Source organism: Blennius ocellaris (genome assembly GCF_963422515.1).
Source record: "Blennius ocellaris genome assembly, chromosome: 3".
Lineage (NCBI taxonomy): Eukaryota > Metazoa > Chordata > Actinopteri > Blenniiformes > Blenniidae > Blennius > Blennius ocellaris.
The window spans coordinates 10,315,920-10,458,729 of record NC_137652.1 but is presented as its reverse complement, the minus strand read 5'-3'; the positions used below and the strand labels follow the sequence as shown (position 1 = coordinate 10,458,729).

At 40.2% G+C, this 142,810-nt stretch overlaps 13 protein-coding genes across 13 annotated transcripts in view; 7 read left to right on the top strand and 6 right to left on the bottom strand.

Annotated features, from left to right (window-relative positions):
* Positions 1-5,192, bottom strand: part of LOC308148842 (WD40 repeat-containing protein SMU1-like) — a gene marked incomplete at its 3' end in the record, with an annotated part of 7,269 nt that extends 2,077 nt beyond the window's left edge. Inside the window, exons 1-8 of the mRNA XM_080520373.1 lie at positions 5,061-5,192; positions 3,931-4,141; positions 3,692-3,844; positions 3,494-3,610; positions 2,526-2,651; positions 1,506-1,625; positions 1,280-1,396; positions 948-1,075 (exon numbers count right to left, since the gene is read on the bottom strand). Of these exons, the coding sequence (XP_080376499.1) occupies positions 948-1,075; positions 1,280-1,396; positions 1,506-1,625; positions 2,526-2,651; positions 3,494-3,610; positions 3,692-3,844; positions 3,931-4,141; positions 5,061-5,086 (998 nt within the window). The 5' untranslated portion in view covers positions 5,087-5,192. The remainder of the gene's footprint in view (positions 1-947; positions 1,076-1,279; positions 1,397-1,505; positions 1,626-2,525; positions 2,652-3,493; positions 3,611-3,691; positions 3,845-3,930; positions 4,142-5,060) is intronic.
* A 4,045-nt stretch (positions 5,193-9,237) lies between these two features.
* rps6 (ribosomal protein S6) lies at positions 9,238-13,679 on the bottom strand. Its single transcript, XM_080520375.1, has 6 exons — positions 13,604-13,679; positions 12,785-12,916; positions 11,684-11,894; positions 10,988-11,134; positions 9,630-9,787; positions 9,238-9,367 (listed from the first exon to the last, which is right to left on the bottom strand). Exons 1-6 carry the CDS (start codon positions 13,607-13,609, stop codon positions 9,272-9,274), a joined length of 750 nt encoding a protein of 249 aa, XP_080376501.1. The 5' UTR covers positions 13,610-13,679; the 3' UTR covers positions 9,238-9,271.
* A 3,708-nt stretch (positions 13,680-17,387) lies between these two features.
* Positions 17,388-32,210, top strand: acer2 (alkaline ceramidase 2). Its single transcript, XM_080520370.1, has 6 exons — positions 17,388-17,685; positions 18,098-18,212; positions 22,310-22,451; positions 23,090-23,227; positions 28,635-28,772; positions 29,377-32,210. The coding sequence occupies exons 1-6, from the start codon at positions 17,392-17,394 to the stop codon at positions 29,561-29,563; spliced, it is 1,014 nt and encodes a 337-aa protein (XP_080376496.1). The 5' UTR covers positions 17,388-17,391; the 3' UTR covers positions 29,564-32,210.
* Positions 32,211-34,455: 2,245 nt separating this feature from the next.
* LOC308148843 (tetraspanin-5) lies at positions 34,456-45,389 on the top strand. Its single transcript, XM_080520374.1, has 10 exons — positions 34,456-34,858; positions 38,367-38,417; positions 39,364-39,510; positions 39,612-39,782; positions 39,912-40,037; positions 41,564-41,611; positions 42,193-42,309; positions 42,394-42,455; positions 43,610-43,663; positions 43,786-45,389. The coding sequence occupies exons 1-9, from the start codon at positions 34,775-34,777 to the stop codon at positions 43,620-43,622; spliced, it is 819 nt and encodes a 272-aa protein (XP_080376500.1). The 5' UTR covers positions 34,456-34,774; the 3' UTR covers positions 43,623-43,663; positions 43,786-45,389.
* Positions 45,390-47,276: 1,887 nt separating this feature from the next.
* mttp (microsomal triglyceride transfer protein) lies at positions 47,277-60,809 on the top strand (the record flags this gene model as incomplete). Its single annotated transcript, XM_080520368.1, has 18 exons — positions 47,277-47,337; positions 48,774-48,961; positions 49,108-49,251; positions 51,265-51,372; positions 51,554-51,670; positions 51,760-51,899; positions 51,985-52,135; positions 53,282-53,439; positions 53,578-53,746; positions 54,880-54,987; positions 55,465-55,677; positions 55,762-55,973; positions 56,082-56,179; positions 56,340-56,461; positions 56,563-56,790; positions 57,760-57,884; positions 60,391-60,561; positions 60,662-60,809. The coding sequence occupies 18 exons, from the start codon at positions 47,277-47,279 to the stop codon at positions 60,807-60,809; spliced, it is 2,661 nt and encodes an 886-aa protein (XP_080376494.1).
* Positions 60,810-67,537: 6,728 nt separating this feature from the next.
* On the bottom strand, positions 67,538-75,770 carry LOC308148837 (uncharacterized protein C4orf54-like). The gene is made up of 2 exons (XM_080520367.1): positions 71,386-75,770; positions 67,538-67,670 (listed from the first exon to the last, which is right to left on the bottom strand). Exon 1 carries the CDS (start codon positions 75,719-75,721, stop codon positions 71,408-71,410), a length of 4,314 nt encoding a protein of 1,437 aa, XP_080376493.1. The 5' UTR covers positions 75,722-75,770; the 3' UTR covers positions 67,538-67,670; positions 71,386-71,407.
* Positions 75,771-82,763: 6,993 nt separating this feature from the next.
* LOC308149374 (leucine-rich repeat LGI family member 2-like) lies at positions 82,764-87,439 on the top strand (the record flags this gene model as incomplete). The annotated part of the gene is made up of 8 exons (XM_080521093.1): positions 82,764-82,939; positions 83,019-83,090; positions 83,409-83,480; positions 84,148-84,219; positions 84,400-84,471; positions 85,030-85,199; positions 85,782-85,946; positions 86,592-87,439. The coding sequence occupies 8 exons, from the start codon at positions 82,764-82,766 to the stop codon at positions 87,425-87,427; spliced, it is 1,635 nt and encodes a 544-aa protein (XP_080377219.1). The 3' UTR covers positions 87,428-87,439.
* Positions 87,440-91,006: 3,567 nt separating this feature from the next.
* LOC308149368 (coiled-coil domain-containing protein 149-like) lies at positions 91,007-96,342 on the top strand (the record flags this gene model as incomplete). The annotated part of the gene is made up of 13 exons (XM_080521079.1): positions 91,007-91,147; positions 92,291-92,452; positions 92,556-92,594; positions 93,364-93,471; positions 93,750-93,866; positions 94,160-94,332; positions 94,584-94,656; positions 94,763-94,847; positions 95,020-95,167; positions 95,285-95,361; positions 95,469-95,504; positions 95,667-95,732; positions 95,822-96,342. The coding sequence occupies exons 1-13, from the start codon at positions 91,097-91,099 to the stop codon at positions 96,340-96,342; spliced, it is 1,656 nt and encodes a 551-aa protein (XP_080377205.1). The 5' UTR covers positions 91,007-91,096.
* Positions 96,343-98,407: 2,065 nt separating this feature from the next.
* LOC308146689 (extracellular superoxide dismutase [Cu-Zn]-like) lies at positions 98,408-99,865 on the bottom strand. The gene is made up of 2 exons (XM_080518592.1): positions 99,726-99,865; positions 98,408-99,254 (listed from the first exon to the last, which is right to left on the bottom strand). The coding sequence occupies exon 2, from the start codon at positions 99,242-99,244 to the stop codon at positions 98,618-98,620; it is 627 nt and encodes a 208-aa protein (XP_080374718.1). The 5' UTR covers positions 99,245-99,254; positions 99,726-99,865; the 3' UTR covers positions 98,408-98,617.
* Positions 99,866-101,265: 1,400 nt separating this feature from the next.
* LOC308148929 (ATP-dependent RNA helicase DHX15) lies at positions 101,266-109,581 on the top strand. The gene is made up of 14 exons (XM_080520507.1): positions 101,266-101,410; positions 103,064-103,406; positions 103,581-103,774; positions 103,866-104,025; positions 105,220-105,438; positions 105,525-105,692; positions 105,778-105,864; positions 106,241-106,390; positions 106,763-106,871; positions 106,970-107,161; positions 108,174-108,296; positions 108,385-108,575; positions 108,695-108,864; positions 108,944-109,581. Exons 1-14 carry the CDS (start codon positions 101,346-101,348, stop codon positions 109,059-109,061), a joined length of 2,289 nt encoding a protein of 762 aa, XP_080376633.1. The 5' UTR covers positions 101,266-101,345; the 3' UTR covers positions 109,062-109,581.
* A 558-nt stretch (positions 109,582-110,139) lies between these two features.
* Positions 110,140-121,260, bottom strand: LOC308149366 (solute carrier family 22 member 7-like; the record flags this gene model as incomplete). The annotated part of the gene is made up of 13 exons (XM_080521077.1): positions 110,140-110,353; positions 110,435-110,543; positions 111,390-111,604; positions 111,707-111,816; positions 111,912-112,035; positions 112,349-112,517; positions 112,646-112,800; positions 113,468-113,571; positions 113,692-114,098; positions 119,132-119,170; positions 119,993-120,147; positions 120,681-120,784; positions 120,880-121,260. The coding sequence occupies 13 exons, from the start codon at positions 121,258-121,260 to the stop codon at positions 110,140-110,142; spliced, it is 2,286 nt and encodes a 761-aa protein (XP_080377203.1).
* A 733-nt stretch (positions 121,261-121,993) lies between these two features.
* LOC308149364 (solute carrier family 22 member 7-like) lies at positions 121,994-129,944 on the bottom strand (the record flags this gene model as incomplete). The annotated part of the gene is made up of 10 exons (XM_080521075.1): positions 121,994-122,024; positions 126,742-126,948; positions 127,039-127,147; positions 127,247-127,461; positions 128,199-128,308; positions 128,413-128,536; positions 128,620-128,788; positions 128,876-129,030; positions 129,299-129,402; positions 129,564-129,944. The coding sequence occupies 10 exons, from the start codon at positions 129,942-129,944 to the stop codon at positions 121,994-121,996; spliced, it is 1,605 nt and encodes a 534-aa protein (XP_080377201.1).
* Positions 129,945-134,745: 4,801 nt separating this feature from the next.
* On the top strand, positions 134,746-141,413 carry synpo2b (synaptopodin 2b; the record flags this gene model as incomplete). Its single annotated transcript, XM_080521067.1, has 3 exons — positions 134,746-135,427; positions 136,348-138,413; positions 140,904-141,413. The coding sequence occupies 3 exons, from the start codon at positions 134,746-134,748 to the stop codon at positions 141,411-141,413; spliced, it is 3,258 nt and encodes a 1,085-aa protein (XP_080377193.1).
* Positions 141,414-142,810: the final 1,397 nt, after the last annotated feature.

The following is a 142,810-nucleotide window of genomic DNA, read 5'->3' as shown; positions in this document are numbered from 1 at the left end:
ACAAGTTGTGGTCTGTTAAATCATATTTTTTGAATAACTGTCTATTTATCTGCATGTATGCTGAAATATTATAATCCCAGATAATGTGATTTGTACATAAAATATGAACCATCTTACCACAATTCCCAAGATATCATTTCACTCTTGTTGAAAATATCATACATTGGAGAAATCTCTATGTTCACACTATTCATTAATGGGCTACTATTCATAGGCAACTTATGTGTAATAATTGTTTCACTATTAATAAGTATCCTGCAATAAATGTTGAGTATGTTTTTATAGGCAATTATAGCAAAAATATTGATAAAAGTGCAGTAAATGTGACACTTTGCAATAAATAATTTAAAAAAAACTTGACTCAAGAAGAAATGTCTGCTTCTGTTTTTTATACTGTGTTTGTTAGTTATATTCTTTTCCACATTGTGTTAATCTTCTATGGGATGTAAAAATACCTTGCTGTCTTTCCTCAGCTGAAGTGTGCAGCTTCAAAACTTTTATGAATCATGTTTGAGGAAAGTCATATCTCTCACTTCCCGCCCACAGCAGACAAGCCAGAAATTGAACAAAGACTTCACATTTTTTGTGAAATCTCTACAAATACTGGAGACTTGAGAACAGTTGGCTTATTTGAGGAATTGTATTTGTTTATCGCAGTAAAGTTTTAATTCCTATCAGAATTCGTGTTGCTCCCCGATCTAAAGTAATGTTAACAGTTTGTGGTTCTCTCCAAATCCTGTGAATATTACCTAAAAGGTCACAGCATGTTCACAATGTGTCTAATATGAACAAAGTTAGTACTCAGATTGTCAGTGTCAATAAAATACAGAGTGCCACACACCTACACACACCATCCTAAAGAAAGGTGCTCTGATCCATACTAGGAAACAGAAGCTGCAGATTGGTGACTCACTGAACAAATAAAACACCACAACATAAAACCTCACCTGATCGTCTGGTCAAAAGAGGCACTGAGGATCTGGTTGCTGTCCTTTGTGAAGCTCAGACAAGTCACACCTTTGCTGTGAGCATGCTCAAACCGGCGCAGGCACAGGCCACTCTGGATTTTCCACACCTGCCCCCGTGAACACATTAGTTATAAGACATCATTAGCACCTGCTAATATTTGTTTAATTGATTTTTGTCTTTTTATGACATTGTGTAAACATTTTTTTCTTTCATACAGATATTAGGATCCCTAATATTGGATAAATCAGTGGTTGTTTACATCATAAGTTACATAAAATTTAATAAAACCAAAAAAAAAAAAACTTCCCACCTTTATTTTGCCGTTCTGTGCTCCAGTGGCCAGTAGATCTGTATCCTGACTGAAGCACATACACAGCACCGCATCATCCATCATCATGAAGCTGTCCTGGGCCTGATACTTTAAATCCTAATTCATTGATGCAAACAGAGAATACAAATCATGAAACACACCAAAAAATATGGTTAGGGTTAACCACAACCCACAAAAACAATCTGAAAAATGGCTTGATTTTTACCTTGCTGATTTTTCCAGTGTAGAAGTTCCAGACCTCAATGAAGCCATCAACTGATCCAGTCACTAAATACTTTCCATCAGGTGAGAAACGAGCACATTCGACATGCGACCGTCGACCAAACTGCAGATTTAAATGACACATAGAAAACTCTGCATTTACTCTTGCAAACATCAAGCTCTCTGATTTCATTTTCAACATTGATATATATCAAGTGTATGGACTGCACAGTGGTGTAGTGGTTTGCACTGTTGTCTCATAACGAGAATATGGTCTGTTTGTGTTTGAGCATTTGGGGAATTTTCATGTTATTCTTGTCTATGCATGACTTGTGTATCTCTCCCTCTCTCTCCCTCCCTCTCTGTTTTTCCTCCAGGACAGGATCTGCTCCAGCACATCTTAGGCTGGATAAATTGAGATAGAAGATGAATGGACAGTGTATCATAAAGTATCATATGACCTTAAGAAGTCATAAAGTCCTCTAACAGGCTCATTGTGTGCGAGCTGACCACTCTCACCTACACTGTGACCTTCTGCAGCTCCATCTGGATGCAAGTGATGAGAGCACAGCATGACTAAAGAAGAACCTTCAGGGGACTAATGCAATTAGTTGTGTGTGTGTGTGTGTGCATGTGCACGTGCCCTTGCTTAAATATATTTGTGGAGTCATGACAGCTTTATGTAAATGTGGGCTCTGACTGACCTTGTAGAGATTAAAATGCTAGACCACAAAATATTTTCCTTTTTCTTCAATATTTTTTAAGCTCTCTACTCTACTCCTTAAGTTAACAAGTGATCTCAGGGCTAAAGTTTCAATGTGGTTACTCATTCAGTTGTAATGTTTAAGGTTCGGGGAATAAACTGAGTTTATTCAAATGAGTTGGCCCCAAGTGTAAAGCTGTTGTTTACCATGAAAAGTTCTTTAAACAGCTACAAAATGTATTGATGCAACTTTGTGTATATGTGGACAGATATGAATGTAGAATGTGCGTTTCTACGTTCGCCCGATGTGGTGTCTGTTACCTTGATGTGGCGGTACAGCTGCGTTGGATAGCTTTCTTTCTCCAAGAGAAGCTGCTTTTTGCTGCCAGATGTGTTGATGTTTATGTCCGGGGAGAGATGACCTGGAAACTGCTGCAGCCTCAAAGACTAACAACAAAGTGGTGGAAGAACACTCGTCATGCATCAGTCCTGTGTGGCTGGTTACACATCTATATCACAATCAGAATCCAAACAAAATGATGTGTCGCTCAAATCGCTGCGAGATAAGTCAAGTTACTGTCACATTGTCCTTTCATATGGGCCGTATGTAAGATAACGTAACAAAGTGAGCTTATCTCACTTTTCTTTTGTCAAAAGTTTCTAAAGTGAGCAAACAACATAAAGAGGAAAATATGAAGTCCATTCAGTACATCACTTTATACTGCTTTAATAAACTATTGCTTCGATAAATCCTTCACACTAGCAGCCACTCAAATTTAACCCCCCCCCCCAAGTCTTTCACTTAATTACAACCAAATGTTTAACATTCTTGGATGTATTACTTGGAAAGCTATTAGTTGTCATCCTTGTACCAGAGAGCGAGCTACAGCGCTGAGGGGGTGTGACTGAATTCCCTTTGCAGATTAACAAAACAAATGATCTATTATGCGTGATTTAATTTTGCTGCACAACAATATTACTTCAAAAATACCTCCTGTGAATTAAAAACACTTCTACATCTGAGAAAGAGTCTTCATGCAGACACCCATTGCTAAAAGTTAGAAGTCATACATACACATTTTTTCTTTTTTCTCAGCCTTTAAGAATGACTGATAAACATTTTGTGCACAACAGTAACAAGAGCGAGGAGAAAAAAAAAACATACAATGACGGAGTTTGTTTAGTGTATTTATGTCACAGGCTGAGAGCTTGTTGAGAATCGATTGAGTTACTCTCTCTGCCATGTAATTAGACTGAGTATTGAGAAAACTATTGATTAGTATACTCACACCGACTTGTTCCAGGAGCCCAATGAGACGAGATGGAGGCACCACGCTGACCTCACCCGTAAGAGCCTCGGCTATCGCCCTGCGACGCTTCTCCTTGCTGCTGCCTTTTGGATACGCCTGCAGTGAGAATGGTGAGGGTGTTAAGTTGAAGAGGCTCACTCCAAAACCAGCTCCTGAATTAAGACGTGCGTTACTTACCTCACGGGGGTCGAAGTACGTGCACGTTAGCAAGCTCTCCAGATGCCTGTACCGGTCCGGCTGGGTCTGCTTCAACATGATCATCGGGTCCGTTTGTCGGAGGAGTGAACGAGCAGCACCCACTTCTCGCATCTCAATAAGTTCCATCACGACCTTTAGAAGGGAACAGTGCAGATCAAAAGCTGCTATGTTACAAAATACAACCAGGGCAAGTTTGAGCAGAAGAACAGAAAACATACCTGCTCATAGAGATCAATCAACGTGTTGTCAGGCAACTTGAGGGACTCGATGGCCAGCAGGACGGAATCCCAGTGGCCTCTGTTTATGTCTGCAATAAAGCTGTCAATGCTTTCCACTGTGTTCAGGGAGACCGTGGTTTCTTCCTGTAAGGTTGTCAGTGTTCGGTAGAGGTTGTTCTCCTTAAGGTACTGCATGATCAGACGGATTACGCTGCAGAAAAGAGGGAAACGGTTTCAACCAAGAGCTCACTGGGAACACAGGCTGACATAAAAACCATAAAAACAAATTATCATATTTGCAATTTGTTTGTCAAGAGGACTAAAAAAGCCTGCCTTTTATGGATTGTTGTATGTCTCCCTTTCTCCAAGACATTACATTTTATGGTTCTCTGTGTATCAATTTTTGCACTCACACACACACATATTTTTGCATCAAATGTCTTTCTATGCACCTTCCCACAATAAGACACCCCCTCCCCCCTCCATAAAAAGAGGGTGGGTGGGGGGGGGGGGGGGGGGGGGGGTAAAAACATGACTTTGTTGATGCTTACAGGCACTCTCCCCCCATGCAAACTGTCCAATAAAAGACGCCCACCCACGTGTTGGGGCATGCAGGGAAACAGTCTGGACCCTTCTTTTGTTCAAGATAATGTAGCTCAGCGTCACTTTTTGAGCATATCTGCTTGGGAATAATAACAATGTGCATGCTTTACTAACCACAATAAAGATAAGAATTAATATTGAAAGGTCAACGCGACTGGGTGGGAGTGTCCCCACTCAACCCCACACGGGTGTACAAGCTGTCCAGAGAGAGCTCAGACAGCAAAATACATATACAAAGATTCGAGTTGCATTAAAATTAAAAATGCTAAATCGATATTACACATTTACAGACATATAAACATCACAGCAACAATATAATGTACTACTAAGTGCCCAAAAGGAGACACTATTTACATCCCAGTGCGTAATGCGTAACAAACCCACACACTTTAAGCAAATGCTGTGTTTTCTTTTTGCATGATCACACAGGTGGTCTTAAAGCATGAGCAACAAACACTTTCCGTTTAAGATCAGGCAATAAAGTTGCAATCGGTACAGACACAGATGAAAACAGAGTGCGCACTTACTCCGCAGGCTCCATCTCCACAGCCATGCTGATGTTGCCTCCTGCTGTTGCCGCACTGGACTGACGGTGTGGCGGCTCGGCTCGGCGCTCGCTATTGCCACGTGAAAGCTGCGGGAGGAGGACCACCCACTACACGTGCTTCTCTTGTGTCTCGGAGTGTTGGCGACGAGCAGCAGTCCCGACACCTTGTGACTTGCCGTTGCCGCTTCGCCAAGCCTCCGCAGCTACACCCCCTCCTCCTCCTGACGCAGACGGCTGGAGACGGAAAGATGTTCCCGGGCACGTTGCGCGCAGGAGACAGGGATGCTGCAGCCGCACTTTCAGGGTACACACCCACAACAGCAACATCAGCACCACCAAACCTTGTGGCCAAGAGCGTGCCGCCCCCTCCCCAGTGCGCCCTCATGAAGCGATCGTTCAGGAGAAGGGAGATATTTGGTGGTCGCTCCCCTCATCAATATGCAGACACAGAGCTGAATGCGTCTGAGCCTATGATCACTGCCTTATTCCACTATGATTAATAGACATTACCACGTTTGTCTCTAATCACACGTGCCGCGTAATGGCTTCCTGCACTTCGAATGTTAATGAGCCACTTCAGTGAGGGTTTTATTTAATCCGCCTGCTTTTCTCGTTCACCTGTGATTCCAAATGAAGGAAAGCGCGAGCCTCGTTGAACCGCGATTTTTCGTCCTGGAGTGCAACGGAAAAAGAAATCCTTCCAGGATGCATGGGGAAAGCAATGTAAATGATACGATCTCATTTTAAAATCTATTAGGAAGACGGGGAGATTCACAAAGGAAATTTGACCTCAGCTCTGACCAAAAAAAAAAGTCTGTCAAGTATGATGTTATCTCTATGTCTGCAGATGTTCATGTCTGTCGAAAAGAAAAGCAATTAAGGGTGCAGTAAGCATCAGGTTATTTTACAAAGTACATACATACATACATACATACATACATACATACATACATACATACATACATACATACATACATACATACATACATACATACATACATACATGCATGCATGCATGCATACATACATACATACATACATACACACATACATACATATTTTCGTCAAAAAAACAGATCTTGCTTCCGCACCCCTTTCCTCCGAAGCAAGGTATGTCAAAGTTCCTAGAAATAACACAGTGCAAACGAACAAAACGTAACCAACATACATATAACAATAGTACAAGAATAGGTTCACAGTTGTTTAGGTGTTAGAGTGTTCTAATGTGATGTGCATAATGTGTGTGAATCTATGTGTGGATTTAGGGTGGTTATTATGACTTTGGCAAAGGAACTAATTTCGAGTCTGTCTTTGCTTTGATGCACCTGATGGCACAGGTCAAACAGTGCAAACCAGGGTGTGAGCTGCTCTTCTATTATATTGTGATACAAAACCTCACACTGAACATAAGCAGGAAGAGTTTTCTGTTTGAAATCTAAGGGGGTTTAGCTATGCATGTTCAATTTCTACTCATGTCGTGTACATTGCATCCTGATTGATGTAGTTAAGCTTTATACAGATATAGCCACCCATCTTCGTTTTATCCAATTCAGAATGGCCAGTATCAGTCAAGAAAGTCCAATAGCAACAACAGTGGAAGTTACAATGAGAAATAAAACAAACACATGCATCAGTTATGGTGTTTTTTTTTTGTTTTTTTTAAGTAGCTGAAAACACACTTCCACAAATCAGATTTTAAAATAACGTATTCATTCATAGTTCCAGTTTCTCTACTGTAGTGAAGTATCGCGAGACTTGGAGTCTCGTTCATCCCAGGTGAGCGCTAATTGAGCACGGAGTCGTGCTTTATAAAAATACGGTTCCTCACCTTCCAGCTGTTTGCACATCACTTCAGTTCTCGGGCCGTTTTCGTTAACGAGTAAAGCCTTTTAAAGCTTTCCTCTCGGTTTCACCTTCTATTCTTTGTGAGACAGCTACAAGCATGTTTAGGAACAACAACAACAACCAGGTGAGTCCACAGCTGAGGCGACTTAATTAATCACTTTTTAATTTCTGAGACTTAAACCACTTGAGATTAAATCTCATTTAATTCTAAATTCCCTGCAGAATTAACACTTTATTACTGATCTGCACTAATGCAGAAGGTGGAGCTGCAGAGTGCTGCTGCCAGGCTGGCTCGGCTTCCCCTGGTCCGGTCAGCCTGCGACAGACTGTCGGTCCTCTACACCGGCACCAAACGCTTCCATCCCGGATTCACGTCGGTGTGCGACGTGCTGGAGAGCCACGTGACGGCCGCCTGCGTGACTGCGTCACCGGTTATTGAGAAACTGGAGCCGCACAGTGAGTCCTCTGGCCTTATAAAGTGAAAATATGTAGTCATGTTGGTAATCCAGCCTCTAATTCCCCATTTTTTTTTCACACAACAGCTGCAAAACACTCATTTTAATAGTGGAAAGTTGTGGTACACCACAGCGTAAATACTGGAGACTGGCATAGGCCCCGTGCTGAAACTTCAAGCAAAATAACGTGCTTATTAATGATTTAGCCCAAGGTGCAGTTTCAACACATCTGCTGTGTGTTTCCATAGTTTGCATTGCAAATGGTGTGGCTTGCAAAAGTCTTGACTGGTTGGAGGCTTCATTTCCTGTGCTCCTGTCCCCCACAGATCAGGTAAGCTCTCGCTTTTAAACTCCAGCAAACTAACCTGCACATTTCCTCCGCAAGGATAAACTCTTAACTCCTCCCTTAGGTTGTTGCCTCTGCAAAGAACAAATTGCATGACATTCAGGATGCAGTGCTGCACAGACTCCTGAGGGTGATGACTGTGATGCGTCAGGGTGATGACGGAGTCAACCTGTCTCTTGTGAAGAGGGCCATCACCATGGCTGACGTGGGAATGGACTCTGCTCTGTGCTTCTCGGAGGCTCTGTTAGAAAAGGTCCTTCCCCCGGAGGAAGCTGAAGGTAACGGTGTTTAAATATCTACTGTGAAAAAAAGTCGTATCATTTGTCTTTATTTGTTCATAGGATTAGACAACAGGTCCGTGGATGGTTTTGATGTTGCCAAAGTCCCAAAATGGTACCATGAACGAGTTGCGATTCTCGTGGTCAAATTGTGTAGGAGAACCTACGGTGTAGTCGGATCCACGGTTCAGCCTGCTCAGGTGAGTGGATCTTTTGACTTGCCATGACTGAAGCAGCGTGAACATTTCCAGGACCTTGACACTGAAACAGCCAATTGATTTGAAACCATATTGGTTCTTATGCGGTATTGTCTTCCTGTGTAGATCCATGAGGGATTGGCCAGCCCTTCTGCTCTGATGCAGGACCCACAGACCAGCTGCATGGTTTTGATCTGGAAACTTCAGGCACTTCCTGAGTACCTGCAACGCCAGGCCCTGTCTGTACTTTGCTTCGTCTTCCATATGTACCATTTGATCTTCCCATCCCAGCAGGCTTGGCCTAATGCCGGGCGCCACCTGAAAACTTCCCCTCCAAATCCCTCACCTCAATCAAACCTGGTCAGAGGGACCAGGCCGCCTCCCACTACCCATCGATTGAGGCACACCAGGCTGTCCATGTTTGATGATGGCTGCAACCTTGAAGGACGTCTACACCGTTGATGTGGGAGACTTGAATTTGTGTATCTGCACCTTGCAAGTGTTTAAAATTAAAATATTTTCATTGTATCTGCACTGTTATTTTGCTTTCTTAAAGCTCCAAGAGATGGAGATCATAGAATAAATGCTTAATTGTGCAAGAAGTCCTGAAGGTCAAGATGATAAATCAGGGATGGGCAACTATTCTTAAAGGACCACATAAATTGGCACTATGTTGAGGTGCACCTATTAAATACTTGATAGAGGGTGATTCTCATGAGTCTTGTCACCAACTGCTTGCAACCAATGCAAGAGAGCCAATTACAAATTAAAAGATTTCCCAGTGAATAATGGGCACAGGTCTTTCCCCTGCTAAAAATTGCACTGAAATTAAATTACTTTTTAAACGGGATGACTTCCTGGAAATTTAAACTATTCACATCTTGCATCCTTTCCTGGAAAGTGCCTCTGAAATTTCACTATGCAAATATATTATGGAAAATGCATGAAGCTCCAGGAAGAATATTCATGACCCATGTTGGGCACCTTCACCAAAACTGATAACACATTTATTGGAACTAAATTAAGAGCCATCAACTTTTCAGCAAAACATTTTATTTTAATTTTGGATTTCACTTTTGGCTGGACTCTGACTTGGATGTGGATGCTCTCAGAGAAGAAAGACGACGCCTCTTGGCAATCTGTTCCTGGCGCTTCTCCTTGGCCTCCTGTTTGGGAGAGAAGGGGCAGCAGTGTCAGAAGACAATCATACAAACATGCCTTTTTAACCCCCCGATTAAGTAATGACCCCTCAACTTCTTAAAATCTTATTTAATAAATCCCCAAACTTTCAGTTAAATCATAAAAAATCTTCCCTTAATCTCCCCACATTAAAGCTTTTACCCCAAAAATTAGCACTTAAGTTCTTGCAATCACTTCTACAAAGTGGTTAGTCTCAGCCACGATCAAAAGAAGCCAGATTTGACGGACCTTCATCCTCTTAGCCAGCAGTTTGGCGTACTCAGAGGCCTCCTCCTTGTTCTTCTGGGTGCGCTGTCTCTTGAGGGCGATGCGGCGGCGCTTGTGCTGCAGCACACGAGGTGTCACAAGTCTCTGGATCTTAGGGGCCTTGGTTCTGGGTTTCTTGCCTGTTGGATTGAGGATGGAGGCCGTTTAATATGAACACATTAAGTACTCTTCATAACAAGCCAAGCTAGAGCAGACTTTCAAAAGGTCAAAGTTTACCATTATTACTGCATCACAGCAAATGTATACAAACCAAATTAAAACATACATTCATCACATCAGGAAACAATGGGAGAGCAATGCAGTCCAACCATCCACCGTCAGGTCTGGTCGCATTTTGTCAGCAGCTCTACAGTTACTTTAGCAACACCATGTCCCCCCTTAATGATTACTGATCAATCAGAAAAGGTCCACAGGTGTGCATTACTCAAGTGATTCAAGTCAGCAAATTATTTTACTTCTAAAAATATTAAATCCTCAGAGGGTCAATGTCACCAACTAAAGCCTCCACTAATACAGCACCATCATTGAAGCAAAGGTTAGTGCAACAGTCAAGTGTGTATTCAGATGCAAATTGTTCAAGTTGTGTACGACTGAGGTGTGCATCACCTGCTAAACTAGGTACTTGAACTTAAAAGGGCCATTGCTACATTTCAAGGGCAGACAATCGTGAATGCTGCAACTCTAACTACAGAGCAGACTGAACTGAAAAGCATTATGTTGACATTTGTATTCCCACATTCAGGTTTTGGAAACAATTAAACTTTTTTATAGGGTTAGAAATGCTAACCCTATGCAAGATCGAAATGCAGTTATTGTATGTATATCACATACAATAACTGCATTTCGATCTTGCAAAGCTCCTTTGTTCATCTTGCCTACATTTTGCCATTCATCAAGACTACTGAGATTTCAAGAACGTATTTTAAATTTTGCTTCTCTATAGCTTTCAAGTCAATATGTATTGATGAGATTATAGTTCTGATAAGAAATATTACTTAAACTGAAAAATGTAAATACCTGACACATATCATAATGAATGACCACTTTAGAGATAAATTAAAATACTTAGACTGGCCATTTTTTCACCAAGCGAAAGAAAGAAATACAAAAGAAAAACAGAACATCTCAAAGACGAGACGTGCCTGGATCCTTGACCAGTTAGTTAAAGAGCCACCCGCACCATTTTGCAGATTTTGAAATACTGACCAATTGTCACAATTTGAAACTTTAGTGTCTGCTATACCCATTCCAGATTTAATCACCCATCACCTGTAGGCCCTTTAAAACTTGAAGTTTTGATGAAGCAGTTTTAGGTTTACCTTCTTTCGACAAAGGTCTCCTCACAACGTACTGCCTGACATCATCCTCCTTGGCCAGGTTGAAGAGCTTGCGAATCTTGCTGGCCCTCTTGGGACCAAGACGGCGAGGGACGGTGCTGTCGGTCAGCCCGGGAATGTCCTTCTCACCTGAGAGCAAAAATCCGTCAAATGTAGTTGACTGAAGTCCACAACCTACCAATTCATAGCAAATCAATACATTTTAAAGAGAAAGTCATTACTGTCCTAATAGTAGGCAATGGGAGAGCAAAGCAGTTCAACCATCCACTGTCAGGTCTGGTCGAATCTAGTCAGAAGCTCTACAGTTACTATGGCAACACCATGTCCCCCCTTAATGACTACTGATTAATCAGAAAAGGTCCACAGGTGTGCCATCATTCACGCTATCAACATATGCACATTAGTTTACCATTCCCTGTAAATCAGGGTTCTCCAACTCCGGTCACCGAGAGCCCCTGTCCTGCATGTTTTAGTTCTCTCCCTGCTTCAGCATACCTGAATCCAATGATGTCATCACCAAGGTTGTGAAAAAGCCCAATAACGAGCCTCTCATTGCAATCAGGTGTCTTACAACTGGTAGAGCTAAAACATGCAGGAGAGGGGCCCTCGAGGACCAAGGTTGGAGACTCCTGCTCTAAATAGTCTTTGAGGAGTTAAAAGAAAAGTGAAATGAGGTACCCTTCTTGACGATCACCAAGTTCAGGACGCTGAGGTTGGCGTCAACGATGCAACCGCGAACAGACTTGCGTTTGCGCTCGCCAGTCCTGCGAGGGCGGTAGCAGGAGTGACCCTTGCTGAGCAGCAGGCGAACACGGCCGTGGGTCAGCACACCCTGCTTCATGGGGAAGCCCTGCTTGTCATTGCCTCCGCTGATGCGCACCACATAACCCTGCAGGATCAGACAAACCGGAATGTTACTGTACAGGCGTGACAGCCCCGCACAACCAGCACATTATTCTACAACCACCATTTTAATGAAATTTTGACTGCAGCTCTAACAGAAGTGTGAGAGTGGTACACTTGCAATCAGCCATTGGCGAGTCTGATTACATATAGTAGCAGCTCCACGGTTTCTTTAGCAACACTCGGCTCTCCCCTCAATGACTACAGATCAGCCATAAGGGGAATCATGGTGTGCCAGGTTTCATGCCGCCTAAATGTCAAGTCGTCTTCATCACAGTTCCATAATCTGGGTCTTAATACAGTCTGCAAGTTTTATGGTGTCCAAATATTTGGCCTGATTAAAGAAAATCTGCGTACAACCACACTGTTAGTGCAGTGAATGAAATAAAACACGGTTGCTTGAAGTACAAACTGGTACCTGTGCAGACCAAAAACTGCTGAATTTAGTGGGTCTCAACAATTTATGACTATTATAACTGAAATGCTACAGGACCGCCACTTCATTAATGTGCTTACATTATTAGACCGATTCCCGTGTTTTAGGATGCTGAACATCTCACAATAACCAAAAGTGCAATGAATCTGGTAGAAAGCATCTTTGTCCAAGATCTGATGGTAGATGTATAAACTATCAACATACTGTCTGAAAACATGCTACTTCATTAGTCAGACCATTTAGAAAATCTCACAATTTACCATTAATTGTGTTACATCGTGAAGGCCGAAGTTCATTATAGTTTAACTAGACATTTAATCTTGAAGACCTTAACATTCCCGTTTGAACAGGGGAATTTTAAGGATTGCTGGGCACAAGCTCTCCAAAGGCTTGAAGACCATAGCCACAGCTTTGACCAGATTGAAGGATGCCACGCTTACCTTCCACTCATCACCCAGAGGGTCAGCAGACACCTCTGTGGCCATACGCTTTTCATAGAAAGTACGCAGTTTGCGCTCATCATCAACTTCAATCAGCTTCTGGCAGCCGGTAGCGGGAAAGGAGATGTTTAGCTGTGGAGTGGAATCAAACAAACTTTAAGCGAAGAGGTACGAGAACTATATTCAACTTTATATAGGATCACATAGTAATTTCTACGTTGTTGTTTTTTGCCTTCAACTGGGAACACCTAAAAATCTACATGAGAATAAGCGACGATAGAAAGATAAGGCTCCCTCGAAAAAAAAACTGAGTTCCCTCTGCCTTTGATGCAAGTTTAGTATTTTGAGTCAATGAACGAAATACGTATTTCTTCTTTGGAATTGCCTCCACGAAACAAGTATCAGATACTAGTGAACCTGTCGGATGTGGATCTGAAAGCAGTGAAGCTCTGAGGCCTTCAGCTCAACTTCACTGTCGGCTAAGCTAGCATTAGCTGGGCTCAGTGCTCACTAGAATAGTTTAACTAAACACCGCCATCGCACGACAGACATAATCGATATGTCTGGCCTGGAAAATGTGCACGTTCTTATTCAGACATTAAAGACTGAATCTCGGGTCACATTTCCCTGTGTGCCGCCATGTTTCTCTGCTATTGGGCTAACCATCGCTGCAATCTAAGCTCATCCAGGCTGGCAGGGCGACTTTAACATCATCCGACTGGAGCGATTTAAAGTTCAAAGTCATAGATACGAGCTCAGCTGGATATTTTAAGTGAAACATTTCTAGATAAAGAAATACAGTTCGATAGATGTTTGTACCTTCATTTTGCCAAACCGACCCAACCACGGTCCGCCACGGGAAAGAGGCCGGATATCCGCTTCGTGCTCTCACATAGGGCCGCGAGTTATCGCGAGAACTGGGACACTGCATTACAAAGTTATGAAATTTAAATATTTACAAAAATAACGGGAAGCGAAGAAGCGCAATTTTATTAAAGTAGACATAGTTTATGTACGGTATGCATTCGTTTTTCATTCATATTCCAAATTCAAACAATTTCCTTGTGTTTTTACAGAAGTTAATATTCCAGTTATTACTAGGCATTGTCAGATGCATCATATACGATATAAATGGATTACTTTAAGTAACAATTAATAACAATGTTTACAACAAACAATTGTGGACTCACTGAGCATGCGCAAAAGGGTGCGGAAGAGAGCGCATTGTGATCTGAAACACCAATAACTTCGTTGTTCAGACACTCTTTTTTGTATTAAATTAATAATGTGATTATTGTTAAGAGTGTAAGGCACAAAGACGATCGTTTCCGTTTGTTTGGTCATTTTGATTTGCCCCAGTCAGGTTTAATATGATTTATACATTTAGTCTCATCATAATCATCTAAATAAGACAGAACAACACATAAATTGTCATCTCCAAGACAACTGTGTGATATGCTGTTGTTACAAATCCAGTCTTAATCTTGCAATACACGTTTGCACCACAGGGTAGTGTATTAAAGAAATCAAAGAAGCATCTGGAGGAAGAGTCACAGCAACAGTGGTTGAAGATCTTGGCTGGTACATCATGATGAGAAGGTTTACCACCAGGGGTGACCAACCAGTCAGAGACCAAGAGCCACAAAAATTATGTTATACTACAAAGAACTATGTCATACAAATTGGACTCACAAACAACCCCCCTTTCTCACAGAGACACGAAATCACATAAAGTGAAAAATACATACATATTGTACGATACATCTTTATATATAAATGCAAAGATTAGACAACATTTGGCAAGGCTAGGATTTCCAGCTTTAACGGGAATAATTGCATCCCCTCAGCCCACACAAATGCAGAGCGACCTTCTGCAAATTGTACAACCGCTACAACAGTGAAGACAGATACCGCACACCTTATATCGCTATCAAACCAAATGTTGTAGTGTGATCAAGTGAAAGCTGCAGTGATTTTGGTGACACTGCAGTGAATACCAGTCACGTTAATAAGTATTTTCGTGGTATCTGTCTTCGCTTTCGTAGTGGCTTGCAAACTGTCAACCAGGGGTCCTCAATTCCAGGTCTCAAGGGCCAACATCCTGCATGTTTTAGGCCTCATCCAGTCGCAACACACCTGATTGCAATAAGAAGCTCGTTATTGAGCTTTTACTTTTTTTTTTTACAAGCTTGATGATGGAAATCAACATTGGATTAAGGTGTCCATCCATCCATCCATTGACTACCGCTTATCCGGGGCCGGGTCGCGGAGGCAGCAGTCTGAGCAGAGTTGCCCAGACTTCCCTCACCCCAGACACTTCCTCCAGCTCCTCCGGTGGCACCCCAAGGCGTTCCCAGGCCAGCCGAGAGACATAGTCCCTCCAGCGTGTCCTGGGTCTGCCCCGAGGCCTCCTACCGGAGGGACATGCCCGGAACACCTCCCTAGGGAGGCGTCCGGGGGGCATCCGAAATAGATGCCCGAGCCACCTCAGCTGGCTCCTCTCGATGTGGAGGAGCAGCGGCTCTACTCCGAGCTCCTCCCTGGTGACTGAGCTCCTCACCCTATCTCTAAGGGTGCGCCCAGCCACCCTACGGAGGAAGCTCATTTCAGCCGCTTGTATCCGGGATCTCGTTCTTTCGGTCATGACCCATAGTTCATGACCATAGGTGAGGGTAGGAATGAAGATCGACCGGTAAATCGAGAGCTTCGCTTTTTGGCTCAGCTCCTTCTTCACCACGACGGACCGATACAACGTCCGCATAACTGCAGACGCTGCACCGATCCGCCTGTCGATCTCACGCTCCATCTTTCCCCCACTCTTAAACAAGACCCCAAGATACTTGAACTCCTCCACTTGGGACTAAGGACTAAGGACTAAGGACTAAGGACTAAGGATTAAGGTGTGTGAGATCTTAAATGTGCAGGACACTGGTCCCCGAGGCCTGGATTTGAGGACCCTGTTTGACGGTCCCTGCACTCTGATCACACAGCCATAAACAACAATATTGTCTCTGCTGCTCCATAGACAACTATTTTTGAGAAAAATTAGCTTGTAGCATATTGTCTACCTCACAGAGATGGGAAAGAGCCATCATTTGTGTGCTTTTCAAGGTCTGATGTGAGCTTGCACATTGTACCCCATCTAAACCAAAATGAACCAAAACTCTGAAAGCCAGGTGAAGCACAGCCTTGCACAATACTAAACTCCAGAGTGTTACCTAAACATACATGACTATTTTAAAGTGCAAATAAACATGCGTGCATTCCATTAAGCACGACAAAATGTATTGAAAAGACAAATCACACATTTTCATTATTTAAATATATGTTTATTATGCAACAATCAGGTGGGTATATATCTCACCAGAGTAATTAATAAAAACATACCCATAACAGCAGCACTAACCTTTTTAATATAGCAATTGCGTCATGTATCGTGTTTGTGATTAATGTAGAAGAAGAGATGTAGAAGTTAACAAACGTTCACTTACCCCATAAAGGATTAAAGACCATAAATATAATGTGGACGTGACTGAAATGCGAATAAACTATTGCGTTCTAAGCATTAAGTCATCGTAAAGCAAAATTCAGACGTGCGTGTACAGGATTAAAGGTAACACACCTGTCTGACATCGCAATATGACACCAAGAAGGAGGAGCACACAAAACAAACTACTAATGAAACGTGATCCCTGGTCGCGGCGGAACAGAGTTATACGAGTGCAAAAACGACAAGCCAAAACTGCATAATGCTCCTCTGACCGAAAGAGGGAGTACGAGGACTCTGCTAAAACAGCCTGCGACTGTGGACGAGGCTGCGGAGGGGGGAGTCATCTTGTGTCATGTGAGAACTCTCTGACTCTCTGCTCTAGAACGAGCGGCTTGTCAATGGACGAGGCTGCGGAGGGGGGAGTTATCTTGTGTCTGACTCTCTGCTCCAGAGCCAGCGGCTGTCAGTGGACGAGGCTGAGCGTCACGACGAGTCGTTGGCTTTGTGTACGAGCGAAGGACGGCCTGGAAAATGCAGCTCTGCAGCGGTTCTCACATTATGGGTACATCCGAATAGTCCTTCCTATCTATTTTTCCTTCACCCCCGGAAGTGTTTAAGTGGCGGCCATGATAAGGAACGTCCACATTCTCAATAAGATAAGGAAAGGAGGCTCAATGCTTCCTTTAGAACCTCCTTTAGCGTAGAAAACATTGATGACAATGTTCAGGGAATCTCAGGTTGCAAAAATATGCCTTGAACGACTTTAAATAATCTAAAACTAATATCCCAAATATGAATGTTATGCAGATGTTGTGAAATAAATGCAGTAAAGTAAATTTTATACATTCTATTCTCAGGTTGTACAAGTTATTTATTCACCTGGTAGCCTCTTTCCCCTTGATTTCAATTAGAACTTTGTGATGTTTGACATTCATATCAGCGTTTAGATGTGGCGGGGGAGTGGAGTGGACTGCGCTTTTTGTAGTCCATTTTCGAAATGTGTAGTCCCCACCACCACTACTGGTGACGTCACTAACCTGTGCCGCAGTTGCGTTATGATTACGTCTCCTAGTGAAAGGTATAGTAGATAGGAAAGGAGAACGGAGGGACTATTCGGATGTACAGTACCTCCAGTCACAAACTCGGATGCACCCAACGAGTCAGGATTCTGTCTGTGTTGCGCAGCGCGTGGCGACGGAGTCGACAGATCGCGACTTTTTTGTCAGCTTGTGTCTGCCTCCAGAGCCGGGGACCGCTGTTTGCTGGGCTCGGTCCATCTGACACAACTGGCCCAGACATGAGTAATGTCAATCTGATTTTTTGGGACCAGTTGCAGGCTGGCAGCTCCGAGGTGGACTGGTGTGAAGGCAATTACCTTATTTACCCCAGCATCGCTGAATTTTACAACACGGTCGGTTTTCAAGTCGCTGGATTTGTAGCTGAGGATGTGTGCCTTTTGTTTTATCTTGTTGTTTTGCATAATACAGTTTTTTTCCTTTATTTTGTTTACAGCTTTTCTGCCTTTGACGTCCTTCGTTAATGCACTGCTTTCTACTAGCTTTTTCCACATGATCCTCCAGCCAGCCATCAGCTAGCTGTCGCTTTACTCTGACTTTAAAATGGGTTTTTATTTCCAGCTGCAGCATCTTGATGTTTGTTGTTTATATAGCATCAGGTACAGCATCCCAGGCTGCCTGACAGTTTCGCCTCTTAGGCCTGATAAACTTGTGACCAGCATGTTGTCATTCTGCTGCCTGATCAGTTCAAACCTGATTGGACCTCCTTTTTGCTCATGGCTGTTTTCCTTTTGTTTATCATTTCAGATCAGCAACATTTTGTTTTTTGTTTTGCCGCCGATATTAATGTGCTTGTTCCGCCAATATGCAACACATTTCAACAGTGGGATTTACCTCATATGGATTCTGCTAGTTGTGGTTGGTAAGTTGGCTGCACGATGAGCCCCCCCCCCCCCCCCCCCCCCCCCCCCCCCCCCACCCCTTCAACACTTCAGATTTTAGTTTATCACACAGAACGCATGGACATTGAATTCATCTCATCCAAGATAGGCAATAATTCAACTCATCAACTTAACACTAACTGCAAAAAACAAAACAAAAAAGTATTTAAAGCACGTTTTTAACCATTGCACACATCTTTTAAAAGATGCTCCTGAGGGAGTGTGTGTTTCTCCAAATATTGCTAATATTTTTCACTTGTCTATACATTTCCTGTCATAGTCAGAATATTTGGTTTCTTACTGTATGATATCAGCAATGTTTTGCTTACTGATGGAGATGACAGATCTTTGTGACTCTTGACATCTGCGTTTTTGTTAAAAGTCGTGTACTTGTGTACTCTGGTCACATTATTAGGAATTCATTCTGATTGATTGCATTGTGAATAATTGAGACAGAAATCAAGTATCACACAAGTTGGAATCAGACACTTTAATGTCAACAAATATACAGTATTGCAGGGCAGACTGTTGGGACTGCAAAAATAATTATGAAGCCTATTTAATAGAAAACCAGTAGGTTATCTATTAATCTATGAGACTTGTCAATATTGCTAAACCATCATTCAACTGGTCCCATCATTTTATGTTCCAATTTAAAGTTATTTTATCAAACAGCTCATAGTTTATAAATTAGGGGAAGTCTTTTCCAAAGATGGTTTATTTATTTTATTTTCATTTTGATCATAAATGTAACAGCTCTTACATCTTCACTTCAGACTATATTTACTTGGCAGATGCTTGTTATCATACATGGATCCCAACAGTTATTACTAATGATCTATCACAATGTGAAAAAAACATCAGTTAGTCTGGCTTCCAACCAAGAATAACTACTTGGCATGAGACAAAGTGTGAGTGATTAGTGGGGGGGTGGGGGGGGGGGGGGGGGGGGGTGCAATGTAGTTCAAGTATGTTTAGTACTGTGCTGCTTATCAAGGCCAGTTGCTATAAATAAAGTCTTCATATCAATTTTGTGAAGGTTTTGTGTTCAAGACCATCATATCTTATAAGGTTTTAAATAATTTGTCATGTACATGGAGAGTAGATTTAATAGCTTTACATAATGCAACCATTACAATTCAAAACAATAGATGCTTATTGGTACGCTTTTTGATAATGTCAACATTTTTCAAATCTGAGCTACGTCTTCTTATTTCATACTTGTGATATAATGTTGTTTTTTTACAAGCCCTGACAATAATATTTTGTTCAACAACACCACTTCAATGCACAGCATTTGTATTTGAATGTATCAACTTGAGTGAATATATACCAATTAATTCATTGTCGGTCATATTTCAGGATTTAAAGTCACCAGTTTTATCATACATTATTGTTATCGTAGAAAACAGTTCAGGTTATTTAAATGTTACCTTGACAAAACAACCAATTTAAATCCATCTATTGTAGTTCAGAGTAGTTGAGACAAATGTATACATTACACATTTTTTTTTAAATAGAATCACAGTCAGTGAACGGTTCATTCAAGAGCTCCTGCGCCAAAGTGAAAAAGCAGTGTTCATTGTTTGCGGGTGTTTCGCTGTTCTCAGCCAAAAGCTTTGGCCTTCCTGAATCTTGCCGCCCAATGTTTTTTGAAAAAACACAAAGTTGCATGAATAACCCTGCAGCCTTGGATTTGTTTTCATTTCATCCATGGCAGTATTTCAGTCTTAAATGGTGCCACTGTATATAAATGGCAGCAGAGTCGGGGAGACATTACAGTGCTTTGTCCCCTTACAGCTGTTTTGAAAACACTCCGGTTGCACCGTCAGCACAGATAACCTGACAATGTGACCTCGGTGGACATTCGAGAAAAAAAAAAAAAAAAAGAAATAGCAGCGTAACTGATTTTGGCAGGAGGCTAAAATTATGTGTAACAGGTCACATAGTTCTGAGCTGTTACATGTCTCTTGGGAAAACCCAAGTCATTTTAAAGGAACATGGAAGCAGCCTCTTGTTTAGGTCCTATTTGACAGATAACATCTCGTGCTTCATACCGCCGGCTGCTCTAATGCAACTCTGATTGCGTCCCTTTCTGGGAATCTGGAGACTGTTGAAACATGAACGCAGTGCTTTTCAAGGGTTGTCACATGGTCTCAGCCCTCCTCTTTTGAGTTTGATCTTTGACTTCAAGTAGGAAAACAAGCCCATACATTTCAGTGTGAAAACAATATCCAGCTGCTTTTCTCTGGCCTTGGGCCCGATAGAGTATAGTTCCTCCTGATTACATTGAATGCCAAAACACACAGAGTTTTGTCTTGTGCCGGCAATGTGAGGCCTTTCAGAATGTATTTTACAAGCTCTAAAAGTCAGATTTGATCTTTTTCAGTCAGGGTTGTAAATCTTACTTTAACTATGAATTTTTTTTTCATATTTGGCTAGTTCTTTAGCACTTTTACCAGGCAATTAACACAATTGATTAATTTATCATCCAAATAGAAACTGGCCTCTTCTTTACATTAATTGAGATATTGTTTGTTACGACATTCACTATTGTAAAAGTTGTGTTATGTCTTTGGAAGTCAGAAATTACATTTCATTCAATACAGTACAGTCAGTCGCTATAAAAACATGTCAATTAATTTATTTGGAGGCGTTTTTATGGTCGTCAGTTATCAGTCACCTCTGACTGGTAGCAGTTTCTGCCTTGAAAGTCTGTTGGAATCTCCAGTAGCGCCTGTTATGACAACAGATTACTCTGATATTGTGAGGTCTGTTGGGCAGTGATAACAGAGAGGCACCGACTGATCCAACCCTCCACGGTACTTCAAAACGCAGAGTAATGCACCTTTCCAACTCTTTTGTTTTTTGTAGCTGTCGACACTCCATTGAGTGTTCCTGACTTGTCGCCTTGAATATATATAAAAGACTTCTGTGAATCCAAAATGTATTATGTGTCTAACCCTGGAGGCCGATCTTTAACTTTCTTTTTAATATTCAGGACTTTGTAAATATCTTACATTGCAACTCGTTTTTTAAGCCAAACAACTTGGTGTTGAAACACATTTTTCCTACACCTATGCAACCATTGTTTGTATTCCTGTTTGGTAGCTTCTTTGATTAGTACCTGGTGTGTTACTGCCTTCGTTTAGGCATCAGTTCAACCTGTTGGTCAGCCAAATAGTGATACAAGCTGCTCCACAGCACAACCGGGTGTTGCAGGCTTCATGGGACACGAAGCTCTTACCTGCTGCAGCTGCTTCTCTGTAGCTCTTTAGTGTCCGTATTAACTGATGGAAGGTCAGTGCAAAGCTGGTTTTACTGCATTTGTGTTGCAATTTAATTTCTGATTACTGTAAATGGGAACTTTTCTGATGGTGTTGTAATCGGAGGTTTTCAATGTGTGGGAGGTTCACAGAGATGGAATCAAACTCCCCTTCTGTCACTTTTGCACATACCTTGTCTCACTGAAGTAGTAATTTTTGGTTGAATGCCAGGTGTTCTAAAGTTTTCACATAATTTCCATAATTGGTTGATGATGGTTTTCGGGCAACTATTGGCAGTGACAAGCAAAACTCTTCTCTGCTAGGCTGAGACTGTTATTTGAAATATTTGGTAAGTCCTGGTTCTTTGTCTGCAGCTGCAGTTTTGGTTACACTGACAGTTTCTCACTAAAACGTATTTTAATTGTAGTCTCTCCTTGAACTATGTTTTAATGAAACAACAGTTTTATTTTCCTTTTTTTTTAATCTGCCAAAGGAGAGACCTCCAAAGGATGTCTGTGCTTAAAAATATATCTATTTTCTTGAATTAAGCACATGCAACAAAATTATTTGTATAATTTAGTCATTCCCTTGGAGACAGAGACACTCAAAGTGACTTATAAAGCATTAAATTACTCAATTAGAGATTTATTTACACATGTTCTGAGAGCTTCAAGACAAGGACTTGACATATTCAGTTGTTTTTATAGGATATTGTCATTTATGTAGCGTTTTATTTTTAACAAAACAACTCCACAATACATCTCTCATACAACAAAGCTTCTCTGTGTGTGTTTTCTCTCCCTCTATTTCAGGTATTGGATCAACTTATTTTCATGCCACCCTCAGCTTTCTCGGCCAAATGCTCGACGAACTGGCCATTTTATGGGTGCTCATGTGTGCCATTGCCATGTGGTTTCCCAAGAGATACCTACCCAGGATGTTCAGGAGGGATCGGTACGGCATGTCCTTCTTCATAATCGCCACCTTTTTTTGTGGTGACGTTGACACCGGCGTGCAGATTGAGTACCTGTTTGTATAAGTCTGTGATGCTATGAGCCACGTGTATGGAAGTTTTCACTCTGACAAAGTCATGATTTTGCACAACAGCTGCAGGCGTCTGAGCACAAAAATAGCCAGCATATTTCACAACCACTGAGGTCATATTTTCTCTCAATGAGGCAAAACTCACTCACTCAATCCAATCTTTTTGTTTATGTCTTATATTGTACATAGTGTCTTGTGCATTTTTTTTTTTTACAACCGAAGGTCTCTTTCAGACACTGACATGTCACATGATGTGTTCACTGCTGCGACTCTTTAATAATAGGCCTGTCTGAGATCGCTGACGCCAGTAAAGACTGCATCACATGTCTTTACTTCTCTTTCCATTGTCACAGAGCTGTCATGGCTGCTCAGTCACTTCAGCTTGGCCACTTAAGATTTTCCACAGCCTTTGCTTATCAGTAGCTGAGTGCTCGCTATATGAATCTTGAAGTGCAATGTGAAACACTGAACCAATGCTCTCTTCTATTGCAAGTACAAACATTGTACCAAATTTCTGCGGCTTTGGTTTGTTTTGCTTCTCCATGTAGGTCGAGGTTCAAAGTGGTCATTGGCATCTTGTCAGGGATCACCACTGGTCTGGCTTTTGTTAAACCCGTCGTCAACTCGCTGTCACTCATGACTCTGGGCATCCCCTGCACTGCACTGCTCATCACTGAGCTCAAGAGGTTAGTTGAAAAGGAGTGAGTAAAGGAGTGTGTATGTTGTTTTTTTCGTTCTTTTTTTTTTAAAGACAATATAATTTAGGTAGGTTAACACAGTGTTTTGGTCACTAAGTTCCTTATTTGCTAAAAGTTTATGCACATAAACATGCATGCAAGCGCATGTGAACTGGTCTTCATACTGGGTGTACTGTTATTGTATTAGTTATTGTGGTAAGGATCAATGCCTCAGCTTGCCCACACCTGTTTATGGTAACATATTGTATTTCAGCTTCTTCTGTCTTGTTTGCTTATTTTTTCTTCTGCTTGTTTTTACCAAAAGTGTCATTCATTTGTAAGTTTGCTATTCAGCAGTGTCCACTTGACATCCCAGTAAATCAGACCTTTCAGTCGCTCCTAATATTTGCTCTTTGGCTTAGAAAATGCAAGCACATTTGCTCTTGGCATTTTTTTGGAAGGACTTGAGAAATGTCAAACCGCTGCAAAGTAGCTTAACAAAAACCTCCTCCTGTAATATCAGACATCATACAAAGGATAGGATATGATTCCCCATTCACAGACTCTTGTGTATTAGCTGTAGTGAAAACATTCTCGGTCTTAGTAACTTCCCTCAGATGTTGTTGATGTGTTTGTGGAATAAATGTGTGACTCAACAGCCTTCTTATACTGCTTTTATCTCATAGTGACTCATAGTATGGCTGTTCTTATTCACAGTTGTGGTGTATGGTTGTTTTGATTGTTGTCTGCAGATGCAAGCTACGGACATTTTCCACTGGCACTCGTTCACACAAATACTTCAGAAATCCATTAATTTTGTGCAGGACACCCTTTCTGAGGGTGGAAATCTGTTGTAACTTTTACAGCCATAACATTCATTTTGCCATCCATCCATCCATTGCATTTGAGCCTAATATGAAAACGAGGACTATATAATAATTTACATATTGTTAGGCAATATGGACCAGAACTGTTGTTTAAACTGCTGATGTTTTGTTTTGGTTTTGGCAATAAATAACTAAAATAAAAGTGCATAACTCATATAAAGCACACAAAAAACACAGATTTCTATGGAGTTATAAAACACTGGTTTATAAGCCTACTTTAGTAATTCACAGGAGGGGATGGGCCAATTGGAGTCCTCTGGACATAGATGGAAAACAAAACATGTCAAAAGTTGGCAGATTAAAAGCAGCCCTGTTAAACTGAAGAGGAAACCACAAATTATGGGACTGTTGTATAGGATTGGCTGCAGTGTGTAAATATTTAGATGAAACTAAATAACTGAAGTGCTTTCAAATAAAAACAGTTGACGCGGCTTCTCATACGAAGTTTCTTCATCACACGTGCGCGCACACACACACACACACACACACACACACACACACACACACACACACACACACACACACACACACACACACACACACACACACACACACACACACACAGTAGTAATGTTTTGCCCTTCGGCATTAACGTGTGTGTGTATATGGTTGTTTGTGTCTCTGGGTTTATCTGTCTCCAAGTGTGTTCAGCACTGATGCCAGATTGTTGATGGAACAAAAGGGAAAGTGTGTCTGCAATGTAAAGTACATCAACATTTAACCTTTAACCTTTTGTACTCGTGCTGTCTGATGACAAGTTGTCTGCTCTGGGAGGGGGGGTTAATTACAGTGTGAAAGAATGTTCCTGAAAACACACAACAAGCCTTTCATGACCTTTCGTGTGTGTTTGTGTCTAGTGCTTTCTTCCGTCACAGCAGTGTGGACACATGTTCTGTTGTTTCCTTTTCCCACAACCTTTTCTCACCACCTTGCCTTTCAAAGCCTTTAGTCATCCATTGTTCAACCTGTTTGCAATTCTTGACATTACTGCCCGTGCCAGTCATCTATTGCAGTAGTTTGTTTTTGTTCTGTTAAGTGGAGGGCCTGCGACCCTGTCTGATGGACTCCTGCTCTCAGAAAGGACACACTATTTTTGTGATTTCTTTTTCCTTCTTTCCTTTAAAGCAGTACAGCCGTCGGCACATGTTCCGCTGACTTCCAGCGGAACAAAAACAAAGCAGCCACATGGCTACTGCACGTATTACATAAAGTGTCATTATTGGAACAAAACTACCAGACACAACATTAAAGTGCCTCAGAAGAAAAGGGCTGATATTTGAATGTAGCTTCTTTAGTGTCTTTCTGCTGTGATCTATTCACTGACTATGCATCTCATAAGGCATACAGCTGCACTGAATATTGGTCCATACAGCCATGTATTATGTAATAAGGCATGTCAAATGTATGTGTTCCTGAAGTACAGCACTCGTGTAAATGAGACAAATGATGGAAATCAACTTTCATCTTTATTTAACTTTACATAACTTAATATCTTTTCATCTCTAAATTGTCAAATGTCTCCTATTTGTTATTCTGGAGACTTTTTGAGTGACGAATCAAAACCAACCTACTTCTTAGCACAGGCTGTCACGTATATAAGAAACTTGGATAATTTTTTCTTTTTTTTTTAAATAAAAGATCCTTGTGCAAATCTCTTTCGGAAAAACAGCTGTTTATTGAATCGACTGGATAACATCTAACTAGATACGATCATGAAACAAGAGCTTCTGTACATCATTGCCTTTGTATCCAAACTTGTGTGGGGCCTCTTTCTATACTGCGGAGGGAGACTGCCGTCAGAGTGCGACTCCACCCTCAGATATAATGGGTGGCCTTTCCTCCACCTATCTATGTTTTCAACACTCAGACAGTTAGTGAAACTCTGTGTTCCGAACGTCTTGATTTCACATCACCCTCCTTATCTGACATGCTCTCTGAGCTGATGACCAGATATCAGGCTGTGTGGTGATGGGTTTTGTGGTGTGTGTACAGCTGGCACGAAAGGGGAAAGTTAGCTGACCGTAAGAATGTAAAGACTCAGATACTGAGTCTCACTGTCATACCTGATCCTTGGTGAGGATTTTCATTCACGTGAAAATAATCGATAGAAACTCTCAAGAGCATACCACGACACTGATGACAGTTTTATGGTCTATTTCCCTCTGGGAAGACGCATCGTTGGCTGCCTATTCTTGTACTTCCTGTGGCTGAGTTGCAGTGACACAGGATTCTTCCACCTCCTTCCCTTTCTAGATCAGTTATGTATGAGGCAGTTCATGAGTTCGGCTCATCAGTTGACTTTAAAGCAATATAATATTGGAAGGAGAAATGTCGACGCTCCACGAAACACGTGGATTTCCTTGTTTTATCTGACATACCCAGAAATTACCTGGTGTGAAGTTCCACTAATCAGTCGCTTCCATTTTAGCATTAGACATGAAGTCTTCCATTTGGAGTGACTCACTGGAAATTGAAATATAATTACAACCTGATCCTGCATTTCCTCCCGACTCCCAACTCTGTGTAAACCTTCGGCTTCTGTCTGTGTAATTAATATTATAAATGTTATTCCTGCTTCGGTCTCATTGTTCATGGACATTTGTGTATGTTTGGTAGCTTTAGATATTGGTTTACAATTATTATCATGCCACCCCCACACCTTACAGCAACATTAGATATAAACTATTGTAAATATATGAACTGGTTAGCATGGTTATCTGCTGCAAATAGACCCCAGCTTGATTTTGAGCTCTAACCTCATGGCCAAACTGTGTGTGAAGTTTTCTCTGGCTACTCAGAGCTTCTCACACAATCACAATATGTGATCGCTGGGTGATTCAGTGTCTCCTACTTGCGCTTGATGTGATTGTGTGTGACTGTATGTCTCTCTGTGTTTGCCCTGTGATGGACTGGCGACTGTTCAGTGTGCATCTCCACATTCTGCAATCTTAACTTGGATCACATGGGTATCAAAGGCGGATTGATGGATATTTAAATGTATTTCCTTGTTTGGGTATTTTTAGAATGGAATTTGGCTAAAGATGGGCAGATATTGAAAATGTGTTTATAAGATTTTGTTCTAAATCGAGAACATGCAGTTTGTCATAATATTATGGGCCTTTATGAAGTCAGTTCTATTACCAACTACTCCGAAATTCCATTTTTGATTTAGTGACTGAACTCTCTGAAGCTCCTTGTCATTGATTGTGAATCATCCGGATTTATAGTTTCCTTCTTGTTGTCTGACCTCCATGATGAAACCAAACGTATAAATATGAAACAATCTTCCTACAGACACTCGGCTACTGTCTATTTTTTGTATGGCTTGTCGCTGTCTTGATACAAATGAGGCCATTTTAAATGACTTTGTTTGAAATTCCTCTGGGAAAAGTGCACTAAACGATTCAAGTTGTAAATAATCTAAATAGCATTGTAAAAAACGTGTTGGTCCATACTGTTGATTTCAGCTAGAGGCCACCTGCTTTCATATTAATGTTAGAATCAAATACCTTTGTATTAGTATTTGTTCTTTACTTGGCTCTCATTGTGTCGTCGTAGACCTTGACTAGATGGTATGACTTCATGCCGTACTTGTCGACAGAGAAGCTTATGTGCTGTCACAGTGACCACACTGCTGCATCGTCAGAGCTGTGTAGTCTCACTCAGGCTTCGGCGCTGCTGTCTTTGTCTTCGTGCTCAGTGCCTCAGCTGCAACTGGTATGTGTGTGAAGGACAAGACTAAGAATAGTTCATCAGTGGCACTTTGGATTAGTGTGTAGGTCAGTGGTGTCACTGGGAGATGGTTATGCCCATATTTATAGCTCGAGTCCACATTTGTGATAGTAAATCTAGTGGGGGGGGGGGGACCCTCACAACTAACAGGCATTTTTGTGCAGCCACCAGAACTTGGATGAAAACGTGATGTATTCTGGAAGAAATCCTGTGCGGTCATCAGGAAAAGCTGAATGAAATGCTGCCCTCTGGGATGCTTGGATATTCTTAGAGGGTATTTTATTTCCAGCAAGACATTTACAGATGGAACTGTGGTTTATTTCTCTTTCACCACACAAACATGTTGGGGGGTAGAATAGAAAAGGTATTATTCAATTTTTTTCCACATGAAATTACAATGGTTTCCTCTGAGATTGACGACGTACTCTGCTGTCGCAGGAGAGATTACGGCCGGTTATGTTATTATATTATTATATTATTTTACATCTTTTTATTAAAATATTTATTGTATTACAAAGGTCACCAAATATCAGATCTAAAAGTTAGCAGTTGGTTTGAGCATTGAAATATGACTTTAGTTGGCATAAAGTGAACTTGAGGAAGGTCAATGTTAGACTTTCATTTCAGACTGAGACTGATGTTGGTCTGTATAAAATGACAAATACAAGTGTACAATGAGTTCATAATGTTGTTGAACATGTCCATGTATGATGACAAACGTGCATGTGAGTGTATGGGTGTATCTGTGTTTCATGTTGTCACGGTTGGACGGGGTTTAACAAACTCTGCGATTGCAGGTGTGAAAACCCACGTGTGTTCAAGCTGGGCCTGATCTCGGGGATCTGGTGGGCACTGGCTCTGCTCTGTTGGATCAGTGACAGGATATTCTGTGAAATGTGGTCATCTGTCAACTTTCCCTACCTCCACTGTGCTTGGTAAGCTCAAAGTCTACTCAGAAATCCCTGTGGTCTAATGATTTACTGGCTGTTTATATCAGGGGTACCAAATATATGGCCTGTGGACTTTGGGATCACCTATTGTAGTCTGAACAATTACAAACAAAACCCCAAAAAACAAAAAAAACTGCCGCTTCTGATTTGTCCACTGGGATTAGCCCAGAGTTGCTAAATCTGAGAGAAGAGGTCAAGAAAACGGCAACTTTTCTTCAGATATTTCAGGATGATCCTATTCGGTTTTGTTATCAAGATTTCTTTTAATGCAAACACATTCTGCCGTTGTCAATAATCAATACGTTAAAATAGTCTCATTATCCTGGTCCAGAGCCCCTGAGCTCAAACTGTGTGGACCCCAAACTAAAATCAGTTTGACTCGCCTGGTCTTTATGATACATATGAAAAAAACATTCAAATATTTGCTACTACACTTTTAAAATCCTTCTTTACTTATCTTTCTGTGATTGATTTTTGTCCTAAACAGTTGAAAGAATGGAAACGATGTGGGTGGGTGAGGGCTTTTTACGCGGTAGGATTTGTTAATCCTTCACAGACTGTCTTCTTTATTCTGCTCTTGCTCTCACAGGCACATCCTCATCTGTCTGGCTTCCTACCTGGGGTGTGTTTGCTTTGCCTACTTTGACGTTGCGACCGAGGCCCCGGAGCGAGGCCCCGTTATCATGTTCTGGCCCAACGAGAAGTGGGCCTTCATTGGTGTGCCGTATGTTTGTTTACTCTGTGTCCACAAAAAGTCCACCGTCAAGGTGACTTAAGGGGACTGGAGCCCACTGCCCCGTTAACTCTGCTCCAACCCACCAGCACACACCAGGACGTAGGTGGGTCGTCCCACGCCCGCTGGTTCCCTTGTGACTTGGGGATCTATGCGTTGCACATTAAGGTTGACCACAAGGATCTCCGTTTTCCCTTTCTCCCACATAGGTCTGGTATTTGTTACATAACAGTGTTCATGCAACTATTTCGTAGAACAAAATGGGTTTCTTTCTTTTTTTTTTTTTTGTGTTGTGAATCCAGGATTATTCTTTCAATACCACAATGTCAAAGACAAGAAACCTTTACAGTGTTCCAAACATATCTCAGGCTTTTGATGAAGGATCACGTGATCTCTCTGGAATGAAAGTATTAGCAATATGCATTTGAAACTTCTTTGAAGGTGCATTATTCGGCATTTAAATAATGTCTCTTTTGTGCAATAGGTGGCAGTAGTGAGTCAGTGTAGATGCCTGTTTGTGCTCAACCCGGCTATTCTGAATTTTGTTTATTAAAATAGTTAGGGTTAGAAAAACAAGTTCCAACCTCTGAGTTTACTGATCAAGCTGCCATTTTCTGAATCAGTCTGAGGACAGATGAGACGTTACATGCACAAGATGAGACAGGTTGGATCTACCTGGTGAGCTTGTAAATTTACGTAGCCATACCTACAATCAGAGTACAAAGCTATTGATGGGATGGCATCATCACAGCGCTTTTATTTTTTTTTAAATTCCCAAATGTTTTAAGTGAACAGTATTGCATATTGCACCTTTTTAAAGGGTATATTTTATTTTGTACAGTCAATGGTATTTCAGAAAACTTCATTATAAAGCATTGTGTTGCCTTTATTTGCATAAATACAGCATCTCATAGATGCACTCTGGTCATTCGGAAACAACAATAATAAAGCACTGGATTTATAAACTGTGATTAATGCATTAAAGCTTAATATCGCTTAGCCAGTCCTACTAAACTCAGTGTTTACACAACCTGGTTTAGAAAACTGTTACTCAAGTGTTCCGAGAAGACAATTCACGCAAAGCCTTAGGCTGATATACCTGCCATCACAGGCTTTTGGATGGAAGATGTTGAACACAATGGTCTTCTTCCTGTTACAGATATGATGTATTTGTATGTTCAGCATGCTACTGTGATTGTTAATGGGATTAGTTAATGAGAATGGTATCTATTATATTCCTGTACATAATTTCTTATCTCACAATGTATAACAGTTATTTTTCCTTGAGAAAAATAATGTCATTCTTATAATAATCAATGACTCGGTACCCTCTGAGATTCCCCCAAACTAAAGGAATTACAAAGAATGTGAAGTAATGGACAGGTAGCCTTTGGCTAAGTGCATGTAACATGTTAAAACATGATAATAACACTGATTAACTCTAAAGTTAGCTTCCTCATGCTCAGCTTCTAATACTAAAAGGTTCTAATTTTAGATTCTATCTAGATGTCTTAACTTAACTACTCTTTGGGGTATTTAAGTTTGAAAGTTTTAGAACCTCCCAAATGTGCTAAAATGCTGCAAAAGCCTTAGGAATGGCAAGTAATGTATTGAAAGGCAAATGAAGGGTGATTGTGTCTAAGTTTGTGACATGTATGCTTTGTAGCCACAGAGGGAAAACTGTTTATTAGTCAAATAAAGTAACAAAGGGATCGATTAATTCCGTTCATAGCAGTGAATTTCAAAGTGTGTGGTGGACCTGGGAATCAAAGCGATGCCCTTTTCTTCTATGATTTCCCCCTGAAATCAAAGTTCAAAACTGACAATGTTGACAAAAAGGACAAAAAAGGATAATGAATGTGTTTGTGGAGGGTAAAAGGGATAAGTTCTCAGTATTGCGAGGCAAAACACAATTCCTAAAATAAATTTAAAAAACACAAAAAAAACCCAGCCTTTTCCCGTGAAACCTTTGCTGGACATATGTTTTTTCTTTTCTTTGAAAACTGCCTCAAGCTGTTTAACTCTTGTCCTTCAGCAAAGGATTCTGGGAACTCAGGCTGCTAAATTAATTTTGCTCTCATGGAGAATCAAAATCAGAAAAATGAATATTGCTTTAGAAACTAGAATCCTATTTGACTGAATTTATGATTCAGATTTTTTTTTCGACATTATTGAAATGGAACACTGTTTCTATTTTTGTAAGTGAAATGCAGCCAAATATTATGGGTTGATGATTTTGATAATTCATTATTTATACCTTTTTGTATTGCCAAAATTGTTTGTTGTGTTTTTTTTCTTCTAATGTATCATCTGAACTAAATATCAATTAAGAATGTGAACAAATTCTAAGAATATTTACCTTGTGCTGCAAATTGAATTATGCAATGGATTGTTATTATGGATTATTTGCTTTGATGCAGAGAAAATTTGAAATTTAATTCCAAATCAGTGAACCAGTGTCGGCGTTACAAAGCTGCCGGTTGAATGCTCCCCTCTGCATCGAGGCATTTGTCGTGGCATGTGGTGCGATTGTGTAAACGACTAAAGGAGTGAAGTCTCTTTCACGACTTACATGTACAGTATGTACTGTAAGTCTCAGTGTTTCTCTGCCTGCTTCGACAATACAAATAAACTGCACAGAAATATTTATTTTCTTAAATTATATTCTGTTTTTGTAAAACAAATATTTGTAATAGATTAGTATTTTATGCAATAAACTAAGCCAATACTCGAAGTGGCTGCTGGTCTTTATTTTCATGTAATTTTGTTTGAAGTGTCTTGCTCACAAGGATGCAGGTAGTAGATTCTGTCACCAGGGGGCGAAGTTTGTCCACATGAGACTCAATGTAATCTTCACATAAAACCGTTCAGATTTCAAGAAATATTATTAATCCCCATTTTTATCCATTTGGAAAAACAATTCAACCGGCAATGATCAGTCTTTAAAAACAAATCTCAATTGAATCAGCTTTGCTAATTACTGTGAATTAAATCTACTGGTTTCTTATAAGGACAAAGATGTATACTTAATAAAATGCTATGCAAATGGTTGAATTTGAATGTAGCATGGAAATAAGTAATATAAACTTGATAAATGTGACACTGAATGAAATATATTTAATCAAAAAAGCAAACTGTATGAATGCAGTATATTCACAATTGTTACAAAAGTATTATACAACTCAAATGTATAACTCATTGTTATACATTTTGTTTCAGTCTATTTAAGTGACTTTTGACCCTTTATCTTTTGATTTTGTTAACATATAGTATTTCTTATTTGCAAAGCTTTAACTTGCATGTTTAGATTGCAAGGGATTGAGTTCTGGACTCGTGTCTGTTTTTAATTCAGTTCATGAACGTCCCTCAGCATCTGAAAATGAACTTTAGCTTTGTCTATTGCAAATAAAGATTACTCCAGATTATCAGAATGCATTTTCTGTTATTACACACTCTAGAGGTGGATAGTTTTCACAATTTGAACCGAGGTTCAAATGTCTGTAATTTTTGCACAAATGTTGACATTTTTTTCCAACGTGGTGAGCTTTTGTGTCAGTTTTTGTGGTGGTCAGATATTCCCTCTCCAAAAGGTCCCTTTTACTCCAAATCATGTTATTGACTCTTTAACAATTGGTAAAATACTCATTTATTTTTTAATTGGTATGACTGTGGCTACCAGCACTTTCTCCCACTTCACCAGCTTCACCCAATACCTTTAACGAAATGGGAAAACATCTTATGTGTTTTCTTCAGGGACTGCATGGAGGTGCAGAGGTGAGTGCTCTTATTGCACAGCAAATACGAGCTGGGCCTTTCTATGTGGAGTTTGCATGTTCTCCCTGTATGTGTGTGGGTTCCCTCTGGGTACTGCCATTTCCCCCCACACTCCATAAACATGCATGTGAGGTAAAACGGTGACCCTAAATTGCTCTGAGGTGTGAGTGTGCAATTGTCCGTCTCTGTGTTTGCCCTGTAATGGACTACGTGTCCAGGTGTATCCTGTCTCACCCATAATTAGCTGTGATTGGCTCGAGTGCCTTGTGACCCTGAACAGGATGAAGCAACATAAAAGGTGGATGGATGTTTTCTATAGATGAATTTTATGAATGTGTCTGTAGTGTGAAAAACCCCAGAAAGATTTCATACCTTTTCTAAATTTTTAATAAATCATAAATCAGGAAAATCACAATTCAGCATTTCAAAATATTTGCACATTTAATAAGATTTCCAATTTATTTTCAGTCATTCCACATTTTTTAATTGCTGGGCAAAGCAATTCACTTTTTAATCATATGTATTTTTTAATGTGTTCTATTGCGAATAACGAGCTAATAATACAGGAAACAGAAATAGAAAATACACATTGTGCCAATATGTTCGACGTGATGAAATGTATCTGAACAAAGCTTATGTAAAATATTAACATTGAATTTGTATGGTCAATTTAATAATTTACAGAATAGAATAGAATAGAATAGAATACAATAGAATACAATAGAATAGAATACATCATTTATCTCAGAGGGAAATTCTTGCAAAATAGCTCCACACAGAATGGAACACAGAATAAATGGCACAGACGTAAAATATCAATATGACTGGATACAATTGAATAAGTGATATACATTTTTTATATATACAGTATGCAGGGCTAAGCAGTGACTGTTTTGTGCATTGAGAAACCATTTATTTATTTGGCATTTAATTAATTTATACCAAAGGAAATCTCCTATTTTAAAATACTTACTCTTTTATCACATGTATGATTGTTAAGTTTTTATTAAAATATAAAGTGATGTACTTCGTGTCGCTTTGTGTGATATGTTTGTGTCTGTCCACTACCGGAAGTTCCGCCCTCTCAAGTAACGGAAGACGGCTATTGGCCCCCACACACGTCACTCACATAACAGCCATGTTTGGATTAGACGAGTCGACCATCAGCGTTAATGTGGCGGACTCCTGAGGATTTATTTCTCCGTTACACCTCCGGAGCTCCGTTTCTGAACCAGCCCGGTGTCCTCAGAGGGAAACGGAGGCACTGAGCGCTCCTCTCCGGCTTCATCTGCGTCTTCTGCCTGCACGGACACAAACAGGATGGTGTTTGTTATTGGAGGCGCAAACAATTGACGGCGCGGTGGTCGAGCCTTTAAAACAAATAGAAAAGGGTGTTTCCACCCGGATGTGATAGTTTCTTTTCTTTTCTTTTTTCTTTTTTACTCTCTGGGGACGGCGTTTGATCAATAAATCCTCCCAAATGATGTCCGGAAAGCACTTCAAGGCTCAAGAAGTGAGCTGCTGCATCAAGTATTTCATCTTCGGATTTAACATCATATTCTGGGTGAGTCTGGGCCTGAAGCCCCATGTCTCATACACCTGACGGGGATGTGGGGCTTTTTCTCAGGAGATTCGCTGGTTGTGTGTGTGCGCGCGCGTGGGTGTGCGTGTGCGCGACTTGCTGCCTCCTTCCTTTTGTTTTTGTGTGCAGGCTGATGATGGAGGGCTTTCCTCTCTCTCTCTCTCTCTCTCTCTCTCTCTCGCTCTTCCGCTTAAAAAAACCAAAAACAAAACGCCTCTTCTACTGCATTACAGCTCCCAGGAAGGAGTATCATGTCATTGTTGGTTTTTATTGCAGTATGTTGAAGTACCTGTACTTGATGTTGTCATTGTATTTATACTTGAGTTAAATTCAAACCCTACCATTTGGTTCAATTGCCACCGCCCACAAATTAATATTTAAACATATAAGCACTGTTGTAGCCAATAAGTTCGTTCATTCATTCAACAAAGAACATTCATACTCATGTCTGCATTAGTTTGCCAAAACAAATAATCATGTCTTGCAGGATATAACTATTCGTTGGGGAAACCTGGAGTCACTGGCAATGATTACATTCAGCTATAAAATGTCTAATTCTTTGAGTAGTTTTTGCTGAAAATAACATTGCATTCAGGTGTTTTAACAACCATCAGACAGGCCCTTTCTTTATCTGGTTTTAAATAAAATCTTGTGATGAACCTCTTCTTCTCGATTTTCAATACCATGTAAGACTGGCTAGTTATCAAGCCAGCAGCAATCAAAATTGGATACTGTACTTTACATTTTTAACACAACATCAGCAAACCTAACTATAGCATTGTTGTTATCGCTGCCTTCAGGACTGCATTTAGCTGTTTTAAGCATTTATGTTTCTTCACAGGCTACAATTCTAAAGCAGCAAACATATTTTGAACCCTTTCACTCAGATGCTGAGACGGAAAACAATAAATATTTAAAAGTATAAAAATACTAATAGAAGGGCTTTGCTGAGTGCTTTTTTTTTTCTTCTAAGCCCAGTATGAGTGTTTTTACAAAGTGTTAGCTTCAGTGTTTGTCAAAGTTTTTTCACCTTTTTTGTAAAAAGAAAATGCATAGAAATTGTGGATGAGTTAATTTATTTCTTGTAAGTTAGGTTGTATATTGAAACCATTGTGGGGCTGAGGTCTCTCAACTGCTCACAAGCCGCCAGTTATCTTCAACGTTGGGTCAGTGGTTACTTCGATGTATTTATCAGTGCAACATGAAAGTTTAACATTAACCTTCATCCAATGAAGCTGTGATGCATCAGCAGCCTGAAGTAAACATTTTCTGCATGTTGGTAGTCTCTCTTAGCTTTTTGGTGCTATCAGTTCATAAATGAGATGCTGACGTCTATATTAGAGAGAGTCTTGATATTGAAGAAAAAAAGAAACGGACCCTAATTGTTACCGGTAATAGATATATTCAGAATTCCCGTGACTGTTTAATTGAGCGTAACAAGAAATGCAGCCATGTGATCGTTGGAGGTCTCGGATGGTTAAAAACAAATTTGCTGTTTTGCTTCGATAAAGATTAATGGATGAAATGGGCAGATGGGAATGTCAGTTTTCTCTAATCCAGTAAAAAGCTCACGGATATAAAACACGAAGCCCACGAAAACATTTAAAATATATTGTTTCATCTCTTTGTAGAACGGCTAGTTGTGATCTGTCTGGTGCTGTGGAGCACTTCTCTTATCTCCTTTTGGTTTTTGTTTGTTGTTTTTTTTACTTTAACAATTGAGTTTTTGCGCTCTGAACGCTCAGATGTTACTAGCATTCAAAATGCCCTTGGTGACAATTCACAGTACATCGACACGGTGTACCAGTGAGCAAGACCTTCCAGCTGAATCACTTTGTTTATATCATTTAAGTCTGTAATTGTCTTTGTGGGACATGGTGAACTTTCCTCTTGAGAAAATGCCCGATTGACTCCTGCGCAGAGTGACGGTGAAAAGGAGGCGGCCACAGTATAAAGAGAAAAAGAACACATTCTGAAGGCTGAAGCGATTCTGTCTCGCAGTTATATCACCTTACTCTTTTGAGGCGTGAGTGGACCCATTGTGCCCGAGAGCCGTCACGGGTCTCGGAGTGATGAAGAGGAAGGCCATCTGTCAGGCCCTGCAGAGGCGCACAGCCAACAATGCAGCCGGTGACGACCTCCAACTCTTCACCTCGCAATACAGTACATCATCAGGGCCAGTTAATTATGTCAAAAAACATCTGCTCCTTTTGTCCTTACATCTGTATGCATTAAATCCAGCGTGCTCACCTCATAACCAAACCCTTTATTTAGTCTGATATGTCTTACTGTGTCTTTTTCTCAGTGATTCACATTGTCATGCTTCTTGATTTGTTTCGAAAGTGGGTGAATAATCTGACATGGATCTAAAACTCTCCTGTCCGGTCTCCGATTTCCTAAACATCAGTGAACAGACAAAAGCGGAGTGTCTAAAACAGAGACAATCGCAGTCACAAGTCAACGTAACCTCGCATGCATGTATTTGGATTGTATGAGGAAGTCGGTGTATCAAGAAGAAAAAAAAAACCCTCCTTTGTACTCCGTATGAACAAGCTTGTAATCTAACTGGGAAATGTTTATACTGTGGCACGAGAGTGCCAACTCCAAACTACAATACACCTGTGTGTCCCTGTTGTAATGATAGACACTAATTAAAAAAAGGAGACTTTGTATTGGGCGAGTTCATCCCGTGTGAACATAAAATCTGCTGCGACACAGAATGAACAGGCTTTAAAGCTCCTTTTATTTTATTTTTTTTAATTGCTGGCACACTGGTCTTTCACTTGCCACCTAATTTATAGTTAGGTCATTAACTTCTATGGTTGTTGTGTTTATTTATTTATTGCTTGCTGCCCCTTGGAGGTAATAAAGTCCACATCTCCTGGCTGTGAGGCGAGAGCACTCACTGCTATACCACCCTGCGGCCTACCGTCTCGTGATAGCGAGGGATGCAAAGGAATGAATGAAAAGCCTGACCATCTCATTACTAGTTATACTGCCAATTAATCATAACTGCAAGTGAGTTCAATCAATCAATCAACTTTATTTATATAGTGCTTTTTTGTACAATCAAAATGTAATACAATGTGCTCAACACGATTTAAAAACAATGCAAAGACAGATACATATTAGGAAACAAATGCAGACATACAGTTGGTTACGGTTACAGTTAATTCAGCTCTCCCACTGCATTATGAACACATGCAAATGTGATTTTCATTAAGCTTCCGATTTTCTGTTTGAGATTCGTCAACTTGCATGCTTTAGATCGAAACGCAAACCGTTGTTGAGTCATGACGGGTTCAGAGAGTTTCAAGATGTTCTCCAATGTGGGAGAGCCTCGTGCTGAATCTGCAGACTGACAGGAGAGATATTTAGTGGTGTTCCGCTGCCAGGAAAATCTCTCTCTCTCTTGCTCGCTCGCTCGCTCTCTGATGATGAAACAGCAGAGTGATCCTCCTCTCTTGTCTCTCTCTTCTTCTTCCGTCAGTTCCTCGGTGTGGCGTTCCTCGCCATCGGGCTGTGGGCCTGGAGTGAAAAGGTGGGATTCAAATGTTTCCCCGATGAGAAGTTGCACTCATTCATGTGGACATCTGTGAATGATCCAGATGTTTTACATTCACCATTTGTTAGTGGTCGCACCAGCTTTACTGAATCAGGAAGGAATGTCGTGCTTTCCCGCGGGACGCCCTCCTGAACAATAGGACTGTCGATGGATCAGAATCATTCACCCTCTAAAGATCATTTTCATTCTGAATTAATTCTCCAAACTCGAAGGATGTTATTAGAATATTATGCCCGTTGCCATATCTGTTAGACTGCGACAGCTAATTCAATATTGCGTCATCAAGAGAAAACTCTCGTGGCAATTTCCTTAGTTTGTTTGCATTTTTTGGACTATTTATCAAATATTTTCCTTCACACAAGTTTAGCATGATAGCTCCACACTGTCAAGTTATCCACGAAGCAGCCTGTCTACGACCCAAATGAAAGCTTGAAAGAGCCAGAGGGAATGTAATCCAACTCATGGCATCTCAAACGATCCAAAACAGGTTGGATCCTGTTTGTTTTAGGCACAAAATTTGTTTTTTTTTTTTTTCTTTGTAAGAATGATCAGGCAGTTTTAGCATCAACAATTTGTTCCCCCCCCCCCCCCCCCCCCCCACGTATTTTTGTCCAAATCTAATGGCCAGCCTTTAATGTGGCCATTTGATAGTCATAGGTTCACTTGCATTGAAACAAGCAGCTTCAAAGCCAACCAGCAACCTGCCAATCTTCCAGTGGATACTTTTCCCAAAACTAGCAACACATGCATTACACCATATTTGAATAAAAAATTTCTGTTATTAAATCTGACATTAAAGAGTTTAATTTCTAATAAGAATAGTACCTCCACATTGACCTTTTGAAACTATTATTTTGAAGAGCTTTATCCGCAACCTGATTCTGCTTTTCAGGAACTCGTCTGACTTGTTTCTTTTCTCCAGGGCGTCCTCACCAACATCTCATACATTACTGATCTGGGGGGTTTCGACCCCGTCTGGCTCTTCCTCGTGGTGGGTGGCGTGATGTTCATCCTCGGATTCGCCGGCTGCATCGGAGCCCTGCGAGAAAACTCCTTCCTGCTTAAATTTGTATGCTCTGATACTTTTCCATACTTTCCTGGTTTCAAATCACGGTTGAAGTAAAATAAATGTAAATGTTTGTTTTAATGAATTTTTTTATTTTATTTTAGTTCTCTGTGTTTCTGGGTATAATCTTCTTCCTGGAGTTGACTGCGGGAGTCTTGGCATTTGTCTTCAAAGACTGGATAAAGGACCAGCTCAACTTTTTCATCAACAACAACATTCGGGCCTACAGAGATGACATAGATCTGCAGAACCTCATAGACTTTACACAAGTTTATGTGAGCACCGTTTCTTTTTCATCTGCTGTTCCAATCTCACTCTCGCTGTTTTCACCTAGTGTTAAATCATAGCAGGTTCCTTTCTCTGGCGCCCTGCTGACTTGTTTCCGTGTGTGGTTGACCTTGCAGTGGGAGTGCTGTGGAGCCTTCGGTGCTGACGACTGGAATTTGAACGCCTACTTCAACTGCACTGATTCGAACCCGAGTCGGGAGAAATGTGGCGTCCCCTTCTCTTGCTGCACCAAAGATCCTGCGGTACGTTAACCTGCCCGCACCGCCACTCGGTTTCCTCTGCGGTAGAGCGAGGAAAGCCTGTGTAATTGAATGTTTTAGTGTCTTCGAGGTGGAATCTTGACTGAGCTTATGAACCCGTCATGTTGTTGACTGTCTGAGGAGAAACGGTGAAGGCTGTCTCCGAATAGATAGCTGGGTTATCTTCATCCTCCAGAAGGCTGGCTGACGCTGTCAACCGTCATGGCCGGCCTCCAACAGGATGCTCGGGCCTCAGGGTTTAGTCCTGTCCAGCTCTGCCAGCAGAGCAAAGTTTGAAAGCGGATGGGAGGGGATCTTATCCAAAGCGTTGTTTGGCAACAAAGCTAAATACTGAAACTTAACGTGTGCTGCTCAGGCTGCAACAAGTGACAGTAAATCATGGTCATTTTACTTTAATAACAACTACAGATACTTTTAAATTGCTTACCAAACGACGCACAACTCCCTATAGGGCGTCCTGCTGGAGTATCATGTTGTAGTGATTTATTAGAAAGTGATTGTTTCCCGAAGTCTCACTTAATCCTGGATCATTAAAAAAATACAGCTTTATGTGCTCTTATTGGGTCATGTTGAAGTTACGTCTTCATGAATTTTGTCTAAAAATAGTTCTCAAGTTTCCCCAGTTATGTTTTCGACTCACAGTGGACACAACTCAAATGTTGAACCATTTTCAATATTTTTCTCCATCAATCTTTTTCTGCCTGATTGTGACTTTCAGTCCTAAACAAAATCCAAATCTCAACTCTGAAGGCCTGGAGCGATGTATGCACGCTTCTTAGTTTAGTCATTTCGGCGTGTTTCAACTGGGTCACTGATTTCTTTAAATGTACTTCAATCAATTGTGGGGAAAAAAATCTGAGCTCTAAAAGCTTTTGAGATCTTTGGCTCAGAAATGAGACACACACATGCATTGCTTGTCATTCTTGAATGATGGAAATCTTTAAGTAGCCACAAGTACATATTTACATTTTCCAGAATAAAGTGGGACTTGTAGTTTTTAGAAATAGTGCACTAGTTTAACAGTTGAACTTTATCTGCACAGGCCATAGCTCGTTAGGCTCATTTTGTAATTTAAAAAAATCTCAAATTGTCACTTATAGACAGTGCAGAAACATAATATTCAGAAGGTTAACTTAGCAACATGTTCACAGCTGTGGTGAGCTGTGTTTTAGATTGCTACCAGTTGGTCATTGGTATTGCAATTTTCAAATGTAATTATTGCTGTGAAAGATCTGATCCTGTGTTTTTCATTGGCAGATTCAACATTTTCTACCAGTATGAAACCTTATGCTCACTTGTAGTTTGGGGGTCCAGCTTTTCTTTGTTTGAAGCTTTGACTCAACTCCAGGTTACAGAAACTTGGAGTGTCACCTCTGCCACTGTGTTCCTGTGCTATAGAGGAAGAGCTGGTGTCCAACACACACAAATGAATTATGTTTTTTGTGTGTGTGTGTTATGTTCCATGGACCACTAGAACATTCAAGAGTCAAACCAATTTGTTCCCACAGGAGGACGTCATTAACACGCAGTGTGGATACGACATTCGAGCCAAAGCGGTGAGCATCAATCAAAAAACATAAAGACTTTTTAACTCGATTAAAACAAGACCAGGGAAAAACTAAAACGCTCTGGCTTCTGGGGTTTATTTGGCTGCATGAGCTCATAAGGTACTCCACCCTGGACACAGTACTCCTCTTTCAATATGTTCCTCCCCCAAAAAATGCAGCAGCTGACTCTCCATCAGTACTCTGGGCCGTGTGTTATTACTCATGCAGCAGAAATGCGGTGGGAATTAGGACCCCCCCCGCCATTAGCTTTGGCCTTTCTCCACAGTAGCATAATGTAAGGAAAAGGCTCTGTTTGTTTTCGTGAGGCTCGACATGTGTGCAGGAAAACAGTGAGCCGAGTGTGTGTGTGTCAACAGCCGAGTAGCTTTAGATCAAAGCGACTTCTCTGTGAGACATTGAGGAGACCGCGAGATCACAGGGGGAAATCATGTGCCTCCAATAAATATAACCGTAGTGTCTAGATTTTCAAAGCAAAGTCCCACCCGACATGTTTTCACTTCAAGAATACAAGAGAAATTAATTGATCCATATTTCTTTGTTAAAGTGTGGTGCTGATTTTGTTTGGTCAGGAATCTGAGCAGAGGACTTTCATCTACATCAAAGGCTGCGTCCCACAGTTTGAGAAGTGGCTTCAGGACAATCTGACGGTGGTGGCAGGAATCTTTATTGGGATTGCGTTATTACAGGTGGGACTCAGGTGATCTGTGGGACTTTACCTTTCAACCGTTTGTGTTTGCGTCACCTCATGTTTATATTTTCCACCTTTTTAGATTTTTGGCATCTGTTTAGCCCAGAATCTCGTGAGTGACATCGAGGCTGTGAGAGAAAGTTGGTACGTATCAGTTCCTGTCATATAAGTACTATTTTCATATTTTAATCTGGGAGTTTTACTGGGAGCGAGAAGACTCAGTTCGAGTCCCATTTTGAGTCTTTGAGCAGGAAAATATGCCAACATCACAAAGGAATGATCGAGAGAAAAAAAACAACACATTTTAAAGTGGATAAGGTGTCCTATTTTACAGGAGTCTAAACCTAAAGCCAAACTGCAGCTTTGAAGAAAGCTGATTTCCACCAATCAAGCAGATCTTCTTCTCCCGACGGTCGAGTGTCGGAAAACAGACATGCAGACATGTGAAAGAAGTTTCGAGATTGCGGTCTGTCAAACATGTAGCTCATGGGCTAAAGCTAATGAGCAGGAAAGTTAAGTTCAGCCTGCTGAAAGACTTTGTAAAGTGTAATGATAACAAAAATCACATCAGCTGGAGTCGCACTGAAGAAAACAAAACGCCAAAAGTTAGAGCTCAACAGAAGGAGGCAGCAATGGTCCCAGTGAGAGATCGGTGTAATGTACTTTATTCCTATAGATGTAGCTTTGGCTTTAAAGACAGACTATAAGGGTGAGTTTAAATTTCCCTGTGAAAAACAGCAGAAATGACTGAAGGTGCGATCATGCTGCTCTAACACCGTTCGTACTAAAAGGAGGTGGAAAGTAACAAATTATATTTACTCACATGACTTTTTTGTGAACTTGTAGTTTCTTTGTAATCATTTTTAAACTCTATAATTTTACTTTTACTTAAGTATAATTTTTTTTCCAAGTCTTTAACTCCATTACATTTTCAATCATATCTATTACCGAGTAAACATTTCAAAAAAATAATTGAATTAAAAATATTGAAATACTGCAGTGAATGATGCTTAAAAGATGCTTCAGAGGCCTGTCATTGCCGTAAACAAAACAAATAGTATGTCCCCAGCAAGTAATCGAATACAAATGTAATGTAAGACTCATTTATATTTCTTATTAGATTATTTTTTTTCCTGGAGTTACGGCTTCTGGAGGTACAGCTTTAAAGATTTAACTCAACCTCATTGCGGGTGTCTTCAGGTTGGAAGACGACGCAAAACTTCAAAGTGTCGTTATTTCTGTGCATTAAATGTCTTGACTTGCATCAGTTCATGAATCTTCCCTCTGTTTTTGTGCAGTTTGTTTACCTAAGCCCTCCATTGGGGTTTTCAAAGGCAAGAAGGATGTACAAAGTAAGCTTTAATTGATTTCATCATTACCGTTGCATTATAGGCATTGATTGTCCTCCTCCCTTGTGGGCTGTATTTGTACTCCAATGGTGTTTTTCTTTGTCTTTTTTCTCTTCTTCCCACAGGACTCTGCAGTTTGGACGCAAGTAGTGAAGGGAAATGAATAAATCAGCTAAAGTGTCCACAAAGACAAGGAGTCAGACCCGGATGTAAATTGTAAATTTAGAATTATTTTTAGAGCTATTTTAAATGAAGCGCACCCTCTAAAAACGAAGCGCGTCCTTCTCGGCCGGGAGGCTCAAACAAATGCAGAGTGAACTTGTGGCCGTACAGGCACGCAGCGAAGGTGGTGTGAAGAGGAAAACATTTGTTATTGTGCACAGGCAAAGTTTTTCTCTGAGGTGGTGCTTCATTTAGAATAAGGCCCTGGTTTTATATGTCTGCACAGCTGCAGTTTTAAACAGCTGCATGCAAGAGTTGTGTTAAAAAAACAAAACAAAACAGAAAGTGATTCTGAAAATGCACTGCATGCCTCTTGTCTACTGATACGACATTGGCTCTCCTAAATGTATTTCATTAACTTTTAAGTATTTCAAAAAATATTTGTAAAATAGTCACTTAGTGTAGAGTGAATTGGCGAGTTAGCACTTTGTTGAATGTTTAATGAAATCTCCTTAAAGCTACAGGTTTATTTACATCTGTGAGATGATCATTCTAAAATACAGTTTGTCGGCAGAGTTATGTTGGACCGTAGTAACATGTCGTATCATAAAGAGACGTGTTGGATGTGGTACAGTAGACTTTGTAAACTTTCTTTTTAAAGAGTCTTGCAGTGACACAAAAGAAAAAGTTTAACTTTACCGAAAGAAACCCTAAAGATGTGGCATCAAATCAAAACTCCGCCTTAAGCACTTTAATCTTCATGAAGGAGTGATGAAGCTTATTGCAGCCATTCAGCTTTGGTCATGACAGACTGTTATTGTAGTCAGGCAGATGCCGCTAGAGGGCGCACTTTCCACAAAATACCTGCATCCATAACTTCATGGCGCTTCTTCACGCCTGTCGGATTCTTGGTCCAAAAAAGTCAGCTTGACAGAAAATGAGTTCCATCACGTTATTTTACTGCCTATTAGTATTCATTTGTTACATTTCCTTTTGTTTGTTTTTTAAATTACTTGTGTATTTTATGGTCAAATCTGCCTGATAATGAAAAAACAAAAACAAAACGTATTTTCTGTTTTGATTTTCACTGGAAAATGGTGAATGGTATGCTGGTCCCTGTCAGGCATTGATGCGTTTCTAGTAATTAGAGTCACCAGCACAATTTGTTTAAATGTAAATGTTGGGACAAAGGAGATTTACTGCGGTGTACAAACAGTCATTCCATGTTAAGGCCTTGTGAAAGTAAAAGCAGGATTCACAAATTCCGCAGCTTAGATTTCAACACCCTCACATGTTCAGATTATTGCTTGTGACATCTGCCACAGTAAATGTTATGAAGCTGACATAGTGTCTGATATTCCTCCTTTCCCACCAATAGCGCCATGTGATTGTCTGTATTTACTGATCACACTTTTCTTACCACTCAGTGCCATATCTGTGATTTCTATCTACATATTATTGATTATTGCTTCACTTTTGTTTCATGTGTGCTCCTGATTCCTGGAAAAAAACAAACTGAATTGGGACAAGATGTAAATATATATCTGAATAAATGTGGTTCTTTGTACATGTTTGTGTGGAGATGTTTATGAAGGGGGGGGGGGGACTGCATACCAAAGGTTGCCCGGCTTTCCTCTCAAGCAAAAAAGATGACATGACATAACGGTGAAATGGTAATAATTGAAAATATGGAAACATTCAAATGATGGTTGAGATCAGCCTGCTGGATGAATGGAGGACGGATGAACTACACAACAGGAGAAACCCTCTTGTCTTCAAATAGAAGTTTGATTCAACTTACTGAGCCATATGATGTGAGGATACTGTCTATTCCCATGTTAAGAAAATACATTATATAATGGCCTTTAATAGTCCATTATCACAATATTTGAATTGATTTAGTTCTATTCAGATTAAATTTACATAAGCTTGTTGAACCGTACTTTCCTCTTCTGAACATCTGGAGTTTGACCGTCTCATTAATTTCTGTGCACCTCACTATCTTTTCATCATCCTAAGATCAGCAGTGATCTTCTGTTTGTTTCTAAAAAATTCACTGGAGAAATTACTCCTATTACTTTGTCTTGGGCACAGCTGACTGCTATAGTCCGTCCATCAGCATTACAAAAATATCAACAGCAGATTCTTAATTGTGATGCCTCTCTTCTTTACATGACGTGAATAATCAGCAAAGGTGAGTTGGGGTAAGTACTGGAGGGAGATTACACTATCTTATCTCTCAGAGGAGAAACAAGTGAACAATCAGTGATGAGGTGATCTTCAGATCACCAGAAGCGGCTTCTTCAGGAGCTCAGGGAGGGAAAACAGTCCGCAGACAAACACTGACATCCACTGGGTGTAACGGGTGTTGCTCAGTAATGTTACTGGATTGAAATCTACTGGCACAATGAATTTAATTAAAACTTTGACATATTTTACTTCACTGGAGTAAGCAGAAAGGCTTTCTTTAACATTTGCTAGATATAAAAGCTAAAAAGCACTGGAATGTTTACATATTATTGTTCTCTGCATTTGCATCATGAAAACCATGTGGGCTGGCACGCAAATTCTGGATGTGAAACTTTAACTAGCTGATAATTTGAAACAAATGTTAAAATTAGGAGGTAAATATAAATGCTTTTCATTACTTCTTTGTCATTTTCTAACATCTTGTGATGTCAGTGGACCATATTTGGCCTCGGGGGGTCCTGTTTTAACCTGCAGGCTTTATGTTTGATATACATTTTGGTGTTAGTGTGTTGTGGAGACCTCTGGAAAATATTGAACGAACAACACACAGCTGAGATTTTCTAAACCTTCTGGCCCATTGACATGTTGTAATTTGAGAGGAAGGACTGGTTTCTCTCTCACAAACCACTCCCCATTTCCTCTCAGCCAAGACACAATGTATCGACTGTTTTTGATCAGAGAAATGAGGTGAAAGGTATCCAGCATGAGGACTTCTCTCTACAAACCTTTCTGTAAGTAGAAAAGCTGTTTTTGCACTTTCCCCTCCCTTTTAATCAATTTTTAAAGCGCCTTTGGCATGTAGTGTGGATTAAAACAATAAAGCAGCACAGAGTGTGAGTCACTCATGCACCTGAATTGAATCCAACAGGTAATCTCATTTATTTCTCTGATAAATCAATCACAAGTCTGTGCACAGACTCACACATCACCTTTAAAAAGGAGCCACGGTGGCTCCATCTATCAATAATGCAAGTTGCTGTCAAATCTGTGCGCTTCTGCCTCCTGAGTTAATGATTTGCAGGTTATCGCGTACTTTAGTACTTGAGCGTGGAGTTTGGAGTCTGCCCTCCCCTGTGATAAAACATAATAGGAGAAGCCCGGACTTGCTTTGCCTTTCTTTTGTGGCCCCTCGGAGCCTCTTCAGCCCCCTGACTCCCTGTTGTGCCCCGATTTTGTTCCTCTGGCTGCAGGCAGAGGACACACAATGTTGACTCTCCTTGTGCTCCTTCTATGTGCAGCATGCTCTGGGCCAGCTTCTGCTAAAGGTGAGTCGACTGGTCCTTGTGGCCCTTTCTTACACGATTAGACCCTGTTGTGTCGCTTTATGAAGGATGGATTAGTTCACCTGGTTAGAGGAAGAGTGATACTCAGAAAACATTTGTCCAGATGTGACCTTTACGCGGCAAAAAGAAACAAATCCCACTCTTTCATGTGCTGAAGCTTTACCGTGGACTAGAAGATCTAGAAGTTGGTCTTTCTGAACTGTGTCTTGTTAGAGAAAAACAAGCAACTACCGAGAATTTCCAAAATGAAAGCAACCCAGAAAACAGCTCACACTTTTTTTTCTTTGTGGGTTGGTTTTCATAGAGAGCTGCTTTAGTGACATCGCTGACTGATAAGAAAGTTAAACTAATATAGCACAAGAAAAATAAATTTATTCTCTGCTGGTGTTTTGTATTTGGTCAAATGTGTTGGTCAAAAGCTGACTTGTTTTAAAAAAAACTTTATTGTTATTCCTGAAGATGAGTCCTACACTACACACTGACGAGTGATGAAATCAAATACTGACACGTCAGTGTGTCCTCCCTCATGGCCTACTGTCATATCTCCCAGGAAGCTCCCCATTAATAGAGCAGAGGAGAGATTATGATCTTCCCTCCACTGAAGCACACCCAGACAGACAGCCGCTGATTGAATCAGTTCAGTTTAGTTGTTCTCGTCTTTGTCTGTTTAAACCTGACAGAAAAAGCAGCAGGAGATTGGCTCAGTATTTCATCGATGAATTCTCATTCATCCAGATAGGAAGTCTCTCACAGCAAATTTAAATCAGGTCAACTGGACTTGTAAGATGTTTCAATTTGCTTCAAGAGATCTTTAGTTGTTTTAATACAGGGCAACTGCAAGGCCAAGTTATTTCATCTTAAACTCATAACCCCCTTATAAAGTTTGAAAATTATGATTAGAATTAGAAGCACAGATGTGGTGTGGACATGTCCTGTTGAATTCATTCCTGTTGAAGCTGTGATAGGTGGTATGTTGGAACCTACTATTCTCCCAAAACAACCTTTAAAAACATAATAATTATTTGATCACAGTTTAGATAGTGCCTTCTATGTCTCACAGTTTGATTATCAGCAGCTGACAGAGAGTGTGCCTAAATAAACCAATACAGAGGGAGTTTCATTTCATTTAAAAAAAAATAAAAAATCACTGATCACAACCTTAATAATTTGGAAAAACAATTGATGAATGACTCACAGCTGTAATTGACTGGTCATTTCATGTTAGTGTTCACTCTATAATCAGTTGTGCACAAATGAAATCAGAAATCTGAGAAAAAAGAAAGAAAGATCAGCACGAAAGAGAAGCTCCAGTTTGAATCAGCAAAGACACTGAAAGAATAAAAAAATAAAAAGCCAGACATCTAATCCCGGGTCGTTCTGTGGTTTCTTGGTTGTGTTTGTCTCCCGTGTTTCTTCAGGTGTTGCTGCTGGACCCCGACTGAACAACAACCAGCTGTACAAATTCAGCTACGCCACCGAGGTCCTGCTGGACAAAGCCCGCGGGTCAAGAGAGGGCAGTGCTGGCTACAAGATCTCCAGCGACGTTCATGTCAACCTGGTTTGGAGAGATCCGGGCAACAAGGATGACCAGCTGATTCAGCTGGCGGTATGTGAGAATGGACATTATGCTGTCATGTATTAAATACTCCAATGACTTTCATTAAAAGTTGCAGTCTAGGCTGCCTGCCTCCCGTTTCTTCACAGATGATAACCATTGCAGAAAAGGTAAAAAAAAAAATCTCTCTTCAACAGATTTCAAATTTAAGGATTGAGCCTGTGTCTGAAAGACCGGAGAAGAAGAATTTCCTCCATGGAGCCACAACAGAAAGCATTGTGGGGAAAAACAAACTCAGTGCCTTGACGAAACCTTTCTTTCTGCATCTGAAAAATGGAAAGGTAGGACCTTAATATGCAATCGCATCATGAAGGCAACTCCTTCTCCTCTTACTCGAGGTTTTGTTTTGAAATGATGAAGCCTTTGTGAATTACAGAGTAAATTTTACACCAATTACTATGAAACTGCATTATCCCCCTCCTGCAGTTAAAACCAGTTCTGGGTCTAAACTCTGTACAACACATGATATTTGTGTAATGTTAGGAAGGTTTGCTTCTGGTGTTGCATTTGTGTTCTTGAGAGAAAAGGTGAATGAGGTTACTTTCAATGTGCTGGAGTGATGATGCAGGCAGGGGAAATCAGTACAAAGGTCAGCACGTTCTGTCAAGCAATGAATGAATGAATGAGATTGATATGCAAATCGCTCTCACTGTTTGGTGTTTTTGCAGTCGTATACCGCTTATATTCAAAGTCTCATTAAAACACATCGCTGAGTAAAACCTAAAGGAGAAGTTCAGTGTTTGTGATGCAAAAGTGCATCTGCTTCTTACGTATGCCAGATTGTTAAAAACTTAACATTAACCTGCAATTCTTGAACAAACATGTTGTTTGCAATCGACAACAACTTCGATCTATTAAACCTTTAAAGCAAAAAAAACTTGCGCACAGTCTGTACAGTTTTTCACAAATAATAAAGTTTTATTTTGTCATTTTTGCCTATAAATTATATCAAATAAGGAATATTTGCTTATTACCATTTCTTACTACCTCTAATTGGCCATTAACTACACATTTTGAACCCTTAAGATGGATTGTTTAAGTAAAGTAGCATTTTTATTTCTTATCTCCAACATGGCGTGCGGTCAGAGTTCAGGTGTTGGCAGGTTTGTTTTACAACACAACGAGTCGGTAGATATAGATCAATTGCCATACTCAAAATAATATACTGTAATTTAAAAACTACGTGTGATTGCTGCGCTAAAGACAAGCTGAGTAAAAATAAATGATTAGATTGTATAATGACAGTCAGACATTTTAGATTAAGTTAATGCAGATTTAGTTTTTGGAGAAATCTTGAGTCACAAACACGAAAGTGCCTTCTCTGTTATTGTTGGATTATTTATACTGATGGCAGGCTGTGGCAGGAAAAATACACAGACTAGCAGTGGACAGTCTATTTATGGTGGTCCTATCTGATATTGTGGTTGGGTGCCACAAATAACTTACATACTGTATTGGAGACAGTGTGGGATGATGTAATAGACTACTTTACACACTCTTGACTGGGACATAGAGTTCACTGTGGAGCCAAACTGACTACATCTCTGGTGTGATGGTATATTTTGAAGGGCTGGTCCAAACCAAGCTGACATTCGAACTTTGGATCCATTAGTTATTATGGCCCAAAAGCAAATAAAACATGATAAGAGTAAGACAGTTTGACATGTCACTCAAGGACTATTCACGCCGCTCAGGATGTAAATGGAGAATGTAATGAAGTCAATTTACTATAAAGTCCATCTGATACCGTCCCTCGCCTCACAGTACATTATATTTCAGCATACCGTACATGTCAGCCGATAAGTTTGCGGTCATTTTAAACTAAAACAGACCTGACAAGTTTCTTTTTCAGAATTAAAAAAATCTATAATTTAAGGAAGCCTTAGCACAGATTGTCTATATTTCTTCTGAACATGTATCAAAAGCAGCTTAAAAACAATTCAGAATATAAATACATAGAGTCGGCCACTCTCAGAGTTACATTATATCTGCAGGGGATTTACACTTTTAGAAATTTAATGCGTTAATGCCAAAGTAGTCTCGGTTTGTTTTTGATCTGCACTTCAAAGAATAACATTTATTCCTGCGTCGATCTTAAATAGTCCCGATGTCATAACGCTGCATGCATGCTCATGCACAGCAGTGTGTCAAGGAAAACCGCCGCCTTGATAACCTTTGTGAACCAAAGGTTGTTTTTGTCATTTTGTGGCTTTATCTGTCTCTCAGAACCTTGACAAACATAGTCTGACAGCATGAAAATGAGCATGTTGTTTTCTTTCCCAATTCCGTTGTAGACGAAAGCCTTTTATTCCTACTGGGCCGAACCTGCAAACATTAGGAATCTTAAAAGAGGCCTGGCCAGCCTGTTGCAGCTCCAGCTCAACACTGGAAAGGTTATAGAGGTAAGTGGCATTATGTGAAATGTAATGTTTACATGCATGGAAATGGTAAATTGACAAATTTGGTAGCCGTTAGTCACCATTTTGCCCTCAGACTCTTCAACGCATGGGCAAGGGCAGTTAGATAGCGACTAACCTGCTCTACTGCCATGTGCTAAACCTCAACGAACTTTACTTCAAACAGAATGATGTGTCTGGGAGGTGCACGGTGGAATACAAAGCGGTAAAAGGTCAAGTAACAAGAACCAAACTCCTCGAGACATGTAAGACCGCAGAGACTGGATTCACCACACACAGTAAGGTAAGACAGCGACTCGTCTAACATATACTTAATTTATGAATGGCTGTGAGCAGCTTCCGCACTCACTGTATGTCTAAATCGGTCCCCAGGTCTTGGGTGTGAGCAGGAAGTCCAGCTCTGTTTCAGTGTTCACGCTCAAAGATGGTTTCATCAGCACCGCCGTGGCTGAAGAGTCACACTCGGTGGCCGTTAATACTCGGAGATCCACAGCTGCTAAAGTCGTGTCCAGGTAAACATCCAAACTCAGATTTGACAAGTTGTTTCACATGTCATGATGGGACAACTGGAAAAAATGTCTTCTCCTCCCGTTTCAGGCAAACCCTTACATTGTTAAAGAAAGAGGCTGGTCCACTGGAGGCTGCTGGGAAAGATGTCTCCGGGGTTGTCAAATCAATTGATGCCAAACTGGCGGCTGTCGGTATTGTGGCTGAGAAGGTCAAATCCAAGTGCAAAGGCTGTCCTTCAGTGAGTACCTGCTCACATGCACATGCATTGTTTTTACATTCTTGTTCGCATTTTTCATATAAAGAGCTGATATACTCACTGGATGATGTTTAAAGACCAAAGTGAAAGTGAACTTCCTTGAAGTGGTGGAAATGTACCTTGTAAAGAAAAGGAAATGTACCTACTAGAAATTTCTAGTAATTTCGTAAAAGTATAATTTAAGGCAGATCTGTTGTTGTAGACCACAGTAAAATGGCGGATAAGTGGGGGTTTCATTTGAACAATGCAAACTTTGACTTGACATTAAGTTGGTTACCTTTTTTTTACCCAATGTATTCCTAGCAATTTAGAGTGTTATATTAATGAGCTTAAACAAAACTGATTTTTTGTTATCTGATAATATCTTACTGCTTGATTACTTTGATCATGTTTGGTTCACATTACTATTTACAATTAATCTGTTCTTGTGTTTTTCATAAATTGTATATGCAATAAATTAGACGGCTTGTTTGCTTTTTCTAACTTCCAAATCTAGATTTTTTAAAACAAACAAACAGAAAATATTTCCAGCGATGCACATCTTTGTCATTCAATCACTGGCTACTTGTTAGTGCGCTCATACCTGATTGATTTATTAAATAGATGAGAACAGATTAAAACATGTCTTCTAGTGTCCAGAGTAAGGAAACACTTTGATTTATTTAGGATAAATATGATGACAGGAACTGGTTTCTTTTAATCCTGAAAACAGATGTTACAGGTGAATATTTGAAATGGATGTTCACTCCTAGATTTCATAATGCAGATTTTTGGGAAAATCCCAATATACTGCTTTGCTTACAGTATCACAGTATTATGTGATGTGTCAAGTCATAATTCTCTAATTCAAATATGTTTTACTTAACATTACATGGCAGACCCTTCCCAGTACAGCTAACCTCACATGAACTCTTACATGTTATTGCATCATGTAAATTTCTCTTTAAATCTTTCATGACGTCCTTCTGAATATGCAAGGGAACCATTTTGAGTTGTACAAGTCCTTATTAAAACGCGACTCCCGATAGCGCGGTATTTGTAAACAGATCCTGTGTATTTCTGTAGAGCAATTACTGACTGAAGTTGATCTGTCTTCTAATGTTTTCTCCCCTGTGTTCTCCCTCTTAGCTTTTTGAACATTGGCAGGCTGAGAAGAAGCAGATGGAGCCAGCGAGCCTATCCAAGGCCACGGCTCCTCGCAGCTTCCTGGCCCTCATCCAGAGCATTAGGAAGGCGTCCAAGGATGAGATCCTCAAAGTGCTGAACAGTGCTACCAAGACATCTCTGTAAATATAATCCTCCATTTTTCTTTTTTTTTTCTTTGACCTTAACTTTTGTTATTACCATTTGACGATATCTCGATTATCATACTGTTTAATCCTGAGGCGTTCTTGCTCTGTCTGATTTGCCTCTGCTGGTTTTAGACCTCAGGTGGTGGATGCTGTGACTTCCTCCCAGACTTCTGAATCTCTGGATGCCATGCTTCAATTTCTTAACTTCACTGACGCCAAAGGATTGGTTCTGCAGGAGAGATTTCTCTATGCGTGTGGTTTTGCTTCCCATCCCAATGAGAGAGTGCTTCAGGCTCTGTTGGTGAGTACCAAAGAAACAACTTTAAATGGAATTTGATTAGTTGCACTTTCTTGAAGCTAGTTATGGGTTTTGGTTTACCCGGATTTAAGAAGTTGATGTGATTGTCTTTGGGATTTCTTTTAAAGAGTCACTTACCGGTAGTTACTTCACAGATCACTTGTTTTTATAAGTAACTCAGTTAGATTGCTTTTTTAGTTGCCAACACCACCCCCCATGATCTGAACATAAAAATGTATACTGGTTTTGCCGAAAACTCTGATCCCTGCCTCCTGCATCTGCTGATACATATTTAACCTTTGACCTTCATTCTTTGTTGGATTTATATCTCAGTCATGGTTTTATTATCACATTTTTACTATTACTGCCATTTATTTATCAAGAGATGTAGTTATAGTCTGTTGTTGCACTATTTATCTATTTATTTGCACTGCCTGCTCTGTACGACTTAATTTGCCCACCTCCAGGACAAATAAAGTATTTGATTGATTGACTGATTGATTGATTGGTTGATTGATTGGTTGATTGGTTGATTGATTGGTTGATTGGTTGATTGATTGATTGATTTTAAAAGGGTGGGGGCTTATTGCAGTGTTAAGGTTTATTGATGACAATGGTTGGTTCCAATTCTTTTGTGTTACCTGAACACACTGTTGCAGCGGGTTGGCCTGTGATTGGCTGGGAGTGGAGAAGGGGGCAGGTTAGATGAGCATACAGCCTTACTGGCATAACTGCTAATCACTGCATCCATAAGCCTCCTCGCCGGCCTTTCTCCTCTTCTCTTGCCTTGTGACTTCATTGCCAGCATCATCATCCTGAAATTGCCATCATGTCTCCTACGTACATGGCCAGGCCATCTCAACTTTGTCTCTTTCACTTTCTCCCCAAACTATCAAACTTGAGCTATTTTCCTAATTCCGTCCATTCAGCTCACTCAATATCCCTGAGCCAGATGCCACATCCAGTTCAGCCTCTTATTTTTTTGACAGTGCCTTGGTCTGTAAACTGGTCTCACTACTGTATCCATAAAAGTCTTTTTTTTTTTTTTTTTTGTCTAATTGTTGCAGTTGATTTTAGGGGACATTGAACCTACCTTTGACCTTTTGACCAACTAATGAAAAATCTTTTACTTTCAGGATATCCATAAAGGAAAGATCGGCAGCACCGACATCAAAGAATCAGTAGTGATCATTATGGGAGCCCTGGTACATAAACTGTGTCAGAAAGGAGAGTGCCACTTACCGGTGAGTTTCCAGGAGCATACTGGTGGCAGAAGTGCTCACATTATTTACTTGAGTAGAAATACAAGTAAATGTGCTGACTTATCTTCTTCAATGAGGCAAAAGTAAAAAACAAAAGTAAAGGTTCTCAGATATACTCAAGTAACAAGTTAAATTATATGTATTTTTATTTATATTCAAACATTTTATTTTTCATCGTTTTATTTTTCAGTCATCATCCATAGAAGGTTGGAAGGTGTAATAAGACAGTTTGTAGAATGTATAGAGTGAAAAAAAGACAAATCTTTGGATTTGGATTCCACAAATGTATGGAGTAAAATGGGAAAAAGTAGCAAACTGCAAATACTTTACCTGCTACCTGTGGACATAAACAACCTGCTATACTGAAATAAAAAAACTGTACTGATCTTAAAAGTCTAACAAAGTGTGTTTGGCAAGCCCAACTTAGTGATGATCTCCTGCTGTGTGTTCCTCCCTCAGACCGTGGTGCAGGTGAAGAAGATGATTTTAGATGGCCCTGACAGCACAAAGGTTGAGTCCGAGGTTCAGATGTTCCTTCTGGCTCTGAAGAACTCTCTTCTCCACGAGGCCATTCCCATTTTTACCAAATACGCAGAATCAGAGGTGGGTGCTTACAGCACCATCGCCCTAACTGCCCTGCAGAGATACGACTTCAGTCTCATGACCAGCGAGGTGAGACAGTGGCATGCTCTTCCATAATGGTCACCACTATGTTGAAGCACGTGGACTGACAGAAAACACCATCAATGTATTTAGGTGAAACGGACAGTGAACAGGGTCTACCACCAGAATCGACGAATCTACGAGAAGAACGTGCGAGCTGCCGCAGCTGACGTCATCCTCAGTAGCAACCCTTCATACATGGAGGTCAAGAATCTGCTTCTGTCCATCGGATACCTGCCCCATGAGATGAATAAGTACATGCTGTCCAAGATCCAGGACATCATCCGCTTCAATATGCCAGCGAGGTGTGTTAACATGGCAAGACCAGACAATGCAATCAAGGCACCAAATCCTTACGGGTAGTCACATATCATAAAAACCTTGTGCATTCAATATGTTGTTGCTTTTTTCAGCAAAGTAATGCAACAAGCTATGAAAGACATGATTTCCCACAACTATGACCGTTTTGCAAAAGTTGGGTCTTCATCTGCATATTCAGGATTTATGGCACGTGAGTACAAATAAAAAAACAAAAAACCCATCCTTTAATATTTGAAGCTATCAGATTCTTAACACCACGGTTACAAATATAATTTATTCGTCATGCTAATGATTTAATGCCAAGCTTGATTTTCTAATCAAATGAACATCCCTCTCTCCTGTCTGTGCAGAATCCGCTGACATGACCTCCACATACAGTTTGGACATCCTGTATTCAGGCTCTGGGATCCTCAGAAGAAGCAACATGAATATTTATGGTGCAAGTAAAGGATCAGTGCTTCACGGACTCCAAGTAAACAGACAATAAAGGATTAAGAATTTATAAGTAACATAAACTTCTTTGTAGATTTAGTGACACGAAAGCTGAATTTGGATTTTCTTGTTGTCTTTCAGGTTGCAATTGAGGCCCAGGGACTGGAGTCCCTGATCGCAGCCACAGCTGATGAAGGGGAGGAAGACCTGGAGTCATTTGCCGGCATGTCGGCGCTGCTGTTTGACGTCCAGCTGCGACCTGTCACCTTCTTCAAGGGCTACAGTGATCTTATGTCCAAGATGTTCTCCATGACTGGAGAGCCCATGAATGTCGTGAAGGGTCTCATCCTGTTGTCTGATCACTCTGAGGTACGCTGCCACACCACTTAGAGTAGTTGGGGCCCATAACCATTTATTCTCTTTAGAACTGATTCTCAGAAGTATCTTTTGGGGGAAACATTAACATAGATTAATAAAACAGTTTCAACAAATACAAATGTATATTTAATAGTTCAGGAAAAGTGATTAGCCTGGTTGTTGTTACATAACACTTTCAAGATGGTGTGAGGGGCAGAATATGTTGCTTGAACATACTTTGACAGTAGAGATCATGGTTGACGAGCCAGAGTGCAATCTTTTAAAATTAATCTTACTTTAGTTAACTCTTGTGAATTGTTATAAAAACTTTTCAAAGTCATGTCTCAAATATAATTGTAAGGAATTCAGTTACATTGCAACCAACTGAAAACAGCCCATAAACCTTTGAAACACCCTTAAAAAGATCTAGTTTTGGTGGGGAGTCATGAAACATAGTGGTATTTCCCTCACACAGAAGATAATTCTATTTGGATACAAACATAGGAGTTGTAGGTTCAGTTACCTGTGCACAAATGAAAAGGTGGTTATGAACATTGCATTTTTTTTCTCTCTGACACCAGTTCCCCCTACATGCAAATAATCACGATAAAACACTTACAACAAAACAGTGAGATCAGAAGATGTCATACGAGTCATGATGCTGTACATGCTCTCTGTATTTGGAGAGACATGCAAACATTGCGCTCCCAGATAGTCAATGATCACATTTAATGGCTTTAATCATTGATAAACTAGGGTGAATGTCAGCAGTGTCTAAGAGCTTAAAGCTGATATAAGGATGCAGTAATAAATACAATAAATACAGGGCCTAATTGTGTATATATATATATATATATATATATATATATTATTTATTATTAAAGGTGATTTTAAAGACCCAGCTGTTAATAAAATGTGTTTTGTTTTGTTTTTTTAATGGAGAAAATTTTTTTGTATTTTGTGTTTGCTGCCCATGTGCAGGTGATCCAGCTGCAATCTGGTCTGAAGGCGAGCATGGAGGTTCAGGGGGGCCTGGCCATCGACATTTCAGGAGGAATGGAGATCAGTTTGTGGTACAGGGAGTCCAAGACCAGTGTCAACAACAGGTATGTTTCATGGAGCTCAATCGGGGCGTCTCCAGAGCCTTTACATAATGTTACACGCAAACGTATGTGGGTCAAAGGTTAAGCACAGTTGTGGAACATGATCAACGATCTCTCGTAGTTTGTAGAGTATTCTAGGTACAGTGTGATGCAACACACTCACAGCTCAAAGGTCCCTTCTGATAGACAGACACTTCGCCAGTAAAAACTATCATTGTAAATATAGACATTTCAGCCATGTTTCTTCAGTACAAATAGATCACTATTGATGTTAGATTTATATGGACTTTATAGGGTCTATAAGTGTTGCCTGAACCATTTGTTCCACTGACTCGCTGGAATCGGTCCAGTATTGTGCCTCACACCTTTCTCATTTGTCTGTTTGTGTGGACATGACATCAGACCTGTCTGTCCCTCTATTTTAAAACACTGCAGTTGATGGTCAACAGTAGCGGCTGAAAAGGGAGCCCGTCATCATGCTGGTATCAGTTTGCTCTCGGCATCTGGTGATGAAATGGGGTTTAAAGAGTAATGTCACAGATTTTTTAGTATTGAAATGCAGTTTGATTTCATATCGAATATCATTTTCTCATCTCGAGAGCAATAACATTAAGCTGTTTAATGTTTGGTGCATGATTTAGTGAAGTCGTTGCAGAGCCTTCTGACAGATGTGAAACACTTGATGTGACAATAGAGAAAAAAAAGTACAATGTAAGGCATTTTCCTTTATCCAGATTTCACGACTCTTTTGGGTCAGAGTGTACATGATGCATGCAAAGAAACTTGATGAAAGTGTAAGTGATTTTATGTGAACACAGTGATGCTGCATTAATGCCTGGAAGTGTGAGAACCAGAGTTCTGGCTACAGCAGGTGTGAAAGCTGCTGGATTTCTGTTTTTTTAAATGATCCGGCGGTCTCAAGACCTCCATCGGGGGTCACAACTTGAGGATTATTTGTGTGCAGGGGAATGGCAGAGGCAGGTGAATGGATCAGCATAGTTGTACCTCGTCCACTCTGATAATAGACAGGCAGTCTATCTATAGCAACAGAACAAACCACACTGGCATCTCTGCCAAGCCATGCCTGCATGGGCAACGTTACGGAGGTTAGATGTTCAACTGGTTGGCACTCACTTTGATTTGAAACTTAAGGGGAAGTTGTTACATGCTGGTGAGCTCCACTTGTCGACGTCTCAGCTTTACTCTGCGTTGGAGACGCCGTACAAACTGTGCTGCACCAACGCACTGGTCATAAACAAGGACTGCATTGCGTGGGCTGCTTTATAAGGGATACAAAAACTTCTCCTTTTTTTTTCTTGACAAGTGGCTGTGATCTGAGTTAATAAAAGAATAATTACTTGCCAAAATCACAGATATCATGTATATAATATTATAATGAACATATGTTTGATGCTTTATGTCAACTTGTCTTAAAATGTAAGAAAATATGTAGTTTCAGAAGATTTCACATATAAATCTTATTTGTAGGATGTACTACTCCGCATCAAAAATCATTTTCAAACCCCAGCAGTAACTATCCAGGGCGGTTGCACAACCTCCATGTCACATGATAGTGAATGCTTCTTTTTTCCTGGATCAGATTGTCAAACTAATTTTTCTTTGTGATTCAGGAGCCACATGCAGCCCAGTGTTTTCTTGTGTCGGATTAACCAGTAACAACTTTAACTTTCTCTCTTGTTTTAGTGCCAGGGGGGGAAATACAGTTACTGGAGGACAGTTACTTTTTTAAAGTTTTAAAATCGTAGCATGGGGAGGTTTTTGGCTGGACACTCGTGTTCTAATGAATTCAGTGTCTGCAGCGCAGTAGGATCTCACTTGGTTAAAGTGGGAGCTGCTACACAGAAAACACGTTAAGGCTGCAACAGCACAAGTTGGTTAAACTGAGAATTGAATGGGCACTTCGGTTTTACATCTCAATAAAATAGGAACAGAGAACTTTGAAGTTCTAAGTTGCTCAGTGCCATACATATTATAAAAAAAACCCAGTTTGGGTATGAGTTCCTGTGTTTATAACAACGCTGTAGAAGTGCAGTGAGGAACAGCTGTCAGGACTTTTTGAGTCTGACTGGTGAGTTAGCAGTGATCGCTGCCACATTCAGCAGCTGCCAGCTGCCGCAGGTCGTTGTGACCACGAGATTTCATGCTACTGGATGTTTTTGAACCATGACACCGTCAGCTGAATTCCACCAGCAAAGTGTCTCTTGTTTGACTCTTTCCACATGGCAAATGTATCCCAGTGGAGTAATACAAGCATGGATTTACTTTTCCCGCCGTGTCAAAAGTCATAATCAACCGTGACTTGAAGAAGTTGATGTTGTGATGATTTTTTTCTTCTTTTTTTTTTAAAAACAATTGATGCATTTGTATTCCTGAATTTCAGACGCATTCATTGCAATCAAGAACTTTGGACTATGGACACATTGAGGCTGACTATGACGAAAGTCTCTGCACTGATCTAAACTTCCACTTTATGTGTTTGTGTTTTCAGGGGAGCTTTAGTGGTCAGTGGTAACGTTACTGTGGACATGGACTTTCTGAGAGCAGGTGTGGAGGTCAGCTTTGAAACGGAGGCATCCCTGGATTTCATCACCACTGTCCAGTTCTCCGAATACCCGTTCCTGGTGTGCATGCAGATGGACAAGACTACCTTCCCAGTCAGGTATTGTGACACTCCCCCCTATAAAATCAAACACTGGTCTGACTATGTAACTCCTCTTTTGCGAAAATCTCACTTTCACCTTGTTTCTTTCTTCTTTCAGTGAGCGCCTGACTAAATATGAGAGCCTGTCGTCGGGAAAGAGCGTTGTGTCGCATAAGGGTAAAAAGTTCCTCATTCCCGGCTCCGAGTTCCCGCTTCACCAGGAGAACTCAAACATGTGCAAGAAGGTTTTCGACTCCAGCTGGTAGAGAAAACACCACAGACTCTCTGAAGGGGTCACTGCAAACAGGGACAGCTCCCAAACCTCACCAGTGAAAAGGCAGGTCTGCAATAGCCAACCAGTGAAAAAAAAGAAGCAGTGAAAGTTAGATTATCTTTGTTTGTTTGTTTGTTTGTCTGTCTGTCTGACCGACACATGCAATGTTTACATTCCTGAGAGTATTTAAGTCATTTCAGTTCTTCAACTTTTTGGTTTAACTCAGGGATTCTTGCATGGCCTTTTTATGGACTTCTTTTAAAATGTATTTATGATAAACATTGTGAATGTTTTTTTTTTCTTTTCTATTTGTAATACTTAGTGTGATCACTGTAAATTCCCCCCCGATACATTTTTACAGCAAGGAGGAACATGTAAATACCCACACCTCAGAATTCACATGTTCTCCTTTCTCTCAACCTGCTTTTGAATCAACCCATTAAGACCTGAAGCAAGGAAACATACAATTCAGCTTCTAAAAGCAAATGAATGCTATGTGATGTTAATGCTCTTCTGCTTTTATGGTGGTATTGTTTTAAAGCTACATGATGGCGGAGAGAAAGCCACGTGAAAAGATCCGAGTTCATCTCTCAAGGAAAATGTGCATAAATGGTGCAAATATGCAAACAATCATTAGTGGAAGGACAAAAGTATTTACTTTAAGTATTCATGGACAACATGTGTATTTAAAAGAAGAACAACTTATGATTATACCACACACTTGAATTAAACTGTGGATCAGGAAAATATTTCAGATAAATTCTGTTTTTGATAATTATGCTGTTTTTGCTCTGACCAAAAAGAAGAAAGTGTGTGTCATTACTTTTGCAGGTTTTGAAACTATAATTTAAGATGAATCCACCAACACTTGAACGTATGCTTTTGTACATGGCTATGTTGTTCTGAATATGGGTAGTAAACAACTCTGAACCTGTGTTTCCGTATTTAAAACCATGTTGGCTTTGTAATTAACGGACAATAAAAGAATACTGTAAACTTTTAGTCTCATCTTTTACATTTAGCAACAGGGCACAATGGGGGTTTATAGCTCGAGTACGCCTACCTGTAGTAACAGCACCTCAGAAAAACAAGCTCAAAATGAGCGACTAAGATCCCTTTCAGTTTGCTTGTTAGATCTCAAACGTTGTTTAAAGCACCCTGTAGCCCTCATTCGCACTTTTTTTTATCTCCACAAAGTCAAAGTGTACCTTCATGCCTGAAATGCGACACACACTTGTTGATCCAGGTGAGACCATAAATCTTGTCTCTTCCTGTGTCACAGCTGTGACATCAGAGCCCCCTCTGGCATCCAAACACAACAACTGGGCCTTAATGTAGATTCTTTAGAAACCACCGAGAACAGCTGTGGGCAAACCAGTGTCTGCCAGTCTCGCTGCATCCATGGCAACCAAGTAAACACCGCAGCAAACTGTCAGGTTAAACTTAAGCCTCGCCGGGTGATGTTTCAGTGTCACCAGAAAGCTAATCTTGCACGCTTACAGATGCCAAATGTGCACTTCTGTTAGCTTAAATGTGTTCGATTGCCTTTCACTTAAATTTTCCCATCCTTTCTTATCCCTTTTTTTTGTCCCCCTTCCCTGATGATTATATTGGTGGTTTTTAATCAGGGTGTGTATTGGAAATTCCAAAAAGTCTGTTGGGACAACGGAAGAAAATTACATGCACAAAATTGCAAAAATATGATGATAAAATAAAATAACTAAATTGTTTAGCTAAATTTGAAGAAAATCGCATTCATGTGTGCACAATTTTTTTTAATAAATTGTGATTGTAGTTTAGGAACGTGACAGAATGTTTATTTTCTTCTGGTGAATAATTTAATCATTGCCATTTACTCATTGTGTACCCCTATTTCAATACGAAACCAATAATGAAGGGATTGTCAAGCTAATGAACTTTAAATATAACAATTTATATTTAAAGTTCATTAAAAACACTGATCATTTACAAAACAATATATATAATAGATGTCTGGGCCAATTAAGTTTTACGACCACTTTTCAAGGGTATTAACTGTTTAAGCCCTGAAAAGTGATTGTGATGTAGTTTCTTTATAAATTGATATATTATAAAATAATTTTAAAATGAATAAAGCTACCAGTACGTTTTAAACACCTTTGTTACCCCACAGCAGGACTTTGCTCAATAATACTCAATAATCCTTTAAAAAAAAAAAAAAAAAAAAAAATTCCAGGTCCATTGATAAACCTGGTTCATCTACAATGCAGAAAATGTGGTTTCATTACACATTTCTTTTTCATTTTTTATTTCTTTAATGAAAATTAGACATCTTTCAGAAACAGCAGCAAATAATTTTTCCTTCACCAATAAGAAGACATCGAAGTGATTCAAAGAAATAGAGTCGTGTTTAGACGCTTGTATTTTGAATTTATTGCAAACATCTGTAGGCTTGTCAGTCTACATTACACTCATTCATCATATTGCGAACTTTCAAGCCGGTAAGTGCAAACACAGCACTCACATCTCCTTTCAAAGTATCTCTCTGCTGTCATCCCGACCTCTGCCTTTTTCTGGGGCAGCCATGCGACACAGTTCACATCATGCATAAAACAGATGACCTGATGTCTTTTTAGCCAGGAGGGTGTTGCACCTAAACATGTGCCCTCCTTTTTCCCCCCCCAACAATTCACATACTGTATGCACTTATCTCAGACCACCTCACTTCACTTGAGCCATCTTATTCCATACAAAATGAAGCACTGATTCAATCAGTTTCCCATATTTAACCTCATAATCAACACTATATTTTTGACTTTTGAAAGACATCTTGAAGAATGTTTTAAAGAAATGATTTGTTACAGTGCAACTTCTGGCTGAACTCCTCAATGTTTTAAAGGTAACATGTCAACGTCAACCAATCAGTGTATGCAGCCTTTTATTGCTTCCATTGATGGTGACAAAAATAAGCAATAATCCAAGTGCATTAAGTAGGTCTATTCACAGATAGAATTCAAAAAAGATTTAAATGAAATAAATAACAAAATATTTTGGGGTTTTAATGGAACTTAAAAATGTGTGGTTTCTTTCTTCTTCTTTTTTTTTTTTAAATTGTTTTAATTTCTCATGGCTTCTAAGTGAATTTAAATAAGACAAGATGATAATTCAGAAATATAAAACATGTGTTCTGTCAACTTTCACCTTTGGACAAGCTGCTGCACAAACACATTTCAAAAGCTCTATGGCAGGAGGCAGTACACAAGGTTTCTCCATTCGATCGAGTTCATAATAAAAAAAAGGGGGTGTTTCTTTGCAAGTTGTTGCAAATTTGTATCGAAATTCAGCAGCAGCAGCAACTTTATTTGTGCTTCACTCATGTTACTCAGGAACAAAGTACTTGATACTACTTTTATAAAATACAAAAGTGTGATAAATTTACAAATCTGAGTTACTTTTAACCTCAAATTGCATTAAAATTTTCAACATTAAATTGCTCCAAAGAGCGAAAAGTCAACAAAACTTTTTTTTTTTTTTTAATTACTGCATGAACTCATATCATATTAAATGAAATCAGCTTATGGGGCAGTTTATAACTAGTGTGTTGTCCCAAAACAATATATATATTTTACAGGAAGGTACCTAGACTGACCAGCAGATCCAAATACCTTAAGTGTGTGTTTAATTTTCAAACATCCTAAAAATTGACACAGTTTCCATTATTTCTACACGAGTGCTGGTACAGCTGAGTCAAATCAAGCACATGAGGCCCGGCTGCATATTCAAATGGAAACAAGGCAGAAACAAAACAAAATCTCCTCTAGGCCTCATCTGAACAGCAAAGGGTCACAGAATAATCCAATTTCATAACAAATTTGGATGTCAGATGAAACTACTTTGCTGTTAAAAAAAACAAAAACCTGACTTGAAGAGAGATTGTGTTGATATGAGAAATTGCTGTGAGGTGTAAAGACACACTGGCATGTGTAAAGTTCCTGTTGCAGGGATGTAATATAACTCCTTGTTGTACTCACAAAATGCTGGAATGCCTGACATAACTCACAGCCTCAAACACACATTCAGACACACACGCATCAGCTCCCATCTCATTACACAAAAGTGTAAATTGAACCTGCACAAATAGAGGAAGTTATCCTCTAAATGTCTCAGCTGGCTCCGACTCATTAGGCCCAACGCTACTTAGTGACTTAAGTACTCTGTTAAACCGGAGTCCCAGCTCTGTTTTATCTGAGCTACACACATAGGGTGTTTCTCTTTCTTGAATATACAAGGAGCATGCTTTATAAAACATTAACATACGTCACTTCATACTGTGTCAGTTGTGCAGGTTTCAGCAGCTTTTTTTTGTAAGTCATGGCACAGATGTTACACCTTGAACTGTGTACAAGCCACAGATGGTTGAAAATCAAACAAATGTTACTGATTGTGAAAAAGAATTTATCAAAACACAGTGTGGTACATAGAAATGACAGTAAAATGATTTTTTCCCCCTAATACTTGGCACATTTTTTTTAAAGATTAAAAAGAAGGTAGTCTTATTTCTTCTCACTGCAATTCCTTTCAATTATTAGTGATTTACAGTTAATTTTTATTTTATTTTTTTTATTTTATTTTTTTTACTTCAGTGCAGGAAAATGGTCCCTCTCTTCAGAAGACTGTATAACATTGTATAAAAAAAAAAAAACCCAAAACATGTTTCAACACAAAACTGAATTGTGTGTTTTACGCTATAACTCTGTGTAACTCTTGTTGTGCAGCATGTACTGTGGCCATGAAGGTAAGCGCAGTAAAAATTGCGGATAGAACGACCCTCAAATTTTGCTTCAGATTGCTGCGGTCGCTTGCTCTGAAGACAACATCCCGACCGGTCCTCATGGATTTTGTTTAGCACTCAAAAATGTTGTCCCTGGTATATTGTTGATTATTTTACCGACATCCATCCACTTTCCACTGCATGGGATCAGACTGGGCAAGGTGGTCCACATGTCTTCTGCCCTAAAGACATCCTCCATTTTTCCTGGAGGACCCTGAGGCATTCCCAGGCCTGATAGGGGTATGTAATCCCTCCAGGGTATTCTGGTCTAGCCTGTGATCTCCTCTCAGTTGGATGTGCCTGGAATACCTCCAGAGAAATCAGATGTCCAAACCTCCTCGGCTGGCTCTTTTCAACATGAGTGATCAAGTAGGCAAACGTCTTCGCAGGTTGCCATTTATCTGCATCACCATGCAAAGGAAACTCTCATTTCCACAAGTGTGTACCATCACCAACATTTAGTCGTAGCACAAAGGTGCAAGACTTCTCGCGAGCAGTGTGTAATTGACAGGTTTAATGTCAGCCTGAGCTTCTTCTTCAACACAACTAAGACTTTGAATTACCTGGCACTTCAGTATTGTGGCCTCTTCACTGCTGACCCACACCGGAACACAAAGCGATGAACTAGTTTATCCACTCAAACCATCCAAAGGCAGCCTCCACGCCAGACGTACTTCAGCCGTGACTTGAAATATGGAAAACTGAATCAATTTGAAGGTCAAATCCTTCAGGAGCCCAAAGCTCACCAGGAGAGTTGTTGAGCTCCTGCATTCACTCAGGTTATACAAGCACCAGGCGGCTCAGAATATTGGCCCTGGTGCTCCACCATACAACACAAGATACTCCACACCATAAGCTGGCTTTAAGTCCCTGAGCTATTAAAGAGTGGATTGGCAAACTCCTATGATCCCTCCGGCATTACTGCAAAATGAAACAGCGAATGTATTTTTCCATAAGCAGGATGGATCCAAGGTGTGAGCTTTCCAGCACCATGACCCCCGTTTTCCAGAGAGACTGAGTGATGCCATGATCAGATCCTCCAGTAGAAAGGCCTTATTGATCATTGCTGCGTATTGGGCCATTCAGTTGGGCTCAGAAAGTCAATAAAAAGTCATATTTACCAAATTCTTGCCTCCACTGCTGTGTTTTCAGCAGTAAAGTATTATTCACTTAAAAAGGGAACATTGATTTTTAGCCTACAACTGTTGTTTGATTTCTGTTTTGGGACACTGATATACAATATACATGTAAAATTTTGAGGTCTTACTTCCACCTGTTCATCACACGCTTGTGTGTTTGCCCTGTGATGGACAGGTGACCAGCCCAGGGTGTACCCTGCCTTTGCCCTGAGTCAGCTGGGAATGGCTCCAACCCCCATGTTAAGTTAAATAAAGAGGAATAGAAGGAGGATGGATGGAGGGATAAAATGCCGCCCAACTAAAGATATAATGCCAACAAATAGGCCCAGTTGGATAAGTTACACAGTGATAGCCGTGACGCATGAGACCCCAGAGTTTGTTAAAACATTTGAGTTACTTTTTGTGTGGTTGCATTTTATTTCCAATATGTTAAATCTTTTACTTGGAAGAGCAAAATTTAATTATTTTTTTTTCAAGAGTTACACAGTTTTATTTGAGATTTTTGGTAAATTAAACCTTGTAAAAATTAACCAGAGGCTTAACCAATAATAAATAACATGTGACCCGCCTTGTTTCCTTTTGAAAAGAGATGTTGCATTGCATATACATAATCTAAACAGAAATGGGAGCTCTGGACAGCAGCTTAATGAAAAAAAAAAAAAAAAAAAACTGATTTACATAAGAAAAATCAGCTGGAGAGCACAGATGAATATGTTAACTCTACATAGTGCAGTGATGCACAGACTGCAGCAATGTCTGCTGCAAGAACAAACAGCATAACAGCAAAGGGGCTGAAGGATGAAGGCGAAAGTTGGTAGAAGTCCTGGGAGTAGATCACGTGGCAGAAGGACTGGGTAACAATAGCTCTTATGGTGAGTGAAGGACGATTTCTCAGCAGAGATATCTAGAGGTGACAAACAAGACACAACATGAGTGTTGAACTGATGAACTGACTGAAAAGCAGGTGTAAATAACAACAGTTTCTAGAGCAACGGTGTTCAGTGTTTGTCTGGCGTAGGACAGAACTTGCAAGTATAATCCATTAAAAATGCATTGACGTTTCAGTCATTAGGTTTCCTGGTCCTGAACCAGCTGACCAAATTCACCCAGGTCACTGCCAGAGGCATGCTACTCGTTTTGTTTACATAGAAGTTATGGAGTCCACAGTTCTCTCCACCTCCTTCTCCCCCGTTTAGGAATAAGCAAAGGGGGGGAGGGGGCTATAAAAAGTTGACCCCATCTCAGTCCCGTAGACTCGCTTCCAAGCTGGAGCTGCAGCAGCATCTGATCTCTCCGAGCAGCTGTCCTCCGCCTGCATCAGCACAACAAATACTTTACATTGCCTGACCTTTTCCTCCTGCATCACCATCCCAGCCATGCCCCCATGTTCCTCCGCCCCGACACACACACACACACACACACACACACACACACACACACACACACACACACACACACACACACACACACACACACACACACACACGCGCGCGCGCGCGCACACAAACACCCACACACACACACATGCGCGTGCGCATGCCGTGTTCTCTTCACACTACTACTAAACCCTATGTGAGACCCCCGCCTGCCACACACCCTCCCAGCTGACATGTATCCCTCATGCTCATGCAGTTGTGTCGTTGCTTTGACACATTAGCTGAGAATTGACTTGCTGGTTGTATGTGTCGGCATATGTGTGAGTTCATCAGGACTAAAGAATGAGCTTTCATTTTCTTTTATATGGAAGCGCTAGCTGCAGCTTTAAGAATGTTTAAGAAAGTTTTTCAAATCTATTGTTGTTGTTCTTTTTTAAGTTTAAGTTTATTTTGTTGTATCTTAATTTGTATAGAAACTTTTTTTTTTTTTTTTTTATCTTGAGCACGTTTTATTGCACTAATGTACTGTGAGATCCTTCTGTGAGAAACAGGGAAAACTGAAGAGATCAATGTTAAACTTAAATCTCCTGAGCGGAGTGGAAAGAGACATACTGTCCTTCTTTTTTAGAACTCAGTTTGGGTGAAACACCAAAGAAAACACATCAAAACAATCTTCATTAGTTCATCCACCTGGGCGAAAATAAACAAACAAATCAGTCTTTTTCAGCTAATTTTGAATTAAACCTTTGATTCCCGGGATGCTGGTATTATTTAATTCTACCGAGCTTCAAATGTTTAGCTGTTATTGTAAGAAAACATCTATTTGTCTGCGTTACAGAAGTTTCAAATCACAGGAAACGCGAGTGGATACATCAGTAGAACTGCGTTCGACAGTAGCATTAGCACTGTGATAGATGGATCTATGTTAACAATCTATTGGTAAGCATTACACGACACGGTGCAGCTAAAGTCGAAGACGATGGATGCTGAGAATGTACATCTTGTTAAACCTAAACATTAAGCTGAGCGTGACGTGTCCTAAAGACGCTCTGCTGTACACTGTCCATGAGATATCGATTGGTTTTTTTGTTTTTTGTTTAATTTCCATGGTTATGTAACAAAAAGATTTATGCTACAGACTTAGTGCAAATAGACATTTGAATATTGTCTGATTGGCTGATCTTTTTTTCTATTTGGTTTGTGTTGATGCAGTGTTGAAATTAGCAATGACTGAAGATACACCACAATCTATGCAAGAGGAATTTTCACCCACATTTCCACAGCAAAAATCACAAAACTAACTAAGTCAGTGGCCCAAAGTAAAGTTCCTTCCTGTTGTTATTTGGAGAAATGTCTTAAAAGTGCATCACACAACCACACAAACACTAAAATGGCCTTTGTCAGTGGATAATACTGCAAAAAAGCAACCAAAAAAAAAGGATTAATAAAAGCAAAATATATAACTTTATTTAATTTTCCCAGCACTGTCATGCAAAATATTTATTATTACCAAATAAATTGTATTGTTCACATTTGCTTAGATTATCGTCTAAGTGATGAGATAAGTTTCTGTTATTTTAGAAATCAAGATACTGCAGCTTAATCTGTTTCATATATTTCTGCTTAAGAATCCTCATTTTGTTCTCGAGCAATTGGCTAATCATTACCGTCAAATTTTGAGTAATGTTTTTCAAACCTATGTGGGATATGAACATATTGGTGACCGGCAACATTATAGGAGTAATTAAAGCATTTCTAACTGATTAAGAATAACTTAATGTAAGGTGTCACTGACAGGAATAGTTTCCTGTGGCACTTTCCAACCCTGAGAATAAGCCGTGTAAACAAACTCGTCTCACACCATCAAAATAGCCCGACGATGTGTAATGCAGAGAAAAGCTGCGAGCCGGGGCTGAAAATCGAATCTCGCAGTCGAGCTCAGTCGAGTCAGATTACCTGTCATGAAGCTACTGCATGTCTATTAACACTGACTTGACACCAGGAGAGCCGCTGAGCGTCACCCCTGTTTTTAGCAGCATTTACGAAATACAACAAACAACTTTCACACAGATGCTGGTGACTTCTAGACAATGGCTCACTGTGTTCAGAGTGAAGAATCTTGAGTGAAGAATCTATAAACCTAATTTTGGACTCTTGTGCTTGCTGGAAACAGTGTCTTTAACACAAATATGTCACACCTGGTATTTTTGAGAAAAGGATATGACTTTCTAACTTTATAGTGTGTGTGTGTGTGTGTGTGTGTGTGTGTGTGTGTGTGTGTGTGTGTGTGTGTGTGTGTGTGTGTGTGTGTGTGTGTGTGTGTGTGTGTGTGTGTGTGTGTCTGTGTGTCTGTGTGTGTGTGTGTGTCTGTTTTAGTTTTGAGCCGAGGAGTTTAAAAATAATGTAAATAACATAAATTCCCCATGTCTAAATTAATATAAAATTGATTCTGCTATAAATTAAATTCAAAAATATATTGTAAATAAATCAATATGCAGCTGAAACCTCGTGGTATACTAGCATTTGATTGCATTACATAAATATTTCCTTTATCTTTCTTGGCTGATTAGTTGACAGAATTAATTGTTTGCTCTGTGAACTGTAAATTTGGCATTATGTAAAGCCCAGAGTGTCATGACAAAATGTGCTATGATGTTTTGTCCAAAAAAACACAGAGAAAATCTTTGAGATACTCTGTTTACTATCACATACAACAACGAAAATAAGCAAATCATCACATTTGACAACTAAGAACAGACAACTTGAACGTGCGTACATAATAAAATACAGTCATAATGATGTGTTAGTACTTGGATCGTTATGTTTTAATGAACCAATGCAGCAAAATCACTTCCTCTGATGTTTTTTTTTTTGTTTAAATTAAGCAATGAACTCAGTTCTTGACTGATATTTATGTTAGTACATAACTCATTAACAATATGCAATATAGGTTATTTTCATGGTGATTCAGGAGGACACGATCTCGACTGAAAACCTGCATTACAATGGCAAACGCAACAACTTCTGTGCAGTCAGATCAACAGTGAGCTCAAATTGCATTTTATCTGCTTGATAGAGAAATTAATTCCAAGGCTGAACATTTTACATTCACAGACATAATGAAGAGGAGAAACCAAAGTGCAAAAGGGAGAGAAGTATTTCCTTAAAAGAGGTGACAGCATGTCCTTACTTCACACAGAATCTGTCAGTCTGAATGAGCAGGTGGAGTTTGTGCAGACTTACATGTATGAAGATGTCCTGTTGGTCACCGATGCTCCACCACAAAGCTCATCGTTGTTCCATCAAAGGAGGGTGGGGCGATGATTCTTGGACCTTGTTGCGTGGTAATGCTGATGACAGGCTTCCTCTCGGAGCTCACCACGCTTCCTCTCGTGGTCACGTGACCCAGGCTGACGGGAAGCTTCAGCGGCCCAGGTGGAGCTTCCCTGGTTGCACTGTAATATGCACTTTCCCCTACTGCTGCGATGTTCTCCAGACTTTTGGTGAATTTGGCGTTTTCTCCTCCCGCTTCCTCGGAGTGACACGGCGACTGTGGTAAAACCGGCTGGGCTGCTAAAGTGGGAGAAGTGATGAAGCCCGGGTAGATCATGTAGGTGGGGGCGTATGCTCCCGGGCTCAGTGCCAGGGGAGACAAAGAGAGAGGAACAGGGGTGACGGGTGTGACAGGAGTGACGGGGGTGACAGGAGCCACAGGTGAATGAGACATGGGTACATCCACATACTGACCCGTCTCAGGGTCAAACAGTCTCTTGGTGGTGGCCTGTATGGGAGTATCCACCAGGTAATAATGTCCTGTCGTGGGGTCTAGAAGCATCTTCCGCTGCATTTGTAGGACAGTCTCTCCAGAAGAGGAAGTGGGGGACACGGACGGGAAAGAGGGGGAGAAACACAACACCTGCTGCTGTTTCTGAGCCCCTGTTGCTGCAGGCAGGTGATGGTAGGTGGTTGTAGCTGGATACTCTGTGCTCACAGGAGATTTTTTCTGCTCAGGCCCTTTGCTGTCAGCAGCTTTATCCTCACTAACATGTGCAGCAGGCTCTCGGTGCAACAGTTTGATTTTATTTGAGTAGCCCATCCCTGGTATAGTTAGATAGTTCTCAGAGTCTGGGCAGCCCTGTGTGACAGCGGGATTAGTGGGACTGATTTTGACCTTTCCCTGCTCCACCTGGCCATGTTTTGGTGGCTCTATTTTCACAGACAGAGGAGCCACCGGTGTCTTGGAGCTTTTCATAGTCGACGATTCCTGCTGTGTAGAGCTTTGTGCAATGGAGCTATCTGAACTAACACTGATAGGGGCTTTATTGCCGAAATGAAGGATGCTTTTGTTAGTAAATGTTTTACCTTGTTGTGATTGTATTTTAAAGGTGTCACTGTTATATGGAACACGTATGATATTTGTTGCTCTTTTATCTCCCTGTAGTCTTCCCGTGTCTGTGATACTTGTTACAGGTTGAGGAATCCTGTCAGTGTTTGTCATCTCTAGCTCTTCGGCTCCCTGCTCCTCCTTGGCAATGAGCGACATGACATGGCTGTCTGTGATCGGGCGTGGAGCCTGAGTTTTCCGTTTCCACTCATTTCTATCAAAAACATAAAGCTGCTCCATCGTTTTGACTGCAGCTTTGAGTTTTTCGAGTGCATCCTGCTTTGGGACCGCAGGATCATTCCTCTTGTCTGCGATCTCACCTGGGAACTTTTCCTGCCTTTGTTTTGAAAGTTTGCTTTCAAGATTTGCTTGAATCTCCGATTGCTCAGACTGGCCCTGCTTGGCTGCGACAACTGGCACCCTGCTAGTCGGACACTGTGACGATGCATACTCACTTTGGGTTGTTTCAGATGGATTATCTGCCTCTGATTGTTTCTGTGAATTGTTTTTGGTTTTAACAGAGTTGCATTTGATCACAATAGGAGCAGGTAATAAATGTTTAACAGGTTCCATTTTAGCTTTTTCTTCAAGCTTATCAGCTGCTGTGGAACATTTATTCTCACTATTATCCAAAGAAACAAAGCCATATGAGCTTTTGACCAGTTTACGCACATCCCTGACATGGTATATTGGTGTCTGAAACTTGCATTTTGTTTCTCTTATATCTCTTACAGTGAAATTTGGAACCCTTTCTGCTGCTGACAAAATGTGACATCTGGTTTCATTGGGTGTCCTGAAAGCATTGACATTGTAACTTATTTTGGGGGTCAACAGACTGGCAATGTTAAGAGTACAGCCTTTATTTTCTTTCACACTTCTCAGGCATATTTTTATCTCAGGTGCTTTACCTCCCTTCTCAATCCCTTCTCTGATGACTCTGTTTGCATTGATGTTTGAGTTTAATTCCTTCTCACATTTTTGGGAGCCTGCAGCAGTGACTGTAAGGGGCACGTGTCCAGTTAAGTTTTCTGTAAAATTCTTGTCCTTTGGAAGAAGCTGGCAGCTCGGGACAAAAAGCAGTTTTGTCAGCATGCTGCTGGTGTCTAATCCCTCCTTTGCAGCCGTCCGGGTGTCACCTCCGGGTGTCAGCTCAGCCTCCTTCCCAGATTCTGGCCCATCTTCTTTTAAAGCATCAAAAGCACTGGTTTCACTGTGGATGAGCAATGGTCTTTGAGGCTCACCTTGTCCCCTCTCTGAATCCTCAGGTGCTCTGCCCGTCTTTGTCTCCTCTCCAGAGGCAGAAGAAGCAGGCCTTCCTCCCTCCAACCGCTGATCATCAGCAGAATTGTCTGTGAATCCTGAGCCCGATTCTGAGATTTGCCGTTGAAGTCCTCTGCCTTGACCCATTGCTGGATATGTGTCGCGGATTTCACCTCTCTCCATTTTGCGCTCCTGCTCAAACTGCATCTTTTTAGAAATAACATTTTTCAAAAGACTTGATGCAAAAATTGCCCTCTTGTGAGTATCCTCCATGTTGTCAGTGTGATATTGCATTTCATACCCTGATCTGGCCAAAAAAGTGCCAGCAACCTCACCAGTCCGTGCCTTCCTGGAGCCTTTTGGACCTCTGCTCCCCTCTTCCACATTACAACGGAAATTTAAGGTGACTCCGCGCTGCGCCGGCTGAACAGGATCTCTCAGCTGGATCTTTTTACTTGACAACGATGCTTGCTGTGAAGTTGTCCTGTTGTTTAAGGCATACATTTTGGTTTGAGGAGCTTTCATCCCGGGAGTAGACTGATCATGCCCCTTACTGTCCACAGTCCTATTCATTTCCAACGTGGCACTGGAAGTCTTGTGCGCAATTACGCTGTGCTCTCCTCCCCGTGATATGTTTCCACAATTCCAGTCAACATAAGCCGACCATTTATTTAGCCCATATTCCGACACGGAGGATTCACTGGAGGTGCTAAGATTGATGGCATCGAAATATGGACATGCCAAGCTCCGGAAAGACTTGGCGGTCAAATTACGCACCTCTTTATCAGCGTCGTCCAATTCACTGATGGAGCTGGAAGCCCCACTGGAATACTCATTAATATCTTTCCGTCTCAGTTTGGTTGCAAGGTGCTGACGGCCCGGAGCAGGGATGAAATATTGGGCTCTATCGCACAAGGGGCCCGCTCTGGCGCCAGAGCTCACAAAAGAGTAGTGGCTCCTGTCTGCTATGTGTTTTGTGTACCCACATGTCGCGTTGTCAAAGATACCGACTGGTTCGTTCACGGCCCTGGAGGATGTTTGGATGGATAAATGAATTTTCCCCAAATTGGGGTCTTCGCACTGGTTTTTGCCCACACTTTCGTCTGAGCTGGCGCACTTATCCGAGTCACAGAGATCACTCTCCTCCTGCTCGGTGCTGACAACCGCGCCACCAAGATTAGACTGCACTTTCGCCTGCAGGCTCCTGCCCTCCAGTATCAGAGTCCCCTCCTGGGTTTCATCGCTTTCGAAAGACGCGTAATCCACAAAGGAGTAGACCAGGTTGTCGTCTTCGAACTCCCAGCAGGTCCCGCGGCCCAGGTCGTAGTCCACGTCGTGGTCGAGCTCGGTCAGCTGGATCTCGTGCGTGGTGATATAGTGTGACTCGTCCTCCACCGTGTCGGAGCCGCTGTGGTCCGACAGCACCGCGCTGGCGCCGTCGTCCGACTCCGTCTTGCTGTTGAGATACATGTCCGTGTACCGGAGCTCGTCCCCGCTCTCCGTGCCCACATGCTCGCTGCAGTCGCTGGGGTCGAGCTCGGCTTGCAGCTGCTGGCCGTTCTCGGAGTCCTGGTCGGAGTTGGTGAGTTTGATCTCCGGGGGAGGATCGGCCGACACAGGCCCCGGGACGGTGCCCCGCTCCTCCTCCTCCTCCTTCTCCTCAATAAACTCCTCCGAGATGATTCTGCTTTCCCCGTCATGCTCCCCCGGCTTGACACTGTCGCATTTGACCACCGACAGCTGGTTTCCCTCACCTGTGAAAGACACTTTCACAGTTTTGGGGCCTTCGGGTTTCATGTCCAGGTCCACATAGTTGGACTCGTCGCTGTTCGTCTCGGCGGGGTGGTGGTCCTTACGCTTCTTCTCGTTCGTGAGCAGCTTCCTGTGAAGTCCGGTGTCATCTTGGTAAGTGAGAGTTTTCTCCGCTGCTTCCATTTAGTCCGGTCTTACCGTCAGGTGGTCCTCGTTTGCGATGTTATCCTGACACAGGACGGAAAACTCTGCAGGCTTGCGGCGAGGGCGCACGGCGCACGGCGCTCGAGGAGGGGAGGGTGAGAGAGAGAGAGAGAGAGAGAGAGAGAGAGAGAGAGAGAGAGAGAGAGAGAGAGAGAGAGAGAGAGAGAGAGCGAGAGAGAGAGAGAGAGAGATGGGGGAGTCCCAGGGAAAACCCCCACCATGGTGTCTCAGCACACTACAGCGCCCAGTCTCTCATTCTCTCATTCTCTCATTCTGTTCAGTGCAGTTTTTCCCTCCTGAACCAAAAAAGTTAATTTTCAGCACCTTTCCACAGAGAACAGCTCCTCTTCACAACACAGTAAAGTCACTTTTTCCACCACTCATATAGAAGTTTTGCCCGAACGATTTCAGCTCTTGGTTTGTAATTGCAAATACAATATAGTTAGAAAAATATTTTTCTATAGTGAAGCACTTTCAAAGTCTCCAGTTCAATAGTTTGTTAGTTTGTTTTTAAACAGCGGTGTAACTTTGATTACAGTTTGTTTTATTGTCTACATTTTGTTAAACATTCAAAACTTTATTTTCCCATCTTTACACAACGTGGAACTGCCCTGATAACTGACGCGCGCGCAAACACACACACACACACACACACACACACACACACACACACACACACACACACACACACACACACACACACACACACACACACACACACACACACACACACACACACACACACACACACATACATACACACACACACACACACAGGTGGTACATAATACATATTAATAAGGCCGTGCTGTTTTGATTTCTTTGGTTAATTTACTTGTATATGTATCCATTCATTGAGATGAAATGAGATGAGATGAGATGAGATGTGTGGGTGGCTCTGAAAGCCACAAATCTTAGCTCAGCCTCTGAACAGTGGAACATTTTCTGAGGAGTTTACTCAGAAAATGTTTTTATCTCTGGTTTAACTGGTGACTCTAATGTGAGGTGTCTCTTTGTGTTTGCCCTGTAATGGCTTGTTGACTTGACCATTTATCAGTTGGGATTGGCTCCACAGCTCTGTACATGTACTTGCAAATAACACGTTTACAAAAATTCTAAGCAGGTCTTCGTGTTTTATTTCCACTTTTGTAATGAAATTCAGGCAAAGCCAACACTTTGAAAGTTAATCAAAGTAACTAAAACATATACTATCTAATATATATACAAGTACTTTAAAACCAACCACAGTTGAGAAGCAAATGCTGAGGCTTATCGTTCAGTAGCATGATGCAATCCCCAAAACATGTCCATGCATAATCATCGTTCATTTTTAAGTCAGTGGTCACATTTCCTCATAAATGCTGTTACGTAATTACTACGAATAAGGAGGTACTCTGAGATGGGATGAAGTTATAAATAAGCTACACAGCTCAGTTTGCTGAGAATGATACATATTATTGTCAGTGCTTTGGTTGTTTAAAAACAACAACAAAAAAAGAGCCAAAAAAGCTAAATATTATCAAATTAAACAAAACAAAACAGAAGGATGAATATCTGGCCAAATCGGTCACATGTTTCCCGGCTCGATTGCTTTGTGTAGTCCACATTGACACCACCTACATTTGTGGACTCGAGAATCGCGTCACTACTTTGTCCACCCACTGTAACAGCTGTGTAGTCAGCGGGGAGAAATATTCACCATCAGCTGGTGCCAGTCAGCTAAAAGAATCACATTATCCATTCATCCACAGGCGCAGCGTGAGATTTGTTTTGGTTGTTGAGCTCATCCAGCCTCACGCCTTAAGCTAAATTATGCTTGAAAGTAGGTTTTATAGAAATAGAGGGAAGCCCACATTCAGAGGGGGAATCAAATTTATAGTTCAAAACACATAAGCACTACACCGTATGTAGATAGAAGACAAACAGTATTTACATGTACATTATATAGTTTCTACTTGTGTTGTGGATTTCTACCGGTGACCAGCAGAAGCACACTGTCTTGCATAATAATGATCAAGTTATTAAAGGTCTTTCAAAGTGTTTAAGGCACAAGTGTTGTTTCTGGACAGGGCCCCAGGTTTGTGGTATGCAACAGGGAGGGGGCGGGCCAACAGTTGCTCCGTGTGGAGGGCACACTGACAGCCCTATCAAGGACAGAGGCCACCAGTATAAAGCCTTTCTCAACCTCAAACCCCACTTTTACTGTCAGCTGGGTGTAAACACTTCCTGTGTGCTTCCAGTTAACACTTTACTTCTGTTCTTCCACATTTGACTTCAGTAGTTCATAATTAACCCTAAATAGCCAATTAACAGAGTTGCTCACTCACTCACTCACTCACTCACTCACTCACTCACTCACTCACTCACTCACTCGCTGATATTTGTCTTTGCATTTTACTTCAAAATGTCACTGTTGTAGTATCCGGGAATCAAAATAAATTTGATTGATTCTTACAATTTTTGTTATATTAAAATTATTTTGTTACTTTTTATTATTATTTTATTTCTACAATAATATATTGGCCCACAAACACTCTGAATTGGTGCAAATGTAACACACTCTAATATTGTTGTATACAATTTAATACATGTAATATTTGTTGTCCAGTGTTTTTCCTACTGTAAAGGATTGGAGTACTTTTCTTCCTGACTTACTTCCTTTTATTTATTTATTTATTTATTTATTTATTTATTTATTTATTTATTTATTTATTTATCTATTTATCTATTTATCTATCTATTTATTTATTTATTTAAGACAAAATTAATGGATTTTGTGGAAACAGTTAATCATTACTTCTCCACAAAATTTAATGAAATTTCAAAAGTAGTCAGATTTTTCTACGCTTATTGGACTAACACCTTCATAAAACATTGGGAAGGGGTAACATATTATTCAATTAAATGAATGTAATCGGGACAGACAGTTTGTGATTAATCCCCCCCCCACTCAGCTCAAGTCCCAGCTATTAGAAATTTCACGGCACGCACAGGTTGAACTGACCTACACAAAGCTGGTAAATTTAGGTAGCTATTTAAAATAGGGACAGCTCTCACGCAAGCATGTCAAGATCAGTTTCTTAGAGTGGCTACATTAAAACAGCAGGTGTTAAATCATGAGTACCATTAATCAAAGTTATGAACGGGCCATGTGGAGACCTTTTCAACCCGCTCTGTCAGCCACACAAATCAGGATGCTTGTGCAAAACGTGAGAAATGAATCACATTGTTTACTAAATAAACACTTGACAGTCAAGGATTGGTTGAACATGAGCATACCTAATTTTTAAGTGTTGATTTTACAGTGATGGATTTTCAGGGTTGACAGGTGTTAGTGGGACAGTTGTTTGTCCACTCACAGAGCTGAAATACTTCCGCAGGGACCCCTGAAATTTTGACTCATTGAAATGGCTCTAATCTGTACAACTGGGGCTTTAAACCTCTGCCAGATGTAACAGCAGATGAGACGTAGCAAATAAAGTTCATTTTCAAATGAATTTGTTCAATGAAATATGCAATGATGGCTACATAAAACAAACAATACAATAGAATCAAAATTTTTAGCAATTAAGTAATCGGACACCGGAAATACCTGGGCACTTTCCTAAAAAGTACAATAACACATAAAACAGTCTGTAATGAACTTAGATAGTATGAACGTATTAAATTGGTATTAAAAAGAAATGATATAAAAACCATAGAAAAAGCCAACTTAAAACCATCAGCATTTTTCTCAGTTTAACTATAATAGTCAAATTGAAAATAAAATACAAAAAAAGATTTAGAATGTGATTGATTTAGGGTTTTTTTTCCCCAGTCTTTCCCAAAGTGATAAATCATACACAGCACACTGGCATGTGTTCGCTGGTCCGTGCAGCAGCAGCAGTCGTGACTCTCTGACACTGACCGTCGGGCTCTTTGCAGCTCCTGAGGGGGAATTGGAGAAGTTTGAGAGCCTGAACACCTGCTGTGAAGCAGTCACCAGCAGCCATACGCCGCACTTCTCCAGGTTACCCGCCATCTCTCACCGGTTTCATGGTTCAAAGGGGTAAAAGGTCACCTTCGGATTTGAAAGTGTGGCATGTGAGCTGGTTCGGTGGATACAAGGGATTAGAGTGTTACCCTAAACCACCGATAATGACATTTCACTTAGGGAGGATTAATGATCGTCAGAGTATTCAGGTCATTTTCACTGAACCCCTGGTGAAGGTTTCACTCGAATAAATATCGTAAACATGACCCATAAAATAAAATAAATCATGGTGTCGATTTAAATTCATGTCCAAATTAAATCACAACATTATGTTTTGTGACACAGGAAAACCCAGCATTAGCTTTGTGCAAAAGTGCATTTTTCAAATGAAACTGAGGTGTGAAAATATGGAGTAAAAGTCAATTTCCCAAACTTCCCCATGTGGAATTAATAAAGTCTGATCTAATCTTAGATCTCTGATTTAATCTAATTGGTGTAGAGGAATTTACTGGAAACTTGAAGTATGATCATAAGCAAAAATGGCTTTTGGAAAATTATTTTTTGCACCTACTGACAATTTCATCCATAGTTCATCAGCATAATCTATTATTATTATTATTATTATTATTATTATTATTATTATTATTATTATTATTATTATTATTATTATTATTATTATTATTATTATTATACAGACATTCAAGGTAGAAGCAAAATGCAGTTATTTGGCATTAATAGTGTCAAGGGTCAGAAAGAACTGATTATTTGTATGTTTTTATGACGGTTGTCTAGAAAGAGATAGCAAAGAGATGTTTGCCGTGTGTCATTTGGAGTGTTTAGGGATACTCCAGCCTAAAAACAGCAGTGCAAGAGGCAGAGCTGTGATGAATTATGCCAGTAATGGCAGACATGTACGGTTGCTCCCTCCTGGCCTTGGGTATCTGGTTTCACTCATGCTCGTAGACCACTGGTCTTCCAGCAAAGGTCAACACCTTGTTAGGCCCTGCTGGGACAACTAACAACCCAATTGTTGCGTGAATACTTCTCTTAATGAATTGTGATGATAAGTGGCCTGGATCTGAAAATTAGTTGGAGACGGGAATTTGGCTACCATTTGACCAAAATCGGATTGAACAAACAATTGGGAATCAGACTAGTGAACAAATCATGACCATCACGACACTAATACCGACAGGTATTATCATTTTATTTGAAATACCTACACTGAAATAGTTAACAGTGAATTCCCCCAATATCTCTTTTACTTTATGTTGATTCGGAACCTTGAGTGATTGCTGTTATAAAAATTAGAGCAGTACTAATATATCATGCAGCATGACCTCAAGTGTGATTAGGTTGCAGGAACACTATTTATACAGATGAATGTAATAAAAGGGATTTGTTTCTTCAATTCTTCTGTCACTTCTTAAGTATTTCTGATGTGGCGTCACCCATTTTTTTTCTTTTTTCTTTTTTTTTTGTCAAAAGAAAAAAAGAAAACGAAAGTATCACCCATTTATATCTTCTTCATAAGCATATTTAAGCATAGTTAATCATATGTTTGTTTGAGATCGGGTGTTTTTGGTGTCATTAGAGTTTTTTTTAAAACAGATATGAGATCAAAGGATACAGATGTGATTTTTTCAGGTTGTTTTACTCAATATTAGCACTCATGGAAACCCTCTTGTCCAATCAGATTCCTCTGTTGTAGAAGATTTGTTGTAATTGTTATATAATACTAAATGACTTGAAACAATAACAAATTGTATTATGATAAAAAGGTCAAACTGGGATCTTAATGTTGTTGTAGTATAGTCAAAATTTTTTGGTGCCATTTTGTAAGTAATTTGTGTTCAAAAAGAGAAAGCTGGCATATGGATCTATCTACTATCTACTATCTACTAATCAGACACACATACATAAACAACAGGAGCATTTTCACGTTGCATCTCAATTTTCTAAGTGTTAACTTTTAAGTTAACTTTTGTGTAGAATATAAAGATGCACTTGTTTATCTCCTACCTCGACACGACCACTTAAACAGTGCTTATTTACCTCAACAACAGCTCAAGCTGCTCTTCGTAACTTTACGTTTAGATACATAAAGTGGAAAAAACCCAGTGTGATTTTATTTCATTGACAAAATTGACTCAGGACCATTTGAATAGTTTCATTCTGTATGTTGTTGGCAGCCTCCCTCTAGTGGTCTAGTGATGTACCTGCGCACCAACAGCTACAAATGATGATGTAATACAAAATAATAGGACACACACGCACGCACGCACGCACGCACACACACACACACACACACACACACACACACACACACACACACACACACACACACACACACACACACACACACACACACACATTCAATTGTCAATTTGCTCCTATGTTTTAATGAATACTTTAAGATAAAAAAACAACATATTATCTATCTATCTATCTATCTATCTATCTATCTATCTATCTATCTATCTATCTATCTATCTATCTATCTATCATCCATCCATCCAATGATTAACTGTTTACTTGTTGTATTTACTGCATTCATATGTGTATTAGAAAAAAATATGGATTTTACACTTTATTGTTCTTTCTGTATAAATTATTGATAAATAGTCCTCTGTTCTGTGGAAACCTGTCACCTGCTAAACTGACTCATTTCCTCATGCGTTCTGCTGCTGAAATATACTACATGAATATATCCGTTGTGGTGTCTCTGTACGTTTGTGTTGTTGGGGTGAATTTTGCGTCATGCTGACATAATCTACCAAAGCTACACAAATGATTACAAAATGCCTACATGCACATTATGTGACTGTTTTTTTCATGACAGATCACCATTGTACTGACGAGAGTAGGGTTTTTTCACCCCCCCTTTTTTTTCCCCTCATACTGAGCCGATGCATCCTTCCGGGACGCAGCTGCAGCCGTATCAGCCTGTGTCAGGGCTTTCACTACCCTGCTGCTGCATTTTCATATCGCCTCTGCAAGCTCTCATCTCGCCCTTATCTACCATTACTGCAGTGGTCTGAGGGCAACATGATGTCTGCCAAGCAGCGTTTCGTGCTCAGTGTTGCTCTCCTGTGTTTTTATGCAGGAGTTGAATGTAAAAAGAATTTCAAATGTCCTTCAGGATGCACTTGCACCAAGGAGACCATCATCTGCGTCAGTACCGCTCAGCTCCCCCGGACTATACCCAATGAGATCAACTCTCTGTAAGTAACTGTTACTGCTTGTTTCACCACAGTGCTGCCACAGACTGCTGACATGTGCTTTATGTGTCCGTCCTAACAGAAGCATGGTAAATGGGTCCATTGCAGAAATCACAGACGGGATGTTTTCTCTCATGCCCTCTCTTCAGCTTCTGTAAGTGCCAATTCATTGATTGTTCGCAACTAATGGATTTCTCAGAGCAACACACACACACACACACACACACACACACACACACACACACACACACACACACACACACACACACACACACACACACACACACACACACACACACACACACACACACACACACACACACACACACACACACACACACAAAGAGTACCGTATTTGAATTCAAGTATACAAACTTTTGTACGGCAGTTATCAAAAGAAGAAAGAAAAACAAACAAGTAGAGTTTTACAACTCTGTTTGTTGCACTATTAAAGTTTGCATTTCTTTCGCAGGCTTCTAAATGCAAATTCTTTGACCACAATCAAAGATGATGCGTTTTCTGGTCTGCCTCATCTGGAGTATCTGTGAGTATCATTAATTTAAAAAAAAAAACAAGACTAAAATCCTTTCAGTGGTAATGTGTGAACTAAAATGTTCAAGTCTTATTTCGAAGGCAACAGGATTAAATACATTTTTAAAATGATCCCCTTCTCATCTGAAAGGCTACATCACCTCATACTGACTTGTCTGGGAGCTCACTGTCATATTATAAATTATCGATATTGAATCAGTTGGGTTATACAGCAGAAGCATCACAGACCATGAGGAATGATGAAACTGTCCTACCTCAGAGCTGGAAAACTAGATGTAATCAATTTAAGACAATGCATTGATGGATTTTCTTGTCACTTCCTAAACTGGTCTAATGTTACACCGATATTAATATGGTTCAAATACTAAACTTCCAGATAAGCCCATCAGAACTGACGAAACCTTTCAGATGAAAGATGAAACATCTTTGAAACCTTAGACAAGTCTATGTGCCTTTAAATCAACAGTTAGATATACCATGAACAAACTGATGTCCTTTATTTTATTTATTTATGATACGGGTTCTGAAGCTGTCCATGTCAATGTTGGCCGTTGCTCCACCCATTACCATCAAAACCATTTAATTAATTGAATAGTCACGCGTATGTTTATCCGACAGTAGCTGGCTTTCCACAATGGTAAACAACTGTTGTCTAACAGGTTTATTGAAGGGAACAAGATCGAGACAATCACCAAAAATGCCTTCCGTGGCCTGAGAGGTCTGACACATCTGTAAGTCTGCTGTCATTCCTCCAGAATCCTCACAATATACACAATTGACGCTGCGCTTTCAGCATCGGTGTTTTATACCTGCAGTAAAATACTGGTGCTGCAAGTCGGAGAAGAAAAACTGAATAGACAGAAATTTCTGTTTCCTTTTTTTGGTGTGTGTTCATGTGTGGCTGCTGTTAGCTCGCTCGCAAATAACAAGATGAGATTTCTGCCAAGGGATCTCTTTTCTGCCTTGGACTCCTTGCTGGAACTGTGAGTAAGCACTTACGATGTCAGCAGTCTGTGTGTGCGTGTGTGTGTGTGTGTGTGTGTGTGTGTGTGTGTGTGTGTGTGTGTGTGTGTGTGTGTGTGTGTGTGTGTGTGTGTGTGTGTGTGTGTGTGTGTGTGTGTGTGTGTGTGTGTGTGTGTGTGTGTGTGTGTGTGTGTGTGTGTGTGTGTGTGTGTGTGTGTGTCACTTGTATTGACCTAATGCTATTTATATAACGACATTAAAGGGAGTTTTCATCCTTCTGGAATCTATCTATCTATCTATCTATCTATCTATCTATCTATCTATCTATCTATCTATCTATCTATCTATCTATCTATCTATCTATCTATCTATCTATCTATCTATCTATCTATCTACCTATCTATCTATCTATCTATCTATCTATCTATCTATCTATCTATCTATCTATCTATCTATCTATCTATCTATCTATCTATCTATCTATCTATCTATCTTAGAGTCTGTATATATGCACTTTATATTCTCATTGTTCTTCATCTGGCCTTCTTTCGTTGGTGATTTCCTCTGTCGTGCACCAGAGATCTGCGTGGAAACTCTTTCCAGTGCATTTGTGAGAACAAGTGGCTGATGACGTGGCTGAAAAACACAAACGCCACAGTATCAGATGTCTTCTGTGCAGGCCCTAATGACATGAAGGGCAAGCGGCTCAATGACCTTCCTATTCCACCAGGCGAATGCATTTCCACAGGTAAAAAGGACACAAGTAACGTTTCTGAATAGTAACAGGCAGAAGTAAAATTATGTTAACTTTCTAAAAGAAATCAATGGAAAGTGGAGAAAGGAGATCAATGAAACTGTTGAATAATTGAAGAGGATACTGCAGGAGAGCATTGTGCATTAAAAAAACAGAGCCAAGATCTGCTAACATGTTTGCCTCTGAATATGTCCACAAATATGTATGTCTGCATGGAGACACACGTCCATGCAAAGCACAGAAGCATAAGTGGCCACAGCCGCGGGTTAGGTAATTTAAAGACATTAAATCCATCCACACGTTGTAAAGCTATTTCTAAGAAACCCTCGTGGTAGAGCTAGATTGTTAGGATTTATTACAGTGGATGTCTGGAACACGTTATGAGTCATATGTGACCTTGGCATGCTGAAGACTTGTGAGAATATTGAGGGTGCCGAGAATAATAAGCAGCAAGGTCACATATAACAGATTCCATGACTTCACACATGTGAGACTTTTCACTGTTTTAAAAATCCCAAATATGATGTTTGAATTAGATCAACAGATCAGTAATTTTTCTGTGATTTCTTCTCACAGACTTTGTGCGTCATCAGTCCATTCCCATCCAGTCCATGTCAGCGGACATCTTCTCCTTCAAAGAGGATATCTACATCGCTCTGGCTGCCCCAAACACCAACAGCTGTGTCATCATGGAGTGGGATCACATCGAAACGAACTTCAGAAAGTTTGACAACATCACAGGTTTGACTACTCCTACCTTCAGTCATTTTATTTATCTTTGATTTGAATCTGAATATCTCTAATGCTAATTGTGTCACACAGTCATTCAACTCCATGGAAAGATCCCAATATGCTAGTAATTTACTGATTAAATATTTAATTTGCCTGCAGTATTGATCTCTTACGTAACTTCACTGCAAACTTCTGTTTGTTTCCAAAACCATTTACAAACATTTGGTCACTGATTTTCATTTATTACAATGTTACTTAACTTACATGAAAATGAGAACTATTTGTTTAATCTCTGTAGATAACAAAAACATCTGAAGATTATTCAAACAATGAAAGGAGGTTCTTTGCAATCTGAACAAAAACTTTATCTGTTCCATGGGGCTCTTAAGATATCCTTTAAAAAGTTTTGACGTCTTTCTAATCTGTACTTAAAGATTTATTTCTTTGGTGGAAACAAACATTTGACACCGATAAGTGGTGAGTCATTGCTGATGTTAAGCTATTTTCATTTACTGTAATGGAAATAACCAAAAGAAAATCTGTTGGATCTGTAAGCTACATTTTGAAATAGCTGATTGTTTTTTTTAAACCAATTCTAACTTGTGAGTATTTTCCCCACATGTTTTAAAGTAATTGGTGTACTTTTATTCACAGGGAAATCTGTTGTTGGATGCAAGTCAGTGCTGATTGAAAACCACGTCCTGATATTAGTCACCCAGCTCTTTGGTGGCTCCCACATTTACAAGTTTGATGATCAACAAAACAAGTTTACCAAGTTTCAAACAATTGAGGTCTTCAACATCTCCAAGCCAAATGACATAGAGGTCTTTCAAATAGAAAACGACTGGTATTTTGTGATTGTGGACAGCTCCAAGGCAGGCATTTCCACTCTCTACAAGTGGACGGACCAACCAGACCGCAATGAAACTGGCTTCTCCTCCTACCAATTCCTCCATGAGTGGTTTCGTGATACAGATGCTGAGTTTGTCGAAGTGGACGGGAAGTCTTACCTCATCTTGATAAGTCGCTCTCAGCCACCTGTAGTTTACCTGTGGAACAAGAGCACCCTGAAGTTTGTTGTTCACAGTGAAATCCCAAATGTGGACGACGTGGTGGCTGTGAAAGCTTTTCGGGTGGAGGGTGAGTTGTATCTGGCCATGACCTGCTACATCGGCGACTCCAAAGTCCTCAAGTGGACCAATAAGCAGTTCACCGAGATTCAGGTTCTTCCTTCTCGGGGAGCAATGATCCTGCAGCCTTTCACCTTCTCTGACAGACACTATCTGGCTCTTGGCAGTGATTACTCTTTCACACAGATCTACCTCTGGGATGTGGAGACGAAAACATTTCACAAATTCAAGGACATTTATGTTCAGTCACCACGATCATTTACTGTGCTCGCCAATGACCAAAGGAATTTTATCTTCGCTCCCAGCTTTAAGGGCAAATCTATAGTTTTTGAGCATATATTTGTAGATTTAAGCTTATAAAACTGAATAAAATGACTGCTGACTGCGATATGATGTATGCACGCTACTCATTGAAGTTCTTCCTTATGCAACTAAATATGCCTTTATCCTTGCTAGAGACAAACTGAAAATCATATGCATTACTAGCAGCTATGGTGGAATGACTAATGTTAGATTACAAGTAGCTAGCTACAAATTAAAAGATGGCAAATTGAAGGCAATCGCATGCAGTTAATTTCGAAGGCACACCTGATGTATTCTTAAATATTACTTGGCTTTTTTTTACCTCAAGCAATAGCCAAGACAAGAAGTATCAAGACGGGCAATGTCCATCACAGGCTATAGCATGGAAACTTCACACATTTATTATGTGTTATATTAAGCTTTAAATTCAAATGGATTGGGAAAATGGATTGAGTTGGACAATAGACTTGGACAATTGTACACCAGGAAAATGCATATGCTCATACTGTAAGAGGCGGGAGAGAATGTGCGTGAAAGATCTTCTTCATTGCACTTGCACGTAGGCTTTGATGTATATGATTTGCTTTGACTTTAGTGGAAAACAAAAAGTTGAAGGCCACCTGAGAGTGAACCCCTAAAGGTTTCAGAGGTTTTCCTATTGAGTCTGAAAAACAAAACAACTCCAAGAGAGCTAGATGCATAATCTACCCTCACAGAGCAGGAGCTTGATAATTGCTTGAATACAGAAATTATGTTTTCCAAAGGTTATTTACCTGGAAAATAGTCAATCAATTGCAGTGAGTTGGGAAAAGAACAACAGAAGTCAGATTTATTTAAAAAAAAAAAAAAAAAAAAAAAGACTTGAATCATGTAACTTCAGCTAGCCAGATGGCTTGTAAAGTGGACATTGTGCCAAAATACGTATATTATTGCAAAATCAGTTTAGAAAAGTAACAAGTAGCTGAAATTGATGTTTGGATCTACTTGGCCTGGTACTAACATCCACTCATTTAACAAAAAATGCTTTTGATGAAACCAGAAGATATGTTGACTATATGACTGATGATTTAAAAGTGCGAAGCTGAGAATTCATTCTTCACCAAAAATACAGCTGAATGTCTTTGATTAATAATATGAGCTTGAGTTTAACTGCACATTTCGAACAAGCCAATGTATGGCTGTGCTACTGAGTGCCTCATTACGTAATAGCAACGCAAGGTATTGTATCACCTACTCTTGATTCCTATGCAAAATGTGTAATAATATGTGTTGGGACTGAAAAGCAATCACAAGGTCAACCATGTGCTGTCATGGAACTTAAAAGGCTTGAGACATTTTGTAATGTGTTCACTTTTGTTTATTGATATATTGATGCTTTTCATCTATTGTACAGATTGTTTCCCACAGGGAATTATATGCAAATCAGCCAAATATTGACTTTGGAAGTCAAAAACTGCATCCATGTATAATCAATACGTTTAGTTTTTTGTTTTTGTTTTTTTGTTTGGTTTAGGCAACAAAACATCTTATTGACCTTCTATCTATCCTGATGTACATGTACTTCTTGATGATGTATACTAGTACTGATTGTGCTATATTTTCTTTCCATTCTACCATATTAAATCATTTATAAACAATTCACCATGTACACAGTGACTGTGTAAACATGGGTTTGTGGAAATGCATTAAAACAAATGTTAAGTACTTGTATGGTAATCCTGCCTTTTTTCCCCCTCTCCAACATTCTGGCTTGGCAGATCGACAGCGAGGTCAAATGTGGTCATAAACCAATGAGAAAGTGCTTCAGAGAGCAGGCTTGGAATTGAAAGAACTATGAATGACTTCTGAGGCAGTGTTTTGTTTTGGTTATAATACATAAGGAAAAAAAAAGATATGATACAATGAGATATGTGTTGCTTTTATATTTGGCTCTTTACCGTTGGTCAAACCTGTGTCCCTTTTCAAACAAACCTCCCAACAATGCTTCTGACTCTTAAATAGATGGGGACTTTTTTTGCAATCAATATATTATATAGAAAGATAGTGAGGCTCAATAGCGTTTAATGACAAATTTTTATTTTTTTAAATATATTTTTGGTGTGTGCTTTTAGATATTTAATGAAATACCTCAGTTCAATTAACCATGCTGATTTGCTTACAGAAATGTTTTAATACAAGGTCATGTGTAAAGTAACTGATGGATGTGAAATCCATGACAATAGAAACCCATCCCTCATGTTTCATGAAATGGGACTGGCCTCTTCTTTGGTAAAACAGATAATTGCCCCCTCTAAATACAATATGTATGGACACCCGGAATGCCACAGGAAATTTCCAGTTGACTGTGGGGATCACATCTTTTTTGTCAAAGGAAATGTAATATCTCTGCGATAATAGCAACCATTTTGTTGATGTGAATTAGGTAGAGTGGAACACATTGAGTGTTGTTAACGTTCCACGTTGATAAGCAAAACGTGTTTCCAAAATCACAAGCTGAACATACTGAGGTTCATGTGTTCTTTATTTTCACAATAAAGAAAACACATACTCAATGCGCAATGAGGTCCATGAAAAATGAAAATGACTGCAAGTAGTCTTCTAAAAGACAGCGCTCCAATGAAGCCAGAAATATGGATGTAATTATGTCATCACACCAGAAAAATTTAACAGCCACATTAAGACAATAACAAAAACACCTTACTATCATCGGAAAAACATTGCAAGAATTAAAGGGTTTTCTATCTGAACAAGATTCAGAGAAACTTCATGCATTTCTTTTCAGCAGGCTGGATTATTGTCACAGCGTGTTTACTGGTCTCAGTAAAAAATGTGTTGGACAGCGGCATCCATAACAGAATCCTCACCAATACAAAGATGGTGGGGCACATTACCCCTGAGCTTCAATCTCTGCACTGACTGCCTGTGTGTCACAGGAGCCACTTCTTGGCCAAGTCTTACTGGGTCTTGGGCCTAAATACACCTAGATTCACCTGTAGAATATGAAACATCAAGACTTCTGTGGTCCTCGGGAAGAGGTTGACTGAGTGTTTTACAGTTCGAAGAAACCTTTTGAAGCAGCTTGTCATTCCGACACTCCTCACCTTTGAGACAAACTCCCTGACCACCTGGGGAGTGCTGACACACTCACCCCTTATAAATGAAGCCTTAAAACATTGTTATTTGCTCAGGCATTCCAATAAGCAATAGATTCTTATTAATTGTATTACCCTTATTTTAATATAGTTTTTAGTCAATTATTTCCCTTTTCTATGTTTTTCTGAAACTTTTTTTTTTTACTGCATTTAATTTAATGTATTGCTTTGTGTCTGAATGGCGCTATGCAAATAAAATTGCCTTGCCTTACTTTAATAGAGGAGTTTAGTTTTTAAGAGTCAGATTTCATCACTTTTATCTAAAGCCAAGCTACAATTTATAATTGTAATTTGGACACATCACACCCACACAGATCTATATCAACTTGTTAATTAATTTGTTTATTCATTTATTTTTACGTCGCCTTTGGTTTACCAAATGCGCCGTGACGTTCCTCTGACGTCAGCAAAGACGGAAGTGATGCAGTCAGTGTTCCTCGAACGTGTAATCCGGTTTGTTGATGCAAGAAGATGTCTGTAAATGCGCTATAATCCGAGCCCCCACGGCGCTGCTGTGAATGTGAAACTTTCGCTTCACTCGTCGTAAACCTTCTTTGGTGTCGCACGGACAGAGATGGAGCCGTCCCGGAGGAGCGAGAGTGACTGGCAGGGGGTCGTGAGCGAGGTGAGCCGCTGCAATGACGCAGAGCGCGTGGGATGTCCACTCATGATGTACACGAACACTGTCCAATATTATAATAATAATAATAAAAAAACACTGTTCAGTGTCTTTGCTTTGAAATGCACCATGACGCTTCTTGCTTGGACAAGCAGACAGATGAGATATCGTAGTTAAAATGAGCCTGCTGGATTAAATCTGGGTTTGTTTTTTTCCTTGAGCCTCAGGAAGTACATTTAATTTGTGTTCGTTTGTATGTTTTGCATTTTTTTTACGTGTTCCTGAAGAAGTCACAGTTTCATAAAGTTACTGGAATGTATAACAAACTGCAACCAGCATAGGCTGTTTTTCGTGATCTGCTATAATCAATTCATTGTAGTGTCTTTTAAAAAAAATTTTTTTACTAATTAATAATCCTGACCGACAGGTATTTTAGTTTCTGTAAATAAAATTACCTATAGCAAGATTGTGCGTGCTATTGCTTCTTCCATCACAGTGATTACTAATTCAGATTATTTTCTTGGCCATGCTGCAACCAGTCACGATGAAATTTTAAATCTACAACATGCGTGAACATGGATGTCGTAAAATATGTATGACATTTTTATATGACATACCAAAATACTGCTTTATTATAGTATTCATATTATAACTTTATTTATACAAGCATTTTCTAACCGTGAGTACTTAGTACTTTTAAAAACAATATAATATGAATACACAAGTCTGAAATGTTGTGATATTTTTCAGTTAGAATAGTGTGCTTATACATGTTTTTAATAGAGCAAAGAATGAAACATTGTAATTTTCTAATTTCCTTTAGGAATCATTCTGACACGTTATTTTGATCTCTGGTGCTGAAATAAATGTTGAGTTGAGTGAGTCAGAATGTTGACGGGCCATTAGGTTCATGGCATGTAATAGGGTTAAATGATTCATCAAAAAATTGTAAAAATAAATAAAGAAACAAAACAAAATAACATGTGACTCAACAATGACAATAAACAGGACCTGCAGCCCTAAAACGATTAACACATGACACTCTGCTATAAATTGACCTTATTTGAGAGAGATTACCATTTAACTTCTGAATCGTTTGTTATATTGAATCATATTGTATTTTATAGAAACATTTGTTCTTGCATGCAGTTCGTAGTTTGTAAGAGGAAGTTGGAGAGCAAGAAGGAAGCCCTTCTGATTCTCTCTAAAGAGCTGGACACCTGCCAGCAGGAGAGGGATCAGTTCAAACTGATGGCCAATCAGCTCCGTGAACGACACCAAGGCCTCAAGAAGAAGTACAGAGAACTAATTGTATGTAATACAGTAATGAGCGTGCATATGAAGAGTGGCATTAAAAGTGGGACAACACAAAATGTGAGACAATGACGGTTTCCTTTGTTTTTATATTTCACAGGATGGAGATCCTTCACTGCCTCCTGAGAAAAGGAATCAAGTAAGTCCAGAATCAACCTTCCTTTACTGTAACTTGTGTCCTGTGCTTCGCTTCTTAAAGTGTAGACTTTGATTATGGTGAACTTTGTGACGAGTGGCTATCCCAGTTAGTTTTATTCCAAAATATGTCAAGGGCATTGACTTAAACTCGGCTATCTCTGGCTGTTTGTTTTATGTGTTAGTAATAGCTATTTTGATTAGTTGTACTGAACACAGCCTGATGTACCAATACAAGAGGGTTCCCAGTATCTTATCACTTTTACAACTCTTGTTTAATGAACGCTCCTCCAATGCAACTCAGTTTTTGATTTAAAAAAAAAAGCCTGTTTCTTTTGATATGAACTTTATCATTTAGTTGACACTGGATGTCAGATCTACATCCTGCTGGATTAAGATGTCTCAATATTGTTAATTGAATGCAGACTTTTCATAATGTGCACATACCTCTTTATGAAAAGGAAAAAGAAACATCTGGAGTAGTTGTAAATTACAGGTTACAATCATTTTACTCGCACAGACCTCTCAGGATTGAATCGGTCTGTATGTGGCCCTTGAACTTGGAAAAAGGTTCACATCCCTGAATTTGACAAAATACCAGTATTTCACAGGAACCACACAGACAGAAATGAACTGACATATCTTCATACCTATGATGAGTTGATCGATCAAGCCTGTGTTTGCATAATTGAGAGCACAGGCCCAGGGATAACATGCAGCAGTCTTTATTAACCTTTCAGCTCTAATGTTCCCTGTGTTCACTTCTTTTTCAGGTCAATTTGGCTCAACTTCTAAGAGACTCGAGAGAGAAAAACTGTCACCTTTCTGAAGAGGTGAAGGAGCTGAAACAACGACTCTTAGAGGCTCAGGGCGACAACAAGGTGTGACATCAAGCATTCATAAACCTGCCACAATATCAATACATCTGTGATGTCTGTTTTTTTTGTGTGTGTGTGCGTCTATTCATGAACATAGCTCAAATGCATATCTTCACTATGTAAACATTCGTCTAAAGAGATTTCAGGTATGTAAGTGAGTGGTGTTCATTTAAAAGAATAACACTGCGATATTGAGAGAAACTAAACCAGAATCACACTGTGAACAAAAGTGAATGCAGAAAACTGAAGGCGAAGGTTTCTTTCTTCCAATTGTGCTGTAGCTCCTTCGAATGACCATCACCAAGCAGAGGCTGGGAGACGAGGAGGTCGGCGCTCGACACTTTCCTGCACATGAAAGAGAAGATCTGGTGAGACAGTTGGAAAGATCGAGAGAGCAGGTGAGGAGAGACAGATTTATTCCCATTGCTCAGGTATTATGCAGCGTGGCTTCATCACTTATCCCCTTGTGGTTGATCATAATAATGATAATAATAATAATTGTTTAACAAGCTCAAAACCACAATTTGACATATGTAGAATGTGATACAACTACTTGTGATAAGAAAAATAAACTTACAGGAAGATGTGTGTGTGTGTGTGTGTGTGTGTGTGTGTGTGTGTGTGTGTGTGTGTGTGTGTGTGTGTGTGTGTGTGTGTGTGTGCGTGCGTGCGTGCGTGCTGGTTCCTGCAGATCGAAGTGCTGGAGCACACTGTGAAGTCGCTCACAGACGAGCTTCAGGATGTTCGAGCTGAGCGCGATGTCTTCCAACAGAAGGCTCATCGCCTCAACGTGGAAATGAACCACATCGTCGGGAATGACGACATTAGGATCTTAGACATCGATGCGCTCTGCATGGAGAACAGGTGTGTAGCTCTTTCAAAGAAACTTTGAACTTTACTGATCTCTGTACATTTTAACAGATCATGTTTACCATGAGTTAAATATCTGTTTGAACAATGGCCGTCCTCTGGTATTGACCCTAGAAAATGCTACCATCACTTGACATATATTAGCTGTTACATACAGCATATGTAGAGCTTCTATTCTTTAAATGTGTTGGATTACAAATAAATCTGGAATGAAGTTTTGGATTAGAGTATGAAATATCTTGCAGGTACTTGCATGAGCGTCTTGGTCAGCTTCAAGAAGAGGTGAACTTGCTCAAAACAAACCTGGTAAAATACAAGGTACCTATAGTTTTCCTTGGATGAAAAGTGAATTTTCAGTTTGGTCTTCCTTGAAAGAGATCTGACATTCTACTCATAATCTGCTCCGCTCCTATTTGCTTTTCAGAGTGCTCTTGAATGTAGGAAGAACTCTAAGATTGGTGGGAAGCCCAACAGCAGTGCTTTGACCGGAGTTCTTTCTGCTAAACAAGGTCAGAGGAGGTCATTGTTTCCAAACTTCTGCTCACTTGTTCTAAACACGATTGTCTGCAAACCATCAAATTCCAGTGTTGCACAACTTTATCTGAGACCTTTAAATGATGTTATTTCACAATGAGTGGCCTCTGCTGTTTACTTCAAATGTAATTGATGTTGTCCATGCAGTGAAGGAGCTGTTGCTGTCTGAGGAGAACGGCTGCAGTTTGCCAGTGACCCCTCAGTCCATCAGCGACCTCAAGTCTTTGGCCACGGCTCTGCTGGAGACGATCCATGAGAAGAACATGGTGATTCAGCACCAGCGTCAAATCAACAAGTACTGAACAGTACACTTTACACTCGTTATGTAAAGAAGTTCCCTCTGCCTATTCTTTGAAGACGATGTCAAACCTGCAATGAAATCCATTTCCTGTCTGATTGTGCTTGCTATTAGGATCCTCGGAAATCGGGTGGCAGAGCTGGAGACAAAAATAAAAACACTTGAGTTGTCTGGATTATGGAGCCTTCCAGGTGGATATGAGTATATTGTGTTATTTACTTAAGTCACTTTTCTTTCTGCTGTTTGCAATAATCGTTTCTCTTCTTCCTCTGCCCTTTTTGCTTCTTGGTGCCTGAAGGCCTGACTTATAATGTCTCTCTGGGAACTTATGGAAGTATGTTTCTCCAATAACATTTCTCAACCTAATCTTCCATTTACTCTCGTATCATCTCACTTTAAATCAACTCAGTTGTGCCTGGTCCAATGGTTTGAAGTCATACATTGTCGATACTTTGTTTGACACAAGTTCACACGTTGGTTGGTTTGTGATTAACAGGAGGAAAAGATGCCATCATCTTGAACACTCAGCAGGTTGAATCCTCACATGGCTCTGGACAAGACTGTGAGTTTTCAGTGGAAACATTCCCTGATGGAACCGTAACAAACTAAAGTGAAACTACATTTCCTAAAGGATGTCTTCTGTTCTTACAGGTGACACGGGCAGTGAAAATGTACCAGCGGAGCTGCAGAGCTCCTCAGAAGTGGGCCAAGACAGTGAAGCACCGGTTGTGTTCGATTTTCAGGAACCATCCCCAACCATTGAGGAACCGTCTCACCACGGCTTCTCACAGCAGTGGGCTGAGGACGAGCCGGCTGGCTCTCAGGCAGACGTGTCTGACGGCGACGAATGTCAAGACGGCGGTCATTCACAGGCCACCAGAGGTTGTAGTACTTTCACAGAAGTGGACGAGCATGTGAGTGACTCATCTCCCACAGTGACGCATCTTGAGAAAACCCAGGTATCAGACTGCTGCCACTCTCAGGGACCCTCGGAGAACTCGGACCCAACAGCAGCAGGCGAGTTCGAGTCAGATGGATGCGCTGAAGAGGAGGAAGTTGTCGAAACAGAGGGAATTGTTTTAACCTCCGCTGCATCGCCCAGCGCTTCTGAAGTACAGCAGGAGTTCCTCCAGTCAAACCAGCAGGCAAATGTTCGAGGTCAGGAGACATGAAAACTACCAGTCCATCGAAAACTGATTTTTAAAATTTAATCATACTTAATTTATTTTTAGAAATAGTGTAATATTCAGGATTATTCTAAAAATGTGTGTCCAGCACATGTAAAACCTTAAAGTGAAAGATAAATATGACTCATACTAAAGGTATTAAAAATCTAAAACTGATTATAATCTGTTTTAGATTTGAATAATTATTAAAGTATGTGTGCGTTAACATCTCCTGTGTCATCCCACCTTGACAACTTAACATTTACATTATGAAAGTAAGGAAAGTTTATTTATTCGGCCCCATTTGGACTCAAGGCAGTTCACAATGCTTTAAGAACAAAAATTAAACAAAAGTGATTAAGAATCCATGAAAAGAATTAATATATAAAAAGCCTCATTGGGGTAAAGGAACTGAAACAAGTCAAATCTGTTTATTGGAAAGCCTGAGCAAATGATAGTGTTTTAAAGCCTGATTTAAAAGAAGTGAGTGTGTCAGCATTTCACAGGTGAGACGAGTAGGAACTAAAAGCTCCTTCATCTTGTTTCTTCTGACTGTAAAACAGAGAGTAAACCTTTTCCTGAAAACCTCAGGAGCCTGGATGTTTCATATTCTACAAGTGAATCTGAGACGTATTTCGGCCTGAGTCAGTGATATGTAGAGCTGTGTGTCATCTGCATAATTATATTTTATTTATTTATTTTCCACAATCTCCCATTCTGCAAGAATGATTTTGATATGTGCATGACTTTGCAAAATTGTGGAAAAAATGGACACCCAAATAACCTCGGAGCTTATCGTGTTAGAAGAGACGATGTAATGTTCCATGATCATGCGTTGTGTCCCAGATGTCCTTGGTACCGATCATCATGCCTCTCATTTCAGCGTATTATCCTGAGGGTGTGACGTGTGTTAGTGCCGAACAGTCTGGATCCAGTGATAGTTGGATGAAAGCAGTTCAAAAACATGTTGAAGTCAATGAACTTTATACCACTTGAGAAGCAAACCAAAGGCGGAACCATATACCCCCACACAGGGCTAAAAGATAAAAGGTTTAAATTCCTTTCCCAGGGTTTGGAATGGCGCCGGAAACTAAAACATTTTGTGACTTTGAGTTCCTCAGTTTTCCCATTAGCAGGGAAAAGTCTAGTTTCAGGTCCTCAGAAACAGTATGTCGAACATGATCCTCATGTGTGGTGTATTGCTCAACATCTCATTCCAGTCCTTTTAGAGTGTACATGCTGCTTTATTCACTTTTGCTCACTGTGTTTCTACAAGAATTTGCAATTTGGCAACAAAAAAGTCACATTTATGATTAAAAGCTATCAAACATGGACTATGTCTAATATGAGTAGTGGAACTCAGTCATATATTCTGGAAATGTTATAGATTTGTGCTGCTGTCATGTTCCACTGGAGACAAGTTATGGATTATAGCAACACTGATGAGGACAAGAGATGTTTATTTTTCTTCATCTGTACACACTACCTCCATAAAAAATTAAATACAGAACTCCAGTCACTTGTTTCAGCTCAGAAGCGGTTTATTCCTTTAAATGTGAGACATGTTTAAACAATTACAATTCTTAGAGCTCCATGTGTAGAACATTTAGCTTGTCTTTTGTGCATAGTTTTTCTACAACACATGTTTGAACCGAACTACAAATCATGTTTTTATATCACTGAAGTTACACAAACTGCTGCATGAAAAATACTGATTAAATATAATTGTATTTTCTTTTGGGCTTCGTCTCATTTTGTTGAAAAAAAAACATTTCAGTTTGCCTTTTCATATATGTGTATTTCCATACAATTGCATAACAACGTGACGTGTATTACCAACACTAATATTGTGCTGCTCTGAAGGCAAAGCTTAATTCAGTACGTTTTCAAGAAAATGCCTACGTACAGAAGGTTTTGCAAGTCTAGACAGAGTTGGCATATTCACAGGATTACTAATGGCAACTAAATTGGATTTAGACGAATATAAACCTGATGGACTCGATAAAAAAATAACTCATGAACAACCATCAGTCTGATGGTGCTAGAGAGAAAAGTTGAATGATCACAAAGGTCACTTTTACATAAACCACATTTATTGGAAATCTACCTGGAATTATTTGAAACGTTTACATTTTGTGGACAGGACAGCGCTCATGCTTCATTCTTGGCATAGTAGCAAAACTCTAAGCTGCTGTGACTGAAGCAGGTTTGATATCATGAATAACGTAACAATGACATAAAATGTGTTTTATGATCTCTATTGTGTGCCACTGCTGGAGGACTAATTTGTCCTCAGGCGTCTTGTCAGCTGCTTCTGCTGCGTATTCCAGAGATTTGGTGAGGACATTCCAATAATGCAGCAGCCGAGCCGTCGGCCTGCATTTCCATGCAGAAGACTTCCAGGGTCTCCACCGTGCCCCAAGTCATCCACCTTCTCATGAATCACCATTGCTCTTCCAAGCACAGACAGGCCCCCGAACAGCATTGCCTCCGATTCCATCATGGCGTTGATTTTCCCTTGTTCGGGTACAAAGTTACCAAAGTCTCCCGGGTGGTTGGGGTGATGCACGTTGTGAGGATTGTAGTGGCCCCCTGTAGAGTCACAACCCCGGCTAAGGTCTCCGAACTGATGGATGTGCAGTGCCCTGGGCTCCGGGTTGCCTTCTGTGGGGAAACCACTAAACCGGATCAGGACTTTGAGTTTTCCCTGAGGATGGTCCTGCTTGAAAAGAGCATGGCCATACACTTTGGGGAGGCCATCCGGCAGGAAGGTGCTGGGTCTCATTTTGCAGGCCGCATACAGAGAGCCATTGTGCTGCAAGACCTCTGGTGGAGCCAAAGAGTCACTGGTGGCTGAAACGCATTGTTGATAGCTAGCCAGCAGAACCAACAGAGCAATTTCCAACATTTTCAGTGACCTGGGAGAAAGAAAAAAACATGAGGCTCAATATATAGCTTATCTGAAAATAATGAACCTGTAGACATACACAAATTGATATGAATCTTTCACTACAAAAAGAGAATCAGCATATGTTGAAGAAACGAGCCATTTTTGAAATCTATATAACACGACAGAAGCAGGAAAACTAGAAGATTTAATCTTTTTTTTTTTTTTAAATAAAACGTTTGAAATACAGGTTAGTCACAAAAAGAAACAATATTCCATTTTTTTAAAAGGCAGGAGGGTAAATAGAGCCACGGAAGTTTGTCAACATAAGCATAAATAAACAAACGCAAACTAGTTATGGGCCATATGAACTAAGAACAGACGTGGACAGCGCTGTTTTTATTCCAAATGTCATGTCGCAGTATTACAGCCCCAGGAGCTTTTAACTACACACAACAACAGTTCCATTTTCAGATGACGCTGCAAACTACAGGTGACTTACCAGAGTGGAGGCTCACTCACAAAAAAAAAAGAACTGCACAAAGTAATTGCGTGGTTTTAAGCGCTGGCAAAAGCTTTTCAGCGTAATTCCTCTGGCGAGTCAGGATGCAAATTGTTCACAGCCTTGTATAAGCGTGTTTGAGGAGGCGTCTCCTGCTGAGGGTGGAGTCTTTAGAGGGGCTTTCTTTCCTCCTCCCCGCATAGTTTAAGACTCATGATCTTTACTTTTCATTTATTTAATTACAGCTGCAGCTCACCACGGTTTCGTCTCGGGATAATCCTTAAATCATATATTTCTTGTATCTTTGTTGGAAGAGAAAAACATGTTACTGGGACGTCGCCACCAGAGGCGGACCCAGACATTTTTATGTGAGGGGCACAAGGGGTGCCAACAGTTAAACTCAAGGGGGGGGGGGGGTGTCTGATGACTAATGTCTCTCTTCGATAATGTGGAAATATAACCATCTTACTTCATTTTATCTTAGGCCCCCTTTACGCGACATTTCATGTGACAATACCTAATCCATTTTTTAAAAAAGGCCGGCATTTACACTGCAGCACTGGTCACACTGACAATGATGAAGTTAGTATGCCTGGCAAGTGGAGGGCACTGTTGCTTGATTTTGTAATGAAACCACACAGTAAACACACATTATCAACTGAAGAAAATGGAGAGAACCCGACTTCCTTATGGATTGACGACGCATTGGACGCTATCAGGGGTGAGTCTCAACTATAATACTACTTATATGAACAATGAAACTAGAATATGGACGCGAGTCGTACCAGTACGGGTCTGCCATGTTTGTTTACAAGTGGATGAGCAGAAGGAAGGGGGGAGGGAGAGAGATATGGGCATGTGCAGTAAAGGCTGTTTTATGCTTGACGCATCCCCTCCGTGCGGCCCCGTTTACGCAGACGTCACCACTCCGTGTGCCTCCAAATTTTTCTGACCACACGGACTGAGACGTGCCGGGAAAAAAAGGCATCACTGAAGAGGAGAACTGAAGACTTAGCTATAAAGACACAAAAAGCATAAAGCTGCACATTCACTCTGGAAACACAAGATTTGACTCATGACTTCAACAGAGGGAAAATGTAGTCCTAAACAAAAGTTGCATGCTCCGTTCTGCTCGACTTCTTCTGCTCCAATTTATTACTGCGGTGCAAGTGTGTTTGCGATGCACTGCCCCCTGCAGGTTGTAGTATAAATGGCACACGTTCTCTCATGCTGATTCCGAACTTCAGGTATCAAGCATAAAACAGCCTTAAGAGAGCTCTACAGCGCGATGTGAAAGAATCTTTCCACTTTGGTTGCCAGTTTAAAAACTTTGCAGATACAGTGGATCCGCTCACCAGTGTTGTGTAAACAGACCCACCCCCAAATGTCAAGAAGGTTTTGCTGATACACTCGTATTCGTTGGGCCTTGAGGACATACATGTAAATGTCGGTTCGCTCTCCTGACCAGCAGGTGGCGCTGGTGAAGAGTGAAAGCACGGTGGTGAAGAGAAGAAAACACGTTAGCACAGGAACCAGGAAGCTCAGTGTAGCTGATTATTAGCCGGCAGTACCCTGTCCGCCTTACTTCTCTGAAGGATAAGCTTCTTTCCCCATTAAAATATGTCGAAAAGACATCGTCTGGACCTGGGTGATGACTACTCCTCCAGTAAAAAGCGGTCTGAAGGGTGAGTGACGCCTCGCTGTGGCTGCTGTAATCCGATAGAGACGCGCTAACCGCTAGCCGCAGCTCGTTCAGTTGGCTAACATCCACCAGACATGTTTCATACAGACAATCTAACCTCAGCTGCCATGCTGTAGCTGTGGTTTCCATTACCTTTAAGCCACATTTCAATGCACCAGTAGTATGCGGGTATATATGATGACTACATAGAATTGAGGATTTTGTGTAGGTGCTAATATACGAATCCTCGGCGTTGAGGCACGTGTGTACTGCTAGCAGTCAGTTAGCATGTTGCTAACAACGATGTTGAGGCAGCTGCAGCTGACATAGCGGTCTCACCACAGCAACAAAACAAAAAGCTTGGGCTTGAGTCTGCAACAAGACGTTTATCCACATCACTGGTCATCCACATTGATCTTTCGTTGCCCAGCATAACTATTGATCCGTCCACTCCGCGTTCAATTATTCACTGTCTGTGTCGTTTCTCTGTTTCATCCACCAAGTCAGCTGTAGAATAAAAGCCACTTCATACAAATACTTATATTCTTAATACCGTTCAGAGGCCGCGACGTTGTTTTTTTTGTATTGTTAGGTATTATGAAAATTTCATTGAATAAATACGTTAATAATACGTATTTTTATTCCTAATAAAGCTCAATATTTGATTTTGTAAAACATTATTCTTTTTATATATATAAATAACCCTACCGTTTTAACTGATGTTGGTAAAGGACGAGCAATGTTAGATTAGGGTAAGGGTTAACGAGAGACTGTAAACAAACTTAGAAATGTACCTCTATAGCAAAACTGAACTTCCAACGATGTTTTTTTTTTGTTTGTTTGTTTTTTTCAATACTGACAAATATACTTAAAAGGGGGTTGATGGGGCAATAAAACACCAACTGCAGTGTTTAACCTATTCTCAGAAGTCTTACCTAACTGGACATGTCACTCTGGGCTTGAAACAAGTTGATAAGCTAAACCTGGCCACTTCCAGACAATACAACCATGTTTATCCTGAAAAATTGCACAATTTACTATTGTCTTCTAGTAGGACTTCCGTCGAATTAGTGATAGTCCAGTTTTGTTTTGTTTTTTAGCAATGTTCTTCTAATTCCTAACTTTGTTGTTAGTGGTGTCAGTGACCATTCTTTTAACCATGGTCACATCAGGAGTCATTCCTACCATTCCAGAAGTATGTACTAAATGTGATCGAAAGATTGATATCTAATGGTGCATAAAATATGACTGGGCTGGAAGCTGGGCTTTTTAAAAAAGGGAAAAATGAAATACTGTCACTTCATAAAAGAAAAGTTTCTCCTTTCCTGAAAAAACCCCACCAAATTGGCATCTGTGAATCATGTGACGAATTGTGTGTTATGTACACCCTGCAGACCTGGTTTCCAAGAAAACAATAGTTCTACTTGTGAAAGTAAGTGTTAGACAAATACATATTTTATATTTTATGAAAGCAGTGTTGAAGGTGTCTTGTTTTGTCCTTTTGCATGTCTACACAAAAAAGTACACATTTCTGAGTTTGAGTGAGTATCTAATGTTGTGAATTTTGACAGTGCGACAGGCAGAAAATCGTTTTGGAGATTCGTAGTTTCTTCTGAGTCGAAGCGTTTATGTTGTTGTGCTGTTTTCACACCAACAGGAGAGACCGGGACCGTGACAGAGACCGTGAGGACCGCTCCAGGGACAGGGACCGAGATAGAGACCGCGACAGGGACAGAGATCGCGACAGAGACTCAAAGCTATCCAGCGTCCCCTCAAACAGCAATGCTGTGGGTCTCGGCTTACCACCTCTCAAGCAGATGGCTGTGCAGCAGCAGATTAATCCATTCACTAATCTGCCACATACACCACGATACTTTGAGATCCTGAAGAAAAGGTTACAGCTTCCAGTATGGGAATACAAAGAACGCTTCAATGACATCATCACGCGCCAGCAGAGCTTTGTCCTGGTGGGAGAGACGGGCTCTGGAAAGACAACACAGGTAACAAGTGCGGCATCTTTTCTCTGCAGGTGCATCATCAGTCATGTTTGTTGAATGCATCTATATTCAGTGAGACGTCAGAGAGTCACTTCCTGCTTGAAACATTGTAGAGATTGCACACCCTTTCCTTAAACTTTATAATCCTAATTAATTACATTTCCTTCTCTGCTTCAGATCCCACAGTGGTGTGTGGACATGGTGCGAGGCTTGCCTGGTCCTAAGCGGGCTGTAGCCTGTACTCAGCCAAGGAGAGTGGCAGCTATGAGTGTCGCACAGAGGGTGGCAGATGAAATGGACATCATGCTTGGACAGGAGGTCGGCTACTCCATCCGATTTGAGGACTGCAGCTCTGCCAAGACGATATTAAAGTAAGTGGGACTGTGAGAGATCCCGGGCTGCTCGTCCCAGGTGTTGTGATCCGCACCCTCCCATCCGAACACATCATGTATGTCTCTTCAGATACATGACAGACGGTATGTTACTAAGAGAGGCTATGAACGACCCGCTGCTGGAGCGATACGGTGTCATCATTCTTGACGAGGCCCACGAGCGAACTCTGGCCACAGATATCCTGATGGGCGTTCTGAAGGAGGTGGTTCGTCAAAGATCAGATTTGAAGGTATTTGTGCTTTCCTGGAACATCAGTAATAAATGAATCAGTCTGATATAGTAAATCACATAAAGAAGGAGCCTGTATCAATTACAACTAAATCCAAAATGGTTTATCAAAAGGCCTCCAAAATAGTTCTAGATATTTTAATTCTGTGCAGTCCTTGTCATTGATTTTTTTTTTTTAACCTTTCACAAGAAGTGAATGTGTGTCATGACTAATACCATTAAAAAAAGAAAAATGGGCCTGTGGACACAGACACACATATACATTTGACCCATTGTGTATAATGTTGTTAGACAGCACATTTGTTTTTCTATGTGTTTGTGGTTGGAGTGTGAGGTGGTTGTTGATGAAGATCTGAGATGAATTGCAGACATGGATAAGATGGCAGTGTTTTGTTTTTCATCTCGTAATCTATTTCTGCAGTCAAGAAAGCAGACGAGGAATTTTTTTTGCCGCTATTTTCAGTTCAGACCTTCGCTGCTGCTTTTTAAGTGGATTAGAGGCGACGGCGTTTCTATAAATGTCTCCATCACAATCTCTATGAATGACAGACAGTAGAAGGGTTGAGGTCTTTTTTTTTTTAATGATTCACAGTAAAACAAATATTAGAAACTTTTAACAAGACAGGTTATTTGGTACAATGGAGTTATTATTAAAGTCACAAAGGAGTTGCACATTGTGGTTGTATAAAATCACACATTGGATCCCTTTATCTTGCATTTACTTGTGGTAAAATTATTACTGCATGTAGTGGGATCCGATACAGAGTAAGAATAAGTCTGGGCCTTATCTTTGAAATTCAGTTTATTGATGGCTTGAATGTTTTGGACATACGTGAGGTAGTTAAGGAACATCTGTAATTTAACTATTGGTCAAATTTGTGACTTCCCGATGAGTTGCCAAACACCAGAATTAAACTCTCTTCTTTAAGTGCTGCAGGATGCGTTGTGCTGTTTTATTATTGGTGGGTTGTAGTAGAAATGCGCTGCATTATTTTTAAAGACATTGCAGGGTTAGTCAGAATTCAGACCTTAAATGATTGCAATGAAATACAGTGAAGACAGTGGAAAGTTGTTTTTTGTCATGGCAGTTCTATTTGATTGATTGATGAGATTAATCAGTTATCTGTACTTAAACCCAATTTGAGGATAAATCTTTCACAGAAAAAGACTTGAACAACACTTTCTTTGCACACAGGTGATTGTCATGAGTGCCACACTCGATGCGGGGAAGTTTCAAGTATACTTTGACAACTGTCCTCTGCTGACTATTCCCGGACGAACACATCCCGTGGAGATCTTTTACACTCCCGAGCCGGAGCGCGACTACTTGGAGGCAGCGATCCGCACCGTCATCCAGATTCACATGTGTGAGGAAGAGGAGGGCGACTGCCTTCTCTTCCTCACTGGTCAAGAGGTAATTCCTACACTGCTCGTTTCTCCCTGCAACATCGCCATCTCATCTCTTTAATAAGCTTAATTTGAACCCGATCTGTCTGTCAGGAAATCGACGAAGCCTGCAAACGGATAAAGCGCGAGGTAGACGACCTCGGACCCGAAGTCGGAGACATCAAAATCATTCCACTCTATTCCACGTTGCCCCCTCAGCAGCAACAAAGGATCTTTGAACCTCCTCCTCCGAGGAAGCCCAACGGCGCAATCGGAAGAAAGGTACAGTTTCAGTTCTAAAAAGAAGAAAATATATTCTCCATCTCTTAAACTGATCTAGATTGACAAACTGCCACTTATCCTTCAGGTTGTGGTGTCAACAAATATTGCTGAAACTTCTCTAACAATCGACGGCGTGGTGTTTGTGATCGATCCTGGATTTGCCAAACAAAAGGTGGGTGAAAAGTGAACTAGACTAAAAGAACCGTTTAATTTTCACTTCTTCTTTTGCAGTCGGCCGATTTGAACGTAAGCTGGGTTTTTGTTGACTGACAATATAAAAACTGTATAGTGTATATGTCTGAATCTAAGACATGCTTCATAAGCTGATACACCCCTCCCCCCTTTTTCTTTTTTTTTCTTTTTTTTCTTATAAGGCTCATTTATGTTACGCAGAACTCTGCATAACTCCAGGAGATTGATATTAAACTCTAGATACCAGAGAATACCACTTTATTAGTTTAATTTCCAGTCTTGTTTGTGTTAGTGATGTCTTTTTTTTTTTTTTTTTTTATTCAACAAATAACACCCTTTGAAATGCTTTTGTGCAGGTGTACAACCCTCGCATCAGAGTGGAGTCCTTGCTGGTCACAGCCATCAGTAAAGCGTCAGCCCAGCAGAGGGCAGGACGAGCCGGCAGAACACGTCCAGGGAAATGTTTCCGTCTCTACACAGAGAAGGCCTACAAAACAGAGATGCAGGCAAGTCATTACAGTTACAGTGACATTAAAAAAAAACCGTCTGAAATCGTCCTGAGAAAAAATTGTAAATTAATGTCATCTGTCTGAGCCACATCAAGGTTTTCATTATTCTTAAATAGTGGTAGGAAATTAGACACAAGCTGACAAGACCTCAGGAAAGGAAGTGGGAAATAATATTTATTATATTTAAATTAGAATTGGTAACTTCTTAAATGTGATAAATCATTACTTAAAAACAAAACATGACATTTTGACTTATTATAAAAGTTAGAAAAGAAGCATTAGAAATGCTCGTATTTGGTTTCATATATCAGTAGTTTACTTTTGTGATGATTACACTGTGGTCAATTTATTTTTATGATCCCTCGCCAGGACAACACGTACCCTGAGATCCTTCGGTCAAACCTGGGCTCTGTAGTCCTACAGCTGAAGAAACTGGGCATCGATGATCTTGTGCACTTTGACTTCATGGATCCACCTGGTAGGTCACTTAGCTTTATTGTGAAGGGCGAATCATTCTTAGTCACTTCAGTAAAAAAATAACTTGCGGACTGTCCTGACTCGTTGCCTTCAATGCAGCTCCCGAGACACTAATGAGAGCTCTGGAGCTGCTGAATTACCTCGCCGCGCTCAACGATGACGGTGACCTGACGGAGCTGGGCTCCATGATGGCAGAATTTCCCTTGGACCCCCAGCTGGCCAAGATGGTCATTGCAAGCTGCGAGTTTAACTGCTCCAACGAGATCCTTTCCATTACTGCCATGTTGTCAGGTAATGCCCAGGACTGGGCTGACATCGTCAATGCCTACTGTTGGCCGAGGTTTAAAAACGCCTCAAATTATACTCGGTGGTGACGATCAGACCAACTGAGGTTTCGTTTGTGCTCCTCATCACTGATCGCTATACTGAACCTGTGTAACATTCCGCTTTGTTGATGTGATCCTGAGCAAACTAAAGTTCCCCTGATCGGACTTGAAAAGCATTTTGACTCCACTCAAATTATAATAAAAGAAGAGTAAGGATTGTGTTTCAAGCTTCAATCGGGTGAAAAATGGGGGCAGACGCAGGATATTAGTCATACACATGGCGAGATGTTATCAATTGACCTGAAATCATTAATAATGAGAGAAGTTTTAAATATGAATAGTCATTACAAAAATGTTATGATTATGAAGGTTATGTTTTTGAAGTGGAATTCAATGTATATAGTGGTTGTACTAATTATTAGTCATTCTGAGTTCATATCGGAAAAGCCTTTGTCTCGGATGAACTCACTTTAGAGTTGGTCAGGTTTAGTCAGATATTACTGAGAATTTGATGAGCAAAAGAGGCTATTTTCTATGACTGTGAGTGACGTGGATAGGGCAGGAACCGCTCATTCTCCTTTGACTTCTATTGTTATTCTGTATAGTCTTGAAGTGTTTCAGTCATCTGTTTGTTTCCAGGCCTGTCCATTATTGTCTCAAACGTAAATTGTAGAATTTGTAATCTAAAAATGTCACAGCATTGTTGGTGTCCCTAACATTTTGTAGTTGTGTGTGAAAACTCTTGTTTTACAGATGTGGTTAAATGACTTCCTGTCTTCGAGCTAATAGCCAGTACAGTTGGGAATGACCATGAGAAAAGACTGCTGCCCCCCCTCCTTTTGATAGAGCTTGTGGTCCTGCCCTGTGCCAGCGCAGTGCCGAGTGCCCTAGCATCATAGACTTTGCTCCCTTTTTCTGTGAATGTGCGACTCATCTGTATGGGCGGCTTTGTTGGGGCCCATACCAACCTTGTTTAGTCCCACAGTGCTTTGTCCGTCCCACGGAGGCTAAGAAGGCAGCAGACGAGTCCAAGATGAGGTTTGCTCACATTGACGGAGACCACTTGACGCTGCTCAACGTCTACCATGCCTTCAAACAAAGTGAGCGCCAGCGCAAGTCGTGTTTTTGACTTTGTGCGTTCAACCAAATAAAGCTCGACAAAACTGAATGCCGTTTCTCTCTTTCCAGACCATGATTCTAACCAGTGGTGCTACGACAACTTTGTCAACTACCGTTCGCTGATGTCTGCCGACAACGTGCGGCAGCAGCTCTCCAGGATCATGGACCGCTTCAACTTGCCTCGCCGCAGCACAGAGTTCACCAGCAGAGATTACTACATCAACATCAGACGGGCGCTCTGCACCGGATTCTTCATGCAGGCGAGAAGAGCCTTCTGTCTTCACTGAATATTAACCAAAACAGGATACCATGCTTCTCTGCTAACGTTGGGCCTCCCTTCAGTATATATAATTAAAGCCTCTGCTGGTTCTTCCTGCAGGTGGCGCACTTGGAGCGCACAGGCCATTACCTCACAGTCAAAGACAACCAAGTGGTCCAACTTCACCCCTCTACAGTCCTGGACCATAAGCCCGAGTGGGTGCTCTACAATGAATTTGTCCTCACCACCAAGAACTACATCCGCACTTGCACAGACATCAAGCCCGAGTGGTATGGAGTTTGTATGAGTAAAACTTGCTATATGTCGGGGTTATTGTTTGGGATTATTCATGTTCTCTTCTGTTTTCAGGCTGGTGAAGATCGCGCCCCAGTACTATGAAATGAGCAACTTCCCACAATGTGAAGCTAAAAGACAACTGGAGCGAATTGTTGCCAAACTAGAAAGCAAAGAGTATTCACAGTACTGAACAAAAACCAAGAAGTGTCCTGGAAATCAATTGCATTCTTTAGTTTTAGATCTTTCTGTATCATTGTATCTTAATGTTTAAAAGTTTGCAATTTGGTTTGCTCTTTTTTTTTTTTTTTTTTTCCCTTTTTGTTCCCCATCAGTTATTTCTGTAACTAACTGTAATGCCATCAGAAAATGAACAGCAGTTCAGATCTGGTGACAATAATTTCCAAAAGAAATGTCACAGTCTTCTTTTAAATGTGGCTAAATCCTTTAGGGAGATTGCAGAGTCATAAAGATTTGTGCTTGCTTTGTTTCTTTAATAAAGGAGCTTTGAGTTAATTTCTGTGTATAAATGAATTCCTAGAGACCGTTGTTGCAAATGTAGTGCAGTCCTTTTTTTTCCCCCTGCGGAAGTATGTACATAGGTGAAGAATGAATACCTTCCATCATGTTAATGCATAACATTGGTTATTCAACGTGTTTTCTTTGAAGGTCCTCATAGTTTGTAATAGTTCAACTTGCCTTTCTTGTATTAAACAGCACAATGTTCCACTTGTGACATCCGCTGTGCAGACAAGGTCAACATCATTTGTGTGCAATTCTTCCACAAGGAAACTTGACTCAATCACTTGTTAATTCACATTTGTTCAGTCAGTCAAACTCTTTATTTAGACAATGGCACGTTTATACTGATTTCTCCAAAGCTCCCGTGAAATTAACAATATGGGAAAGAAGGAACATGTGAATCTTTTGTAAATTCTGAGAAACTATCAACCTCAACATGCTTAATCTGCAACAAATCATGTGTATACAAGAATAGTAAAAGTAAATGGGGTTTCCAGTGCTTCATGGTCTCAAGGTGCTTTACACTCCGAGTCATGTCCACACCAGTGAGGATAGTTGCCATGCAAGGTGCTTACACATTAGTGTTTTCCCCTTGGAGGTAATCTCTTACACCACCTTAAGCATACAATAATGAATTGTGTTCACTCTTTCTATTGTTAATCAGGCGTTTTATTTCACAAACTGGACGGCCATCTCACAAGTTCAGAGATGCACTTCTAACAAAAACATTGTCTTGCTGCTGACCATATTTAACCCTGCTGCTGTTCAATATCTTCTATGGTCTCTGGGAGGCATTTGTTGCGCGTCTCTGGCAGCGTTCCTGCCACTATTGCCCCAAGTACAGCTGTAGAGCACAAGATGGCCTGTGGCAGCTCCTTCCAGACCTCATCCAACAAGAGGATCAATGGAGACACGGCTACACCAAACCGAGCCATGAAGGAGTTGTAGCCCATACCATTTTGCCTAAAAGACATTACAACACAGAACTGTCAGGCATGAGGCAACAGTCAAATATGAGCAACTGGTTGTGGCACGCTTTGTTACCTTACAACAGTGGGATACAGCTCAGAACTGTACAAGATCACTGTTGCAAAAGATGCTGAAGAGAAGCCCTTGCCGATGACCGCTACAACAGTTCTGGCAACAGACATACCTGAGAAGAACATTGGACGTGGTCTTTATACAGCTATACTTGCAGTACAACGTTAACACAACATATTTACATGGGAACAAGTGTATACATTTAGTCAGACAATACGGCCAATACATGTTGCTGCAACTCAAACTGAACATTGAATTGAGGGGAAAAGCCACACCTGTCTAAAACTCTGGGCACGACGGCAGTATAAAAGGCTCATGCTGGTGTTAGAATGTTGTGGGAGATATTCACTTCGCACATTGTAAGCAGAATTGTTGCTGACCGTGTCCATCGTCTATATGACAGAGGTCTGCAACCTGAGGCTTTGGAGCCACATGTGGCTCTTTAGCACACTTTTGTGGCTTCCTGCAGTTCTCACAATATTATGGAGAAAAAAGAAAAAAACAAAAAAATTTTTTTTTCCTTACTCTAATTTTGTTGCACAGCAGAAACCTTTTGAAATGATTAGAGGTGACAAATAATCAAACAAACAAATAAATGAATGAGTGAACAAATAAACTAATAAATAATCAATTTAAATAGCTTGTCAACCTAACCTACTTTTTTGAGGGGGGGTGTTCTATAATTTTACATGTTTATAAACTGTATTGTTTTTAAATTCAAAGGTCAAACAGGTTTTGCAGAAGCCAGCTCACATTGTGTGGATATCTTCTTCCTGTATATGGATAATTCCTGCCTTGTCACAAAGATCTGTTCATTTAATGTAACTCTGGGGGCAAAGGGAGGTCTGGCCTGGTATCAGTGAGATGTACTGAGTGTTAAAGCCAATCTCATTTTGAAGCTGTTATTAAATGGCAACCAAGCTTGCATGTAAATCTGTTTAGATTAATGCCTGTGTACCTTTCGGCATTATAATGTTGATTCCAAGACAGGTTCCAGCCAGTGCGAGAGCTCCAGCCTCAGTGCTCCGCCTGCCTAGCTTATCCAGTGAGTAGTAAACTGCTAGTTTGGCGGGGACCTCAATTAATGCGTAAATCAACTGTGTGAGATACAGATTGAGCCCAAAGCCGGCGATGTTAAAGCTGATGCCGTAAAACGTAGTTGCTATGCAAAACCTAGAAAAACAGACAATGGACAATGGTTAACACTGTTTTGAAATGCCACGATGAATACAAAGCAGGTAATAACATGGACTCTTTGGCAAGGAGGTTACAGACCATAATGTGCCGGTGCGCAGCGCAAGTTTCCTCATTTTAGGTGTCCGTACCAAGTCCAAGTAAGAATAGGAGCGGTCACGTTTCTCTCTCATTACAATAGTCGAAAGTTTCTACAAGAAATAAATGATCCATAGTAATACAAGTAAATGAGCTGAAGCAAACAGAATCCTACAACATAGTAATAGCTCATGTGGAATGCACCGACCTCTGTTTCAAGTATATGAACTGACTGATCTCTTCGATTCATCTTTGCACATTTCTTCAAATACACCTGAGCCTTCTCCAGCTCTCCATTGGCAATGAGCCATCTCGCTGACTCTGGCATCCATCTGCGAGTAAATATGTTTCATCGAGTTAAATTGAAAACAAATATTGTGAGAATTCAGCCTTAGTTACAGGTGTGACACAGCAGAAAGATAGAAAGGGGGGAGTGGTTGAAACACTAAAAATACTGCAAGTAAATCAAAGTTTAAACCTCAGATGAGAGTCTGAGTTTTAATCACTGATTGAATAAATAACACACAGAGATGAGAAGTGCTCCAATGGCAAATTATTGTCAGTGAAATGGGATATGCCCAAGACTCCATAGAGCATGGGACTTCTTTTGCACTAAAAAAGAGCTTGGCTTTTCAAACATCATACCTCCAAGTGATAATGGCCACGATTAAAGGTAACGTAACACCAACGATCAGCAACCGCCACTCAGTCGCAAAGTAGGCAATAGCTGGGAATATTGCGTTCCCAAAGGTCCAGGACAAGCTATCAATCACCCCCACCAGTTTCCTGTGCTCAATGTCCACCCACTCCACACCTGCAGAGAACAAACATGTCATCACTCAAAAAGAGTCAAAAACGCCAAATAAAGAAATGGTATAAAACATTATAAAATGTTCTGGAATAAAACTGGTTAAAAAAAAACCAAACAAAGCAGGAATTTACTGAGGACGGTTGAGATAATGATGATTCCTGTGATGCAAAATCCCGTGAAGAACCTCAGCACAGCGAACATTATGTAGGATGTGGAAAAAGCACTCGCGACAGCAAACAGCATTGCCGACACGTACGACACCAGCAGCAGGATTCTCCGGCCGTACCTGCAGGAAGATAAACAGTCTTCAGATCACGTTCATTGGGTGGCAGCTGTGCCAGTTATTCACTTTAAGATAAAGGACCAGTGTGTTGGTTTTATTAAACGTCAGCATTGAAGTTGCAACCGATTGGATTTATCTCTCTGAAGCCTCCTCTTCTTGAATGAGTCCACCATGACAACAAAACCTGTGACAGAAGAATGCCAGGCCCTTTCTCAGGCCAATGTTGGTCAAAATGAAGGATTCATTCAAAGCGAATAAACACATTTTTCAATTTCTATTGAGGAAGACTCAGAATCAGAGGCGTCAGATATCCAGTCGGTGGACCAACAGTGGTGCAGTTCAGCCGGCAGGATGATAATGCAAAGGGTTTAATCGTTCAACACTGTGACCCAGTGTTGAACGATTCAGGAATATTCGTACATCCTGAGAAAGAACAGCTTTGAAAAACCTGAAAAAAATAATTGATTTCAGTTCGCATTGTTCCAGACTGTATGAAACAGTCAGGCTGTTTGTATTTTTTGAAAAACGTGCCAAAACTGTGAACATTTTCAGAAAGTACTGAAAATAAAATGTGAGACGTCCAAGGTGGCGGTTTGTGGCCCCATTCATCAAAAATGACCCCTCACACTCACACTGGACCTTTCACTGATTAACTTCTGAGCTGTGATACCTGTCACTCAGACTTCCAAAGGTCATGGCTCCGAACATGACTCCGATGAAGAAGATAGTAGCCGTCGCTTTGTTTTTACTTCTTCTATCACACACCAGGTCCCACTTGTTCAAAGACACAAACAAACATGAGTTTCTCATACTAGAAGATTATCATTATTAACAGCGAGAAGTTTTCTTTTCTTTTTTTTTTTTTTATACAACAGAAATGTTTAGCAGGATTACCTGTGATGTCAGGGTGGATTTGAAGGTGGAATTGTCGTACACCCAACCGTTTTGGCACGGCACTGTGGACACGTCAGTGACGTTGGAGCTGTTAAGCAGCAGGTGATACTGAGGCTCTGGAAACATCCGGCAGGAGCTCGGAATCCCATCCTGCTCGACGGGAATACTCACAGTGATCCTCTCTGCCTGAGATAAATTTGTGAAGATAGCTCCATCATCCAGGGAGCTGATGTCGCAATGGTGAGGGGGAACAGCTGCTATAAAATTGTTTAGCATGAAATGGCAGGGCAGTGTGAAGCGGCCGATGAAGCTGATCACAATGATCATTATCTGAAACCTTCCAAATCCATTGATCTCAGCAAGAACGTTCTCAAACTTCATTGTTGCTTCCCGCAATTGGTCGTCCTCTGAGAATAAAGAAAAGACTAAATGAAATCTCGTCAAAGGCGTCTGTACACTACGAAGTAGACTTGTTTTAATGCACAGACTGTGTAATCTTTAGCAAATGATCACTTTTACAGTTAAAATTTGTGAATATTTTACATCAGTTGGCTGCTGTAATAACTTTTGACACTGGGATGTCAGACCTGTGTTACAAAGTGTCTGAAGCACTAACAGACATCCTGAAAAAAAACAACCCACCTTTGATTTTTTCAAGAACAAGAAAAGAAAAAAGAAAATTCATAAAACATGTTTTTATTCTTAATGCAGCCACTGCGACTCCGTGTGGACTCAATAGGAGAGAAGAAGGTTAAAGGGAGACTAGAAGAATGCCTGCCACTGGTTACATGTCTTTTAAACATTTTATAAGGAGTGGGTTACTTCTTTGCTCGTAAAACTCCTCCACAATAATCCAACATGTTGCATTTAGCTCACATGGAGGCAGCAGAGGGCAACTGTGGCTCAGCTGGGAGAACGGGTTCTCTTCCAACTCAAAAGTTGGTTGGGTTGATGTTCAACAACAACAACAACAACAACAACAACAACAACAACAACAACAACAACAACAACAACAACAACAATAAGAAGAAGAATTATCTGTTTAAAGCAACTAGAAATGACTGTGTTGTATTTGGTGCTATCTAAATAAAGTTGAATTGAATTGAATTGAATAATCCTTTCCTCATTTTTAAGTAAATATGAATTGTCGTTGAGCAAGACACTGAAGTTCCTTTGAGCCTGCGAAAGCAGTGGAAATGCACTTTATAGGCAAAGGTGCCTGCAGTCAAACATGTGACTGACGAGGTTGTTTGTCAGTGAAATACAGTATAAATCATTTGTCAGTGAAATACTGTATAAATCACTTCTGAAGCTCGATCTCCATTCTGATTCTTTATAGTGGAACTTAACATTTTGAATGTCGCAAGAGCAAAGCAAAGCGATTCTGCAGCCTGTGTTGTTCAAATACCTAGCAAATTTTGTATTTTGTTGAAGATTAACAACTTTTTTCATTGCATTGTCCCTTTATCTGGAATTCAACAACTGGAATTCCCCAAAAAACGTCGTATATAAGGGATTCCAGAGAAGGCTGACCTCAAAGGAGCTCAAAGACAATATGGTGAATACTTTAAAACGTATAAAAACGTATTGGAGGTAACATTAAAAAAATGCAGAAGGAATGTCTCTCTCTCTCTCTCTCTCCCTCTCTCTCTCTCTCTCTCTCTCTCTCTCTCTCTCTCTCTGTGTGTGTGTGTTTCAAAGTCTTGTATAAGCTTGTATAAACTGCTCTCGCTGTGTGTTTCTTTCTTTTACTTTTGCTTGAAATAATTATCATGAACTCTATTAATTTGTGTAAACACATGTATATGGGTATAATCAGGCAATTTCGACAGGTATATTTCTTTGTCATGTATGATGGGTGTGTACCTCTAATATGTAAATATAAAATACTTTTCTTGTTAATCTTAGCAAGTACAAATGATCAAATAGTGTGCATTGAGATTCACAACTCTCCCCATAATTTCTATGATTGTATAATACCTGGGCACACTTTGAAAATGAGATGGTGCCTTTCTCGGGTTTATTTATCCTGGTAATCACAAACTAAACAACAACAAACTAGTTAAGATTTGTTTTATTCCCCAGTGTTACTCAAGTACATCGTTATTGGAAAATAATCCCGAAGATTCCACAACGAGCATGTCGAGGACAATACAAGTCACTGAATCAGCTAAGTAAAGCTATTCATTTCACCACACATCGATATTGTATTCAAGAACGTTCATGAAAATGCAGTATTATTAAATAAAAGCTTATTGAGAGAAAGATTACATTGTGATTAAGTTTTGCACTGGAAAGCACACAGATCTGCAGTCACTGTTGGAGTCACTGAGGAGCATTTCAATGACTTTCTCGCCACCTTGAAACACCAAGCAACACACAAGCAATGTCAAACTTTATATCTACAACTGAATAATGCACTCACAAGAATTAAAAATTATTAATTCTTGTGTGCTCCCGTTATAAGTTTTTGCAATAAAATGTGATAAATGTAAATAAGCAAAATAAGCCCGTTCACCAAAATGTATGCATCTACTGCTACCGAATAGAATGTTAAATCTAGTCTCTTTCATGGTCAAGTGTTTGTACTTAATTACTCTACTAAACAATTTTTTAAAAAACATTTATTTGATTTTTTTGTTTTGTTTTGCTCCCTATATCTAAAGAGAAAAAGGTGAAGTTTCTAGTCTTTACATTCTTCCCACATTGTTTTAAACTATATGAGGACGATTTCAGACTTACAGAGAAAAGAGTCAAAGTAGCTGACGGTCACACGTCTTCATCCTGACGGTACGCAAGTTGAGGACAAGTGAGTCACATTAATAATGATTGAACACTTCCTGTTTCTACTTCCAAAACAAAAGTCTTTCCAGAACAAAAGCCTATTAGAAATCCTACCTTGGCCAGTTTACCCCCCCAAACAAAAACAAACAACACACACAAAAAAGATGACTTTGCAGACTGTAGTTGAGTAGATTTCACAGTCTGTATTTTCTTAGCTTTTCCACTCTGAAGGGCAGTTAAATCTCTACTTATTCCAAAGTATTTGTTTTTTTTATATTTCTTATAGATCAGTGGTAATTGTACATTAGTAAAGACTGCAAATGCTTTTTTTGAACTTTGACAATATGTGTCTCTTCACTGAAGCACACGTCGACAAAAACCTTCACAGGGGAGGTTTTTCATCAGATGTGTAGATTGATCACCGACTGAAACACAAGACACGTTATATTCTCATTACTTTAGTATATAATTTCCAGTTTGAATGTTTCAAAGCAGTGCAGATTGACATCCAGTACCTTGTTTGCTCCACGTCATCAATAGAATCTGGTAAACGAATCTTTTTTGTCTCAGGAAGAAAAGAGGCTGCTACCCCCCCAAAAATAGCAATGAGGCAGAACACCATGTTTGGTAGATGGACCCAGACTTCTTCAAGAAGCAGGATCAGAGGGCAAATGGACACACCTACACGTCCAAAGCAGGAGCAGTAACCCAGTCCATTTTGCCTGTAATAAAAAATATATATCACACACAAACTCGTTCAGTCCCTCTGCAATGGTAAATGCTCTGGTCCATCAGGATCAGGACCTCATGCCACCACAACAGTTTTTTCCTCGCTGCAGTCAGATTTTAGAACAGTGGCCCAACTCCCCCCAGTTGACAGCCCTCCACCCACAAACACACAATATTATGAGTCCCTTTTCATTTGAGTGCACATATTCCTATTCATGTACCTCCTTATTGTGTTTTGCACTTCACACCAAAATAGATCCCTGGTACTGTGGAAATGTACATTTGTGTAGTACCCTGGCAATAACATCTGGATATTGTCAGAGCGTTTGTGAAGCCTCTGTTCATCCATCCATCGGAGCGCACGCACGCACGCACGCACGCACGCACGCACGCACGCACGCACACACACACACACACACACACACACACACACACACACACACACACACACCTAGGGGCAATTTAATGTCACCAATTAACCTGTCTGTTCATATCAAATATCTATCCCGGTGTCTCCTGGATTAAACTGTGGAAGGAAAAAAAAATGTAATTCTTTTTACTGACCTGAGTACTGTGGGGTACAGTTCAGATGTGTACAAATATAACAATGTGAAAGCTGCCTCACTGAACAGCTTGCCCAAACCCCCCACAGCTGTCCGAAGGCTCACGTTATCTTAAGGGAGAAAATGAAAATGTTTTCAAGGTTGTTTGACCTTCTCTTTGTATGTAATGTAATATTTTGATAAAACCCACAGTAATTTATTTACCTCTGGGGATAAACATAGAGGAGCAAAGACACAACCCAGTCAGAATGAGCATTCCAACCTGAATATGTCTTCGGCCAATTTTGTCCACAGTAAAAAATATGATTGCTTTTGCTGGAATTTCTATCGCACCAAAGATGAACTGTGTGAGATATATGTTCACACCAAATCCAAGGACATTCAAGCTGATGCCGTAATACGTAGAGGCCACTGCAAACCTAGAATCAAGAGCAGAGTAGAGTATTGTGTTATTGGGCAGTGTCTGCCATTAAAATGAATGCAACATCTGAAACTTGCCTCAGGACTGGTGACAAATGTGTTTAAGTTTACAGTATAGTCCAATGGTCAGATGTTTTGTTCCTGAATAATATTATACGGAGATCTCCCACTAACTCTGTGTGTGCGTGCGTGTGTGTGTGTGTGTGTGTGTGTGTGTGTGTGTGTGTGTGTGTGTGTGTGTGTGTGTGTGTGTGTTCAAAGTCCTGTATAAACTTGTATAAACTGCTCGCGCTGTTCATTGACAGAACAGACTGTTATTTTAAAGTCTGCTGTTGTTTTACCTCAGTTTTGTTTCGGAATAAATAAATAACAATCAATGCATTTACCAAACAATTCCTGTAATTAGAGCCAGTCTTCTCAAATTGGGGGTCCGCACAAGGTCAACGTAGGAATATTTTTTGTTTTCACTTTCAACAAGTATTATTTTGGACAGGTCCTGCAGGAAACGTAAAATAAAGAGACATGCAATGATGTCTGCATTGGATGAAGCTCAACCTAGAATCTACTGAAGAATGTCAAAAGTTGTACCTGAGGACTGATTTGAGCCATGATCTCTTGCCTTTTGTTGACCTGTGCACACTTGCTCAGGTACTTATGAGCCAATGTGAAGTTGCCTTTACTTATCAGCCATCTGGCAGACTCGGGGAGAAACCTGCAAATCCATAGGCTAAAGTGAATATTTCACAGACGCAAATAAAACGATGAGAAGGAATCTACTCAGAATTTTGAAAGTAGGTTTTGAATTTTTCCTCACAGCCAGCAGATTATGCCGACTAACAGCGGGGAAGTTACAGCTACAGTCAGATGTCTCCAGTCAGTCAGAAAATAGGCTACGAGAGGTATCACAGCTGTGAAAATACTCCAGTCCAGGCTCAATAAAATACCAGCTGCAGTGCGATGCTTGATGTCAACCCACTCAATACCTGTAATGAGGAATTGCATTTTATTAGAGTGTGCTGAAGACAACATATATGAATTTAAGTTGAATTTGTTGAAGGTAAAATTGTGGGCAAATTCTGACTAACTACACAGAAAAAAACCAACAACAAAAAAACAATCATTTGATGCCATAGTTACAGTTGGAAATCTTCTGATGTCTATCTGAGAGGCAGCTTAATATTTTTGTAAATAGAAGTAGACAGCTTCTTGGCTTAGGCCCATTCTTGTTTCTTTGAGAAGTATTTTTCAAGCAAGACTGGCCCCATGCAGGGACAAGAGGTCAGTTGGGAACAGTCTGCTGTTGTTTTGCCTGAGTGAGCTTTTCAGTTTCCTAATTACACAAGCTCAGAGATGAAAGTGTTCTGAGGACAGATGGCACACATTAATTCCTTCCCAGGAGCTGAGGCTCTGCACTCTGTTTTATTGTTCCATATTGTTTTAAGGATACAGGTGCAAGTAAAACATAAAGATATCACTCATAACGTCCATCCTTAGTGGCATTCATGCTATGAGGTGAGTGTCAACCACAGAAGTCCCATTAGGAGTTGGATACAGCTAAAAGAAAAATGCATCCAGAAAAAGCTGCTACCTCCAAAAAAAACAAAAAAAACCCAAAAGGTGCTGGAACATGATGTGTCTGCACTTATCTATACCTGCCTCGATCCAGTGCTATTTTTTGAAAGGAATTTCTTTCTTTCTTTTTCATCAGGAGGAGACATCATGTGATGATCTCATTTTAGACCAATGCTTTATCCTCATATCGAACTACTTCATGAATACACGTTGAACCATAGGAGACGACTCACAAATGACATAGGAGATTATACTTATTCCAGAAATTCCAACTCCAGTAAAAAACCTCATGGCCGCAAACACAATGAAATTATGAGAGAAAGCACTTATAAATCCAAAGATGAGCGTGGTGATGTAGGACACCAGCAGGGATCTTTTCCTGCCAAACCTGTAAAAAGAATAAAAACAACAAAACATGTATGTCACGTTTCACGAAACAAAGTGAAAATGATCCTAATGAGGTAAACAAATATACGAGCAAATGTCATGTAATGTCAATAAATAGTTTACTGAGCTATTACCTTCAAATAATGACCAGCAAGAAGATGAGACATAAGAATGAGAAAAGTCATGGCGCGTCAGCAGGAACTCGCTTCATTTATTCAGTTAACATTTTGTTCTTTGTTTGTTGTTGTTGATCCAAGACTGACTGTGGGGATATTCATTCTCAAACAAGAAGTATGGGAGTCACTATATTTCGATTAAACTGGACATTTATAGAAAACTGTCAACCACAAAGTAATTTTGAGAGCGCTTCACCTTGAAAAGGGGTGCTCTTGTTCTAACTCTGTAAAGGGCTTAACTTGATATTTTCCAGTCTCTATAAGCTATTGATGTAATGCAGCCATGACAAATAGGCTTCTAGGATGGCAAAATACCCAGTTGCAAGTGAACATGATGTAAGAAGTGAAGACATATTACCTGTCACTAAGATAACCAGATATCACTGCTCCAATCATGACACCAATAAAGAAGATTGTGACCATGGCTCTGTTCATTCTCTTGTTATCACAAACTAGGTCCCACTATAATGGAAATACAGATAATACAACAAGTGAGCAGAGAATCAAATCATCAATTTAGAACTGGTATTAAAGTTTATTTTAAATATGATACTCACCTCTGTCGCTAAAGTAGACTTAAAGGTGCTGTTGTCAAACATCCATCCATTCTTACACAACACTGTGGGCAATGCCTCAGTTAAACTGGAGTTCAGCAGCAGTTGATACTGAGGCTCTGCAAACATTTCACAAGCATTTGGAGATCCATCTTGTTGGAGAGGAATGCTAACAACCAGCCTGTCAGCTTCAGATATATTGTCAAAAACTCCTCGATCATCCAAAGAGTCCAGTTTGCAGTGGTGAGATGGAACAGCAGTGAGGAAAATATTCAGCAGGAAGTGAAATGGCAAAGCCACCCGACCAAACAACAACAAAAACATTGTCGTAAACTGAAATCTCCCAAAGCCATTGATCTCTGCAATCACATTTTCAAACTTCATCTTGGAAAAATAACCTCAAGTATAACAGAGTGTGCCAAATGTGTGCCCGAAACTGAATCAAAGCCTTTTTCCGTCAGTAATGTTGTTGGTTGACGTTTAGCTCATGTATAAGAGTGTATGAATGGGTAAGCCGGATGACACTCGCTCAACTATTTAACTGGAATTATAGGTGGCCTCAATTACACAGAGACAGTGTCTGACCATGACGTAAAAGGAAAGACTGCACCCGCCATTTTATCTTTCTCAAAAGCCGTTGGTGCACACACCACGAGCTGCAGTGAAACGCGATGTAGAAGATGGGTTAATGAATGCTATAAGTTGAAGTTTGTTTGTGAGGTTGCCTGTGAATGTAATAATGCTACTTTATTCACTCGATGGCTTCGATGTAGGCATTCTACGATGACATCCTTAATTGTCATCAAAGGTGTCTACAAATGGAGATGAACCCCATGAGCCTCCAGCTCTATAAGCAGAGACTGAAATATCAGGCTCTCGTCACTAGCTAGTTACGAGTCAACAAAGTTCAGTTCAATTCAATTCAATTCAATTCAATTCAATTCAATTCAATTCAATTCAATTCAATTCAATTCAATTCAATTCAATGTGTTAAACTATTCAGGCTTGAGCAGGGTAGGGCAGAGACAGAGAGCCACAAGCAATAATCAGATTGTCATAACAAGCAGATTAACATGAATCCACTTCATGCAGACAGGATTGAGACACTAAAGTGAGATTACAAAGCTCCGGTGCCACTGTTGGAGAGTCTGCACACAGAAAGAACGCCAAAAAAAACACAGGCTGGAGGAGAGATAACCCTCTGAAGGCAAATGGTAAATAGATTTATACTTATATGACACAGTCTGTCACCTGAGCGTTCTCAGCATGGTTTACATTACATCATCAGTCGAATTCATAGATTTGCCAGTGGGTGGACAGAAATCACCAAGAAGAAGAATATGGGACTGGTGACATCTCTTGTCGAATGTAGGTGAGCCACCATTTTATAAAGGGAGTCCCCTGCTTTACCTATAAAAAACACCATGTTAATAATTACCACTCCTGCTCAGAGTTTCCCTGGTTGTAAAGGATGAAGTATAATTTGTCTGATTGGCTGTCTGCAGTCCACCTTCTTGGCACTGGCTGGACTGTGAAGGTATTTGGAGAAAAACTGAAGCATAATAAAAGGAAATTATGGCAGACAATCTTTTTTTTTTTTTTTTTGTCTGCAAAAGAACTAAATCACTCCAGTATATCATTGTTTTCCCGGGCTCAAACAGAACAGGCCAAGCTCCACAGAAATATCGGAAGGTGCATCTTATTCCCTCAACAAAGGATGACATGGCTTCTTCAGTGGTTGTGACTTGTCGACAAGGTTTGAAAAAAGGAGCAATTTGGAACGACAAACATGTCAGCTAAACATGTATTTGATGTTACTGTGATGGGAGGGAGCCACAGCTGCGGGAACTTTGAGGTTATTCAATGAAATGCCAACTAGAACACTGTCCGGATCTGAAATATCATAAAGCCCTGACCTCTGTCACACTTAATCTTGGAAAAATTAATACAAAATATTCCAATGTTTCTCTAAACGTGTGCTGCAAATTGTTCTCTTTCTATAAGATGCTGTTAGTTAATATTGAGCTAATGTGTGACAGAGTGTGTGAATAAATAGAATGAAAAAAATAAATAAATTAAGCAGTGCAACACCAGACCATGAAATAATTAATGAAATAGTAAAATAATTACATAGGTTTTTTACATCAAATTAATTGGTATTTTAATGAATTAATGACACATTCAATGACACATTTAATCATGTATGTATGTATAATCATATATATATATATATTTAGTCCTCCATACTTAAGGCCTGCAAACTGCTCTGTATGAAAAACAGGCCTCAGAAACATTTAAACTATGGAAGTGAATGTGGCTCAAAAATCAGTTTGTAATGTATTAACAGAAATACTTTTTAATTTTCAAATTAAACTGCATTTTTGACCTATAAATAAAAATTAATGATCAATCATCTAAACTGCATTTTAATTTTCTTCTTCAAGGCTGCTTATTCTGTGACTTAATTAAAATGAAAAGTAAATGACGATTAAGTTTTCATTTTCAAAAGACACACTCCAGCAAATAGAGATCAAAATTAATTTTGAAATGTCAAGTTTGAAGATTAAAATGCATTAGTAGAAAGGCTTTTTCATTTCAAGTTTCTGGCTGAATTATCTGACACGAAAATTTAATAAATAATAATTAATTCAAACTGCATTTTCATTTCCTTATTGGGGTTGCACATTTTATGGCAGAGCTCAAAAGAACAATTAAAGAGGGAAATGCTTTTTCATTTTCATGTCCGCCCAACAAAAAAGGATCACAATTCAATTCGACTTAGCAGGTACGTCCGGAATGTCCCTCCTAACTCCTTATCTATCAACCTTCACATGACCCCGGAAGTGTTTTGTGTAGCGGCCATGATAAGGACTGGCTGAATTCTCAATAAACAAAGAAAAAGAGGCTCCTTGCTTCCTTTAGAGCCTCCTTTAGCATAGAATCGCACTGATGCATCCTTTAGCAAAAGAGGTGAGCTCATGCTGCCCCACAATTCCTTGTGGTGACAACATTTAAAAGGATCCGCTCAGCCGAGTGTTTACAGAAAATCACTATGTCGGAAAAAGGAGCAGATCATGTAAGTTACCAAAGCAATAATCTGCATTGAACAACTTTAAATCATCTAAAACCCAAAGGTGCTTTAAATAGTCCATTGTGGGAAACTTGTAGTTCTTTCCCCCACCACAGGAGACGTCACTAACTTACGCCACCGTCGCATTATTATGACGTCACTAATTGAAAGTGCAGTCCGACTGCCGCACCAACGTGATCCCCTTTAACTAACTCCTTTAGGAAGCCTTCTAACACCTTTCCTTTTATGGACTTTCCGTAAAGTCCATAGATAAGGAGTTAGGAGGGACATTTCGGACGTACCCAGCATTTCCAAGCAGCGCGGGAGAGGGACGTCAGAGGCCGCTTTCCTTCGTCTGATTGTTTTGCGCTTCTAATACACCAGGGGGCGCTGTGCATATTTGAACTTGAACAAGAGAAGAGACATGAGGGGCAAAGAAGCTCCTTAAATGTTGCTGATTTAGTAAAATGTCTAGTCATTCAATGTTACAGAATGACTAGAATCAGTTAATTAAAAAGACGTGTTCACCAAGTCGTTCAATGCTTGAGCCCCGACTGTGAACCTGACTGAAATGTAATAGCTGTGGCGTTTGTGTGAAAGCTGCCCACTCACTGCCAATAAGTGATAGAAAGATGAGACTTTATTGCACCTGTTCTCTTTTGACGTTCAGCTTATGAAATACATCAGTTAGTTCAGCTATTACATTTCTGTTTGCAGTGGTTAATCAGTGTCAGTTCTTTAAAAGTAATCCCGCTGTACACTTTTAAAAAACTGTGGTTCCTCTCGGTTGCGTACATGGCTCTTTGGGGTGTGTGGGCAAAGCAGTTCTTTAGATGTTACTGAAACACTACAATCCGTCCTTTTGAAAACATTCATTCAAAAGATTCCTTCACTGAATCGTTCAGTGCTTGTCGGGATGAGCCCTGACTGTAACAGTACCACGACCACAATATCACAGTGCATCAAGTCACGTCCTTTATTTGTCACAGACAACTATATGTGAAATGTTTTCAGTGATCCATTCCATGAACATACTTGTGTAATATGTTGAGTGAATGGATCACAGTGCCACTGAACATTCAGTGAACGGATCACTGAACATGCACCGTCCCCTCGCAATGAGAGCATCTGACAGTCTCAGGCACGTGTTTTTTTCAATTGGCTTTCATTCAAACCAAGGAAAGGTACTGAGATGAAGAAAAAAAATCTTCGATTGCTGATTACTATCAGAGAATGTATTTAATGTATTGTAATTTAAAAAACAATGATTCTTGAATTAAAAATGGCTGAAAGACAACAAGTTATACATTGTAGGTTACGTAATGTGCACTTTCTGTGTCAAATGAAATGTGTATGCAAGTAAATGTTAGGCTGGTATATATGTTTGTGACACTGAAATGAGAACCAGGAATAATAAATGTTGGAAATATTGATTACAGTGGCAATGAAAGCAATCAATAAGAAAATACAAATAAAATAAATATGGACTAACCTACAACTGTGGTGCGAAAACAAATGGCATGAAATCAAGAGCAAAATAATGAGATCAAAATGATTCAAATTTTCACATTTAAACATATCTCGAAGGAAATATCAACACACAAGCAATGTGTTGTTGCTTTTGCAAATTGGCAAAGTAAAAGTTATTTCCTTCTGAGATCTTTGATATACCCAATCTGTCCTTTGCTGCTGATGCGTTTGTCCTGCACGGGTGAGTCTCAGTACTGGACAGCCAAATGTTTCAAGTTTGTTAATCTGGAAACTCAGTCTGTTAGTACCATGGGGAGGTGTGTGATCATGTGGCTTGACTCTTGACTACATTAGTCATTAGCTTGGAGAAAAGAGTCCCTATGTGTATCGCTGAGAAGAAATGAATGCTGGTCCGTACACTGGGCCCAGGCTTAAATCTCTACCCGCAATCTGTCTGCCTATCTTTTTCTTTCCTTCTCTGCTCAAATCCAATCCAGAATTGAACAAAGCTGCCACCTCTGCGCCTGGTTTTGCAAAGATGTGTTCTTGTTAAAAGGGGGTTTTTCTTTTCCACTGTCACTTATGCTTTCTTGAGTGGAATTGCTGGGTTTTTCTCTGTAACAATGCCTTGACATGACTGGGTTATAATTGCAAATTAAACTGACCAAATTGAAACACGCTGGTTAGTTGCTTCTGTCATCTCAGCGTAGATCCTGAACTCCACTGGTCTTGCCACATAGACTTGTTCTATTTATGAGGAGTAAAATATCGTCTCCTTTCTCTGAATGAAGTGGAGTACGGATGCAGACTGTTATACAAGCCTTTATTCTGATTACATGCATCAAAGTTTTCATTGAGTTGTGAGCATTTCAGCCTGAGACATCTCATTTTAATAAACACAAAACAAAACAAAACCCCAAACTATATGGATCATGTGGATTCTTTTGTACATTCACCAAAAACTATTTATTTGGATTTTTATCACCTCTTTGGAAAGATTTCTAATGTATTATAGAAGTGATGTCACAATAATCAGACATTATTTTTATTCAATGTCGTTTCTCCCTTCTGCATGTTGTTTCCTGTAATAAAAAGAACACCGAGTTAGTCAAAAACAAAAAAAACATCAAAGGATAAAGAAAACAATGTTCATTTTTGAGAAATGAATGACAAAGACAAATTAAAAGGCTCCATGTGGTACAACTTGAATAATTACTTAGAACTGTGATATTTGTAGGCCTGACTGAATAACTATTGCGCTGCTATGTTCTGTGAATGGCTGTTCTGTGAATGGCTGAAAGTGAAATATTATATTTACACAATACCTTGGCTTCTCAATATCTTCAATTAAGTCTGGAAGTCTGGCGTTTAATGTTTCAGGCAGCAACGATGCCACTAATCCAGATACAGTTGCCATTACGCAATAACTGATTGGTGGCAGAAGATGCCACGTGTCCTCCAATAGCATGATGAGAGGGGAAACCGAAACGCCCAGGCGCGCTATGAACGAAGTGTAGCCCAAACCGTTCTGCCTGAAAGACCCAAGCACATTGATCAATATGCTGCTGATAAGATTGAGAGTATCTGAGGTCAGACCACCTGGAAGAGTGTTATTGACTGACCGTACAACTGTAGGATAGAGTTCAGTGGTGTAGAGGAAGAAGATTGTGAATGAGGCCTCGGACAAGGCCTTTCCAAGAATGGCCACAATAGTACGTATGACACACATGTCTGAAAGAAATTATAGAGTTCATGGGACAAATTTTAAATCAAACGTCTAAAAATCCCTTTCAAATGCCATGATTTGATTCAACAGAAATATAGAAGAACCTTTTGAGATAAGCATGTTGATAGAGAGACAAACACTAGTTGACAGCAACGTTCCCATTTCACCAGGTCTTCTCCCAATTTTCTCCAGGACGAAATACACGCCGATCTTCATTGGAATTTCAATGGAGGAGAATATAAATTGTGTAAGGTAAGGGCTCACCCCAAAGCCGCTGATATTCAGGCTTATGCCATAATATGTAAATGCAACACCAAACCTAGAAAACAGACAGAAAGAACATGAAAATCCCTAATCCTGATGTACCAGTTTAAACAAGCTACAGATTTCCAATAAAACATGTAACTAATTACAATTTAATAAGTGATTGTGCTTATGTTCATCAATATTTTTCCAATCAAAAATCATATTGCTTACTATACCATTCCACATTCTACTGATGACTGTCAACATTTCAAAGAATTTTTCTTTGGAGGTGTTGTGTAACGCTTCTTTACTGTGTACTGATGTTAGTGTAGGCGATAGGTAGCTGATCATTTGCTCAGCTTGATTTTTATTCCCCCCTTGTCCTGTTCAGCAGCTTGAGCAGACAATATGATGTGATTGAGAGTCTTCTGAGGTCCGAACAATTTTTGCTCTTGCAACAGGAAGAGACTAAGAGTCTCCCAATTTTGCTGCCCTTATTAGAAGTTGGCATGGCTGCTGTACACGACCGGGGGGCAACGCTCAAAGAGAGAAGAGAGAAGATTAAGAGGAGAGAAAGAGAGAGAGAGAGAGAGAGAGGGGGGGGGTGTTGGGGGGTGGGTGGGGGACAACATACAATACCCTTGTTAGTGCTACATATATTATTTACAGTTATCACACTGATCCAAATATTTTCCAACTGAGATTAAACCAACCTGAGCAGCTCCATCTAGACAGTAACATGGTTTTCTAGATTAATTAATAATGCACTAGTATACCGCTCATGAGGCTTGAACTGATGCAAAAGCTTACCACACAATTCCTGAGCATATTGAAAGTTTTCTCATTTTTGGTGTTCTGAACAGGTCGACAAAGGTGTACTCCTTTTCTGCAGTTTCAGTCTCAGCAGATTCCAGCAATGTCTGTGAGAAAGCAAAACAGGCAGAGTCACACTATCTATTTACAGACCCATAGAACAGCAGGAATATGTGTTAACCCAAGAACAAATTGTGTTGAGACATTATACCGTTGGTGTGATGGAGGCCATATACTTGGTCTTGTTGTTTATCTCGGCACATCTCTTTATGTAATGGTGAGCCTCATCCATCTTCCCTTTCGCCATAAGCCAACGGGCCGACTCTGGAAGCCACCTTTAGTGAAAAGAATTTGGCCAGGTTGAGCTGAGTTTGAGCCAGCTAAAAGTTGCAAAAAGTAAAATGTTTAATGCTGATACCTCCAAGTCATAACAGAAAGAACCAAGGGTGAGGTCACTGCCAATATGAGCGTCCTCCACTCTCTCACATAATATGCAATTCCGACAAGGACGAAGCTCCCAAGAGTCCAGTCCATACTTATGATCACCCCAGAGAAAGTCCTGTTTTGAATTCCAAACCACTCAACATCTGCAGAAATGACAGGACATTTGACATGCGACATGGAAGAGTTTAGAAAATATGATGTAAATATATTGGAGGGCCATTGATTCTTACTTAAAGCAATCGATATGATGCTTATTCCTGCAATTGACATCCCGGTTAAAAACCTCATGACCATGAACATCACATACGACGTGGAGAACGCACTCAGCATAGCAAACGTCAAGGTTGTTAGATAAGAAACCAGCAGAATCCGCCGTCGCCCAAACCTGCCCATAGAAAGAATGAGCTGCAAGTAATTATTTTCACTATGACTTTAGGTTCAATATTCAGCATGCATGTGTATATTTCATGTTCATGCTCCTACTTCATTCATTTAGTTTTTCAGCATGTGCCAAGTGAAAGTTTTGACAAATCCTTTGTGCAAACTGTTAAAACACTGAAAGCACCGACTTTTCTGAGCATTTGGATCGTATCTCGGAGAACAGTGTGGGCCGTGTTTGGAATAGTGGATATATTTTTGTCGGACAGCCTCACCTGTCACTGAGGAATCCAAAAAGAGGGGCTCCCATCATTACACCAACAAAGAAAATTGTGGCTGTTGCCTTGTTCAAGCCCTTTCTGCTGCACACCAGATCCCACTGCGCATAAGTACACAATTGAATGAGAGTTCATTTCTGGTAAGTTTAAATTTGGGCACTAATATAATATCAATAAAATATGACTCATTCTTTCACAAGAAACATCAGTTTCTATTTATTTTTATCAGTGCCATTTTACATAAACGCTTGATGTATCTCACCTCGGTTACCAGAGTAGATTTGAACATGCTGTTGTCGTACACCCATCCGTTTTGACACTCCACAGTGGACGCACCCTCACTGCTGTTTGAGTCTGACAGATACTGATACTGCGGGCTTGAAAATGCCACACAGGAGCTGGGAGTCCCATCCTGCTCTGCTGGAATACTTACAACGAGTTTCTGATGTGCAGTTAAATTCCCAAACACATATCCATCATCCAGAGAACTGATGTCACAGTGGTGTCTGGGAACCGCTGCCATGAAGTTATTCAGCAGAAAGTGGCATGGCAGAGTAGCTCGAGACAAGACCTGAATCAGGACCAGCATCATTTGGAATTTCCCAAATCCATTAATTTCTGTAAGTAGGCTGTCGAATTTCATTTTGCTGTGACTCTCAAGCCAACGGGATACAGAATGACACCCGAATGATGTGCAAAAAAACTAGCATAGAACAAAATCAGACACATTTACCAGGGAGACGTTAATTATTGCAGTTTTTCCATAATGAGAGAGAAGAGAATCTCAGCAGCCATCTATGGAGTCATCTCAATTTCTTGTTTGAACATAATTACACAATAATACCTGACTAACTTGTGTAGTAGATGACCTTGTTTACTGTACCTGTCTTGATCAAAATATGCATTAACAGTGTCCTGATGGGAAAGCACCGACAAACAAGGCCGAGAAGCACCGAAGCAACAACCTACTTAAAGTCCTCCTGTCCCGCAGAGCCAGTCATGCAATTCCAAATGACGGTGTGTCAAGTTAAGTCAAGTTCTTTATTTATCACACACAACTATATGTAGTATAATGTGCAGTGAAATGCTTTGAGTGCACGTTCCACACCGAAACAATTGTATTTTTTTAATAGGATAGAATGATAAAAAAAGAAGCATTTAAATCTAGAACAAAAATAAAGAGAATAGCATGATATATTACAATATTAATAATATAAAGGAAATTAAGGCACACAAAAGATTTAAATTTTTTATAAATATCAGTGTAGCAGTGTCAATAGTGCAAGCACACAATATATACAAGGCAAATTGTTGAGTTCATTTTCCTGGGCGGACAGCCTGAAGGAAGATGCTTCTCCTCATTCACGCTGTTTGCCTCCAGTAACGCCGGGGGGGGGGGGGGCTTGTTCTGATAGTGCACTCTTCTGAGTGAGCCACCCTGCTCAGGGCCAAGAAGTCCTGCTGGGCACTGCTGCACATCCAGGTGATGATACACCCATGTAACAGATCACCAGCAGTGGTTGTTATTTAATGCGGTTCCTGTTTGCTTTCTGTGTGTTTATTGATAAGGCACGCAATATGAAGATTTGGTTTATCAGTTATTTACTGTGGCTAGATTTATATATTCCAAAGACATGTGAATAAACACGAAAAGCATAGTGATTTACTTGAAGCTACAACATGAACTATATTTACACGGGAGCTGCCATGGCGCCATCTTTAATATCCCAGAAACCCATGAGGCAGGTTTCAGAAGATTATGTCAGTTAGCGAAACATAAGTTTGATGGCAACAAATTCTGGTTTCTTTGTAAAAAAAAAAAAAAAATCAAGTTTGGTGTGATCAATTTAGGCAACTGCGGTTTGGAAATGAGTGGTAACGTTCTTGTTTTTATGTATTAGTTTATTCTCTGTGCAGAAGTGATGCATTTTATGGGAAGTATATTTTAACAATTGTTTTTTCTGGTAGAGTAATTTTAACCTTGCAAGGTTAGTGGTTAAAACCCATATATAATACTTGTTCTTGCAAACATTGACATTTCATTGTCTTTATTTGGAAAAACACTGTTTCATTTAGTTTCTGAAAGGCAACGTGATTCATTGAGCTTAAGGTTGAAATGCCTAAAAATATCCGTACAGCTCTCTAAGGACAAGCTCATCATGTCAGTTGGCGGCTGCTGCTTCATGATGCTAAGTCAGCTGTGTCTGAGCAGGAACACCTCTTCTTCTCTCCCTTTAAATACAGTAGCACACATGAATGACCAAGCATACACAATGAGTCACTTGTAGGCAACCTTAACATTTGCCATTCAGAGCAACTGCTCACTATCGGGCTTTAATGGTCATACAGTGGAGGATACCTTTGCCCCAGGAAACATTTTGAATTTTTCCACTCTTTTGGAGCTTGATGCAGTAAGTCATGGATGTCTGGCAAGTAATACCTTCAATATCTTACAATTTTCAGTTGACTATTACAGTGTTATTTCAATCAGATGATTGTTCCATGTTCCTTTGTTCGATAACCTGCCTTTACTATCTGTCTTTGTCTGTAATGGATATGATTGTGTTAATTACTATCCATGAAAACATTAAAGGGCTGTGATAACATCAAAATGTCATCACAGTTTTTATTCATTTTAAATCGGAATTCTGTCACGCACAAGGGACTGTAGAGGTTTTCCCCTGTGGCTCTGTAGCAGTTTCCATGATAGAATTAATCTATTTAAATGTTAGTTATTGCACGTAATAGCAGTGTGATTGGTGGATTTTTGTCTTTGTATAATACTACACATATGAGTCTACAACGTGTTTTCACTGATAAGGAAACCCAGCATGTTTCTCATTAACCACAGACAGGCTGTAATATCCTGGAAACATCTAATCCTCTGGAGCACAGTCCACAGAGAGGTCAACCCACCAGACCAAGAGTTCACCCATTTGTCAGGGGGGGCTGACGTCTGTTTCCATGGCAATGAGTCAACATGCTGAAGTTAATGCCATACTAGGAGAGAGAAACTCATTTTGCACCAAAGTCAGATTTGAAGACGGTTATGTGTTAAAATGAAGTGGAACCAAGTGTGAAGGGAAAACCCTGTTTTGGGACCGTTTTCATTTGGCCTTAGCGTTTAGGCACCCTGCAGCTGCAGCATGTGTCACAGAGTGTCTGTATTGTCGTTATACAACAATTCTGTGAGGCTTGAAAAAAACAACCCCAAAAAACGTATCATTCTTCACTGAGGTTTATGATCTTGCCACAAGCTGCTTTCAGAAATGAGTACTGCCTGTGTACAGATGTACACGTTAACTGCCTTTAGTTTATTTCTGTTCATAACAAATACAACATCCCATAGTCAAGCACATATTGATTCAAAGCATGTAGTCTGTAATACCTGAATCACCCAGAGTCACGCAAAGAGACTGAGTAGATAGGATGGTTTTCTATATGAAAAAACTAAACATCCTTGTTTCGTTCATGTCAAATATGGTCAAAAGTGAAATTGACATTAAAATGATATATTCAACTCAACTCAAATAACAAAAGTAAAAATCTCTCCAAAAAACAGACAAACTATGAAATAAATGTCCATAAACGTGCATTTTTTTTGTTGTACAAACTTCTTCTCCATGTTTATTTCAGTCTGTGAAAAATCGTAATTTCTTACATTTTAAAAACATACGTGTCCATGGAAATATTATCTGTATGATTCTAATGATGGTAGTGAAAAGTGACATGTTTGTCATCCATCATGTCTATTAAAATGCAGATTTAATGCTCCTAACAGATCTGGCATCAGGTATTAAGAGAGAGAGAAAGAAAGAGAGAAAGAGAGAGAGAGCGAGAGAGAGAGAGAGAGAGAGAGAGAGAGAGAGAGAGAGAGAGAGAGAGAGAGAGAACACACGCACACACACAGACACACACACACACACACACACACACGCACATACACCAGACTGTAGGAAATCAATGTGAGCCAGTGCGTCATTGCAACATTTGGTTTCAAAGTGTTATGTCATCTTCCATAACTCTCTGGTTAATTATGTATTCAGTTCACAATCTGTTCATGAAGCAAATGGATACTGCGTTGGTGTGTTATGGCACCATCTCGTGGTGAGTGGTAGTAACTGTGTGAGAAATGAAACTTTTTTTTTTGGTATCTTTATGAAGAGCTGCCTATGTGCAAAAACCAAGGCTGTGACTCTGAATAGTACACATCAATAACAACAACAGCAACAATAATAATAGTAATAACAACACACACACACACACACACACACACACACACACACACACACACACACACACACACACACACACACACACACACACACACACACACACACACACACACACATCTATATACACTGTATATGTATGTACACTTTTGCATTTTCATCAAAGGGAGAACCAATTACATTTTGGTGGTGACCCTCAGGATCAAAATAATTGTTACAATACAAAATGTAATTTTTTTTCTTATCTTGTGTTCATTGACATTCTGAAATAAAATCACGTGATCACCAAACTAAATAATTGAATAAAGGGAGTTGATCTGAATGTGGAATATGTGTACTTTCCCTGTGTTCATGTCTTCTCTTGGTGGATATCATAAATCTCGGATTGCTCTTGTTTCATTTCTTTTTCTTTTGGAGGCAGTGGGAAGCTTCAATAGGTTTTCTTGGAACTTTCTCAATTTCAAAATCTTTGCACCATTGGATTCTAAGAACAAACGTTTCTGACGTTTAAAAAAATAGTGTCTCAGGTTTAGTTCTTAAATGGAAATACCGACAGTCCAGACAGCACAGATACTTGTTGCAGTTGAGAGATATGAGAACAGGGGTGGGGGGGAGAAAACTCACTATAAACAAGACTTCGGAAAACAGCCACCCGATTGTTTTGCTCATGCTCTTGGATGTGAATGCTGTTTCCCTCCATGATATTACATACCATTCCATTTACAGCAATGCCAGCCCCAATGAATCTGCCAAAGCAAAGCTCCACTTCCTATTGGGGATAGGAATAATTTGGAGAATTACACTGTCGTCTCTAATGTCACAGAGGGTTCTAAATGCTATGCAATGTCTTGTTTGAACAACAAGCAAAGATGGAAATGACCTGCACTGGATAAAACATGGACGCCTCTTTCTTGGAATGTTAACAATGAAGCTTCAACAAAAATTAAAAAAAAATAAAAAAAAAAAAATATATATATATATATATATAATTTATTTATTTATTTATTTTTATTTATTTTTTTTAATTGTTATGCTTGCATTCACGTCTGTTTATGTGTGACCACTTGCACGTCGGTGATCCAGTTTGAGAGATAATATGCAATACTGAAACTGTGATCAAATATGTAATTATTTTCATACATCCTTCAAGATTTATTGATCTTAAAGCTTATTGTTTCTGTCTAAGGTGTCTCTGGTGAAACAACACTAAAGATGGAGCCAGAAGGTGAAGACCAGGGAAATGATAACTTGGGCCCCTGGTCAGGATCAGAGGGTTCCCAGGAACTTGGTGTCTCTGAATCCTTGGCAGAGTCCTGCAATGAAGAGGATGTTAGCGAGGCGGAGTACCCCCTTGAACCACCAACAGCTCGGACCCCCGAGTACGACCCCGACTCCCCGGAACACTTTCAGGCTGGAGGATGGCAATCTGGAGGGGAACAACCTGAATTTAGTGGAAGTGAGGAAGAAGTTTTGTACCAAGAAGAGGATGATAGGGACTTTAGTGATTCAAGAGAGTTGATCAGAGAATCTCCCGACATCCAAACCTCACAAACGCCACCATCCCTGCAACCAGAGCGTCCAGACTCCGAGCCTCGGCCAGGCCACATATCAAGGCCGCATTCACAGTCCTCTTCCTCTGCTCTTGGTTCCCCCACTGGTGTGACCCTGGCCTTGACCCTGACCGCCGAAGAACCGCAGGGAGCCAGTAATAGGCAGGACCCAGCGACTGAAAACAGGAGGGTTGAATCTTCAGAGGAAGGAGGGAGTAGTGAAGCACCTCCTGTTTCTGTCTTCTTTGGAATTTCAGATGAGAGTGCTGAGCAGGCAGACAAGTGGAACTCAGAGTCTGACACAGATCTGTGCAGACCGGACCGGCACAGGGCGAGGAACACACGTAAGTATCTATCTTCTACCTTCATCTTAGAATTTACCAAAGCTAGCCATGCAAACTGCACAGCCCACCATTGCTGTTATTTTATTAATTTTTTTACTGAGTTCATATAATTAGAAATGTGGATACGATTGATTTCACTAATGAATTGAATGCAGTCAAATCACTGCCTGTAATAAAAAAAACAACAACTATGCATGTATGATTTGTAGGAGCTATCTAGTTAAGTAAAAAAAATATGTATTTCAACCAATAAAAATCCGTGTACAAGCTTTTAATTGGTTGAAATACATTTTTTTTCCAAACACATTTTCACAGCACATTATGAGTGCTGCTATTTCCATGTTGTAACTTGCAGTCTATGTGAGGTGGACTTACAGGGAGAATCCCCATGGCTTTGATAGCCAGACCAGGATAAGAATAAAATATGACCATATGATGAGGGTGGCAGAAACAAATTTGACAGACACCAACATGTGTCACCCTGGCCTGTCACCCGATCTCTTTTCCAATCGTAAGACTGCAATGGAAAAGTGAGCTCCTCACTTTACTTGCCTCATAGACCCCCCCCCCCCCCCCCCCCCCCACCACCCAGGTTAGCTGTAAATAAATAGGATGCTTTTATTAGTATGCTTGCTTCAGCAGAGTTTCAGCAGAACTGACTTCAAATATTTCACTTGTCAAACTAATGATATAAAGTAATGATATAAATCTGGATGATATCTGAAACTACAGCATTATACTTTCAAATTCACTCTTTTTGTAAAAAAAAAAAACAAACCCCAAAAAACAAAACCCCCCCAAAAAAGGCAATTTACAACAAACCAAAATGTTTGATTTAATTTTGAAGTGTGATTTATGTTTCCATGTGGCTCATTCCTTCCCTCTCTCCCCCTCTCTCTTTGTTTCCTCCTTTGTCTCAGGGCTCACTCACAATGAGAGCCAATCAGAAAGGCATGTCAAGGAAACAAAGTCTAAATGTAAGCGAATTGCCCGACTATTAACTGATGCACCCAATCCTCAAAATAAAGGAGCCCTGCTGTTCAAAAAACGCCGCCAGAGAGTGAAGAAGTATACGCTTGTGAGTTATGGAACTGGTGATAGCAAGCTTGACAGTCAAGACCAAATAGAGGAGGAAACTGAAGAAGTCCGATCGGCTGGGTACAACTTTGTGGCGACAAGTGACTCTGAACTAGAGGAGCAGTATTGCCTTTATCGCCAGCAGCAAAACTTGAGTCTGAATTGGAGAAGCGTTCGAGAAATGGAAGCACTGCCAGACACAAAGGGCAAGGGAGTGTTGATGTTTGCCCAACGACGCAAACGAATCAATGAAATTGTGTCGGAGCACGAAGAAATGAGAAGGAGAGGATTGCCCACGCAGGCACTCGTGGGTCCTGAATGTGCAGAAGCGCACAATATTTATGACAGTAAGGAAATGTACATGCAAGCCGCTCAGGCCAACTACATGGATGTACATATCAAGCAGCATGCAGAGTACCAAGAAGAATTTCAACAACTGAATCACCTAACCAATGTGCAGAAGCCCTTGGTACCTAACAGAACTGCAAAGCCTTTCTTGGGATTTCAGCAGAGCTCAACTGTTCCTGTTTTGGCTGCCAATGATGTTTCAGTGACAAGGAAGTACGATGCCAGATTTAAAGTGCCGGTACCTATCGTCACTAACCCTCAGGTTTGGTCTCCAACTGGTGACATCATAGCATCCAGAGATGAGCGGATATCAGTGCCGGCCATCAAGACTGGCATCCTGCCAGAGTCAAAACGGAAAACCTCAAACAAGCAGGCATCAAGGTTTGCGAAAGAATCAGCGCTTCACCTTCAAAACAAAGGAGAAAGGAGGTCTTTTATTGAGTCTGAGGAGGACTGTTTTAGTCTAGGTGCTGAAGCTTGCAATTTTATGCAGCCCAGAACAATTAAACTCAAGAATCCCCCTCCGGTTGCCCCAAAACCTGTTATCAATCCATTATGCCCACCTTGGATGAGGAGAAGTCCTTCTTGTGAACCCTATATTCCTCCAAGAAGTCCACTTTCTCTACCTGCTCAGAGTCCAGTGGGGCCCCATAGTTCACATTACCGACAGCAAGAGGATTGGGCCCAGTCTCAACAGATGGCAAGTCGTTGGGCCCCGGATCAAACTCCAGCAGCACTTCAAACACCTGCCAATACCTGGGCTCCAGTCCACACCTCCTCTCAGCTTCATCTCCAGCCTTCCACGAATAGCTGGAATCAACAGCAACCACGACCCCCAGTGAGTATGCAGGCCTGCAGTCCAACTCATAGCCCACATTACCCACCTTCCCCCTCAAGAAAAAAGTTAGACAGTGCTCCAAACTCTGTTGCCTCTTTCCCACCACAAGCAGGGAAATCCTATGCTAATTCATCAAAAGGACTGCCGGTTTCTCCAAAGGGTCAAGTTTCAAACAGAGGAATTAATCGGGGTAGTGATGGTGCAACTATGGCCGGGAAAGGTGCTGAGTTGTTTGCCAAAAGACAGTCCCGGATGGAGAAATTCGTAGTTGATTCGGACTCAGTACAAGTTAACAAACCCAGATCTCCTTCTCCAACCTCTTCTCTCCCCAACTCATGGAGATGTTCAACCAATGTCCGTGCTCCACCCCCGTTATCATACAATCCCCTTCTTGCTCCTTTCTACCCTCCCTCAGCGGCCAAGCAACACACCTCCGCAAGCCCCAAAACCAAGCCCAAGCCCAAAGAGAAGTCTAAATCTGTCCCGAAGCATTTCAACACCTTAGATATTATGACACATCAACCTTATCAGTTGGACTCAGCACTCTTCAAGTATGGTGCAACCCCAGAGGCCAAAAGTCCCAGCCCTAAACCCATTCAAGTGTCAAAGTTTGAGGTTATCAAAAACCTCAAACAGAAATCTTCCCCTTCTTATTCTCCTTATAAACCCTCTGAGCCTTCTGTTCAGAGCGTGGCAGGTGCCCATGCTAAGTCTGCTGGATCGGTAAGTCCCCCAATTTTTTCTGGCCAAAACACGAGATCAGCTGAGGCTCCTGCGGCTGACAAGCACTTGGATGAAAAGCTTGCTGAAACACTTGCTGCTCATCACATAAGCAAAGAGCAGGCACCGGGCTCTCGTCCAGCAAGCACTACCTCACAGTCCTCCTCTACTGCTGACAGCATAGCATTAGCTTTTTCTCCGGCATCTCTCATTGCAAGAGGCGTACGTCAAATGGCTCCTCGGCCAAACTTCTCTGCTAAGAAGCCAGTAATGACAAGCAAACTGTGGAAGTCTGTCGCTGTGCTTCATTAGTGGTTACAGTCTGGTGCAGCCTCAGCTGAAGATTATATCTCTAACCTGGTACCACCTAATATGTCTGGTTTAACAGACAGAAAAAATATTGACTTTTGCACTAAGTGTTGGCCTCATCCAAAATAATTAAGAGGATGGTGCTATAAGGAAATAATAATAATAATAATAATAATAATAATAATAATAATAATAATAATAATAATAATAATAATAATAATAGCACACAGCATTGACTTCCCTAAAATTACTTGGAAGGTTAAAAGAAAATCAAGGAAAAGTGAGACAATGTAATGTTGAGTTATTCTCAGGAAGTGCTATTAAATGTGCAATAATATGTGCAGAGAGCCTTTAACAACTAAGGCCTGTAGTTCTTAGTTTGTTATGCTCTTTTGTAAGAAATGACTTTATTTGTATGTTGCAGTAATAACCACCGGAACCCCAAACAGTGCAAAAACATTTATTTTAATTGATTTCAAATAAACCAAATAAATATGCAATGAGTCTGGCATCTGGGATTACAGTGACTCATGTACTAGCCTATTACTGAATGTTTGTAACGATTGAACATGTTTTGGGGGCAAAAAGAAACGTTGCACTTCATTTAGGTGCACACAATTTGAAATTCCTTCAGTCTCATTCCAGACTTTGATGGTATCACAACAGCTCAAAGCATTCATGTTGGTTGTAATTATTTACCCTGATGACTTTAAAATGTTTTTGTTACGTGGATATCTTGTCTGCAACCATCATTTATGGCCAGTCACTCAGCTGTAGCAAAGTCATCAGATATTGTGTATCATCCTTGATAGGAAATATGAGCAACACGTCTCAGCGATTTTAATGTTTCACTTCTCGCTTGCATTATTATTAGCACCTAAAACTGGAAACACAAATAACTGTCTTGTTTTACTTTACATCCTGTCTTTCTGACATATCACTGTTTGCACTTCTTGTACTCGGCACAACCATGCTATTAAATTTCTCTTTCCTCTTCTTTGTGTGCGTTTTATGAGTGTTGTGAACTTTTCTGAAGAACTGTCTCCTTTAATTTCATTTTTTTTAGGTTTTCTCTCTACCTCACACTTTCACATAGATTGTTTTTTGTGTGTGTGTGTGTGTGTGTGTGTTTTTTGTTAGATCCGAATGTAGCAAGTTTGAAACAATAATCTCACTTTTAAAAATATTTTTACATACAGCAGAAATCTGCCCAGAAGTTTTACTTGCATTTTGTTGCTTTGATGATTTGTTACCCCATGTCAGTATTTTTATTGAAATAATATGATTAATATAAAATCTACACAAAATCCTGTAATTATATTTAAATTCAGATTCTGCTTGACTTCAGACAATAGTTCAACAATACTAGGTGTATTCCATCATTCATCATATTGAGCATATAACTATGATCACCACGCATCCCAATCAATGATCACTTGAAGGCCTCAGCACACTTGAATTGTGATGTCATGACTGTTATTGACTGATATCACAAATATTCAGCATCATTCTTATGACATCCGTCAGTGTGAGATGGATACATTCTATTATTGTGAGACTTAATACAAAAGTTAATGTGTGTTAGTCTGGGTGCTGATTTCCCAATGTTGATTTTAAATTCAAATATTAAACAGTTTAACAGAAATACTGAGTGGGAAAAGGAAATCATAAAAGTTCAGTTGTTTAGATTGATTTTCACAGTGAAGAAAGACAATGGGGCTTCCTGGAAAACTGTTCCAAGCTAATATAGTTTAATTGTGGTGTTAATGTCATTCCCACTGTAGCTATTTTAAGGTGGTTGAATCAAAATCAGGTAAGTTATGATTTTTTTTTTTTTTTAAGATGCTTGTTAAAGAAACTTTTACACCTATGACGTTCACTGACACTGTCTTATTTATTTTAAACATTATATTGGAATGAAAACAAATGAAAGCTATTTGACACCAAGACAAATATAAAGCAGAATATATTATTAGGGCAGTCCTCGATAATAATAATAATAAAAAAAAAAGAAGTATATCAGCTTTAATATTTATTAGCTGTGATGTGGCAACAAAAAATATGTTGTGCTTCAGATTATACAAATTATGAATAATGGGTTTTCTGGGCTATGATGAAGCCAGAGGGTGGCAGCAAAGTCTATAATACTGCTGTTAAATCAACAAAGACATGCTTTTTTTCCAGGGATTTGGTCGAAGCCGCTCTCTCAGCTTGCCCAGACGTATGAATTCATTGCCTCCGGCTGGACTTCCTGCACCCCAAAGCACACCTACACAAAGGCAAACGTCCTTTCAAGAAATAGTCTGCAAGCCACTGACGCCATGGGAGGCAGCGTCACGGAGCCCCATTGGTTCGGTGGATGATGCCTTTTTGTTTCAGAGCCTCACGTCATCTGTTGCATCCAATGTCAACGCTGCCGTTCACCGCAGATCTCTGCCCGAGCCTCCAGACGAATGGAAGCGGCGAGTGTCTCTTGATCCTGCAGCTGTTGGCCGTGGTCATTATCCCCGTGCAGCACCAGCTTTTCAGGCTTTGTCCATAAGCAGGACATTTTCACCTGAGAAACCTGCCTTCTATGGGCCTCCTTTTAGACCTGCCCAGCCTCTCAGGCTGGCCAGCAGGGCCAGCACCGGGTACATGGCACAAGGCCGCAGTCCAGTGAAGTTTTCCCCTCTATATAGTGCGATCCAGTAATGTTCCAAACCACTTAGATGTGTATACCTATCACACAAATAGATATCTACAGTCATATTAGATGCCAAGTGGGGGAAAAAAACAGTCAACAGAAAATGGTCACTTTGTGTTAAGTGAGGTTTGTTGTGGTTGATCAGTGTCAGATAGAATTGATACAATAAGTACCAGGCTTACAGTGCAAATGTGTTATTTATGATATTGTATTGGCACATTTTAGACTATTTTAAAGTTTAAGTGGTCACTTGATTTGAGGACAAATCAATACGGTGTAGCGACAGTGATTGTGACACTGATTCTGTGTGAGATGTCGTAGTTATGTGCCAACATAAGCAGAGGATCATGGAGATGATTGAGGACAAACTGTATTAGCATGTGCTATGTGAGGTCATGTGAAAGTGCAACAAAAGAAGGAAGGGAAAGGATTTAAAAAATATATATAAAAAACATGGATTAGTATTAATGTTATTGCTCATGAATGATGATGAACAAATCACTACAGGGCATGTGACAGATGTTTGTCGCCATTTAGTAATCTCTTTCACATTTAAACAATTGTCTCAGTTGTACAGATATTACTTATCACATCATGAATTTTCTTCACCTGTTTTTGCAAAGACAATTATATTCCATGACTGACGTTGAGTGTCAGCTACATACATTTCAACTGTGACGTAAGCCAATATATTATTCTCAATGAAGCACAGCATGTGAAACCTTTAAATCATTATAAGGTGTTATGACATTGTTATAAATCTATGTCTGTGTTGGGAGGATTGATTGTTGCATATGTACACCCATTTAACCTTTTGACAATGACACCTTGTTGACACTGTGTGGTATTAGTGTGTAAAGTTTAAACCAAACCATATTGTGACTTTTGTTGAGATCTTGTTTAAAAGATTATGCTGTAGATTTTAAGTCTTTTTTCACTTTTCAAACACAAGCTATAACATTAAAATATATCTGAAAATGTTAAACCCTTATGTTTTATTTTCTCAATTCAAGAGGTACACAAATAGTTAATTGCTATTCTATTCTATTCTATTCTATTCTATTCTATTCTACTATTTTAGTTAACACATGGTGAAAGGTCAAGGAACATTAAGTTAATATAATCCTAACATTCTCTAATTACACTGTAAATTGTTTATTTTGTCACACATTTTGTAGGAAAGTCCTGGCATTGCTGTGTTAATTGATTTGAGGTGAGGCAAGTAGTTGATGGTGCTTAATAGTTTGTACTCAGTTGCATAGAGTAGAAAAACACTTTAATAACACAGAAACATATTTGTAGTTGCTTTATATCTTCATATTTTGAGGTTTTCAAATATTCAAAACATCAAGTTTCAGAAAATATGAACACTCTCTCTCTCTCTCTCTCTCTCTCTCTCTCTCTC

Bases quoted from the DNA above. Each gene is read 5' to 3' on its own strand.
- LOC308148843 (XM_080520374.1), top strand. From the start codon at position 34,775: ATGATGTCCGGAAAGCACTTCAAGGCTCAAGAAGTGAGCTGCTGCATC. The intron at 40,038-41,563 runs GTACGTTAACCT...TTGTTCCCACAG, and splicing joins GCTGCACCAAAGATCCTGCG to GAGGACGTCATTAACACGCA. The intron at 42,310-42,393 runs GTGGGACTCAGG...CCACCTTTTTAG, and splicing joins TTGGGATTGCGTTATTACAG to ATTTTTGGCATCTGTTTAGC.
- acer2 (XM_080520370.1), top strand. From the start codon at position 17,392: ATGTACAGTACCTCCAGTCACAAACTCGGATGCACCCAACGAGTCAGG. The intron at 23,228-28,634 runs GTTAGTTGAAAA...CTGCGATTGCAG, and splicing joins CTCATCACTGAGCTCAAGAG to GTGTGAAAACCCACGTGTGT. The intron at 28,773-29,376 runs GTAAGCTCAAAG...TTGCTCTCACAG, and splicing joins CCCTACCTCCACTGTGCTTG to GCACATCCTCATCTGTCTGG.
- LOC308146689 (XM_080518592.1), bottom strand. From the start codon at position 99,244: ATGTTGGAAATTGCTCTGTTGGTTCTGCTGGCTAGCTATCAACAATGC.
- rps6 (XM_080520375.1), bottom strand. The intron at 11,135-11,683 runs GTACCTCATTTC...TTTTGCTCTCAG, and splicing joins CTTGGTGATCGTCAAGAAGG to GTGAGAAGGACATTCCCGGG. The intron at 9,788-10,987 runs GTAAACCTAAAA...TCAATCCAACAG, and splicing joins GAGACCTTTGTCGAAAGAAG to GCAAGAAACCCAGAACCAAG.
- LOC308148837 (XM_080520367.1), bottom strand. From the start codon at position 75,721: ATGGAAGCAGCGGAGAAAACTCTCACTTACCAAGATGACACCGGACTT.
- LOC308148929 (XM_080520507.1), top strand. From the start codon at position 101,346: ATGTCGAAAAGACATCGTCTGGACCTGGGTGATGACTACTCCTCCAGT. The intron at 101,411-103,063 runs GTGAGTGACGCC...TCACACCAACAG, and splicing joins AGTAAAAAGCGGTCTGAAGG to GAGAGACCGGGACCGTGACA. The intron at 108,576-108,694 runs GCGAGAAGAGCC...TTCTTCCTGCAG, and splicing joins GCACCGGATTCTTCATGCAG to GTGGCGCACTTGGAGCGCAC.